This window comes from Heptranchias perlo, chromosome 11, assembly GCF_035084215.1.
Source record: "Heptranchias perlo isolate sHepPer1 chromosome 11, sHepPer1.hap1, whole genome shotgun sequence".
NCBI lineage: Eukaryota > Metazoa > Chordata > Chondrichthyes > Hexanchiformes > Hexanchidae > Heptranchias > Heptranchias perlo.
The window spans coordinates 42,322,359-42,451,484 of NC_090335.1; the positions used below are offsets into that span (position 1 = coordinate 42,322,359).

At 41.4% G+C, this 129,126-nt stretch overlaps 2 protein-coding genes and 1 long non-coding RNA gene across 6 annotated transcripts; 2 read left to right on the forward strand and 1 right to left on the reverse strand.

The window, feature by feature from the left end:
* Positions 1–225: 225 nt before the first annotated feature.
* On the forward strand, positions 226–92,279 carry tspan7 (tetraspanin 7). 3 transcript variants are annotated; one of them, XM_067992869.1, is made up of 8 exons: positions 226–381; positions 73,940–74,128; positions 76,014–76,088; positions 77,193–77,288; positions 80,830–80,985; positions 87,335–87,418; positions 89,959–90,056; positions 91,322–92,279. In XM_067992869.1, the coding sequence occupies exons 1-7, from the start codon at positions 301–303 to the stop codon at positions 90,025–90,027; spliced, it is 750 nt and encodes a 249-aa protein (XP_067848970.1). In that variant the 5' UTR covers positions 226–300; the 3' UTR covers positions 90,028–90,056; positions 91,322–92,279. The 3 variants fall into 3 exon arrangements, with proteins under 3 accessions (XP_067848970.1, XP_067848969.1, XP_067848971.1); XM_067992868.1 differs by having other exon boundaries at positions 89,959–90,043; XM_067992870.1 differs by lacking the exon at positions 226–381 and adding an exon at positions 50,062–50,142 and having other exon boundaries at positions 89,959–90,043.
* LOC137327249 (uncharacterized) lies at positions 82,645–113,756 on the reverse strand. 2 transcript variants are annotated; one of them, XR_010964407.1, is made up of 4 exons: positions 113,492–113,756; positions 113,259–113,380; positions 105,675–105,821; positions 82,645–87,183 (listed from the first exon to the last, which is right to left on the reverse strand). It is a non-coding gene; the product is annotated as an uncharacterized lncRNA (long non-coding RNA). The 2 variants fall into 2 exon arrangements; XR_010964406.1 differs by lacking the exon at positions 105,675–105,821.
* LOC137326945 (mid1-interacting protein 1-B-like) lies at positions 110,928–112,407 on the forward strand. Its single transcript, XM_067992319.1, has one exon. The coding sequence runs from the start codon at positions 111,282–111,284 to the stop codon at positions 111,744–111,746; it is 465 nt and encodes a 154-aa protein (XP_067848420.1). The 5' UTR covers positions 110,928–111,281; the 3' UTR covers positions 111,747–112,407.
* Positions 113,757–129,126: the final 15,370 nt, after the last annotated feature.

Below are 129,126 nucleotides of genomic sequence, written 5' to 3' on the forward strand. Positions count from 1 at the left end.
GCGAGAACCTGCACCAACTTGGCCCGCTTTTCACTTCCAGCTCGTCGAAGGCTCAGCCTCAACGTTTGGTCTCAACGCCGAGGTTTAGGTCTCACCGCCGAGCCCGGCTCCTCCACTGGGCGAAGCTCGGTTCCTCTGGCGACGCGTGCCTTTTGGGCTCATTGCGGAGCTGACGTAACCGGGGCTGCTGATTGGCCCCGTGATGCAGCGCCGCCGCCGAATGACTTGAGTGCTGCAGTCTCCAGGCGCTGGGAGGGGGAGGCAGAGAAGAGGCACTGGAGCGTGAACGCATAGATTATTATGGCATCGCGGCGAATGGAGACTAAACCGGTGATAACGTGTCTCAAAACACTCCTCATCATCTACAGCTTCGTTTTTTGGGTAAGGATGGTAGATTATTTCCTATTTTTAGCTTTGAAGTAGACGAGAGCGACAAAAAAAAAATTAAGAATCATGTTTTGCTTTGCGGACGTGTGCTCGGCACAAAAAAAAGCCTAAGATTGAAAAGCGAGAATACTGGACCCGCTCGCCTCCTCCTCCAGATTTAGCCTCGTCCCCCGTTGTCTGTATATTTTTAACACTTCGCCCATATTTACAAAAATCTTAGACAGACAATGGTGAGATTGGGAAAATAAACCATTTTTCATATTTTGGAAATGTCTTTAATATTGACGCACTGGTTGCTGTGCGATGCGCGAGACTACTGCAGCAAACATGAAAGATCCTCAATCTTATACAGACCCCCCCCCCCCACACACACACACACACACACATACATATGTTTGTTTGCTCAGTTTAAATTATTTGCCCAATGAGTAAATCGAGCATTTTTTATTTAATGTATATTCTATGAATTAATGTTTTCACTGATAGTGCGTCAGACCCGTTAGGATTCTTTGGTGAGAAGCGCATCCAAAGCAACTTCCTTGGGTTGCCTTCGCATTCCCTTGTGTTTATTTTTTCCTCCTTTTTAGGTAGACATTCCACAATTGTCATATTTGATTATACAGTTCATCTTTCTTGCAATAACAAATTAGAGACGCACAACTACCGCACCCCCTCCCCCCGTTGGATAATTTCCTTGTGTTTTTTAAACAAACGCTTTAGTGAAGTAATCCAGTCAACCTTTTTCGCAGTGACTTCAGCATTCGACTGCAATGTTTTCCACCTGCATCTTACATTTGTCGTAGGATTCTGAAAACCTGAAATAACTTATTTTGTATATAATCACTTAATTCTCCCGAAAGTTATTACTGGTGTAACATTTTCTTCATTGGTAGGGTTTTATCGTGATCTGACTGAAAAGCCTTAGAACCGAGCTAATCACATGTCAGTTTAATTTTAGGTTCAGACCTGAACATTCTAATAGTAGGTAACCAGTGAATGTTATATATAAAATGTTGTAATTATATTTAAAGTCTGTAATGTTTGAGTTTTGTCTGTTTTGGTGTTGGAACTTAGCAATATGACTCCATCCCTAATGAATGTTTTATTTTCAGCTATATAAAAATCTGTTTACAGTAAGTGCCTGGCTGGAAACTCATGCCAATCTAGTAGTTATCCTATTTTATTCTTTGGTTTGACTATTGATTTCACAAGCCACAGAATGCATTATTTACATATGTGGCAATTGAAAATGTTTCTGAAAGGTTGGCAGCATTGTGTGGTTTTTCTGATTTGATGCAAATCTGTGTTTAAGATTCTGATGCAAGGTGCGCCTATAGAATAAAAGGAATATCATTGGTAGCGATGTATTCTAGATTTTCCTCCACTTGTGTGAAAGACTGTTGTAACTTGTAAATGGGACAGACTTGTAAGTTTTCAGTCCTTCACACTTAAGATATTTCCTATAATTTTTATAGGGAGGGGGAATCCTGCATTTGCAGGAAAAAAACAGTAACGCTGGGTTAAAATCATGGAATTTCTTTAGAGTTGGAAGAATGTTCCAAATGCAAATGTCTATTGAAATTATATTTAAAAAAACAAAAGAAAACTGGCATGGGCTAGATGGGCCGAATGACCTCCTTCTGTGCTGTAACCATTCTATGATTCAATGATCCTAATTTATCCAGTATTGCTGAAATATCCTGCCTATCCTAGCTTTGTGCAATATTCACTAATAACCTACATAGGAATATAGGAACAGGATTAGGCCATTCAGCCCCTCGAGCCTGCTCCGCCATTTGATAAGATCATGGCTGATCTGTGATCTAACTCCATATACCTGCCTTTGGCCCATATTCCTTAATACCTTTGGTTGCCAAAAAGCTATCTATCTCAGATTTAAATTTAGCAATTGAGCTAGCATCAATTGCTGTTTGCGGAAGAGAGTTCCAAACTTCTACCACCCTTTGTGTGTAGAAATGTTTTCTCATCTCACTCCTGAAAGGTCTGGCTCTAATTTTTAGACTGTGCCCTCTACTTCTAGAATCCCCAACCAGCGGAAATAGTTTCTCTCTATCCACCCTATCTGTTCCCCTTAATATCTTATAAACTTCGATCAGATCACCCCTTAACCTTCTAAACTCTAGAGAATACAACCCCAATTTGTGTAATCTCTCCTCTTAACTTAACCCTTGAAGTCCAGGTATCATTCTAGTAAACCTACGCTGCACTCCCTCCAAGGCCAATATATCCTTCCGAAGGTGCGGTGCCCAGAACTGCTCACAGTACTCCAGGTGCGGTCTAACCAGGGTTTTGTATAGCTGCAGCATAGCTTCTGCCCCCTTGTACTCTAGTCCTCTAGATATAAAGGCCCGCATTCCATTAGCCTTATTGATTATTTTCTGCACCTGTTCATGACACTTCAATGATCTATGTACCTGAACCCCTAAGTCCCTTTGGACATCCACTGTTTTTAACTTTTTACCATTTAGAAAGTACCCTGTTCTATCCTTTTTTGATCCAAAGTGGATGACCTCACATTTGTCTACATTAAATTCCATTTGCCACAGTTTTGCCCATTCATCTAATCTATCAAAATCCCTTTGTAATTTTATGTTTTCATCTCCACTGCTTACAATGCCATCAATCTTTGTGTCATCGGCAAACTTAGATATGAGACTTTCTATGCCTTCATCTAAGTCGTTAATAAATATTGTGAATAATTGAGGCCCCAAGACAGATCCCTGCGGGACTCCACTAGTCACATCCTGCCAATGTGAGTACCAACCCATTATCCCTACTCTCTGTCACCTTTCGCTCAGCCAACTTCCTAACCAAGTCTGTACTTTTCCCTCGATTCCATGGGCTTCTATCTTAGCTAACAGTCTCTTATGTGGGACTTTATCAAATGCCTTCTGGAAGTCCATATAAATAACATCCATTGACATTCCCCTGTCCACTACTTTAGTCACCTCTTCAAAAATTTCAATCAGGTTTGTCAGGCACGAATCCATGCTGGCTCTCTCTGATTAACTGAAAATTCTCGAGGTGTTCAGTCACCCTATCCTTAATTATAGACTCCAGCATTTTCCCCACAACAGATGTTAGGCTAACTGGTCTATAATTTACCTCTTTGCACCGTCCTAATGTCTCCTTCTTTGGCTCAGTATCAATTGTTGTCTGGTTGCAGTCTGCTGAAGTGCCTTGGGACATTATTCTATGTTAAAGGTGGTAAATAAATGCAAGTTGTTTTTATATTTGTAGATATACTTTAATTATCAAGCATTCTTAATTCTTTATCATAATTTACAATTCTTTGCTTTCTTCTCCAAAATCAAATACCTTTTATTCAGTGCATTGTTTAGGATTATGAAGGTTAACATAACAGGCATAATACCTTTTGGTACAATTTTTGTAGTGGTTGTTTTGCATTCACAGTAAATTCATAATTGTGGCTGTAGTCTATTTTTTCTGTCATTCATCAAAACCATGAAAATATAGGAAATAGGACACTAACACCTTTTAGTGATGATATTGGCATGAAATGTTTATCAAGCTTGTCATCTGATCAACCTGCTTATGATGCTACAGGGATGTTTCCATTACCAATGTTTGACATTCTGCATGGTCTCCTCTCTGATCAGTGAAAAAGAAAAATTGGCAAGAATGTGGGAAAAAAATTCAATCAATGTTTTTCTAGTTACAATAAAGACACTACGTAGATCTTGGAAATTACTAGATGGGATGAGAAGCAATTTTTGCATCCTTATTTGTTTTAGTATTTCATAAATAATCATGTATTTGGTTTAATAGCTTTAAATCCCCTTTTCACATAGAGTGTAAACCTTCAGATCTACTTTATTGGTTTCCAAGACAGTACATTAAAATATTACAAATATATTTCACATCAAGGTAAGTTGTGTTTTATTCCAGCCCTAGGAAATTTAATTCCTAACGTTACCACAATGGATGGATCTTTTTGTAAAAACAACAATTATTTAGTTCAAAGATACAATACCCTCCTCTTAAATATATTACAGATTCCTCCCCCCCTCACCATTTTGTTTATACCATTATATAGAGTATACAAGCAAAAATATGTAACCTGTGTTGTGTATAAATCAGTGGACATTTTATTTACAATAACATGATAGATTAGGATTGTTTAACAAATCTAAAAGTGTAGCATTTACACCAACTGAGCTAGCCAGATATATGAATGAACTGTATTCTTTATGGGGCTTTTTTATAGCTTAAGTGCACATTTTATGTACAGAATGCAAAAATCTACACTCAGGTTAAAGTATTCTTTGTGGAATAGACTCCTTTAGAAATTATTTAAAGGCACTTAAGATCAAGGTGCTTAAACAGGATATACTTTAAGAGGTATACAGATACAATGAGTGGAGCCACTGACTGCCTTTAGTACAGTAGCTACATTTACTGTATATGTTATGGTGGAACACAATCTAAGAATATTCAGACATTTCAATGGAGTGTTTCCTGACTAATTTTATTATTAAGAAGGCAACTAGCTGATAAACCAAGCAATGCTGGCAGCTTAACAGTGTAATACTTTGGTCTAAATTATGTTCAGACAGGTAGTGAGATGGTTTTAATATCTACCCAGAGCTAATTTTTCACATTTCGTTTAGGAGGACAATTTGAAGCAGCACTGTAAATATTTTTTATCTCATTATCGCAGACATTCACTTTCTCTATGATCAGTGATCTTTCCCCTGTAGGCTCCACCAATGGCCTAGTAGGTAAACACACTGATCAGCCTAGCACTAAACCATAAATGCCCAAAGAGCTCAGGATTGATTTTTCCAGTCTGTGCTGAGTTAGTTAATGTCATTTGGGGCAACAATTGTTACAGGAGCTGGGAGGTGTGTGAGGGTAACTCCTGGCCATTCTCACACACCACTCAGCAACCAGTTTCACAGCATCACTGGTAAAGTGCTGGGTAGTCATTTATGTTTCCTCTTGGTCAGGGATAGAGCACAGCATGAGGAGACCCAAAGAAGAGGAGGAGTGATGTGAAAAGAACGTACCTGAAGAAACCTGAACTGTAATGATTGAATGCTTTTCCCCTATTTAATATTACAACAGAATAATCATTCAATATTCTACTATCTTGTGAAATGGTCCCATTTATACCAAAGGCAATTTCAAATCATGAGCCACTAGCTATGTGGAAAAAGTGGCTAATGCAGCTCCAGGACCCTTGTAGCTTGGTTGCCCTTTTATGCAATCTTCCCAGCTTTGGCCACTGAATCGGAACTAGCTGTAGAAATTGAGTTCAAAACCCATTGTGGCAAATTGTGAAATTGAATTCAGTAAATCTGATCATTTGCAGGCTGGCACTAGGAAAAAAACATTCATGAAAGGTTTATTGTAAAACCAAACTGGTTCACTAAAAACCTTCAGAGAAGGGAACCTGCCCAGTCTGACCTACACTTGACTCCAGTCCTATTATACATGGTCGACTCTGAAGTGGGCAGCAAACTACTACTACTTCTTAGGGCAACTGGGGTGGGTGGGCAATAAGCATGGACACATCCCAAGAACGAATAAAAAGTAGGTTTAATGAAAAATAATACCAAATAAGTTTGCGTGCGTTGTATTTATTTCCAAATTATTTTCACCTTTTTTACTTGTGTTTTCATCTACTAGTCTGTACCAGGTATATAGGAAGCCCTATGTGGAATGTTGAGGTGCTATTGGAAAACAGGAGTGGTTAAGCTAGCAACAGTAATACCTTTTTGAACTGCAAAGGATTCAGGTATAAAATTAACACACTCATTTTGTGCTCAGCACTCAGATGAATAGCCGGGATGGTTTTGGACCAATTCAGACTCAGGTTTGTTGGGATTAATTTATAAAATCGATCTTGGATTTATCCAAATTAGTACATTATCCACCCATAACTAAATTTGGAACTGTGTTCGTGGCAAGATGAAGTCAAAATTATTAATTATTAGACTGCTGTCAGGGGGAAGTTGTACTGGTCTTTGAATGGTTGGGTGTTGCCTTCATCTGGATGGTTCATATTTGTTTTGTCTTTTTGCCGGAATGCCTGCAGTGTTTTCTCCATTATGAAATCTTCTATACTAACTTTCTGATCTTTTATTTAATTGATATTTCAAAAATATTTTGGACATGTAATTGGTGGTACAACAACCGAGCATATTGGTAAACCTGGCAAAGTATATGGAATGGCATTTTATCTAGATATTATTTCTCTGTCTCTTTCAGATAGGTTTTTTGCTACAGTAATTCATTTTTATTCCTTTGGGAACAGCCTCCAAAATCTAAAAATTAATTTCATTATACCTAAATGTAAGGCCATTATTAGTTCTTACTAATTTGAGTCAGACATGGAAAATCAAATTGGTTAAGTGATCAAAGTTACAACCAATTTAGTAAAGGCCATACACTTTATATTCATTGATTTTCCTCAGCACAAGATTGTATTAATCAAGTTAGACAAAAGCCCAAGAAATTATTGACCAACCAGTTTTTACCGACACTTTACTAAATTGCTAAATTACTAAATTTACTAGATTTTCCTTCCTTCTGTCATTCCTGTCCCTCACCTTCATCATGTCAGCTTCCAGAAGAACTCCTCCACAGTTGTAATATGCAGCGAGAGACGATGGATATACAGTAGTAGAATTTGGTTCCCACATGTTACTGGCTAGGTTGACTGGACAGATATTCTCAGAATTTTCCACATAAATATTTACTGCTAACAACAAATATTGTGCAGAAATTGACATCTTGAGAGTTAAAAAAACTTGTAAAATTTGCAGAAAATCTTTAAATTTACATTACAGTGCTCCCAAATATTAATGCAAGATTGTACCTATGTCACTTATTTACAATATATCTTGAAAATCTGTTGCTTACATTTCAACAACAACTTGCATTTAAATAGTGCTTTTAACGTAGTAAAACGTCCCTAGGTGCTTCACGGGAACAATTATCAAACAAAATTTGACACTGAGCCACATAAGGAACTATTAGGCCAGGTGACCAAAAGCTTGGCCAAAGAGGTAGGTTTTAAGGGGCATCTTAAAAGAGGAGGGAGAGGTTTAGGGAGGGAATTCCAGAGCTTAGGGCCTAGGCAGCTGGAGGCAAGGCCCCAATGGTGGAGCGATTAAAATTGGCGATGTGCAAGACGCAAGAATTGGAGGAGTGCAGAGATCTCAGAGAGTTGTAGGGCTGGAGGATGTTAGAGATAGGGAAGGACGAGGCCATGGAGGGATTTGAAAAGAAGGATGAGAATTTTAAAATCAAAGTGTTGCCGGACTGGGAGTCAGTGTAGGTCAGTGAGCACAGGGGTGATGGGTGAACGGGACTTGGTGCGAGTTAGGATATGGGCAGCAGAGTTTTGGATGAGCTCAAGTTTATGGAGAATGGAAGATGGGAGGCTGGTCAGGTCAGCATTGGAATAGTCAAGTCTATAGTTAACAAAGGCATGGATGAGGGCTTCAGCAGCAGATGAGCTGAGGCAGGAGTGGAAACGGGCCATGTTATGGAGCAGATATGTGGTCGGGAGCTCATCTCGGGGTCAAATAGAATGCCATTTCCTTTCAATTTCAGTTGCCTTGATGTTAGCCAAACTGAGATTTTATTCAGCTTATTTAAAAATTGGTATTTTGCAGGCGTACCTTGATGATTAGTTTGTATAAGACTGCAGTTAAGCAGCTCTTTCGATGGTTCAGCAAGTTTATTCAGTGAATACAGACAAGGAAGGTCCCAGGTTTGATCCCCAGTCTTTGTGATCTCAGCAGGGCCAACAGTTGAAATGCTACAATTGACAGCTACATTATCCAGTATTCTCTTCTGAAGTATTCATTGAAAACTGCAGATTATTATCTGTGTCTGTGTATTTAGGCATAGAGTCTATTTTGGTTAAGGAAAATTAATTACCATATTTGTACACAAAGGATTGGCAATAAATATTTTTGGTCAAAAGTTTATTTTTTATGAATAAATATATACATATAAGCATCAGCTTATACAGTCATTTAAAAGAGAAAGAGCTCAGTCAGTAAGTTCTCCTTTGCAATACTGTACCAGACAATATGTTGTTCCCTTTAGTGTTGCTACTAGTAGTGCATAAACAAATGCTATATTTCTCCTCCCCCACAGAATTATGTGCTGGTAGGTAAGGCAGAGTGCCCAAATATTTAAAGTAACACGTCTCACAGAGCCACTACATTTCCACATTCATATTTCTGCGGCTCCCAAAACAAATTTTATCACAAACCCAGCCACTAAGAGCGCCTGACAGGGCGTGGCTTCTGAACAGCGTTTATATCATTTTACCCAATTACTGTCAGCAATTTGGGATGAAGATAAGGGAATAGCTTTGGCACAGGTTATGGCCTTTCTTGTCAATACTGCTCCCAGCAACAGAACACTGTAGTACAAAAACAAGTCTGAAAGAATACTTAGATCGTCAGCTAGCAGATAACTAGATGTATTTTTAATCACATGCAGGGCAAAGCATTATTGGCAGTGATGCTAATACCTACTCATAAAACCAAAATATAATCTTTCCTAGGGTCTTTTGTACTTTCAAAAAAAAATGTGCTTTCAGTGGAAAAACATAAATTTTAATTTGGTAAATATCTAAAGCTGATTATAAGCAGGAATGTATGGAACCAAAGAACATTTCTTTAATTAATTCAATGATGGCAACCTTTTTTTTAACCAATTTTCTCTCCTCCACAAAGGCATTGAATCCTTGCAGGGGTATAGTTCCTCTTGTCTGGTCCAAGTGGCTATTATCCATGTCTGAGCCCTGACATTGAGTGTTAGCAAGCACTTAGATTGGGGGGAGGGGTCAGTTGAGGAGTGGCGCCACAGATGATTACAATTCTGTGCTTGCCCGATTTCCACATGCACACATTTCCCACAGGGGTCACTGTGGGAAATAGGTCATATGCATGCCAACGATCAGTTTTTTAAAGCTGACAATAAGCTTTTCAACCATGTGTCAGCTTGACATGAGCTTTCTCACTAGTGTTGGGGGTTATTGCTACCAACCAATCAAATCATTGAGAAGGTGGATTGGAGCCTGTCGAAATTAATCAGATGTTACTTTCTCCCATTGTTCGTTGGACACAGACTTAAGGCAGAAAAGCTTAAAATGAGCTGTTGGTTTCTGAGAGTTGCAATTACATTGGGGGGAATTTTAACTCCCAAGCGAGAAAGCAGTCGGTTTGTTAGGGAACGGCAATGAGAGGCCCAGCCGATTTTAACAGCTGGGCCTCATTACCATGCCTCTTGCCAACTTCCTGACCAAAACAACAAGAAGTTGAAGGGAGTGGCTGCCCGGTTGTTAAAACCAGGCGTTTTGGCGGCAGGAACAGGGGTGGGATGGAAGATTCCAGGCTGGTCACCGGTTTGGGAAGAGGGTGGGGTTCTCCAGGCAGGAGAGGCCTACACTTCCTTTATGGGGCTTGGAGGAGCACTCCTGCTCTTCCTGGCCCCACAAAGGAAATAAAAGAACTTACCTGGGTGGGCCTCTTCTTCTGCTGATCCTCCTCCCACTAGCTTCAGCCTGTCGGGGAAGCTGCAGCCGCCTCCCATCTCAGGCCAATGTTAAAACGGCAGTCGGGTCTCTGTGACACCATCGGGTGTCCTTGGCACTTGCATCTTAAAATTGCAGTCTGCAAGCAAGATTGTGGCGAGAAGCCAGGGGGTAAGTCTCCCATGCATTTAAAGTGCCCCGGCATCCAGTTTCCACCAGGTGGGGGGTTAGGGTAGTGATAAAATTCTCGCAGTGTTTGTCCTTAAATAAGTTATATATAAAAAATAAGCTACTAAAATTCTTATTTTCCTCAAGTGAACTTTCTGGAGCCTGACTTTTGTCTTATGTGAAGGTTGATTTTCTGGTTACAGCTGATTTTTGAGATAAGATAGTTGTCTCCTGATGTGAATGCATTAACTGGCTTATTACACAATTCTTGTCACTTGTGGAATTGCAGAGGTTCTGAAATAAAACAGGAAATTAGGTTGAAATAGGAAAACAAGTCTCCCACCACAATGTTGAAGGTTCTTTGTCTATAAACCTATCTAAGCAGGCCTCCCATGGCAGCTGGATCTTCCAACACCATCCCCAACTAGTGCCTCTCCTGGCTCTGATATTGTAAATCAGTTTAGCCAAATTAAAGCAAAATATTCAGTTTCAACAAACTGCTGACAAAGGAAGGTATACAGACGTAGCTGTTTTATCTGAATTGGTGAGCCAGGTGTACTACTTTTGAATCTGAGGACATATGCCACTCAAGCCTAGATGTTCCAAATCAAAAGGACAATATGATTCCTTCACACCAATACTGGGCATGAATGACAGTGACTGTATATATTTTCTTACTATTTAATGCCTCGCTCTCCATATCTAGAGCTTGACCTGCTTCTAATGGAAAGTCCATGACTTTCTTACAAATAAGAATTTACAGAAGCAGCTAATTTAAGAATTTCCCCATATGTGAGGGCCTGTACCATACGCCAACAGTACACGCACACAACAAGCAGCTTGGCACAGATCATTTGTTTTCAAACGTTTTAGTGTGAGGGAACCCCTGCAAATAGTGACCGACTTCTAGGAATTGTTGCACTTCTTAGGTTCGTATTTCAGATATTTGTCTCAAGTTCAGCATCTCAAACAATTCCTATAGGCAAGCCCTCACTCCTTATGAACTGGCGTGTGCCATTTGTAGTAAGTCCAAGGATCAAACAGAAAACACTTGTCACTATATTTCAGCTTGCTATCATGTGATCTTGCTCAACTTCGGAGAGTGGTAAAATAAATACTTTACTAAACTGTTGGGTAGGCTATAAGCTGCCAAACATTTATTATACCGTAAATGGATAAGTGATCAGCAGCAATGACGCACTGTAAATTTACAGTAATTACAGGCTTAACTAGCCCTTCTCGGAAGCTAAGAAATAACAAAAAATCATTCTGCTGTACTAAACGTCAGTGTGAACTAGCTTTAAGCCAAGGCCTTGAACTTAACCTTGCCTGGCAGTTCACTCCTGGCTGTCCATTGAATCTCTCTGGCCTTTCGGTATCTCTGATGGCTTTAGTTTGATTACTCAATTTGAACTCTACATGCTGAGATATACTTTCAAAATTTGACCAGGAGAGAGGAAATTTAAATATGTACCTCTTAAACTCAAATAGAGCTACCAATCAAACATGTATTCAGACTCAGGATGTTTGTATTTAAATTGAATGGCTTGGCCCCTCCTTTGCATGCCTGTTAGTAAATGAAACATCTGTTATGGGTCATTGTGCATCAAAACAAACTCAGCTGTTTTCCGTGAGTGAACCTGGTTTGTAACCTCATATGTAACATAACAAAGAAAGAATCCAATAACATGAGATTTCACAGAAAAAGAAATGCTGCACTTTGTCACAGCCTGTTCTTACTTTCAATGGACATGTCTGCTATCCAAAGGAAGACCATAATAATATTGCAGGAAATTATTTTATTAGTATACAGCAATAGAATAACATGTCAGTAAGTCAATAATAAAAAGTACAGAGATCAGATGATTGTACTGTCTGTATGTAGTTTAATGTATTATGTATACTACTGAGATTTCACATGGAAGAATGTTACTTAATAAACCAGAAAAGTAGACACATTAATCTCCAAAGAATAAACATACCAGCTTGTCTAAAGAAGAGTTCTGAATGGCAGCCTTCACTTACAAATACTTAATACAATAGTGCTAAATTCCTGCTGTTGCTATTTTTATCTTGTTTTAAGTGGGTTAATGTTTGGAAAAAATAATGCATGCAAGAATGCAGTACAGATGTGTTAACTCAACTTTGGAATATCTATCCTCATTTTGTAGTGTCACCACTTCACAGTAATACTCTTGCTTTACCTTTGTGGTCTTTTGTTTAACTCACAAAACTTCAACTGTGCTCAGTTGCTGATCAGGTAGAATAACTGAACGCAGAAGAAGCAAATTTATATCTACACTGAAAGCCCCAATAATGGTTTCCTGATTTTGTGCTCCCAGTACATTTCCATCTCTATACACGGGACAGCGAGGCTTACAAACAGCAAATCCTGGCATGCTTTATGAATTGCCAGTCTTGCTGTCAGTTATTTTTAAAAATGGGAATTATTGGCAGAAATGCATGTTGGAAGCTGTAGTCTACAACTTGTTAAATATTTCAGCTGACAGCAATCACTTTGGAAATTCAGGGAACTCAATGTCAAGTCTCTTGAGACACAGACCTTTAATTGAAAACATTGTTTGACACAATTTCAACACATACAAAATGCTGTTGTGTAGGCAAGATCGATCATTCTGTTGTAAAGTTTTTCTTTAATTACGTTACAAACCTTATTTTAAGCACTAAGTTTATCACCAGGGGAATGTCCAAGATGGTGGCTGAAAGGATCTTCAAAAATATTTGGAGAGATTTGATTGATTCACTTTCTCCATTTTTTATTAGTAGCTTTAGTTGACTGCTCATTGGTTGTTTTGATGAGTCCTTGGCTTTTCATTGGAGGTTTATATACCTGCTTTGATTCGTACATTCTCTACCTGGTAAGTCGTGATTTGTTGTAGTTATCTGAATATTAAATTTGAACCAAGTAAGTGCAGGTGTGACACATATTTGGATATCAGGTGTGATCCCTGAAGTGTGAAGGACATGGGCATGTGCTAGATGCAAGACTTTTATGTAGATATGGGGCTCAATTTTACCATGGTGGCGGGTTGGCAGCGGGGAGTGAAAGTGTGCGAGGCAAATCCGCATGAACCAAACTTACCGTTTCCGACGCGATCGCACATTGATTGATAGCGGTTAATGTCCTCTCCGGGTTTCGCGCCTGGCAGCTAGCCTGATTGACAGGCTGGCTGCCGTCAGGAGCTGCAACGCGAGGCGGGGGGGGGGGGGGGGGCACGGGTGTGGGTGAGAAACAGAGAGAGCGAGACGTCATCCGGCGGATGGAATGGAAGATCGGGGGCGGGGGGGAGAAGAGAAGATCGGGGGGGGGAGAATGGAAGATCGGCGGGGAGGGGAACATCGGGGGAAGATCGGGGGGGAAAGGGGAAGATCGGGGGGACATTAGGAGAGTGAAGAGGGGGACATCGGAGCGGGAGACATCCGACATCGGAGCAGGTTTCAAAGGTAGGTTCATTTAATGTTTTCACTTCCTTGCATGGTTTTTTATTTAATTTATTTAGTTTCTTTTCCCCTGATCCAGCCCTTCTGCCAGATTTCACCAGATGTGAATCAGAAGCGGTGGGCAAGCCGCCCAGGTAAATTAAAAAATCTTTCTAATCCCTTCATCTGTCACAGGTAAAGTGCTTTAAGTACGCCAGTGAGGTACATTTGGCTCTTTAACTGTCATCCCGCCGGCTTTAATTGCCGGCGGGACTTCTGTTTTCGGGTCGCCTGCGCGCACATAGGTGGATCTCTGGGAAACTCAGAAGTCAGCGGGTGGAGCCAGCTTTCGAACCTGAACGGGATTTCCGCGATTTTCGAAGCCTCCCCCCCGCCCCCAACACACCCGCAATTGCCTCCTAAAGTCACCCCCGTGGTTACTAACCCTTTTTTAGAAAAGTTATGTAAGTATGACCTTTAATTGCTATCATGTCCCAATTAAAACTTTAGTGATTTCTGTTCATTTTGGAAGTCAAAAGGCAGAGCTTAATTGTAATGACATAGTTGGGTGTCTTTACACTAGGTCCCAGTGCTTGCCAGAATTCAAACTAAATGACAGCTTGCAAAATAAATTTGGTCTAGCAATTTGTTAATATTGCTGGTGGTAACTGGATTTCTGCCAGCCTACTGATTAAAAGGTTAGTGTATTGTCCCCTTAACTACAGAACCACTGTGTATTGATTACGATGCTGTATTACTTTGTCAGCCATGATCTTATTGAATGGCGGAGCAGGCTCGAGGGGCCGATTGGCCTACTCCTGCTCCTATTTCTTATGTTCTTATGTCTGTTAATTAAATGTGTTAATCAACAGAAAATAAGGTAACAAAAGCAAAATACTGCGGATACTGGAAATCTGAAATAAAAACAGAAAATGCTATATTACTTTGTCAGCCATGATCTTATTGAATCAATGAAAACCACTCAGCAGGTCAGGCAGCATCTGTGGAGAGAGAAACAGAATTAATGTTTCTAGTCGATCACCTTTCATCAGAAAATTAAGTAACTGTCTTTTTGTCATTAGCTGCTGGTATAAACCTGGTACAGACTTACGTTCGTTTGAGACAGTGGTGCAAATCCTGTTCTACGTCACACTAATAACGAAACTAACAGTGGAACAATTTGTTTCCTAGTCCATTAACTAAGCAATTAACACATACATTGGGTGAAAAATGTGACCCAAAGGAGCTGGCTTGCTTGTACCACTTCCTAGCCTTGTATAGTAATGCCAGTACCTGATTGGGCAGACTCCAGGCCAGAACATTCAAGCCATCAGAGCTCTTAAAAGGCTGATGGTAACTGCTTCCTTTGAACAAAAAATATAAACAGGAATGCACATTTTAAAATAAGATGGGAGTCTCAGAAACTGGAAGTTTGGACAGTAACACATGACATCATTACAGCTGTCCACATTGCTGGAATGTATGTTCTTGATTGAGGAAGTTCTTCACTATGAAGATTCTATTAGTGTTTTGATGGGTATTTTCTGAGAATAAAATGGAGTAGTTTGTACCAAATGCTGATTTATAACTTACAGGATACTGCATAACCAATGAAGGGAAATTAATATTCTAAGTGGCTCCTAAACAGTGTAAATTCTGTCAATACAATAATTGAGAGGGAAAATAACAATATGTATTGGATATGAAGAACTGATTTGAAATGCTGTCACATAAGAATATATTTTAAAGTAAATTGTTTGTTTCTATTTAAAACCATTCGGAAAGTGGCACCTCAGCTGTTAAAAAGATTCTGCAGTTCTTCCATTATGTAGTCTACTCGGGCCTGGTGTGCAAAACTGTGCCACTCAGCCTTTTCACAAAAGTATTGTACGCTCCACAGCTGAACGCACAAGCTTTTTATCATTGATGCTGGCAACTGGCTGTTCAGTTACTTGAGAAGTATTAGAATCACTTAATGCTGCATTATGATTGGTTGTTTCTTCTTTTGCTGTTCCTGCTGATGAAACTGTGCTGCACTCGATCACCCATTTAAAAATGGCATGTACCCACCATTTTGTAAGTAGGCCATTTTTTTAAAAAGGCAGAAAAATAAGCTTCTTAATCAGTTAAAAAGGAGGAAAATATAGCCCTTAATCGGTAGTGTACCCCAGTTCCTTTGTGAAGCATTATTAAAGACAGAGGCTTAATTGTGGTGACATATAGTTGAGTGTCTCTGCAGTAAGCCCTAGTCCATGTCACAATTAAAACTAAATGATAGCTTGTACGCAAATAAAATTTGCCCTAGCAACTCATTAAGGCTGCCAGTGGCAACTGGATTTCTGCCAGTTCTGGCCAGTAAGCATTGTAGATTGTGTTAATGCAATAATCAAGAGGGAAATAAAAATCTGTACAGAATATGTGGAACTGATTTAACATGGTGTTGAATAAGAATATATTTTAAGTAAATTGTTCAGTTCTATTTAAGACCACTGGGAAAATGGTATCTCAGCAATTATCTATACTCTCGTGTTATGACATTGACATGCAGAAAGGGCAATCCAGGATCCTCTTTGAGCTCAGTTTGAATTTTTTCCAGGTTCTGATATGTTTTGAGTTTAACTCTTGACTATGATGTGCATTTTTTTTCCTGTTGCCATTGCACTAAGGTTCACTGACATGCATCCATTCGTGTTAAACACCCTGAAATCTAATTAATGCTGTAGTGACCATTTTAGCTGACTTATGTTGGCTGAATTTTAATAGTCAAAAATATAGGGGGCATATTATATCTTAAGTGTTTTTCTCAATTAATCAACCTTAAATTTAGATGGGCTTTAAAAAATTGTAAAAGACCAAGCGGATTTTTTTTTGCTATGTTTACTCCAGCTGATGAAGATCAGCTGCTAAACGTACATGGTTTGGATTTGACAGAATCTTCACATCAACTATCAAAGCAAAAATATGCTGGTCATTATTGGAGAAAATTATTGATTTGATTTAGGTTCATCTGTCCTGCAGTAGATCCTAGTTATGTAGATGCATAGAATCAGGATTACTGTACTGTTATTTCATTAATTAAAACTAGGGATTTGCAACCTTGATAAGGTTTAAGAGTTATTACTGTTTTGTGTGCCAAAGAGGAAGCTTATAGCATAAAATTGCATTTTGCATGAATTAACAGTATTGAACCTAAATTCTTTGTAAATATTTGTAGTTCCCTCCATTTTTTTTCCTTTCTTGCCCTTTTGGCCCAGTAATGTTGTTCAGTGCTTAAAGGGTTAAGGTCATACAGCAGTGCAATTGCTGTAACATGCATTTTTGTTCAGCAAATATTTATTACGGAAAGCTAATAGTGCTTCTTATCAGATCAATGTTTTGACTCCTGTGAAGTTGTCTTACTTTATTACTGTGGCATAATCTATGCTGATGTATAGCCACAAGACTATTGATTTTAAGGCTACAATATCCTAGAACAAATGATTGCTTCAATTATACAATATATTGTATATGCAAAAAAATCAACTGAACACGTGTGAACTTGAGGTCTAGCGGAGAAGCCCCTAAATTATTTGAATTGAGAAATTCTTATTCATTCTATCAAGATGCAAGTTTTTAGCTTTGGTCTAATATAATTTCATCATAATGTCAATTCTAGTTAGCTACTGACAAATTTAACCAAATTTCATACTCCATGAACATTTTGTTTCCTCTTCTCCCTCCCTTTCTCTTGGAGCAGTGGAGAGGTAGCAAGACAATGGGATTAGTTTTGGATTAGCAAATAGCCAACGCAGACATGATGGGCTGAATGGTGTCCTTGTGTGCTTCAACTTCTATGGTTCTAGCTGGGGAGCATCTAATTTCCACCCAGCACAAGAATGTTTTCTACATCTCATACTGCTGCAAATTTGTGCCACCATTAATGATCTAGGTACATGATCAAACTTTTTTTTTATTATATGTATATATCTCTGAATGTTCCTGGAAAAAATTGTTCTTGGCAATTATCCGTAAATACTACTATTTATCATAAAGGTTTAATTTACGGATGTGCATACAATTTAGTACTGAAACAGCTAACTGGTTATTAGTCCTGAAAAATAATTATCTACCCGTCTATATACCGGGATGCAGTTTGAGGTTATTAGGGACTGTGCTTCAACATGTTCTAGTTTTAAAAAAAGAGTAAAATTGCATCTGTAGTGTTTTGTAAAATATTTAGTTGTGTCACCATTGATAATCAAATTTCTTAACCTATTGAGGTCTAAACATGTGTTTATTGAAAAAAATGTTTTTCATTGAGTTTTATTATTGAGCAAATAGTTAGAGTTGATGGGCCTTTATTTAATTTTACAATGGCTTGAATCATTTTAAATGTCAGTCTTAAATTTCAATTCTGTAAATTAATTTTGTTTCTGGTTTGGAAATGAAAACACAGTGGAGCAATCTAGGAACTCATGCATTTGATTCTCAGCAGGACGTATTATGAGTTTTGAGTTAATGGGATGACGGTCATTTGGCTTTGCTTCAGTTGAGTGAACTTTACCACTTCTTAGCAGTCAGTGCAGCAGGACAGAGCACTGAATAGAAGAAAAGCATTGCATCCAGGGGAAACTGAAAAATGGACACTTTTTTCTCACCCCAGAAAAGTTCCTTTATGTGCCAATGAATAATAGAGTTACATTAACTAACTACTGAAGAGGCTTGTGGACTCTTTATTCTGCCTTGACAGTTAGAAAAGAAGGGTTGTAAAGGTAACTGCCTGCAGTGAGAAAATGGCAAGACAAAATTAACAATGTTCTCATTATTGTTGAATTGAGAATGCACCATAATCTTTGCATAATTTTTGATTGAAATAACAGATATTTATGGCACTTTCTGGGTTCCTTGATTTTCCATACTCTTGGAGTACATTGTATTCTCTAAACTCCTTTTTTCTAATTTGTTTCTGCTGATCATACAGATTGGAATGCTACGTGTACAGGAATTCACCTATGTCAGTTTGCGACAGATGTGTATCGATAGAAAATCAGGAGAGGAAGAGGTGTAGAGGAAGACCCTAATCAGAATACAAAGACACTGAAATTGTCCAATTTTAATTAGTAATAATTATTTACTGTAGCATTTAACAGTCAGAATCATATGCGGTGGTACATAAATTGTGAATTGTGGTAAGGGGGAAAGGGGACTTGAAATTGTTGACCAAGGCACATGAGGGAAGGGAAGGGAGGAGTTTTTTTCAAAAAGGGTATTTATGCCATTTTCAATATCCAGGCAGTATGAGATTTGTAATATTGATAATGTTAACCTGTTTGATATTTAATTAAGTCGCCATCTTATCTGAGTTGAATTGACATTTTATTATATTTGAGGTCCAAACTAATTATTTTTGGAGATGGGGAAAGAAAAAAAGAACTTACCTTTATATAGCACATTTCATTGCCTCAGGACATTGAAAAGTAGTTCACAGCCAATTAGTTACTTTGGCAGTGTAGTCACTGTAATTTTGTAGGCAAATATAGCAGCTAATTTGCATACAGCAAGGTCCGACAAATAACAAATTAGTTAAATGACCAGTTGATTTGTTTTGTTGTATTCGATTAGGAATGAATGTTGGCCAAGGTACCAGGAGAGCTCCCCCAAATTTTGGGATGTTTTACATTCACCTGAACAGGTAGGCAAGGCCTCAGTTTAATGTCTCACCTAAAGGATGGCACCACTGATGATGCAGCACTCTTAGTACTGCATTGCAGTGCCAGCCTAGTTTTTGTGCTCAAGTCCTAGAGTGAGGCTTGAACCCACAGCCTTCTGAGTCTGAGATGAGAATGCTTCCACCGAACCAAGCTAACACTAAAGTTAAATGTATATTCTTAAGGGGGTGGGAAAAACATACAATTGGCAATAACAAATCAAAAAATTGTGATGAGCTGGTTGGGCAAAGGCAAAAATGTTGCTGCCTTCCAAGACACTCCAATTTTATTGAATGCATATAGACAGCACTTTTCCTCCTGTCTTCTGAAAAGTCTTGCCCCCCTCCCCCCCCTTCCTTAACGAATCTATCTGGGTAGTCATTTTTCTGCAAAGTGCATCAATTTCTGTAGATGTAAGAGAACTACAACTTTGGTTTATCTTGATAGATACCATAAAATGAAAGAACAAAATTTGAGCAATTTACCAATGTCACCTCAACTCAGAGATGCCTTACTGCTTTATTATTTAAAATACATGTATGTCAAACTTATGGGCTTATGGCAAACAGTCAGGGAGAACTGTTAGGATAGTAGCACTCCCAAAGCAGAATGTTACATTACAGGAACACATCAAGATTTTGGGCATGGAGGTTAGTGTGCCTGGTGAGCTAAATTATAAAGTTGACCCCTATAATGTGTTCTTGTGAAATGGTACGTGTCTTTTGTGGTGGTCGGTGTTGTGGCAGCATGTATTTGCATCACTAGAAATAGAATTGTGCAATGTGATCAAGAATCAATTTACTGCATATTACAAACAAATAACATAAGTAGAAATCCTACCAAAGTTCTTTTGGCTGCTGATACTGTCCTTCTCAGGAACCACACACTGACTCATTTGATGCTTGTACTTGAAAGCAGATTATTTTTGTTCTTTTTATACCTAGTCACATGTCCTTCAGCTGTTAAGTGCCTCAATTCCACATGTCTTAAATGTTTCACATAAGGCTCTCCTTGACAGCTCAGTTTTAAGTTTACTGCCAGTCAACAGCCACCCTGCATGTACTATACAGAGTAATTTTACAGCATGTTTTGTCCTCCTGATGTGCTAGAGAAGATGAGATAATTTCTCACTTTCACACACTGGTGAACAGATATTGAATCAGAAGGTTCAAGTTACAACCAAAACTCTATTAGCATGTTTAATTTGTTTTCTCCTGTAAGTTAAAACATTTTTCTGATTTTGTTGAGAACTTGTGTTCTTAAGAAAATCCTTCACATGGCACATAGGATGATATCTTTTTTTTTGATTTGCTATGATTTCTTTCTTTTTATGTTCATTTAATAATAAAAAAAAATCCAGTACAAAGCCATGCGTTATGGAGAGAACTCAGCTGTTGGTTCCTTCCCCCAACATTGGAACATACTGCCTATTCACATTTTTTAATGTTTATGTAAAGAAACATTACAAGGATTGCTTTGAATCTGTTAGGGAAATATTGTCTAAGAACCTGCAGAAAAACGTACTTCTCTTTTTAAAAAAAAAACAGGGAACATGCGCTTTGTCCCTTTAACCCCGTGCCCTTTTTTCAACCTTGCATGAGAGTAGCTGCTTTTATGTTGCTGCACTGCTTTCTCATGCTGCCAGCTCCTGGTGCACCATTCTCTCAACCAGCAGAATCATCAAAGCAAACTTGCTGCATTCGCTAAGGCAAAAAGTGGCCTTTCTGATTTGATGGCCGTAACAAATCCAGCTATTTTAATTTGGGTCATAAAACTCTGGCATTGGTATTCAATAACACTACCGCGGTATTTAACTCAGTATCAGAAGCTAATGTTAAACTCTATGGTGTTGATGGTGCAGTAGAATATATATTGTCGTCTACTGCCTCTCCTGCTGTCGGAGCCTGTGCCAGTCCTATGTTACTTGTAACCTGGCTATGTCGATGAACCTGATCCTTCGTATTTTGGCTACCAGACATTTTCTTTCTTCTGTAGCCTGCAAAGTGGTTGATGAGAACAGAGTAAATACCAAATATGTCTGCTCTGCGTGGTGGTGGGGGGGGGGGAGGGGGCGGATTTTATATTGATACAAAATGCAGTACATGTCAGGACGATGAAATTGGGCCCATAGTCTATTGAACTCTATCACCTTGAAACAATTACATACCTGTGGATGCGTGTGTGCATTTCATAGACCTAAGTTTGGCCTGGCTTCCAGTTGATCAAAGTATGCATGGTCAACTGTGCTTTCCCATACTTGCTAGTATCACAGTAACATGAGTTGACGATAGTTTTTGTTAAACAATAGTCTAAGTTTGCCAACAAATTTAATTGAAAACCTAGAAGCATGTAAATGTGTGAAGTGGTGGAAATCCCAGAGATTATACATGTAGCAACCTAATAAATTTTTTAGTAGACTGCCTTTTGACCTTGCAGCCTTCTCCATTAATACTTTGTGCTAGGTTTATTTTGTGTGTTGCTCACATTTAGAATTATGCTTTTTATTTTCTATCAACATTTTTTCTTTGTATCAGTTTTCTCATGATGCCTTATCTCTCTTTTTAACTTTTTATTTATTCTTTGCGTATACATAATTCAAAAACCTTCATAGGGACTGGAATGTTCTTCACGATACAGAGCAATCTAATGGTTTTAGTAATGAGACTTTCTAATCAGTGGTAGCAGATTTTTCCCTGCTATTGCTGACCGTATTTGAAGATGGTGAATACGCATCAGCTGCTGTCCAATCAGTACGGACATCTGGGTAGGGCTTCAATGGGGGATTTGCAGCTGCTAGCAGGAGGAAGGGGGAGGAAGAAGATAGGGACAATATGATGAGTATTCTATTAGGATCTGACTTGCTAATTAAGAGGCACGTCCTGTGATGTTCAGTCTGGTGGGGGAAGTGTGAGAAAGGTTAAGTTACTGTTTTTTATTTGGTGCAATGGTTAGGTGGAGGGAGGGAAAAAAAACTTTATGCTCTTGCCATTTGACTATATGAAGAACTACTTGTACTTGTGACGTACAGAAACAATCTGAACAATGGATACTAGGAAATTACCCTATTTCAGATGAACAGGACGTTCCCGTTGAAACAATAAGCAATTGCTACAGGAAAAAGACATTCATCTCTTCAGCTTGTTACATTTTGCTACAGGAATTCCTGTTCCATCTTAAAAGAAAGTTTTGATTGAGTATTAACATAGAATGTACAGCACAGAAACAGGCTATTTGGCCCAACAGGTTTATGCTCCACACGAGCCTCCTCCCTGCCTACTTCATCTAACCCTATCATTGTAGATTGTAAAAATCGTTAAAAATATCGAAGAATGCAAATATATAAATTAAATTATCTTGCATAAATGGACTTACTCTGAAATCCACTGTCTGAGACGATGTATCCTATAAAGTTTGATATAAATCGTGTCTTTTCTGCTCACCCTCTATTTTTTTGCATTCTTTTCTCTCACCTGCTTAGGCCCCTATCAGTTCTCTAACGAGCTACAGTTTATAAGATATTAAGGGGAACGGATAGGGTGGATAGAGAGAAACTATTTCCGCTGGTTGGGGATTCTAGGAGTAGGGGGCACAGTCTAAAAATTAGAGCCAGACCTTTCAGGAGTGAGATTAGAAAACATTTCTACACACAAAGGGTGGTAGAAGTTGGGAACCCTCTTCCGCAAATGGCAATTGATACTAGCTGAATTGCTAAATTTAAATCTGAGGTAGATAGCTTTTTGGCAACCAAAGGTATCAAGGGATATGGGCCAAAGGCAGGTATATGGAGCTAGATCACAAATCAGCCATGATCTTATCAAATGGCGGAGCAGGCACGAGGGGCTGAATGGCCTACTCCTGTTCCTATGTTCCTATATACAGCAGTTAAACTCAAAGATAAAATAGAGGAATTCAGCAAACATTGATGAAAATGCAACCAGGTCATGTAGTATTTGTCACCTACGCACCGTGTTTATTGTTGTACTGAATAAGCCAAAAGCTGTTTGTCATTCTGTTATCATCACTGCTTGGGATTTAAGAGTCAGATCACAACAAATTCCATATTTGCATTTACTATTTATGTCTGCTGCAGCGCACATTAAAGAAATTTATTTCATTAATCTGTCCATATCTACGGATTTCTTACAAGGCACAGAGTAATTTATAGCTGGTTCTATCTGAGGTGTTGACTATTCATATTGAGTTAAGGGTCACTGAGGTACAGATGGTGAGTCCAAATATAGAAGTGCTTTCATTAGATGGGAACTGTGGAATGTAACCAGAAGAGAGTGTTCCATTTTGGAATACATTTGGTGAAAGTGAGCTTGAGTTGTGTGCGTATTGACTCACTTATTACCAATTCCTTCACATAGCCTCGATAATGAAATCAGCACATAATTAAACCACAATCAGCAAGTAGGATAGTATTGATGATGGAACAGGAGGGAGGGGGCAAAATGAAACAAGCTGAAGAGAGGAATGTCTTTTTGTACAACATAAGAATAGAACTATTAGAAAAGTACACAGAAGACTGAATATCTGAGATCAGTGTTTCTTCCAGGTGGGGTTTGTGTAACTTTGTATTAATAACAATAACTTGCATTTATAAAGCGCCTTTAATGTAGTAAAACATCCCAAAGCGCTTCACAGGAGCGCTATCAAACAAAATTTGACACTGAGCCACATAAGAAGATATTAGGACAGATGGGTTGGTTTTATGGAGCATCTTAAAGGAGGAGAGAGAGGTAGAGAGGCGGAGAAGTTTAGGGAGGGAATTCCAGAGCGTCAGGCCTAGGCATTTGAAGGCACGGCTGCTAAGGGTGGAGCGATTAAAATTGGGGATGAACAAGAGGCCAGAATTGGAGGAACGTAGAGATCTCGGAAGGTTGTTCGGCTGGAGGAGGTTATAGAGATAGGGAGGGGCGTGGCCATGGAGGGATTTGAATAAAAGGATAAGAATTTTAAAATCGAGGTGTTCCCGACTGGGAGCCAATGTAGGTCAGCAAGCATGGGTGATGGGTAAATGATACTTGGTGTGATTTAGGATACGGACAGCAGAGGTTTTGGATGAGCTCAAGTTTATGGAGGGTGGAAGATGGGAGGCTGGCCAGGAGAGCATTGGAATAGTCAAGTCTATAGGTAACAAAGGCATAGATGAGGGTTTCAGCAGCAGATGAGCTGAGGCAGGGGTGGAGACAGATGACATTACAGAGTTGGAAGTAGACGGTCTTGGTGATGGAGCAGATATGTGGTCAGAAGCTTATCTCAGGGTCAAATAGGACGCCGAGGTTGTGAATGGTCTGGATCAGCCTCAGACAGTGTCCAGGGAGAGGGATGGAGTTGGTGGTTAGGGAACGGAGTTTGTGGTGGGGACCGAAGGCAGTGGCTTCATTCTTCCCAATATTTAATTGGAGGAAATTTTTCCTCATCCAGTACTGGATCCAAACAAAGTTAATATTTTAATGGTGAAATTTACAGTTTTTTTTCATTGATTTTTAAAAATTTTGCGCCACCTTCTTGAAAGCAGCACGTCATACTTAGGTTCCTCGGGTAACAATAGGCTCTCTGTATTTCACCTCCAAATGGCCTTTCTTCATGTATGAGCCTGGATAGTGAGCATTAGCAAGTGGTTTAACTCAAGACAGGTAAGTCTGCCTGCCTCTACCTGCTTCCGCACGTATACTTCCGGCAGGTGTTGCTAGACAGTAATCAGAAGCCAGAACCCTGGCCACTTTTTTTTCCTAGCCTGGATGCTGCAAGGCCAGTTGGAGCACCCCAACTTCACTGCCACCCTAGGACAGATCCCAGATTGAATCTTGAGCCTTCCTGGGTCTGTATGGCTTAGTGCCACATCATTCAGTACATTTAGTGATTGGACACAGTTCCAGTATTTCAATACAAAGAAATGTATAAATAGAATTAAACATAACATTACTGGCACTGTGTGTTTTTATATATTTTATATTTACCAGAATTAATTGCTGATGTAACTAATTGAATAATGAAAACATCGAATGCTATTGAATTTCATTGAATTGTTCTCTCCCATCCCATAACATGAAAATAGATGCTGTTAAACATTTAATTCTTTGTGTGCTGAATGCTATAATACTTACTACTACACTCTTTTTAATAGTAACTTAGATCCAGATAAATTGGCCCCCCATCATTATCTTGATGTCTTTATAAAATATCTTAAAAGCAATATGATGTTCTCGCTCTCTCTCCTGTGCCATCTTGTAAGGAATCCTGATTTTATATTTTTAAAATGTGATGAACATTGTTAGAAAGAATAACTCAATTTAGATCAAGATAAATAGCTTGCAACAGAATTGTCATCTTGCAGTCAAAAGGGAAAATTTTATGATGTGATAGAGCAGATAGGTTTATTCAATAATTTACGGCAAGTTTAACATCTGCTTCAAGTGACATAATTGGAAAACTAGGTGACTGGTTTAGTTAAGTTTTTTGAAAAGATTTCTTGTTTGTGTGTAACCAGCATTTGTGGTAACAGGTACCAGTTGAAACTTCAGGTGGTAATAATTTTGTTGACTCGTTTTCCACAGAATTAGTTACTACAAAACCTGTTCCTCATGTAGATCATTATTATAAAAAAATCAAAATTAGCAGGGAAAGAAGATTAGCATATGTGTTTCTTATTGAGGAAAATTTTAGTTGATAAATGTAAATGTGCTAGACGGGTACAAATTCCACTTTTGTTGTCTGGAGTATTGATGTCATCAAATTAGGCAGCCTTCATAATTCAAGGCTAATGGTAGAAAAGGTCCATATTTACTGTTCAGCAATCCTGACTGCTATAGAGATCATTAGCTCGTTACACATTATAATGTGTCTGTACAGTTCCCCTGATAGAGTAATGGGTAAGTACTAATAAAGTTCCAGTTTAATGCCTGATCTTTCATGAGGCAATGGAGCAACTTGTAAATGGATGAATCATTCTGGGATCAATTACCATGTGCCTTCACCGTAGGCCCGCAACAGGTCCTATGCCTGCTCGCCTACTGGGCGAGCGAGCTAGGTGGAATTCTAGGAGTAATCTGGAACGCCCCAGACACGCTCCCACAGTTGGTGTGCAATGTTATAGGAGTGGATTTTAGACACACACCCTTTCACCCAGTGCAATTTTTAATCTTCTGTTCAACGGCTGAAAAAACAGTCGATCTGGGTACAGCCTCAAATTGTGCCCTAGTGCCAGAATTCCGAGTTCCACCTTCTGCGGACCGTGGAATTTTTAGATTAATATCTTCATCCGTCAGTTTTCTTGCCTCCCTCCTACTCTCCGGAAGGCATTAACTGCTTGCTGGGGCATGATTTCATTTCCTTTCCTGAGTGCCTACTCTTTATGTGAGCCTAGACAGTGAATCTAGGTACATAATGTAGTACTTCACTGAATAAATCAGTAAATGTGTGGTAAAAAATTAAGTAGTAATTACACTTTGAATAGGGGATGGCCAAGTGATGTGGAAGAGTAGAGGGATTTGGGGTTGAAGTTCATAAGACATCAAAAGCAGCATTTCAAATGGAGATGACTGTTAGAAAAAAAAGTTAATGGACTATTGGATTTTATAACGAAGTATAAAATATAAAAGTCAAGATGTAATGGTTAATCTATATAAAACCTTAGTAAGACAACAGTTGGCATACTGTGTGCAGTTTGGACTCCACACTATAGGATGGATGGTGAAGCAATAGAATGGTTGCAGCATAGATTCACTAGGATGCTGCCTGGTATGAGGATATATAAGCACAAAGAAACACTTGAAAAATTGTAGCTGTTATGAGAACAGAAGACGTTAAGGGGTGATTTGATGGAGATGTTTAAAATTATGAAGGGATGGGACAGAATAGATAGAAACAGACTGTTTCCAGTGGTTATGGGGTTTAGACCAAGATAAAATGTTAGAGATTTAGGACAGAGAGCAGGAGAAACTTTTTTTTTACAGAAGGTTGTGGGGCTGTGGAATGCACTTGCAGAGTTAGTGATTGAGTCAGAGACCATGTCAGCATTTAAGAATAGGCTAGATAGATGGTTGAAAGAAAGAGAAATAAAGGGATATTGGGGACAGGGCAAGTACAGGGGATTAGGACTACTGCTTGTGGGGAGCATAAACACCAACACAGACTGGCTGGGCTGGACAGCCTGTTTCCATGTTGTAATTTCTATGAATTCCTATGAAATCCTTTAACTATAGTTAGACTTGGGCTGGAGTTTTTGTGCAGATTGAATCCTCATGCTGCATTTTCATTCAGTTTGCAGCTTGGTTTATCAGTTGGGAAATCTGTCTCTTTGGCAGTGAGCCTTTTCCAAGAATGAGTGTCGCATATTTGACAGTATTGCTCTCTCACAGAGACTTGTTACATGTATCTACAAAGAATCTCACAACTGAAAAGGTAGAAGTTAATGTGCTGGTCACCCTACACGTATTTAATGGCATGAATTGTAATAATCCTGACTGTATAGAATCATAGAATCATAGAAGTTTACAACATGGAAACAGGCCCTTCGGCCCAACATGTCCATGTCGCCCAGTTTATACCACTAAGCTAGTCCCAATTGCCTGCACTTGGCCCATATCCCTCTATACCCATCTTACCCATGTAACTTCCAAATGCTTTTTAAAAGACAAAATTGTACCCGCCTCTACTACTGCCTCTGGCAGCTCGTTCCAGACACTCACCACCCTTTGAGTGAAAAAATTGCCTCTCTGGACCCTTTTGTATCTCTCCCCTCTCACCTTAAATCTATGCTCCCTCGTTATAGACTCCCCTACCTTTGGGAAAAGATTTTGACTATCTACCTTATCTATGCCCCTCATTATTTTATAGACTTCTATAAGATCACCCCTAAACCTCCTACTCTCCAGGGAAAAAAGTCTCAGTCTATCCAACCTCTCCCTATAAGTCAAACCATCAAGTCCCGGTAGCATCCTAGTAAATCTTTTCTGCACTCTTTCTAGTTTAATAATATCCTTTCTATAATAGGGTGACCAGAACTGTACACAGTATTCCAAGTGTGGCCTTAATAATGTCTTGTACAACTTCAACAAGACGTCCCAACTTCTGTATTCAATGTTCTGACCAATGAAACCAAGCATGCTGAATGCCTTCTTCACCACCCTATCCACCTGTGACTCCACTTTCAAGGAGCTATGAACCTGTACTCCTAGATCTCTTTGTTCTATAACTCTCCCCAACGCCCTACCATTAACAGAGTAGGTCCTGGCCCGATTCGATCTACCAAAATGCATCGCCTCACATTTATCTAAATTAAACTCCATCTGCCATTCATCGGCCCACTGGCCCAATTTATCAAGATCCCGTTGCAATCCTAGATAACCTTCTTCACTGTCCACAATGCCACCAATCTTGGTGTCATCTGCAAACTTACTAACCATGCCTCCTAAATTCTCATCCAAATCATTAATATAAATAACAAATAACAGCGGACCCAGCACCGATCCCTGAGGCACACCGCTGGTCACAGGCCTCCAGTTTGAAAAACAACCCTCTACAACCACCCTCTGTCTTCTGTCGTCAATCCAATTTTGTATCCAATTGGCTACCTCACCTTGGATCCCGTGAGATTTAACCTTATGTAATAACCTACCATGCGGTACCTTGTCAAAGGCTTTGCTGAAGTCCATGTAGACCACGTCTACTGCACAGCCCTCTCTATCTTCTTGGTTACCCCTTCAAAAAACTCAATCAAATTCGTGAGACATGATTTTCCTCTCACAAAACCATGCTGACTGTTCCTAATTAGTCCCTGCCTCTCCAAATGCCTGTAGATCCTGTCCCTCAGAATACCCTCTAACAACTTACCCACTACAGATGTCAGGCTCACCGGTCTGTAGTTCCCAGGCTTTTCCCTGCCACCCTTCTTAAACAAAGGCACAACATTTGCTACCCTCCAATCTTCAGGCACCTCACCTGTAGCGGTGGATGATTCAAATATCTTTGCTAGGGGACCCGCAATTTCCTCCCTAATCTCCCATAACATCCTGGAATACATTTCATCAGGTCCCGGAGATTTATCTACCTTGATGCGCGTTAAGACTTCCAGCACCTCCCTCTCTGTAATATGTACACTCCTCAAGACATCACTATTTATTTCCCCAAGTTCCCTAACATCCATGCCTTTCTCAACCGTAAATACCGATGTGAAATATTCATTCAGGATCTCACCCATCTCTTGTGGTTCTGCACATAGATGACCTTGTTGATCCTTAAGAGGCCCTACTCTCTCCCTAGTTACTCTTTTGCCTTTATGTATTTGTAGAAGCTCTTTGGATTCTCCTTTGCCTTATCTGCCAAAGCAATCTCATGTCCCCTTTTTGCCCTCCTGATTTCTCTCTTAACTCTACTCCGGCAATCTCTATACTCTTCAAGGGATCCACTTGATCCCAGCTGCCTATGCATGTCATATGCCTCCTTCTTCTTTTTGACTAGGGCCTCAATCTCCCGAGTCATCCAAGGTTCCCTACTTCTACCAGCCTTGCCCTTCACTATATAAGGAATGTGCTTACCCTGAACCCTGGTTAACACACTTTTGAAAGCCTCCCACTTACCAGACGTCCCTTTGCCTGCCAACAGACTCTCCCAATCAACTTCTGAAAGTTCCTGTCTAATACCATCAAAATTGGCCTTTCCCCAATTTAGAATTTTAACTTTTGGGCCAGACCTATCATTCTCCATAGCTATCTTAAAACTAATGGAATTATGATCACTGGTCCCAAAGTGATCCCTCACTAACACTTCTGTCACCTGCCCTTCCTTATTTCCCAAGAGGAAGTCAAGTTTTGCCCCCTCTCTAGTCGGGCCATCCACATACTGAATGAGAAATTCCTCCTGAATACACTCAACAAATTTCTCTCCATCCAAGCCCCTAATGCTATGGCTGTCCCAGTCAATGTTGGGAAAGTTAAAGTCCCCTACTATTACCACCCTATTTTTCTTGCAGCTGTCTGTAATCCCCTTACATATTTGCTCCTCAATTTCCCGTTGACTATTTGGGGGTCTGTAGTGCAATCCTATCAAAGTGATCTCTCCCTTCTTATTTTTCAGTTCTACCCATATAGACTCAGTGGGCGAACCCTTGGATATATCCCCTCTCACTACTGCCGTGATGTTCTCCCTAATCAAGAACGCAACTCCCCCTCCTCTCTTACCTCCTGCTCTATCTTTCCTATAGCATCTGTACCCTGGAACATTGAGCTGCCAGTCCTGCCCCTCCCTTAGCCATGTTTCAGTAATAGCTATAACATCCCAGTTCCATGTACCCATCCATGCCCTGAGTTCATCTGCCTTGCCCATCAGACTTCTTGCATTGAAATAAATGCAGTTTAATCTAGACTTCCCTTGGTCTTTGCCCTGCTTTCTCAGACCATCTGTCCGGTCATGTTTTGTACATTCTCCCTGACTGCCTTTTGTTTCTGTCACCACTTTACTTCCCACTGACTTCCTGCATCGGTTCCCATCCCCCTGCCACTTTAGTTTAAACCCTCCCCAACAGCACTGGCAAACACTCCCCCTAGGACATTGGTTCCAGTCCTGCCCAGATGCAGACCATCCAATTTGTACTGGTCCCACCTCCCCCAGAACCGGTTCCAATGGCCCAGGAATTTGAATCCCTCCCTCTTGCACCATCTCTCAAGCCACGTATTCATCCTAGCTATCCTGTCATTCCTACTCTGACTAGCCCGTGGCACTGGTAGCAATCCTGAGATTACTACCTTTGAGGTCCTACTTTTTAGTTTAACTCCTAACTCCCTAAATTCAGCTTGTAGGACCTCATCCCGTTTTTTGCCTATATCGTTGGTACCTATATGCACCACGACAACTGGCTGTTCACCCTCCCCCTCCAGAATGTCCTGCAGCCGCTCCGAGACATCCCTGACCCTTGCACCAGGGAGGCAACATACCATCCTGGAGTCTCGGTTGCGTCCGCAGAAACGCCTGTCTATTCCCCTTACAATCGAGTCCCCTATCACTATAGCTCTGCCACTCTTTTTCCTGCCCTCCTGTGCAGCAGAGCCAGCCACGGTGCCATGAACCTGGCCGCTGTCAACTTCGCCTGGTGAGCCATCTCCCCCAACAGTATCCAAAACGGTAATTTCATATTAACCTTAAAGCTGACATTGGATCAGCTTTTTTGCAATTAGAAGCAAAACTTAGAAGCTTTGAAAAATTAGATTTTAATCACATGAAGAAGGAGTTTTACGCCTATGATTTCATAACTGCCCATCAGTAGGTCTTCTACACCTGTTGGCACTGCTAATGCCTGTCTATTGGAACATGCGGGTACATTTAGCATTCCTGTGCTCCTAACACAGAACCCTGCTCAACAAAAGTGCAGGTCAGAGAATTGGGGCTATAATGTTGTCGCCCTTTCTCTGTCCCTCACTCCCTTCAAGCATGACTTCCTTGCTGGGAGCATGGAATCACCCCTGGTGTTTTAATACAGCTGTTGTTGTTTCCTCTTCCCCTCCCTCCAGTAAAACACAGGAGATGAAGTGGAGTTGTAACAATGGAAATTATAAATACGCTATACACTGTGCAATTATTTTCTATTGCTAAACAGGAACCAGAAGACATAGATTTAGGGTGATGGGCAAAAGAACCAAAGGTGACGTGAGGAAAAACTTTTTTTTACACAGCAAGTGGTTAGGATCTGGAATGCACAATCCGAGGAGGTGGTTGAGGCAGATTCAATGATGGCCTTCGAAAGGGAACTGGATAAATACTTGAAAGGAAAAAATTTGCAGGGCTATGGGATTATGGCGAGGGAATAGAACTAGCTGGATTGCTCTTGCATAGAGCCGGCTCGGACTTGATGGGCCGAATGGCCTCTTTCTGTGCTGTAACCTTTCTATGATTCTAGGAGGCTGATCTCTAGTATCAGAGGATTCCTTTTTGAGGAAAAATTGGAGAAACTTGTGTTCTTCCACCTTCTAATGCAGGCAACTGAGGTGGGGAGGGGAAACCTTATAGAGATATACAACCTTATAAACTGTATGGTGTGGAGCACTACTTCAAGCTATCTCATGAAAGTAGTACAAAATGGCACAGCTTTAAACTGGTGAAGGACACATTTAGGGTCAATATTTGGAAATTATTTTTCACACAAAAATAAAGAACTTGAATTCATGTCATGTCCTCAGAAATTCCCAAAGCTCTTCATAACCAAATAGTTACTTTTTTTATACAAAAATATGCAGTCACTTGTTACATAGTTAAATACTGCAACCAATTTGCACATATCAAGGTCCTACAAAAAGCAAATGAATGAATGCATGACCAGTATTGTTTGAGGGAGAAAACTAGCCAGGACACCAAGAGAACGCCCATCTCTTAAACTAGTACCATGTTTTTTTTTAACATCAGTCAATGGGCCCTTGATTTAATTATTCAAAAGGCAACACCTATAATAATGCAACACTCCCTTGGTACTTCACTGAAGTATCAGCGTAGTTTATATGCTCAAGTCCTGGGGTGAGGCTTGAACCCACAACCTTCTGACTTGGGCACAAGAGCTACCAACTGAGTTAAGCTGATACAATTGGAATTGACTTTGGCTAGGGCAGTGGAGTCAAAAAACCTATTGGGTACATTTTGCAAGGCGAGGTTCCTGGCATGGAGCCTCAAGATAGGATTGGGAGTTGCAGAATCAGTCCTGCAGTGCTATAACCCTAAATCTGTTCTGTAGTTACATCTAGTGAGGCTTCGTACTAGGAGAGTATCCTTGCAAAAAGTATCAATTTTTTTACATTTAAAGAACATTGGATGAGATAAATTGATCATCTTTTACTGCTGGGTAGTTTATTTAATCCAGTTTGACACTCTTTTGAATCTAGAATTCAATTGCTTATTTTAAGTACTTTTAAAATTATACACACGAGATGTGTGGGTCCAAAGCAGTGGTTCTGTTCAGCAGTTTCTGCTTCCTACAAGTGAAATTTTTTAATCGTATGTTAGTGTCACATAATTAGGTAAACTGTTGTCACTAATGTCCGTCACACCACAAAGTACGTGACTTCTACGTCCAAACTGTGTAAATCATGATTACCAGCGAGTGACCAGTGGAGTGAGACAGTCCAGTAGAGTGTGGGGTTTGGGGTAAGTACTGATATTTTTACTTATTCTAATGTATTTGGAATTTGCTTCATTTTAGCTGTTCAATACTAGGAAATATATAGGAACTATTTTAACTTGTTTATGTGGTGCCTTACCTGTGGGCTGCTTTTGAGTTGGGTAATAGGTTAATGAATTATTTATGTAAAAATGCGGTGACAGTCTTTGTTGTTTCCTGTGGCAGTTGAGCTATTGTGGAAGTTAAGAGTTACAACTTTGAGATTACTAATGAAAGATTGCTTGTGAAAGTGAAAGACCAGTGGAATGTGAAGGGCCAGGCGAGTGTGGAGTTTAGCCTCAAATGGACTTCATCCATGAAATTATATTTGAGGGATTAAATCACTAAATGATTATATTTTAAACTTTAAGAAAAAACAGTTTTAATTTAGTATGTGGGGGGCAGCTAAGGCTGGTTATGTGTGGTACCAGCACAAGGTGGAAGATCCTGAATTCTTTGTGTATCCAGGATGCCCAAATGTGTGGAAAGTGTGTCCGGCTGCTTGCTCTTGAGTTCAAAGTTTCTGAGCATGCGGAATATCTCAGGAGCACTGTCGCGTACAGGAGGGAATATTCAAGGAAATATTCCTCGAATGCAGATTTCAGGAAGTGGTCACCCCACAAGCAGAGTACGTTACTGAAGAATGGAAGTCCATTGGGTTGGGAAGAGGAAATAGGAGGAAAAGGAGGGATCTCCTGAGAATGTACAGTTGACAAATAGATATTCAGTACCGAATACCAATATCAATGGAACAAATTGTAAACAATGCCACAAACAATGAGCAGGTGGTTGCTAAAGTAGGGGGTGGAGTGAAATGTGGAATCAGTAGTAATATGCAATGTCACTGTCGGAATAGACGGATGATTTTGTAGCTGCAGCAAGGAGTCCTTAATGGTGTGTTGATTCTCAGGTGCCGGGGTAAGGATATTACATCGTGGGTGCAAAAGATTTTGCAGAAACAAATGGAACAACTGGAAATTGTGATTCATGTTGGAACCAGTGATGTGGGAAAGAATAGAATTGAGGCCCTGTAAAGTGAGTTGTCAGGAATTAGGAGGTAGATTAAACAGCATGGCTTAGAGGTTGTAATCTCGGGATTATTCCTGATGCCTTGCAATAGTCATTGTAGAAATAGTAATGAGGCAGGTAAATATGTGGCTGAAGGGGAAGGGAAGGTTTCAGATTCCTGGGATATTGGGACCAGTTTTGAGGTAGAAGCGGCATGTTCAGCTTGGCAGCTTCATCTGAGCAGGACTGAGATCAGTGTCCTTGCTAGGAGAGTAACTGGTACTGTGGTGGAGGGTTTAAACTGTGTAGCAGGAAGGAGGGAAAAATGAGCAACAACAGAAAGGAAATCAAAGGGGTGTTACTAATTATGGGTCTGCACTGGATATTCTTTTAGGTCCAGTGTCACTGGACACTCCTTTATGCAGACTGTGTCTCCTGTGATTGCTTATCTTTACTGCCCAATATCTAGTCTATATGATCGTGAGACCCAGGGGTGATAACAACAAAACCCCTCATTATGTGAACTGGATGCTGTAATCTCACGTGTTCCCATGTGCATTTCTCCTTTTCTTGTAGAAGGCGATTGATTGCCATTCTAATGAGACAAGGCCAATTCTAAACCACAAGATTGCTTTATTTTACATGGAATATATGAACAAACAGAACAGCTTTTAGTGAAATTTAATCTAATTCCTAGTCCTTCTTGTAACATCAAAAATAACATTATGCAAACTGATATTGGTCTAGCTTCGATTTGCAAGTCAGTATTTGCAGAACTGAATGGCTCTGAAAGGAAGAGAGCGTTCTCTGCCTCCGACCGTTTCCAAATTCCAACTTCTCCAGGCTGTTACCTTCCAGTTAGACAGGTAACCAAAGATGTTCCCAGCTTTGCACAAGGAGTGTTAGCAAAATTAAAGAAGAAAGTAATAAAGAACAGAAGCAGAAGGGATTAAAACGAGCATGGTTGCCAAATAGAGGCAATATTGTGTTATAATATGTGCATTTATATTCATATATTATGAATAAAATTGGTGATCTATACACACAAAGTGCTACGGGGGTGGATGCATGATATAAGCACAAAAGAGAGATGACATGCTAGAGCAGAGCTCGAGATGAACCATTCCTGGTTACAAAATATTCAGGAGTGATAAGTGTAGGGATAAAAAGAGGAGAGATGGCAATATTATTGTTCAAGAAGGAAACATGGGATTGTAGGGCTAGAAATTGGACTGTCTAGCACCCGCTGTTTCGGCACTACGCTGCATCCCGGAGTGCCAAGATGACGTCTTGGCTGCGCACACACAATTCTAGTGTGAAGTGTGCCGGACGCCATCTTAGTAAAGGTACTAGCACATGCGCAAATAATAAACGCTGGCAGCATGTGAAGTAAGGAGAAAATGCATACAATCAGTGTGCAACGCTGATTTAAAGTGATAGACACCATTTTGGGACTTAACGTTCCACCCAACGCACAGTCTTAACTGTAACCATCTGAACATGTTTTAGAGTGCTTGGAGGATCCCCCACCAGCGCTATTTAAGAGGATCATGCAGAATTTACAGGTTAGTTGCTGGATTATTGCTTCTGGCTACTGATGCATTTGTAACTGTTTTTGGAGGTCTTCTATACTTGAATACTGGGACAACGGGACATAGCCTAACATATAGAGCCAGACGTGCAGGAGTGAAGTTAGGAAACACTTCTACACACAAAGGATGGTAGAAGTTTGGAACGCTGTTCTGCACACGGCAGTTGATGCTAGCTCAATTGTGAATTTTAAATCTGAGATTGATAGATTTCTGTCAACCAATGGTATTAAGGGATAGGGGGCTAAGGCGGGTATATGGAGTTAGGTCACAGGTCAACCATGATCTCATTGAATGGCGGAACAGGCTCGAGGGGGGCTAAATGCTACTGCCATTTGCTGCCTTCTGTTATGCGCCACCTTCTCCTGCAAGAAAGCGGGAAGTGTGTCTGGGTGATGTGCCTGTCGTGGTCAAATAGCTGCCAGTGTGTGTGGCCTGTGAGTTGTGGGTGGGCGGCTTGCAACAGTGGTAATGTGTAAGAATGAGAGGAAGCATCTGATCGGCAGAGTTGAGTACTGATGGAAAGAGTTTGTTGGTATGTGGGTGATGGGAGGTGTAGTGCGAGGAGCAGTGGATGCAGCTTATGATGCAGTTGGTAGAAGATGCCACTTGACAGTTGATCTCACTCACCTTGATCACTCGTGTCAAAGCATTGAACTTCTTCCTGCACTGCATTCATGTTCGTGGTGCTGTGCACCTGGCATTGACTGCATCCCCCTGCTGCCTTCCACTGCCTTTTGGGCATATGTCTGGAGGGCATATGTCTGGAGGGCCTCTTGCCTCCCCCCGCGGATACAGGATGCCTCTCCTATCCATCTCTTGCATCAAGAACTCTAGTGCATCAGCAGGGAACCTTGGTGCATGCACTCTTGCAGGCATGGTACTAACTCAGACCGGCAGATTGATTAGGTCTGACATGCAGATTGGAGGATGTGGAGTTTAGTAGTGCGCAACCTTTATTCAATGTTTTAACATAACTCATCAGTTTGTAAACATAGGGACGGGACCTGCATCTGTGTTTTACGTGTGCGATGCCTAATCTCCGTTCAGACAGCAGACTGTTATTTTCAGCAAATAACAGGTACCAGCTACCTTTAAGAGATTTTGGCTACCTGTCAGAGAGACATCCTCCCTTTAAGAGATTCAGGCTCCCCCTGCTGGTGGAAACTGCGCTTGTCCTTGAATCCTCGTGTCAGGCCTGGTTTTTAACGCTGCTTGCAGGTAAGTGTTCAGGATGGATGAATGTCTCGTCCTGCCTGCACAGGAAGCACCAGGCACGGGTTAGTCGCAGACTGCAGTACCCGTGCCGGGTTTCCAGCCTAATCGAATTTTACCCCCCCCTAGTGTTTTAAGTTTCACCTGTATGGGATTTTATTAAATTCATGTTATGACATTGCTATAATTGGATTTGGCTTATAAGGGGTTAACTTCCAAAGCCAACAGATATGGAATCCAAGTTGTTGCCATGGTAATTTGGAATGTTAATTAGTAAACGGTAGGGATCATTGCATACATTCTTAAGCATTTCACACCATTTTGATGGAATGATTTCTTTCTAACACTTAAATGTCCAAGAAGGGTTTTCATTCCATGGACCCAGTAAAGGCCTTAAATAAACAGAGACTCGCCTCTCTTATCAAAGGGAATGCATTTTGACTAGTGCGGTAATTGACAGCTCAGCGGGGCATTCCCCTGAACACAAAGTTAAGGGAGGGATCAGAGGACCCTTTCTCTATCTCTTCCAACTTTCTATCTTGTTCACTTTCTTTTTCGCTTTCTATTTTTTCTCTTTCACTCTCGCTAACTTTTGCTCTCTTACGCTCGCACTCTTTTCCACTCCTTGCTCTCTTTCTTCCCCCTTCCTCACCCCTCCCCCCCCCTTCCGACCCTCCTCTCCATCCCATGACACTATTCAAAGAAGAGCAAGTTAGATTTGCTGGTGTCCTGCTAATGTTTATCCCTCAACCAACAACACCATAACAGATTATCAGGTCATGTAATCGCATTGCTATTTGTGGGCCTTTACTATACATAAATTGGCTGTTGCATTTCCCTACATTACAACAGGGACTACACTTCAAAAGTACTTCATTGGCTGTGAAACACTCTGGGATGTCCGGAATGCTGCTATATAAATGCAAGTTCATTCTTTTTATTTGCCTTTTCTCTCTTGTGCATATGCTCTATCTCCCCACTTTAATGCATAAGCATTCCGTTTTTCCTTCCCTCCCTCTCACTAGGATAGTAGGGTGAACCCATGCAGCTTGTAACAGAAAAAGAGAGCCAGTAAAATTGGGTTTAGCTAGATTGAAAAGCAGTTCTTGCCCAGACCGCCAGTGGTGTTCATGTTTGCATTGTTTTCATGGAGCAAAGAGCGATAGCAAATTAACAGACCTCATTTTGAAAACTGCATTCTGTTCAATATATGTATTTTATGTAAATTAAACCAGTATGTTGGTTTACAGTCATCCTGCATCTCACTATATTGCTTTTAGTCTGCTTTCTGTAAAGACAGGAGAATGCACATGAGAGATTACCAGAGCCATTATATGTAACAAGGGTTTCATATTATTACCCCTGGATCATTCTATCATCTAACAAGAAATTGGGCAGAAATAGGTGCACGCTGGACTGTAGAGCTGAGATTGATCGATTTCTGTGAACGAAGGGTATTAAGGGATATGGGGCTAAGGCGGGTGTATGGAGTTAGGTCACAGGTTCACCATGATCTCATTGAATGGTGGGACAGGCTTGAGGGGCTATATGTCACTGCTATTTTCTGCCTCCTGATATGCGCCACCTTCTCCTGCAAGAAAGCAGGACGTGTCTGGGTGATGTGCCTGTCATGGTTGAATAGCTGCCAGTGTGTGTGGCCTGTGAGTGGGCAGCTTGAAACAGTGGTAATGTGTAAGGGTGAGAGGAAGCATCTGGTTGGAAGAGTTGAGTATGATGGAAAGAGTTTGTTGGTATGTGGATGATGGGGTTGCAGTGCATGGTGCAGTTGGTATGAGATGCCACTTGACAGTTGACCTCACTCACCTTGACCACTCATGTCAAAGCATTGAACTTCTTCCTGTACTGCATCCATGTTCATGATGCTGTTTGCCTGGCATTGACCTCATCCCCCACTGCCTTTTGGATATATGTCTGGAGTGCCTCTTGCTCCCCCCTCCTCCCCTGCAGTTATAGGATGTCCCTCCTTCTGTCCACCTCTTGCACCAAGGTCCCTAGTGCATCAGCAGAGAACCTTGGTGCATGCACTCTCGTAGGCCTGGTACCAAGTCAGATCGGCAGATTGTGAGGTGTGGCGTGCAGATTGGAGGACGTGGGATTTAGTAGTGCACAACCTTTAGTCAGTGTTTTAACATAACTCACCAGTATGTAAACTTAGGTATGGGACCTGCATCTGTGTTTTACGTGTGCAATGTCTGATCTCCATTCAGAGACTGTTATTTTCAGCAAACAACAGTTACTAGCTACCTTTAAGAGATTTCTAAGAAACAGCCTCCCTTTAAGAGATTGGGCTCCCCCTGCTGGTGGATAGTGCAAATTGCATTGATTCCATGTGCAAGGCCCGAACGCTGATTGCAGGTTAGTACTCGGGCCGGCCGAAACCCGCGTCCTGCCTGTGCAGGGGTCATTGGGCGCGGGGTAATACATCAACATTCCCCAATCTATCACCATTTAAATAATACTCTGCCTTTCTGTTTTTCCTTCCGAAGTGGATAACTTTGCATTTATCCACATTATACTGCCAATGCCATGTAATTGCCCACTCACTCAACTTGTCGAAATCGCCTTGAAGCCTCTTTCCATCCTCCTCACAACTCACGCTCCCACCTAGTTTTGTCTCGTCAGCAAATTTGGAAATATTACATTTGGTTCCCTCATCCAAATTATTGATATATAGTGAATAGCTGGGGCCCAAGCATTGATCCCTGCGGTACCCCCCGTCCCTGCCTGCCACCCTGAAAAAGACCCATTTACTCCTACTCTGTTTCCTGTCTGTCAACCCATTTTCTATCCATGCCAGTATATTACCACCAATCCCATGTGCTTTAATTTTGCACACTAATCTCTTATGTGGGACTTTATCAAAGGCCTTCTGAAAATCCAAATAAACCACATCCACTGGTTCTTCCTTAGCTATTCTGCCAGTTACATCCTCAAAAAACTCCAGTAGGTTTGTCAAACATGATTTCCCTTTCATAAATCCATGTTGACTTTGTCTAATCCCATTGATATTTTCTAAACGTCCTGTTATCACATCCTTTATCAGATTTAACATTTTTAAATTTTGTTATCAAAGAGATTACCATGTCCCTTCACAGCTTCTTGCTGCACTTCAGCACCCCCCTTCCTTCAGACAGTTTTATCAGGATCTCTGCATTTCTTCAGGCTAGGAGAGCGCCTTAAGGTCCTGGAGGGGATGTCTCCTCAATCACGAGCCAGTTCCTCCACCGCCAGATGTCGCTCTACTACAGCCACAAACTCCTGGACGTCTGCCGGCTCTCCTTGTCTGACCCATCTCCTGACGTTAGTGGGTAGAGCTTGGATGAACCAGTCCATGACAACCCGCTCCAGGATCTTCACTGGGTTATTTGTCTCGGACTGTAGACGTCACCAGGCCAGGTGTATCAGGTTGTACATCTGTGATCTTGGAGGTTTCCCACCTCATAGGCCCAGGATTGAAAGAGTCAAACTCTCGCCATGGGGATTACTCCAGCACAGGACAGGATTTCCTCCATCATCTGGTAATCCACACCTGGAGTACTGTGTATAGTTTTGGGCACCTTACCTAAGGAAGGACATACTTGCCTTGGAGGGGGTGCAATGAAGGTTCACTAGATTGATTCCTGGGATGAGAGGGTTGGCCAATGAAGAGAGATTGAGTAGAATGGGCCTATATTCTCTGGAGTTTAGAAGAATGGGAGGTGATCTCATTGAATCATAAGATTCTAAGAGGGCTTGAAAGGGTAGATGCTGAGGCTGTTTCCCCTGGCTGGAGATTCTAGAACTAAGGGGCATAGTCTCAGAATAAGGGGTCTGTCATTTAGGACTGAGATGAGGAGAAATTTCTTCACTCAGAGGGTTGTGAATCATTGGAATTCTCTACCCTAGAGGGCTGTAGATGCTCAGTCATTGAGTACATTCAAGACTCAAAGCGTTAGATTTTTGGAAATCAAGGGATATTGGGATAAGGCAGGAAAGTGGAGTTAAAGTAGAAAATCAGCCATGATCTTATTGAATGGCAGAGCAGGCTCGAGGGGACGTATGGCCTACTCCCATTACTTATGTAATCAGTGGCAACCGTCAGTTCAAAGTCAAAGTATGCCTTTTGGGCGTCTTGTACCTAAAAAAAGAGCCACAATCCCTGCCCACTGTTCTTATGGCCACTTTTCTCACTCTGCACATCGTACATCTCCACATTATCATCTGGAGTCATCTTTTGTAATACCAAGTTAGGTCTGTTCTGACAAAGGGTCATCGACCTAAAACGTTAACTCTGTTTCTTTCTCCACAGATGCTGCCTGACTTGCTGAGTATTTCCAGCATTTTCTGTTTTTATTTTAGGCCAGATTAGGCTATGGGTCGGTCACCCTTCATCCTCCCAACACCAGCCTCTGCATCAAATTCTAGATCTCAGCCTCAGTTCCTTCCGCTTTTGCCATCATGATCCGATTCGTTTCTTGTTGGAGTTCCAGAATCTTGTTGGTCTGCTCCTGTTGTGCCAATGTGGACTGCATGAATGCTCTCACCGTTTCCTGCATGATGGTGGGTCTCGGCCTTCCTCAGCGTGCCAGAATCCCACTTCTGACACCATGGGCACGATTTAAACTTTGAAGTCTGGGTGCATTGGGGGGCATACAAAATCAGGCATTTCTGGAGCAGGAAAGAATCCCGGCTCCAACCCGCCGATAAACGCGCACGACCCAGACACGTAGAACTCGGAGGTCCCGCCGGCAATTAAAGCTAGCAGGACAATATTTAAACAAGGAATTAAACTACTTAAAGTACTTGAAATCTTCATTAATGTAGTTAATCATGCTGGGAAGCGATTTCAACACCGCCTCAATGTCTTTCCTGTACTGTGTGAAGCACGCCATGGGAAACTAGGCGGGTTGCAGCCGGCAGCCGTTTGGCCATTTAAATCCCTGTTTGACAGATGGGGATAAAAGGTGAGTAATTGCAGCAGGGCACTCAGTTCTCTCAGACAAACTTTTGGCTGGGAGTTCTTTGTGTTTAGACTGAAAATTCTTGGTTTACACTCAGAATTGTTCTGTTTACACATATTTACCTACTTTTTGGACCCCCTCAAACTGACACCATCAGGAATGTGGTGGTGGGGGGTGCGCAATGGCTGCATTCACCAGTACGTCCGAGGACGAGGAACATCACCATCCTCGTCAGGCTCGGCGTGCACTTCCGCCACTTGCAGCTCCACAACACAGAGGTGCGCTACAGGGATCTGCACAAGAACAGAGGGGGGGGGGGAACAACAGTGGGACCGACGTCGCAGGAGGCACTGCCCTCGAGAGAGGGTCAACAGACCGAGCCTGAGCTTCCTGGACCTCTGAGGAGCAGTGCCTACGAAGGCTCAGAGTAAGTCACCAGGTGGTCGCAGACGTTGGCAGCCTCCTTCATGCCGAGCTGCTCCCAGCTGGGCCTGGCAGCATCGCATTGCCCTTGGCAGTTAAAGTGACCACTGCCCTCAACTTCTTCGCCTCCGGATCATTCCAGGGCCCCACCGGTGACATCGTTGGGGTCTCTGTCGTCTGCCCACAAGTGCATAAGTCAGATCACCGATGGATTGTTTCGCAGGGCGTCGCACTAAGTCAACTTCCCCATGGACGACCTCAGCCAGACAGAGGGGGCAGTGGGTTTCCACTCTGAGGCTGGCTTCCTATGGGTGCAGGGTGCAATTGATTGCATGCATATAGCAATCCGAGCACCTCCACACGAGCCAGGACTGTTCAACAGAAAGGGTTATCACTCCATCAATGCGCAGCTCATTTGCTACCACCAAAAGAGATTTCTTCATGCGTGTGCCAGATTCCCTGGCAACTGCCATGATTCCTTCATTCTGAGGGAATCCAACATTCCACCCCTCTTCCATGCACCAGACAGCCTTAAGGGATGGCTCCTCAGAGACTAGGGATACCCCATGCACATGTGGCTCATGACACCTGTGAGAAACCCCATCAGCGAGGTGCAGCGTCGATACAACGACAATCACATCGCCACCAGGTCAGTCATTGAACATGCGATAGGACTGCTGAAGATGCGATTCCGGTGCCTGGATCGCTGTGTTGTGGCCTGCACAACAGAGAGGGTTACTGGTTGATGAGGCCCCAGGCCCACATCCAGCATCCACATCAGCCATCAATCTTGAGGACGAGGAGGAACCCATCGGCAGAGCAGCAGCTCACCTGGCTGCTTGCGAGGCCAGGGAGTCACTAATATTTGAATGATTCTCATAAGGACATCTGCAAAGTGAGAAGAGTCTAGTTCTCAGACCACCTGGAAAGAGCAGCACCGCGTCCCCCACCCCACACACAAAACAGTCCTACAACTACACATACACCCACTGTAAACACACCCACTGGGTGGCATCAAGTCTCGCTGTTCATGAAGCACATGAAAGGGCACTATCACAAAAGGCAGTCAAGTCACGGCAGTAATGGTGAGAACGCTAACATTTAATGTGAATTTAACAAAAACCAAGTCTGTTGGACACCCTTTGTGATCACAAAACCTTAGCCTTTCACTTCCTACTACTTCTACATGGTGGATCCCCTGTGGCTGTAGCAGAGGTAGTTGCAGGTTGCTCATGTTCATACCCTGACTGGTCAGATGCTTTGGGCCTACGCCCTCCGTGTTTTGGAGCCTATGAGGGCCCCGCTGAAGACTGCTTCGCCTGCACCTGTGCAGGGGAGACTCGGCCACCTGGAGAGGAGGCAGCATTGCGGGTACTGGTTGGGGCGGCGGGGGGTGGTGCAGGACAACGGGTGCCCCCACTTCCATGTCCCCTTTCGCCATCATCACTTTCCTGGGCCAGGCCCACATCACTCCTATCACCCTGCTGGACAACAGTTTGGAGGACATGTGAGATGCTTTGGAAGCCCACTTGCAAAGTTTCTGTCTGCCTGTTTAAAGCGGCAGAATGTTGTTCACCCTGAGTCCACATGGTCATTGTCAGGGCCGAATGGACTCATTTGTGAGGCGTGCTTGAAGCTCAATAGAGGCTAGCCTTCTGTCCATTGCAGACATTCCCACATTTACTTGCGCCACTATCTCAGACATTCCCGCAGGTACCTGTGCCACCATTCCACTAATGCAGGAGTTAGACGCCTGCATCTTCTCCGCAGTTGTGGAGAGTGTGCGTGGCACCTGTTCTAGTGCCTCGCAGATGTGTTACTGTCCCTCGATCATTCTCCGTTTAAAGGATGGCCTCCGAGGTTCAGCATCTGCGTCCAGCTGAGCAGAGAATGGAGAGGAGTGCGCCCACCAACGCAGACTCTCCACAGCTGCCCCTGCCACCAGTGTCTGCTCGTGCTCACTTGTGTGTGGTGACTCACCAGGTGCCAACCCAACTAACTGATTACTAGGACCCACTGAAGTGAGAGTATCTGGGCTGGTGGATGGCTCGCTAAGATGTGACGGTGCGCCCTCAGAGGCCAGGAGCTCCTGTGAGGAATCTCCCTCTCCAGTCACTGCGGTCATTGAAGGGCCTGTAAGAGAACAGAAGGCAATATTAAGCATCATCACAGATGTGTATCGTTGCGATGAGCATACTGAGGTGTTCAAGATGCCAATCATTCTTAACTTCAATTCATGTGTGAGATGAATGTTAAAGTTGTGTCACCAGACGTTTGTGGGGTTCCAGTCTCAGCGTCCCCGATGGACAGGCACTCAAGGGTGCGTTTGATCTCCAGGGCCTCCTCCTCCACCTTTGAGGACCACCTTGTTGTGCCCCCCCTCCAGTCCTCACCCTCTCCCGTACATTTTGCACTCTCTTCTCCTACAAGGGGAGAAAGTACAGACGTGTGAGTGAGTGAGGGTGAAGTGGTCAGCCAGTTAATGAATTGCTATGGGAGAGACTGATCATGAAAGAGATGCATCAGAGGGTGACTATCAGACATATACATCACATTGGATCAGGATTGGGGTGAGTGGTAGTGGTGGATTCACAAAGGGGGAGGTGAGAAAGTGAAGGTAAGTTGATGATGAGCCTCAAGTGGGTGTGAGGAGTGATGTGATGGAGTAGTCTTGGCAGTGCAGAATGAGTTTGGGGGGGTGGGGGGGGGGGGGGGGGGGGGGAGGAAATGTGGAACACGGAACGTAGGAGAATCAATAAGTGAACTCACTTTTGCTGACCTAGTTAGGTCATTGAAACGCTTCCAGGACTGGACCCAAGTGCGGGAGATGTTGCTCCTGCTGGTGACGACCTCTGCCACCTCGAGCCAGGCCTTCTTGGTGGCAGTGGCAGGGTGTTTCCTCCTGTCAGTTGGGTAAAATTGTTCCCTCCTCCTCCTCACTCTGGCCAGCAGCACCTCAAGTGAGGCATCACTGAATCTTGGAGCTGGCTTGCCCCTCTGCCACTCCATTCTGCATCCTTACTCCTTGCTCCAGCAATAGCCATTGGTGCAATAGCCTTTTAAATCCAGACGCTCCAGCTGACAGCAGGTGCACAGTCCGCCCACTGCACAGCTTTCGGATGGCAAACCCAGAAACAACATTAAGGGCTATCAAGTAAATCACGATCACATGGGGAAGGGTAAGATTTTTTTTCGGGTTACCTGCGCATCCCACCAGCATTTTAAAATCATGCCCCATGTGTAACAAGCTAAAGCAGGCCCATGACCCAGTTGTCAAATAGACACACAGACTAGAGCTTAAAACGAGTGAGGTGTATTCACCCACAGCAGTTGTGTCTTTAAGTGCAGCAATGAACAAAACATGAATTACTGTCCAGCAAACACCTTATCACTCTCAGCTCCTTCCTCTCCAACCCTTTTTTGAACTGAACAATTATCTGCCTTTTATCCTTCCAGGCTGAGGGTCGATCCTGATTAAAGGCAATTAAGGTCAACGATTTCTTAAAGCGATACCACCTTGCCTTGTCATTTTGACATTTTATACAATTTCTTAAAGCTGTACCCCTATCGCGGATACAGTGCTCTCAAATGCCTATGGCTCATATAGCGTCCTTCTCTCACTCTATTACAATGTTTATATATACACATACAAACCCATACTTACATTATGATACTTTTGATATTCTTTCAATTTCACTTATTGGGTTCTGCAGAATAAACTCTCATTTACAGATGAATCAACAAGTTTCACTCTAATCAGTTTTGTTTTGTTTTAAAACAGTGTATGTCTGAAATCTCAAACTACTTGAGCTCAGTTCCCAAGATAGTATAAAAGGATTATTGCTGAAGTGGGAATTTTAGCAGCATGCAAACAGGAGCTATTCTATTTGGTTTTAAGCTTTTATAAGCAATGATCCCTGCATGTGATGTGCCTGTCACACATTGCTTTGAGTTTGTACTGGTTGCAATCCTAGTAACTCTTAAAATTTCACGTGGAATGTCTTTTGAAAGTGCAGTTTGCCCACGCTCTCTCCCAGCATTAAAAATTAGCTGGCGAAGCAACTGCACAGAGCTCCATTGTTGAGACACCTCCGTGCTGATCAGTCTGAGATCAATCTGCAGTGTAACTCTAGTCTGCTGACTGCATTGCAGCCATCTGCAGCTGTTGTCTGACGTCAGATAGGTGTGATATAACTGCTTTGTCCCTGGAGACAATAGTCTCCTCACTCAAAAGGAAACTTTATTGAATTTGGCTTGTGGAAGTTGTACCATAAAAGGTATTTTGACACTTACTACGCAACACATTCTACTGCCAGCAGAACAATTAATAATTTGTGGTCTGACAGGAACAAATAAAGTGCTTTTATTGGGTGAATAGCTTTTGGTGTACAGACATTGTGAGGGTGAAGGGTTTTGATCATCCCTGGATTAATTAACAGCGGAGACCAATTCTTGACAATATACCTGAGTTTCATCCGTTTATTTTTATTAGACCACTCATTCCACAATGATGCCTCCCATAGTTGTGCATCTACTATCGGCTGAAGGCTAAGCTATATTTTCTGCCCATTTATAGTTTATGGACAAAAAAACTATCCCTAAGCCGTAGAGTGGTATTTGAGTGTCATGATCTTTTAGTTGGGGAGGAGTAAGGAGAAGGTAAAGATTTTATATTCGCAACAAAATTATACAACTCCCAAGTCCACCGTGTCCTTCCACCCTGCTGTCAAGAAGACTTGATGTAGCCACAATTATTATGGCTGTAAAGAGTGGATATGCACTGAAGCCAGGAACATAATAGGAGAAAGAATGATACCACACTTATTACATAGAACGTACAGCACAGAAACAGACCATTTGGCCCAACAGGTCCATGACCGTGTTTCTGCTCCACGTGAGCCTCCTCCCACTCTTCTTAATCTAACCCCGTCAATATATCCTTCTATTCCTTTCTTCCTCCTGTGTTTATCTAGCTTCCCCTTAAATGCATCAATGCTAGTCGCCTCAACTACTCTTTGTGGTGACGAATTTCACACTCTAACCACTCTCTGGGTAAAGAAGTTTCTCCTTTATTCCCTATTGGATTTATCAGTGACTATTTTATATTTATGGCCCCTAGTTCTGATCTCCCCCGCAAGTGAAAACAACATCTTTACGTCTACCCTATTAAACCCTTTCATAACCTCAGTCTTCTCTTTTCTAGAGAAAAGAGCCCCAGCCTGTTCAATCTTTCCTGATAGTTATAACCTCTCAGTTCTGGTATCATCCTAGGAAATTTTTTTTCACCTTCTCCAATGCCTCTATATCCATTTTATAATATGGAGACCAGAACTGTGCACAGTACTCCAGGTGTAGTCTAACCAAGGTTCTATACAAATTTAACATAACTTCCTCGCTTTTTAATTCTATCCCTCTAGAAATGAACCCCAGTGCTTTGTTTGCTTTTTTATTAACCTGTGTCGCTACTTTTAGTGATTTGTGTATCCGTACCCCCAGATCCCTCTGCTGCTCTACCCCATTTAGACTCTTATTTTCTAAGGAGTATGTGGCCTCCTTATTCTTCCTACCAAAATGTACCACCTCACACTTATCTATATTGAAATTCATTTGCCTATTCCACACCCATTCTGCAAGTTCATTAATGTCTTCCTGTATTTTGTCGCAGTCCTCCTCAGTATTTATTAACTATGCCCCCCAATTTGGTCTCGTTTGTAAATTTTGAAATTGTACTTCCGATTCCGGAGTCCAAATGGTTTATGTAAATGGTGAACAACAGTGGTCCCATCACCGATCCTTGTGGAACACCACTTCACACCTTTTGCCAGTCTGAGTAACTACCTTTAACTCTAACTCTCTGTTTTCTCTTTTGTAGCCAGCTTGCAATCCATTCTGCTACTTGTCCCCTGACTCCACATACTTTGACCATACTCATGAGTCTCCAATGCGGTACCATATCGAAGGCCTTTTGAAAATCCAAATATATTACATTAACTGCATTACCTTTGTCCACCCTTTCTGTTACTTCAAAGAATTCAGTAAGGTTGGTCAAGCATGACCTTCCCTTTTGAAATCCGTGCTGACTATTCTTTATTATATTTTCGTTTTCTATGTTTTTCTATTACATCTTTGAGTAAGGAGTCCATTATCTTTCCTACCACAGACATTATGCTAATTGGTCTATAGTTCCCTGGACTTGTTCTATCTCAGTTTTTAAATATAGGGTTCACATTAGCTGTCCGCCAGTCCTCTGGCGCTTTTTCCTTTTCTAATAAATTTTTATATATTTGTAATAGTGCTTCTGCTATCTCTTCCCTAATTTCTTTTAATATGCGCGGATGCAATCCATCCAGACCAAGGGTTTTATCCTCTCTTGTTTAGTTTATCAATTATCTCCCCCCTTTCTATCTTAAATGTCTTTTTTTTAGATCTCTTCTTCTAATGTCATACCCACTATATTAGTCTCCCTGGTAAATACTGAGGCAAAGTAATTTTTTAATATTGCTGCCATTTCGCTGACATTACTATGAGCTTATCGTGTATATCCCTTAGTGGCTCGATCTCTATCCTGCTTCTGACCTCATTTTGTACCCTACCCTATCCCGAAATCAAGTGAAAAATATTGGAAAATGTGACCCATGGAAATTATTGTACATTCTCTCTTCCATCATGGTAATTGGCATAATCTTTCTCTTTTCATGTCTATCTTGCTTTACTTGTTCTGTCTCGTTATATTTGTTTCCATTACAGTAATATTTAACAGCTGCTGCTTCCCTTCATATCCATATATACCCTATGCTGCTATTCTACAATAATATTTCTGCTCTTTCAGCTTGCCATCAAGTCCTTCAAGTGGTTAACACTGTGTTGATTCTTACAAACTTATAAACTGCTATACTTGATGCCTCCTTTACATATTTTGGGAGCTGCCCTTTCTCATCAAAAATGTGTTCACATTTTTCCATTACGACAGTACCAGTGCATCCAGGCCCTGGTTTAAAAGTGAGCTTTTCTTGCATCCCATTGTGCCATTCTCCACAAATTTTGAGCATTCAACAATTGGATTAATAAAGCTTGATAAAGGTTAAAAACATTATTATTGCTGATACATTGATTGGCTGCTAATTTCTCATTTACGATGAATTGCACAATCAAAACCATACATTCCTGCAATTTGGCAGCAAGTCTTAAAATATGAAGAAAAATGCATTTTCAGAAGAAAATATAATCCTAGGTTTTTCCATTTACCTTGGAGCTACTGTAATAGACTTAACAGAGCTCTCTAGTAACATTTACAGAGGGTGACTTCTAACGTCAACGGGCAAAAGAGCTTGAATTTGAAGAACATTTATTGACACATGGAACTACTATGAAACATTGATCTGCTAGCTGTGAGAAATTTGTTTGACCTTGACATACTTCATTTTCCTGCGGCATGTTTGCCTTCCAGCATTTATAGTGAGATCTTGTGGTTTATGTAAACAGAGGCAGCTGCTTTGGCAGGGATGTGTAAGGGATGATGTGACTGAAAAAAATCAGGACCGTAAAGGACAAAAACTTCAAGGCCTTTGGAATGGTAAAGGATTTTTTTTTCCAATTTAAAAGAATAACATTTCTTAATTTTTAAAAAAAATGTTAGTATGTGTTAATATATTTAAAACATTGCAATTCAGAATTATGGAGCAAATTCTGTTTCTCTCAACTTTCTAAGTGGAATAAGCTACAAGATGCGAGTTTATTGAAGGATTTAAATATATTTTAATACAGTTTGAAATAAAAAGAAAGACTTGCAGCTATATAGCAGCTTTCACGACGTCCCAAAGTGCTTTACAGCTAATGAAGTACTTCTGAAGTGTAGTCAATGTGATAATGTAGGAAACACGACAGCCAATTTGTGCACAGCAAGGTCCCACAAACAGCAATGTGATAATGACCAGATAATCTGTTTTAGTGATGTTGTTCAGGACACAGGGGAGAACTCCCTTGCTCTTCTTTGAAATAGTGCCTTGGGATCTATTACGTTCATCTGAGAGGGCAGAAGGGCGGTTTAATATCTCATCTGAAAGAAAGCACCTCCGACAATGCAGCACTCTCTCAGTGCTGCACAGGAGTGTCAGCCTAGATTATGTGCCCATGTCGCTGGAGTGGGACTTAAACCCACAATTTTCTGACTCAGGCTAATACTTCGAATTTACTAGTATAATCCATGGATTTTAATTTGCTTGAGTTATTGTATCCACTAGCCAATTAAGCATAATGGTAATCAAATCTAATCTATTTGGCTAATTAGTTTTTATGACCTTTTATATTCAAGTTTTTGTTAGATTTGTAGAGAGAAAATGAATGGATATGGAGATCAGTTTCAAATATTAAATATAGTTACAGCTCATTCGGTTTTAGAACTGAGTTAACTATACTTATGATATTCTATGGAAATGGTTTAAAAAGTAAAATAGAATATTTTCTATCATAATTTACTTTTTAATCCCCTTCTGCTGCCTTCCCATTTCCCTGCATTTGAAAGGACAAAATGATCAGTCTTGAATGTAGCTGTGATCACCAGTGGTACTACTCCGTATGAACTGACAGGAAATGCAAGTGTCGCTTGATATTTTTTTCCTCATCTTTCCTCACCCCAGATAAAGCATTCCTCATTGCAAAGGAGCTGTTTGAAATTATTGTTATTCCTATATGAATACAGGCGCAATTGGGGTTGTGTTGTCTCTTGAGGAGTTTATAGGCAAAATTAACAATCAGGAACAGACTGCGCATGTGGAGGAAAGGCTGGATTTATATCTGCTGCAGATTTTGCTTGACTCATCTCCATATCTATAATTTATGATACACAATATATAAAAATGTAATATAGATCTCTTATGGTGTTGCTCATGGTGAATCGGCAGATATGCTATTGTATGACAATAGGGGTGTTTCTGCCATTCTGCCATGTAAGAAATAATATCAGGGCCACTAATTTCCAATGACTGAATAAGTGAAATTCTATTTTTATGTTTTGGGGAATGAATTCCATGATGTTGGAGGCACCAGAGGCCGGATCAGCGGAAATTCTGGAATATGACACCATCCTGCCAGGTCCGCCTCCTTTTCTTGCATCTGTCGGCAGCGATTGCCGACTCCCGGCCCCAGAAGAAATTATCACAGCCTTTTCTTAACCGTGTCCTGTTCCAATTCCTGTCCCCACCTGTCATATTCCTCCACTCTTATGCCAGCAGTCTGCCCTAGTGCCCAAGGAAATTAGAGGCCCTGATATTTAACAATGCAGGGAAGCAGGATTGGGGATCTGGCACTGAATAGCTGTTCATGGGGTCATAGACTTGTCACTGACTGCCAGTGTCACATCCCTCCATGCTGCGGCACATCCTTTGTCTGGGTCATGATTCCCTGGATGCCGAAGAGCTTTAACTTCTGGCCTTTATCTCTGTCAGCATTATCTCCATCTACTATTGCTTTCCAACATTCACGTATAGCTCCAGCACATGGAAGCTCTACCTCTCTTTTTTTCTCTCGCACTTACTCTCTTTCTCCTCTTTCTCTCTCACTCTCTCTGTTTCGCTCACTCCCTCTTTCCCTTCCTCCCCCACTCTCTCTCATCACCTGCTGTGCTTCTGACCAATTATGAATATATCACAAACACTCTAATAAACTATATCTAGTTATTTCTCAAAATTATTTGAAAAAAAACAACAGGACAAATTTCAAAAGCTTTATTTGGATGAGGTTTATATTGAATGTTTTTTAATGAGTGTTAAGAGAGAGTCTAGGAGAGAAGCATTTGGCCAGCTAAATGTTACTGGTGCATCTTAGGAAATTGTTCACTTTCAGAGAATAAACAGCAATGATTTTTTTCCCAAAAAGCTTTGAGTGATTTAATTGGTTCAGCAACAGAGTGCTAGTGAAGGTTAAAGGTTAATATGTCGAAATGGGATTTTACCATTATAAATGTTTGCATTGGAATTCCTATCATAAATGTTTACTTGGGATTTTTCCATTGTGACATCTTGGCATGATTTGTTCTTGATGTGTGGGCAAGACCAGCAAGGCAGCATTTATTGCCCAAAACCCTAATTGCCTCTGGCATTAAGAGTCAGCTACATAGGCCAGACCAGGCAGGAGTGGCAGGTTTCATTCCTGAAAGACATTAGTGAACCAGTTGGGTTTTTATGGTCATGTTTCCCCTCATGCTAGTTCACAAATTGCCAGATTTATTGAATTCAATTTCACAACTTGTCACGGTGGGATCTGAACTCATAACTTCTGTGTTTGCTAATCCAGTACCATAACCACTAGACTACCATACCCATTATAAAAGAATGATATCAGAAATAAAGTGCACATCATACAAAAAAATATCAATAATAGTAGTGGATTTCCTAGATACTAACCATAAGTCAGAGGACAGTGGGGAAGAAATGGGGATGCGGATTAGTTGGCAATGGAATTATTTGGAATTTTGTCAGGGAAGAAAATGATATGAAAGTAGTGGGAGATTGTTTTTTTGAACATGAATAGATGAAAATAATCAAATTTTTCTAAGTTAGTGTTTTGGATGGCATTGCTGAATATGATCTGTGTGTTGCATATCTCACATCTTCGTGTTGGTTGTCTCTGTATTTCCTCTTTCAGTTCTTGGTATCTTTCTGGGGAGGTTTTCTGCTTGTCTGTGTCCTTTTTTTTGTGTCTTGTTTTGGAATTGTTTCTGTGTCCTGTTCTTCTGTCTCTGTCTTTATTATTTTGCTTTCTAGCCCTCCCCTTTTGTTGTTGGGAGGTGTGGGCACCAGTTGGTGGGAGATGTAGGGTGGTGGTTGGCTAAAGGATCTGGCAAGTGCTGTAGAAAGGTTTTGGTTGGTAGGTGAGGTGTTGGGCAGCTTTCGTATAATGGATAGGGACTCAGGGTGTGGAAAGGAATGAAAAGGGAGAAACATTGCACTACACTTGGATGACGTTTGCAGCAGACCCTGTTTTATGGTGCATTCTTAGATATCTTCTTACACAAAATGCGGTAATAGAAGTATGCTTTCTTTGGCTTGCTAGGGCATCCTCCTTTGTTAAGAAATGTCTATGCTGCTTAGGAGTCGATAGACAAAGTCAATGCAGTGACCATCATCCACAGGACTGGGAAGCAGATACATAAGAAAAATTAATACCCTCAGGAAGCCTGCCAAAGTAAGGCTAGGCAGAATAGCAGTATACCAAGTAGATGGATAATGTATATAATTCATTAACTGCTTCCTATCACCCGGTTACCTCCTGATTCAGGCTAGGTCCTCACAAATGGCTTCTCCTAAGCTTTACATGCTTGGCCATACTGTAGCAGGGTATATTTTATTACTGTCGTTTAAAACTGCATATCTTCTGGGGAACCCAAAAACAAGCTTAACACGCCTTTCATCCATGGTGTAAGGTGTCTACTCTATGTTCTTCCAACAGCTTATGCGTGCTTTGTTGCAGAGCAGAGCTACTCAAAATAAAACAGAGCAGAGCTTGCTCACTGGATTTGGTTGTGTCACAGAATATAGAGGCTTTAGTTTGTGGGGAAACTGGAGAGCTCCAAGAAGGCCACAGCTAGTTCAGTACCAGCCTTTTCATGTTACTGTTCCTGGTACTACATATCACCTCACTCACACACTCACTTAGTCATTCAGACACATACTTTTCAACAAATCACCATAGACACATTAATATTAGATATGTGAGATCTACTTTATGGGTTGCTTCTCAGCCACCATTTCAACATGTGGCTCTTTTATTTCTACAGATATCCCCAAAATATGTGGACCATACCAGAACTGAGAGGATATACTTATCAGGAAAGGCTGAACAGGCTGGGGCTCTTTTCTCTAGAAAAAAGAAGGCCGAAGAGTGACCTGATAGAGGTCTTTACGATAATGAAAGGGTTTGATAGGGTAGACGTAGAGAAAATGTTTCCACTTGTGGGGAGTTCAAAACCAGAGGTCATAAATATAAAATAGTCACTATTAAACACAGTAGGGAATTCAGGAGAAACTTCTTCACCCAAAGAGTGGTAAGAATGTGGAACGCACTACCACAAGGAGTAGTTGAAGCAAATAGCATAGATGTATTTAAAGGGAAGCTAGATAAACACATGAGGGAGAAAGGAATAGAAGGATATGCTGATAAGGTTAGATTAAGTAGGGAGGAGGCTCGTGTGGAGCATAGACCAGTTGGGCCAAATGGCCTGTTACTGTGCTGAAGACTCAATGTAAAAAGAGGCTGCAGGCCTGAGTGACAACTCCAAAGCCAGCACCTCACAAAACTGTCTTCCACCCATTCACCAATAGTAAAATCCAGCATAGGATACCTACACCTCCGAGATTTGGACAGGTAGCATGAGAGAAGTTCACTAGGTGAAGCATAGAGCACTAGTACGGAGGAACAGGTGGTGGAGGAACATCTGCTGGTCTGAGGGCCAACTTGTATTGATCCTCAGCTGCAAGGCCCTGAGATCTGGACCTCACAGGACCTGTATTTAAAGGAGGGATGCTATTTGAGCATCAACGTTTTCTAGTCATTGTAGAGTGTGCGAAGCACCCTGCAAGGTCTAATGGCTAGTGTGGAGGAATCCACTTGATACATCTGTACAATAGTGTTATTCTCAATTCCTGTTCTAAGGAGCATGTGGCAAACTGAGGGAGATCGGCAGCAGAACCCCAGTTACTGAGGTGCTTTGCACAGTGTTACAGTCTCTTGTGAGAGCTGGCGCTGCTGCTATGAAGGCCTTAGGTTCCAATCTTCAAGAGGCTGTCTATAGCTTCTATCTCTGGGGGATGGGATGGAATGGCAACAGCCATTATGTCAGGTTTTAAAGCTTTCATTAGATTATTAGATGTGCTCAGGTAGTGCCCAGCAATAGGGGTGCGGCTGCCACAGGCACTGATCAGGGTGACATAACATCAGGCTCCTCTGGCCACACTGTTCAAACGACTAGATATGTCAACATGTGAACAGGACCAGCTAAGCACTGCAGGGTCATTTCATGACCTAACACAAGAAAACAGAGAGCCGGCCCAATCCCAGATGGCCTCCACTGAGACCCAACAGCCAGCCAGCCACCTCACTTACTCCAACCACTTGAGGAGCACTGAAAAGGAGCACTAGATGCTAGAGCACATACATCATTTACTGCCATGTCATTATTCTTAAGGAAGTAAATTTGGTTGCATTTTATTTCAGTTGTATCTTGACAGTTTCTTGGCATGGTATAATATAAAATTTTAGCAGATGAAAGGTGCGGGATCCATGATAGTTCAGTTGGTGCAGAAGCCAATGTTGGGGGAAGATGTATTTGGCCACTGAGTGGTGTAGTTGTGGTGAGGAGTGTCAATGCTTTGGATGGAATGGGCATTTAGGTGAGAGTCTGACAGATGGTTGTTGCTGCATATATTTCCCTACATCACAACAGTGACTACACTTCAAAAGTACTTCATTGGCTGTGAAGCGCTTTGGGTTGTCCGAGGTCATGTAAGGTCCTCTATAAATGCAAGCTCTATTCTTTGTAAATGTGGTTCAGCTGGAAGTTCTTCTGGCTTCTCATCTTCTTTGTCTCCTGGGTTTGGATGGATATCTTTCCTTCTCCACCTGCTCCTTGTTTATGTCTCTGGCAAAGTTATGCTGCATGCAGCACTTTTTTAAAATTCAATCATGGGATGTGGGCGTCACTGGCAGGGCCAGCATTTATTGCCCTTGAGAAGGTGGTGGTGAGCCACCTTCTTGAACAACTGGGTGGCTTGCTAGGCTATTTCAGAGGACGATTAAGAATCAGCCACATTGTTGTGGGTCTGAAGTCACATATAGGCCAGACCAGATAAGGACAGCATGTTTCCTTCCCTAAAGGACATTAGTGAACCAGATGGGTTTTTACCACAATCTGGTAGCTTCATGGCCACTATTACTGATGCTAGTTTTTTTTAAATTCCAGATTTTTATTTAATTAATTGAATTTAAATTCCCCCAGCTGCCATAGCAGGATTTGAACTCATGACGCTGGAATATTAGTCTAGGCCACTAATCCAGTAACATAACCACTATGCTACCGTACCCAACTCAGTGTTGATCTTTCAATGGTACCCTGGACTTTGGGGAATACTGCCATCTATTTTTTTAAAAATGCAGTGCATTCTCATTCTGCTGCCAATTGTCTGTGGAGAAATAGAATCATAGAATGGTTACAGCACAGAAGGAGGCCATTTGGCCCGTCGAGCCCATGCCAGCTCTATGCAAGTCAATCCAGCTAATCCCACTCCCCCACCCTTTCCCCTTTACCCTTCAAATACTTATCCAATTCCTTTTTGAAAGCCACGATTGAATCTGCCTCCACCACCCTGTCAGGCAGTGCATTCCAGATCATAACCACTCGCTGTGTAAAAAAGTTTTTCCTCATGTTGCCTTTGGTTCCATCGGTAAAATGACGACATTTTTCTCTCAGTGAACAATGCATCAGTCGCCTTCTTGACACATCTGTGCACTGCATATTAACTGATGTTGCTGATGTTCCCTGTGGCAGCTCAGAATTAACCAGAGACAAAGAAATTTAATGCAATGGTGACCTTGACGGCCACTGGCAGTGCCGTTCCTGAGGTGGGGGATTGGCTGGAGGTCAGTTTCTAGGAAATTGCACAACTACATTACTGATTCTTGAGTGAAGTGCAGATTGTGAGGACAGTTTTTCTCAGAAGGGAGAAGTTCCTTTGGCTGTAGATACTGGTCCATTGCCAACAACGGGTGCAAGCAGTCCATCTCAGGTGTAATCTTACCTGGCTGACATCTGCTTTTTCTCTTTTTCCAAGTAACACAAAATTAATGGGATTCCCACTGGAATGCCCATGTTGTAAATAAAATGTGAGACAAATAAAACTATCACCCAAAACTTACAAAAGTAACCTGGCCCCCCAAAAAACGGCAAAAATAACCTACATCATAAGTATACGCTTAAATTGCAGTTTCAGTGTTCAACAATTCAAAATCACCAGTGTCCCTTTAAATGTAAAATTCCTTACAGTGTTGAATGGCCCTCCCTGCTAGGCCCATTTTATATGGGCAAGAGTAATGTATAACTGCCAAAACATGAGAAATTTTGTGTGCTGAATAGCAATGATCATACTTAATTTTATAATGTAAAGAAGCTGTTGCCTGTTTTTTGCGGGAGCTTCATTCACCCGCCATTTCTCCCCCCACCCACCCACCCCCCAGAAGTATGCATGTGATGCATTGATGGAGGTCCACTGATTGGGTTCTCCACCTAATTTCCTGATCCCCTGCGCTGCTTATTCGTTGGTTGTGTTCAGAAATATACCCAATCATGTCTCAATCGAGGGAGAGCTTTAAGAGCAGGTTCATCTGTAATTCATTATTTGGACTCTGTCCTAATAATTTACCTTTATTATTTCATTTTCTCCATTCATGCCAAGGGTACGATAACCAGATGTATCACTATTGTCCTGTATATTGTTATTTTTAAGCAATGAATAGATGTCAATTGCAGTTTTTAATCAAAATGCACTAACATACTAGGGAGAAACTATACAAAAAACTAAATTTATAATCAGGCTGCACCTGTCTGAATTTTTACTCTTTGCTAGTGTGCAGTCTTTAGAATTTAAATCTGTGTAGTAACTAGATTGTCTTCCTGTCAAAATATCCAAATACTACCCTACTCTTCACCTTTTTCCCAAATAGCACAGCAATCACAGCACATAACTGTAAGATATGATTGAAAGATCATTCTGGCAAACAACCAGAAGACACATGACCACCATCTGTAGTGAGGTCGTAGCAACTGTATGATGTGTGGTTATTGTAAATATGCTTTACCATTTGTCCACCAGTTTATAATTTGAGGACACACTATACTGACAGTCTAAGGTGCTTTAATCTGGCACAAGAATTTTCAAAACAGTAAGCCAATTGTGATTATTGTACCAAGGTTGTATGTAGTGTCCTTACAGGCAGTTACCATGTATCCATTATGTTTTGGTTATGGTTAGTGAAGTACATTGATCATCGGTGCCCACAGTTTGAGATCTGTACATGGCTGCAGCGTTCTCAGGTCCATGTAAAGAAATGTGCTAAAAAGAAAAAGCAAAGTGGACAAAAATGTTTAACAAATGCATTGCAGGCTATTAGAACACTTGCTGCCTGGTAAGAAAATTACAATTTTATGAGGCTGTGTTCTTTTCTCTTACGTTACAGCAGATGGATGACATCTGGTGAACAGTTGGTTTCAGAAGAATGTGTCTGAGCCTTAATCCAGCCTGACCTTCCGCAGATTACAGAAGTCTCTGTTATGAAGGCACCATTTTGAATGTGTGGGAGACAGCTACCTTTAGTCTTCGTGTATATACTTTAAAATTCCAGATCATTCAGAAGGAACTGTAACAGACCATTTTTGTATAATGCTGAACAGGAAAAAAGGAGCAAAGAAAACATCATAGTGTAGAAGAAATTGCCATCTCCACATTCATTTCAGCCTTTGTAAAAGATCCATTTTTAGATACTGAGCAATTAAAAAACTTGAATAGTACATTTTTAATCAGCTGCTAAACTTTATTGACCCATTATGAAGTTCTACCCAAGTTACAATTTTTCATATCATAACCCGAAGGAATACAAGATGAGTGTTTCAGTTTTGGTTTTCATTAAGGGACTATCTTAGAATCTGCATGTTGGCTTAAAAACAAAGTAATTACGAATCATCTCTTACCGCATAGGATTAGTTCACTCTGTCACAAACATCGACAATAACATTCAGACTTCCGGAAACATAGATCCTTGCATCTTCCCAGACCTTTCAGTACTAGTGGAACACAGAGAGTCTTACGAGGCCTCTCTATTTAAACTATCCTTTCGGTACATAGTATCATAGTAGGTAGAGCTATCCAATTAGTCCCACTCCCCCGCTCTTTCCCCATAGCCCTGTAATTTTTTCCCCTTCAAGTATTTTTCCAATCCCCTTTTGAAAGTTACTATTGAATCTGCTTCCACCACCCTTTCAGGCAGTGCATTCCAGATCATTACTCGCAGTATAAAAAATTGTTTCCTCAAGCCGCCTCTGGCTCTTTTGCTGATCACCTTACATCTGTGTCCTCTGGTTACCGACCTTTCTGCCAATGGAATCCGTTTCTCCTTATTTACATCTGGGAATAAATTTTCAAAAAAATTAAAATCTGCAGCTCTTCTAATTTGGATCTGCTGTATCTGTGGGTCTGGAGCAAAACAAATGAAGTAGGACAATCAACTTTTAATCCCCAAACTACTAACACTACTTACACAAAAATAATCACCCTACGGTATCGATTCTCTTGACTGATTTTCTGTAACCATTTCCTCCTATTCATTTTTTTAAAAAAAGATTTCTAACCTTTATTGAATTTGTATTTTTACTTGTGGGTCCCTCCTGCTTTTAGGGACCTCACTGAAGTGGCCTGCACAGTGAATGTGGGCAAGGTGTTTAACCATGGGGGAAATCACATCCACCCAACTGAATCCTCGTCCAACCTCCACACACATGCAATGCAGCAGGGGGTCACTGAATAGCAGTCAGGAATGGTAGTCCTATGATTTTATTCCCCTATGTCCCTCCCTAGCCTGAGAGTTCGGAAGCCCATTGTAGAACTTCTACTGCCACTCTGGCTCAGATCACTTAACTTGGTACAGACATAAAGGGAACTGGTTTGCAAGGCTCAGTTAGTTATATGGGGTGCTAGATTGGGCCATGTAACGCCAATTATTTCGGCGCTGCACGGTCTCTCTGACATCCAAGATGGCGTCTTTGCTGCGCACGCACGTTTCCAGCGTGATGTGCACCGTCGCCATCTTGGTATAGGAGTTAGCGCACGTGCAAATACCAAACGCCGGAAGCTTGTAAAGTAGGGAGAAAATGGATACAATCAGTGTGCAACGTTGATTTAAAGTGATAGACACCATTTTGGGACTTAACACTCAATGTGGATGCATTGGTGATCATCTTCCAAAATTCTATAGACTCTGAAACAGTTCCTACAGATTGGAGGGTGGCAAATGTAACCCCACTATTTAAAAAAGGAGGGAGAGAAAACACAGGGAATTACAGACTAGTTAGCCTAACACCAGTAGTGGGGAAAATGCTAGAGTCTATTATCAAGGTTGTGATAACAGCACACTTGGAAGGCATTAACGGGATTGGACAAAGTCAGCATGGGTTTATGAAAGGGAAATCATGCTTAACAAATCTACTGGAGTTTTTTGAGGAGGTAACTAGTGGAATAGATGGGGGAGAACCAGTGGTTGTGGTGTATTTGGATTTTCAGAAGGCTTTTGATAAGGTCCCACACAAGAGGTTAGTATGCAAAATTAATGCACATTGGATTGGGGGGAATATACTGGCATGGATTGAGAATTGGTTGACAGACAGGAAACAGAGAGTAGGAATAAACGGGTCTTTTTCCAGGTGGCAGGCAGTGACTAATGGGGTACCGCAGGGATCGGTGCTTGGGCCCCAGCTATTCACAATATATCAATGATTTGGATGAGGGAATGGAATGTAACATTTCCAAGTTTGCAGACGACACAAAGCTGGGGTGGAATGTGAGCTGTGAGGAGGATGCAAAGAGGCTCCAATGTGATTTAGACAAGTTGGGTGAGTGGGCAAGAACATAGCAGATGCAGTATAACATGGATAAATGTGAGGTTATCCACTTTGGTTGTAAAAACAGAAAGACAGATTATTATCTGAATGGTGATAGATTGGGAAAAGGGGAGGTGCAACGAGACCTGGGTGTCCTTGTACACCAGTCACTGAAAGCGAGCATTCAGGTGCAGCAAGCAATTAGGAAGGCGAATGGTATGTTGGCCTTCATTGCAAGAGGATTTGAGTACAGGAGCAGGAGCAGAGATGTCTTACTGCAGTTATACAGGGCCTTGGTGAGACCACATCTGGAGTATTGTGTGCAGTTTTGGTCTCCTTATCTGAGAAAGGATGTCCTTGCCATGGAGGGAGTGCAACGAAGATTTACCAGACTGATTACTGGGATGGCAGGACTGACGTATGAGGAGAGATTGGGTCGACTAGGCCTATATTCACTAGAGTTTAGAAGAATGAGTGGTGATCTCATCGAAACGTGTAAAATTCTAACAGGACTAGACAGACTGATGCAGGGAGGATGTTCCCGATGGCTGGGGAATCCAGAACCAGGGGTCACAGTCTCAGGGCACGGGGTATGCCATTTAGAACCGAGATGAGGAGAAATTTCTTCACTCAGATGGTGGTGAACCTGTGGAATTCTCTACCACAGAAGGCAGTGGAGGCCAAGTCATTAGATGTATTCAAGAAGGAGATAGATATATTTCTTAATGCTAAAGGGATCAAGGGATATGGGGAAAAAGCAGGAACAGGGTACTGAGTTAGACGATCAGCCATGATCATTTTGAATGGCGGAGCAGGCCCAAAGGGCCGAATGGCCTACTCTTGCTCCTATTTTCTATGTTTCTTAATTCACGCAAAGTCTTAATCCCGACCATCTGAACGTGTCTTAGAGTGCTCGGAGGACCCCCACTAGCACTATTTAAAGGGACCATGAAGGATTTACAGGTTAGTGGCTGGATTATTGCTTCTAGCTGCCGAGACATTTGTAACTGTTTTTGGAGGTCTCCTATACTTGAATACTAGGACTAGGGGACATAGCCTAACATTTAGAGCCAGGACGTGCAGGAATGAAGTTAGGAAATGCTTCTACATGCTGAGGGTGGGAGAAGTTTGAAACACTCTTCTGCAAACAGCAGTTGATGCTAGCTCGTTGGGAATTCTAAATCTGAGATTGGTAGATTTCTGTGAACCAAGGGTTTTAAGGGATATGGGGCTAAGTTAGGTCAGAGGTCCATCATGATCTCATTGAATGGTGGAACAGGCTCGAGGGGCTAAATGCCACTGCCACTTGCTGCCTCTTGATATGCGCCACCTTCTCCTGCAAGAAAGCAGGACATGTGTCTGGGTGATGTGCTTGTCATGATTGAATAGCTGCCAGTGTGTGTGGCCTATGAGTTGTGGTTGGGCGGCTTGCAACAGTGGTAATGTGTGAGGGTGAGAGGAACCATCTGATTGGAAGAGTAGAGTACTGATGGAGTTTGTTGGTGTGTGGGTGATGGGGGTGTAGTACGTGGAGCAGTGGATGCGGCTGGTGGTGTAGTTGGTAGGAGAGGCCACTTGACAGTTGACCTCACTCACATTGACCACTCATGTCAAAGCATTGAACTTCTTCCTGCACTGAATGATTGGAGGATAATGTCTTGATGTCACATTAGGGGGCGTTCTATGGAAGATGTATGCTCCCACACTGCCTCTATTGCCTCTATCTAGCGGTTATCCTTGTAACACCATAGGCTGCTTTAAAGCCCACTGCTCCTTATTCATGATGTGATGACACATGAGGTGGAGTTCTCTACAAAATGTCTGTTCCCACACTGCCTCTACCCAGCATTTCATCAGAGTAACACAGATACAGGCATCCCTGTTTATTACATTGAGGGATCATTGTGCAATTGAGTAGAATATATTTCCTCCTGAGCAAGTTTTCCTGTCGGTAGCACCAAAACCCATCAATCTCTTCAACTTAAAAGAAACCAATTTCACCCATTTTATTTATAATTGATTATATTTTTTGAAGCCTGTGATGAATAGATTTCTGTCAGGCTTAGAGTTCTCCAAACAACATAAGATTAATTTCAGAGAAAATGATCTGGCTGTTACGTAGGAGCGGGCAATGATTCCACTGCCTCAGAAATGTCAACAGCTTACACTTTTGAGATTTTATTTCCTTTCATTTTATGTTTTCAACAAAGTGTTGTCACTAATAAAATGAAAGAATAAGCTCTCATGCCACACCCTCCCAACAGCTGAGGGTGTGGTACTGAACCATACAAATCACAAGATATCATGTTTCATCCCTTCAGTATCCTGGGTAAGGAAGGTAAGAAGTCAGCCAAGGGCCCAGTTCTTGATCACTGTTCAATGACTTCCTGGTGGAAAAGGCACCTGGTGGAAAAGGCACATACGTGGACAGATTGGATTTAGTCACCAATGGTTAAACAATCTGCCAACACTTACTATCTAGGTTTGCACATGAAAAGTGGTGGCTTGGCTGAGGTGATTTGTTCGCACCAATGGAACTGTGTCCTATCAGGAGTCAGTGACTTTAAGAAGGAAGGGGAAAAATTGGTTGTTGTCACATCAGGTTTTTTAGAACGGATTTCTCTCTCTACAGTCTTACAGTGGTCCCATAAACAGACCTTCTCTCCAACAGTCCAAAAGATGTCTCCTTTCTGTACTCTTTCCTCACAAAGATGCATAACCAAGAAGCTAACAATTAACCCACTTGCAGTAATTTTATGAATTTAACATAATCTCATGCTATGTTACCAAACTCTTTTCAAGATGGCAGAAGTTACCACATACATTAGACCAAATAAACTAATATCTTTATTTGCATTTAAATAGAATCATTGAATCATACAGCACAGAACGAGACCATTCGGCCCATCGTGCCTGTGCTGGCTCTTTGAAAGAGCTATCCAATTAGTCCCAGACCCTGCTCTTTTCCTGTAGCCCTGCAATTTTTTCCCCTTCAAGTATTTGCCCAATTCCCTTTTGAAAGTTACTATTGAATCTGCTTCCACCACCCTTTCAGGTAGTGCATTCCAGATCATAACAACTTGCTGCGTAAAAAAAATTCTCCTCATCTCCCATCTGCTTCTTTTGCCAATTACCTTAAATCTGTGTCCTCTGGTTACCGACCCTCCTGCCAGTGGAAACAGTTTCTCCCTATTTACTCTATCAAAACCCCTCATAATTTTGAACACCTTTATTAAATCTCCTCTTAACCTTCTCTGCTCTAAGCAGGATAATCACAGCTTCTCTAATCTCTCCACATAACTGAAGTATAAGCCCTCTGCCGCCCAGACTCTCTTACGGGTCACTTGGACGTGAGTATCGACCACCACTGTCCGGAGAGCGCCCCTCCACCGATCCACACTCTCCCTACAGAATACCATCTTCTGACCCCCGTAACTCCCGATGCTACTTTGCTGTCTGAAGCCCTGCGTTAGCAAATCGTGTACCGTATCTCTAAATATAATTTGGGTTCAGACCTGTAAAATCAGACACGACTACCTATGTATGTATATAAAATCAATTTGATCGTAATTTATGACAGACCGCAGCACAGCCGCAACATTGATCATAGCAGAATGATAGCATTCCACTATGAGGCAACCTTCCCACCCAGGACACAATGATTACAATGATATTATCTCTGCCCTGGGAGCTATGACAACCAAGGTTTCTTTCTTCTATGCAGGATTCACCGAAGCTTTCAGCCTAGGTGCAGACCCTGTCCTTTTATACCCTTACAGCATGTCTCACCAGCTATATTGTTCTCACACTCTCTGATTAAGAGAATGTGTCAAAGATTTTTCTTCCTGCAGAACCAATACTTAAGTCTTTGTGCCTCCTATCCATGGGTACCTCCAATCCATGGCATTTTATCAGAAAAACATTCTTTCCATTTCTGATAAATATTCTACCTTGGGAGTGAGCTGTCGATTCCCAGGTTTTCAGATCCTCCCAACCTCAGCACTACTACAAGGCCATTTGTGTACTATCTTGTCTATTCCCACAGATTGCACTTTCTTATCCATTTCCCACGCAGGGCTATCTGCTCAAAACATGCAGAACAGTCCAGACACCAATTAGCTATTACAAAATGTTGTGGCTTAAGATTAAACTATCATGTTTCTCAGGTGAAAAGTAACATTTCCCACAGCTACAATGCACTCAGTAACCTTGTTCTCTAAAAAAAACAAAGCACAGTGTACTAAACCAGCAGATTCCATCATTATCGAAGTAGCAGTAGGATCTACTGCTGCCCCGATTAACCCTTTCTATTCTGGTCTATTACATTCACCCAAAGTTATTGTACATCATTTCAAAAATTCATTGCAATTTTCTCTGTTTGTATGTGACCAGCAGTTTGTTCCTTCTCCTCCAAAGTAAAAGAAAAAAGCAATAGACTGAATATTTGTACAGTATGAATTGCTAGATATAACTGTGCAGTTGTCTGAAATTCCAGATTTGTTTTATTGTAAGAGCTGGGAAAACACATCAATTTAAAATTGTTTTAAGGTTAAGAATACCACATTTTAAAAAGTTCTAAGTGTTGATATAGCATTAGTGGGGCGTAAAGTAATTACAAACCAGCTCCACTAGATGGTGCCAAAGTATAGGAAATACACTGAGTTAGCCAACGGATCCCTCTAAATCTGCAATTAATATTCACACATTGTTTGCAATAGCAGGGAGATTATGCAAAAGCAAAAAGCAATTGCTTTATTTCCATAACCTGGAAAACATGTGTTCATGTGTTGAGAAATGTACCATATTTTTAAACTTGATTTGTTTGGAATTTTGGACATCTCTGATTGGCTGGAATTTGATGAATGCTTGGATAAGAACATAAGAAATAGGAGCAGGAGCAGGCCATACGGCCCCCCGAGCTTGCTCTGCCATTCAGTAAGATCATGGCTGATCATCTACTTCAACTCCACTTTCCTGCCCTATCCCCATATCCCTTGATTCCCTTAGTGTCCAAAAATCTATCGATCTCAGTCTTGAATATACTCAACGACTGAGCATCCACAGCCCTCTGGGGTAGAGAATTCCAAAGAGTCACAACCCTCTGAGTAAAGAAATTTTTCCTCATCTCGGTCCTAAATGGCCGACCCCTTATCTTGAGACTATGACCCCCAGTTTTAGACTCTCCTGCCAGGAGAGTCAGCCTCTCAACATCTACCCTGTCAAGTCCTCTAAGAATTTTAGATGTTTCAATGAGCTCACCTCTCATTCTTCTAAATTCCAGAGAATATAGGCCCATACTACTCAACCTCTCCTCTTTGGACAACCCTCATCCCAGGAATCAATCTAGTGAACCTTTGTTGCATACCCTCTAAGGCAAGTATATCCTTCCTTAGGTAAGGAGACCAAAACTGTACATAGTACTCCAGGTGTGGTCTCACCAGAGCCCTATATAATTGCAGCAAGACCTCCTTACTCTTATACTCCAACCCTCTTGCAATAAAGGCTAACATACCATTTGCCTTCCTAATTGCTTGCTGTACCTGCATGTTAACTTTCTGTGATTCGTGTACAAGCACACCCAAATCCCTCTGAATATCAACAGTTCTTGGCCCCTCACCTTTTAAAAAAATATTCTGCTTTTCTATTCTTCCCACCAAAATGGATAATTTCACATTTCCCCACATTATACTCCATCTGCCATCTTCTTGCCCACTCACTTAATCTGTCTATATCCCTTTGCAGCCTCTTGGCATCCTCCTCACAGCTTACTTTCCCACCTAGCTTTGTATCACCAGCAAACTTGTTACATTACACCCAGTCCCCTCATCTAAGTCATTGATATAGATTGTAAACAGCTGAGGTCCAAGCACTGATCCTTGCGGCATCCCACTAGTTACAAACTGCCAACCCAAAAATGACCCGTTTATTCCTACTCTCTGTTTGCTGTCCTTTAACCAATCTTCAATCGATGCTAATATATTACCCTGCATCCCACGAGCCCTAATCTTGTGTAACAACCTCTTGTGTGGCATCTTATCGCAAGCCTCTTGAAAATCCAAATATACTACATCCACTGGTTCCCCTTTATCTAGCCTGCTAGTTACACCATCAAAAAATTCTTAGATTTGTCAAACACGATTTCCCTTTCTTAAAACCGTATTGACTCTGCCTAATCATATTACGACTTTCTATGTGCCCTGTTACTATGTCCTTAATAATAGATTCTAGCATTTTCCTTACCACTGATGTCAGTTCCCTGTTTTCTCTCTCCCTCCTTTCTTGAATAGCGGGGTTACATTTTCTACCTTCCAATCCACGGGGACCATTTTAGAATCTAGGGAATTCTGGAAGATCAAAATCAATGCATCCACTATCTCTGCAGCCACCTCTTTTAAAACCCTAGGATGTAGGCCATCAGGTCCAGGGGATTTGTCAGCTTTTAGTCCCATTAATTTCGCCAGTATTTTTTCTTACTAATCTTAATTACTTTAAGTTCCTCATTCTCATTAGACCCTTGGTTCCCCACTGTATGATTTTTGTGTCTTCTACTGTGAAGACAGATAAAAAAATATTTGGTTGAGGAAGGGACAGTAGTTGCGTCTACTTCTTTCTTTGTGGGAGGGGGTGTGAGTAGTTGGAATTATTTTTTCCTTTTGGTTGGGGGAGGGGGGTTCGTAGGGATTATTTCTTTTTCTGTGTGTGTGTGGCTGGTTGAAATTTTGGGTGCAGAGAATTAAATCATGTATTTGAGAAGGAGGGGTGAATTTAGATATGGTTGTGTTTGTAAATGCTTGGCATTTGCCAAATTTCAAACTGATTATCGTAAGTGATACACTTCACAGTTTGCTTTTTCGCAAAATATACATGGATGAGGAAAGACATTCGGCCCATCTTAATACATCCAGAACAGACCTACACTCCTCCCCCAATGCTGCATCTAACTGTTTCTTAAACGATTCTAAGGTTTTCACCTCCAGCACTCTGCTCAGAAATACATTCCTTTTTACTGTTTCTATGTTATATGTGCCCCTTTAAAAAATAAGTCAAAATCATGTATTTTGTTACTGACCTTAAACTTGTGTTTATATATTATGTCAGAGTTTAAAATGTCAATCTCTTAGAGGAATTGTATGCTTTCAGTTTTGTCCCAAATGAGTTTTTTTTTTAAACTAAAAGTATCACTGTAATGCTAATCTTTCACACTTGCCAGCAAAAGGATCGTATATTTTTTTCCTACCCACTTTCTAACTTTTCTGTTTATGACCTAAAGATGTAGGTTACAATGGCCTAAAGCCAGTAACTCATGGTGGGGCATGGCTCCACCAACAGCAACAGCTCTCTAGTACCTTAGTAAACCGTTATTCATGTGCAAGCTTAAACATGGAGACCGTGACAATCTGTGATCCTGTAACTGTTACGCAACAGGAATTTCAATCCACCAGTGGACTGAGAGCTTGTTTCTGCCAGAGTATGGAGTCAGGGGATTTAAATAAATCTGATGGATGCCCATGTCTGCAGCGGTGCATCTTGAGCAACTTCTAATGGAAAATGCGGCACTGAAAAACTGTGTTTAGTGGAAGCCGATAGGACTGTCAAAAAAAATATTATGGCCAGTGGAATTGGCTCCCAGTCAATTCAGCTTTTAGAAAATAGAAAATTTACGGCACAGAAGGAGGCCATTCGGCCCATCGTGTCTGCGCCGGCTGAGAAACGAGCCATCCAGCCTAATCCCACTTTCCCGCATTTGGTCCATGGCTCTTCAGGTGCACATCCAAGTTTTTTTTTAAATGTGATGAGGGTTTCTGACTCTACCACCCTCTCGGGCAGTGAGTTCCAGACCCCCACCACGTTCTGGGTGAAAATATTTTTCCTCATTTCCACTCTAATCCTTCTACCAATAACTTTAAATATAAGCCCCCTGGTTATTGACCCCTCCGCTAAGGGAAATAGGTCCTTCCTATCCACTCTATCGAGGCCCCTCATAATTTTGTACACCTCAATCAAATCACCCCTCAGCCTCCTTTGTTCCAAGGAAAACAACCCCAGCCTATCTAATCTTTCATCATAGCTAAAATTCTCCAGTCCTGGCAACATCCTCGTAAATCTTCTCTGCACCCTCTAGTGCAATTATATTCTTCCCTTTAGGATTGCAGCTTTTAAATTCTGCAAGAGTCAATCTTCTGGAGCATCCTAGGGGTTTGCGGGTGATGACCCCGGCCTGGAAACCCCTACGGGCCCCACTTCCGCTGCTGCATAGTACTGGATACCAGTATCTTGCTAGTGTCCAGTACGATTAGACTCGGGATGAGGGATCAGCGGAAAATCTGGCAGATAATACCATCCCGCCGGCCCTGCCTCCTTTTAAATTGCCAGCCTTCCAGAGGCCAGACAGAAGTCCCACCCACCTCTGTCCCCACTTGGCAATACCCGGTTCTGCCGGTCATTGTCCACCGGATTCCCACCCCAGGAGTTTCAGGTCCAGAATGCTGGTAGACTAATATTCCATGTTGGTCCTCATGCCTGAGCCTGATCCTATCCTCGCCCACACATTCACATGTTATTCCAGCAGGGTGCTGGATGGCAATCAGGGCAGGAATCCCTGGCCAAGTTTTTTTAATTAAGTCACATTCACCAAAATAAGTAATTCCTGCAAACATTGTTATCCATCTTAAAAATCAAAACCAAAATGTATCAATTTATTGAACCAATTTAAAGCTGCTCCTTTGTATTTCTGCACAGGTTCCAACCTCTCAACATGTTGCACTGCATGTTAATGGATTAGAAAATACATCCATCTCTCGCTCTCTCTCGCTTTATTCCTAATTCCTTATCAGTTTCCATCAATACACAGAGCAACCCTGTACCTGCACATTTCATTGTACTGCACTGATAAATTAGCCTCTGGTAATAATAACAGTGCCACCTTTTCTGTAGTGAATTACTGCGGTGGTGCATTTCCAGGGCTATCTCTAAGCTGAAGTTTTCAAGCCAGGCTTATTTTTAAGTATAATATATAAATATATACATCAAGATAATGGATATCAGAGAGAGAGAATGGAAATTGTTACATTTTTACAAGTAGTGTCTGCATCCAGTATTCCCAGGCCTGATAAAGGTCCCTTTATTCTCTCCCAACAATGAAGAAAGAACTTGCATTTGTACAGCACCATTCGTGTTCTCAGGATGTCTCAAAATGTTTCACAGCCAATGAATTAGTTTTGAAGTGCAGCTACTGTTGTTATGTAGGCAAACACAGCAGTCAAGTTGCACATTGCAAGGTCTCACAAAACAACAGTGAGATAGATGACCAGATAATCTTTTTTTTCGTGATGTTGGTTGAGGGATAAATGTTGGCCAAGGCACCTCCCCTGCCCTTCAAATTGTGTCTTGGGATCTTCATCTGAACAGGCAGATGAAACCTTGGCTTAACATCTCATCTGAAAGACAGCACCTCCAAAAATGCAGCCGTCCCTCAGTACTGCATTGGAGTGTCAGCCTGTAAGATTCTGATGTGGGAGTTGAACCCACAACCTTCTGACTCCGGGGGCCGCTCTTTCATCATCTCTGGGTCAAAATCCTGGAATTCCTTACCTAACACCAGTGTGGGAGCAGCATCACCACAAGAATTGCAGCAGTTTAAAGAGAAGGCCCACCAACTAGGGATGGGCAATAAATGCAGCCTTACCCGCGTCATCGACATCCCAAGAACAAGTTAAATAAAAGGCAAGAGTGCCTCACTGAGCCAAGCTGACACTGTTCTGACAATATACAGAAATTCTCAACCTCAGAGCATCCACAACTATACCATTATAAAATTTCAATCCATCCCCATTCCTATGCACTATGAGTTGCCTGTCAATTTAGTGATCAATTGATGGTAGTTTCCCGGAGTGGATTCATGCCCACTAGAGCGTTCCCAAACTCATTTCACATGAGACACTTACGGTGACGAGAATGAGGTGACTATCAGCCTGGGTTGCCTTCAAGCTGAAATCTTGGAGGTGAAAAAGGGCAGTATGTTAATCCATTGTACCACATTGTCCCTCCTGTTCTCCTATATTTTTTTCAGGCTTTATTCTCTGTGGTTTATTGGTTCCTGCATATGTGAAGGTTCCACGTAAGACTGCATGGTGACCTGGACTATATTGTGTCCTTTCCTTACAAGGGTTTTAATACTGGACTAAAATGAACATTTCAAGGAACTGCTGCTGGTTTTATTGTCAGTTTTGAATTCAACAGTTAGTAAGAAGTGACTCTAATTAAAAAGTTGAAAGTGTCTTTTCTTGCTTGGGCACTGACGTTACAGCAACATGTCTTCACATGTTCAGCCTTCAGGAAAAAAATGATTCCCCAGAAATTTGGTTTCTCTAAAAACTCAAAAGTAATCGGTTTGTTTAAAAACATGCACCTAGGCCAACAAGAATGTCACCAGGTTGTGCTATACAAAGAAAATATTGTCAAAATATCGCTTATCAGAAGCATTGCAGTATTTTTTTAAAATAAGCATATGATTTATATGAAAAATCTCAACTGTAACATAAATAGAATCATGTGATCACTCTGAAACAATGCAAAGCTTTCACAGAAAAGTTTAATCAAGGCTGCTTTGTTAGAGTTTGGGTTGGAAGCGGCCGACAGTGGTAATTGCTTTTGCACTTTCTGGGTTACACACAGGGCCAGTATCCCTCTGGTACCAGTCAGATGCATGCATTGGACAATCAAATCATTGAAACAACCAGTGCTTATTCGTCAGTACCATACACTACTGTGGTCTGTTATTGGAAGAATGTAAAATAAGGAATGCAGTTTGGGATTTTTGGGGTTCGACCTTTGGTCATTGCTGAGTTAGCTGCTCTCCACCAGGGTGGTTATGAGGGCACATAGGTTGGCCTCAGCAACTTTAGGCCAGATAGGGGAAGAAGTCATCCAGGGTCACTGCTGTTGATTTTTTCATGTGTGACACACACACATATACACACACTACGTATAAAACTGCCTTGATCAAACCTTTTTCGCAGTAGTGTTTAACATGTTACATCATTGTGTGCTCATATTTGGGGAACACAGGAAAAAAAAATTCTAAACATTTTCCTGATTTATAGGAATATTCAGTTCCTGTTTCAAGAAACACCGTTGTTACCAAAAGTGACATCCTCACCAATGATATAATTATTTGTGTTCTCTCTGTCTCAAGTTCAGGTAATTTAGTTGTTATTCAAGCTTGATATTTCTCAGCCTCATCTGATCTTTTCACTACTGGTCATTTGCTGCTCACTTCCATCCTATAGTTTCCCACTACTGATTTGAGATTGTAAATGTGAAACATGGTCAGTGTGAAACTGTTAACATAAGCGTTCGATAGCAATGGAATGCTTATTTTGGAAACTGAAGTGAATATTAATGTATCTTTTCACATGTTGACTAAACTACAACTGATTTGATCAGATGTTACTTTTCAAACTTTTTTTTTTAAGTGGTGCTTTCATTAACTGAAGTTATGGTTGAAAAAGTTAACTTTGAAATCACTCTTTAAACAAAGATATTCTTCCAAATTATGCCAGATCATTATTCAAATCTTGCCCAGATTCTTTTAAGAAACATTATACAGTGTTTGGACGTTTTTCATTCTTAACAGAACTAAGAAAAATGGTCCCTTCTGAGGAGTGAATCAGGCCTGATTAAGATTCCAGTCAACATATATATATATAGATAGAAATTCCTCAAAATTGACAACAAGGAAAAATACAGCATGAAAGGTAAATGAGGCTGGTGCAGTATGCATGCCTCTCAACTGCTGGACCAACTAATCAACAAAATGAGGAAGAAATAACCAAAATCAGGTTCACTTGTTTTTGACTGCATGTAAGGTCTTGAGGCTGCCTTCAGTCTCCATTTGCACATTTCAGTGTATCATAGCAACCCACCTCTTAAGCCTAAAGCTCCTATAAGGGATCTGATTCTGGTATTACACTAGGTATGCTGCTTTTATTCTGCAATTTTCACGTCACTGCAACATCCACTTAGGTGGAATACCAGAAATGCAGTATAAAATAGGCAAATATGCAACACTATGTTGTTAGGCAGACCACTAGTAAGAGTAAAAACAGCTAGTACAAGGTCACACCAAAAAATGTAAGTTTTAAAGTTAAAAACTAATTTTAGGGTCCCGCTGTACCATTATTCACATTCTAATAATTGAAAAGAGCCGAGTATGTCATCAGCGCTCTCCTATTATTAAAAATCACACTGGCAATCAGAAGCCATTAAGCAGCTGTAGTTTTGATAGTGGCTTTTTCACTTGCATTGTGAATGCTGGGATAACCCTCCTCCAACAAGCATTTTCGTACTCTTTCATTAGCGAGGGAGAAGCATCTGACTGAACACCGAATTATCAGTCCTGTTAGTTCAAGAGAGACACACAATTTATTCACCACTTAAATCAGGTTGTCCCAGACAACCCAGGGCCTATGACAGGTGTGGTTGTATGGGTTGCTCTTCTGAAGCTGGGGTTTAATCCTCTATGTTGTGTCATCAAAGAGACGTATAATTTGGAGCACTCGAGCTGTACCATCGCTAGTCTCTCCCTAAATACTGTCCCATTGTGGCATCATTGGAGCTTCATTTTAATGCACTTTCTGTTCTCCTTCAGCATTTTTCCTATCTTCAAAATGTGAGAAAGTAATTCTCCTTTAAAAGTTCTGTGTATGCTGAAGGAGGTTTTCTTCTTTTGCAGATCACAGGCGTTGTCCTATTGGCTGTTGGAGTATGGGGTAAACTCACCTTAGGCACTTACATCTCACTCGTCGCCGAGAATTCCACAAATGCCCCGTACGTACTCATCGGGACTGGCACTGCTATTGTCGTTTTTGGCCTCTTTGGTTGCTTTGCAACATGTCGTGGAAGCCCATGGATGTTGAAATTGGTAAGTAGCATATAAACGGTTTCACTACATTAACGTTTTACTATGTTAAACTCTGATATTGTGCATATCTGAAAAGGCCTTCATCGAAGGGATCGTTATTGAAGTTGTATGCCTCAACTGCTGGTAAAATAAATAATGCAATTCTGTCAATCTGCTAATTTAAGAATGTAATTTGATTTCTTTAAAAAAAAGTCTTTCAAGCATCTTGGCAAGTTTGACATTCTGGTGAAGGTAGTGGGCTGGTACTATTTAAAATGTGGTGAGGGTATGCAGACTGCAGCTGTGTACTTGTTACATCCTCTCCCAGTTTCTCAGGTAGCACATGGTACAATGGCAGACTGACTTGCACATATTTTCACTGATACTTAGTCCTACAGACAGGTTGGAAGGAGGTGTATTAGGGAATCAATTCTTTAGTTTTACTATACACAAAGTATATTCTCAGGAAGGGAATGAAAGGGAAAAACCTACATAAATCCAAAACTGTTTAAAAAAAAAGAAAAAGAAAAAAAACAGCAAATGCCGGACATCTTGTAATCAAACCAACAAATGGCAGAAATACATGGCAGGTCAGTCAGCATCTGTAGGAGTCTGAGGAAGGGAGTTACATGCTACACATTAACCTGCCTTTTCTCTTCGCAGATGCTGTCTGACCTGCTGTATATTTCTCTTTCCAAAACTATAAATTGGGTGGACATTTAGGGTGCCTTTCTCCCTAAGTTACTATAATTTAAACTTTTTTTTAAAAAGTAAGAACTTATTTTCATCTTTCCCGTCCTTGGGTCTACTTATGCCACATGGCTAAGATGGTGAATGAGCAACTTGTTTCTAGGCCTCTGCAGATCCTGCTTTCAAATGACCTATTAGAAGGTGTACAAGACCTCAGTAATATGCATGATTTATTTTTTATAAGCAGCTGACCTTTACTCAGTGCCTCCCGAAAGCAGCAAGGCTAAAGCTATGAACGCAATGGGTGCCAACCCACAGGCCTGAACATGTGTCCCGTCACTCTGTGGTGCACTGAGTTTGTGCTGCAGCACGCTCATATTTAAATGTTGCTTTTTAACATTTGGGCAACTTACCTACTCCCACTGAGATTGATTAAAAATATTTTCCTCTCTTAACTATCCACAGTGAAAGTATGTATTTTTCTGTTCCCTTTTTCTGTCTCCCCACTATTTTATTGTGATTTTGTATGTGCGCAAAATGAAAATGCTGCTTTTTCGGTGGTGTGGAATTCCACTGGTCCAGTGATCAATACACTGTTACCTGGGCTCCCCATGGCTCAGTTGGTTAAGACGGTGAGCAGCTAAGCCATACAAATCATGTGATCCACAATCAGTGCCGATTTAGCTGATCTCGGCCTGTGGTAGGGATGCTGCAGTTGGCCTCAGCACCCATACCACCAGCTGAAGTCAGCTAGGGAAGTAGAAAATCTGGCAGCGTTCTCATTCCTGATAATTAACAACCTGGAAGTGCACGTGTATGGACGTCAGGTGAGGACAGGATTGGGCTCAGCTTGGTTGCTTCCCTGCAGGTGAATAGCCTGCTGACACTCATTGTCTAGGCTCACATATCGAGAAGGGCCACTTGGATGAGGTATAGAAAGGCATCCATAGATCATACCTGATCAAGGAGAGGAGAGAAAACTAACAGCATAGCGAGGGGAAAAAACACCTGTTCTGTGGAAAATCAAAATCTTGATGTTTATCCTATTAGTCTCACTCTGAAACACCCCTGAATGTCTGATGCTACAGTGCTGTCTATGTTTTTTGAGCTATATAGTTTAGCAGAAGCTGGGATTCCATTCTACTTGTTTTTGGATTTATCTGCCCAATGACCTTTAATATCACTAACTTTTAGATTATTGCTTCTCTGTTTGTAGTATGCCATGTTCCTCTCCCTGGTATTCCTGGCAGAGCTGGTTGCTGGCATTTCTGGGTTTGTGTTTCGACATGAGGTAAGTATATTTGTAATTTTATTTGAATTAGGATCACACGAATCCTCTGCCTTATTTCTATCCTGTTCTGCTATTTTCATCCATATTGCAAATATTCCTATAATCTCCATTATATGCTTTATGTACAATGTATTTACTCCAAACTAGCATGAGAAATACAAGAACTAATAATTAGAAATGGATTGTTTCAGTTTAACTCTCCGCTGATTATAGTGCACAATACTGACTCCGTTCAATTATTTCCATTGTATTGTAGCAAAATGTGTTTTAGTTCATCCATTACAAAGATTTTAATTTGACAAATATTAAAATTTTTCTTCCCCCCCCCCCCCCCCCAAAAGATGTTGCATATGTTTTCTGTGGAGCCATGTTGTGCATGGAGCCTGGGTGTTGTAAATGGGAGAGGGAGGGTGAGGGAGAGATTGATTTGTAGCTGATTAATAATTTAAAATGTGACAGAAATATGGCAAAAATTAAAAGGTAAAAATGTAGACACAACATCAGTACTGGAGTGAGCTTCCTACCTCCCCAACTTCACAGTGACCCAAAACAGAAAGTTAGCAACAAATAGGGGTGGAAAGCAGAATGAGTGTTTAGACTTGCAGTGCACAAAAAGGGTACACATTGCAAAATATGACAAACTAGAAATTAGGTAAAATTCAACCCAGTGAATAAGTAACAGCTGCGTCTGAGAACTGAGATGTTTCTTCCATTGCCTATAAATGGAATCTTTATGAAATGAAGATTAGCACCATGTAAAGCCCACACCCTCCATTCTTCCATCATATGCCCCCCCTCCCCCCACCACCGCACCACCATCAGCGGCAGAGCCCTCGGCCACCTATACTGTGGAATTCTCTTCCTCAATCCTTCTGCCTTACTCCCTCTCTCCCCATCTTCAAAATCCTTCTCAAAACCTCTTCTACTGGGCTTTAAGTCACATCTCCTAATCCCGTTCTCTTTTTGTTCGAGTCCCTGACCCACCCGTAAAGTGCTTTGGGATATTTCATTATGTTGTAAAAGTGCAGGTTGTTTTTGAGTAATATCAGCAGCAGCTTTTGTTCTTTGTCCAAATAGTAAATGTTTTGTTTTGTCCTTCCGCAGATCAAGGATATTTTTCTGAAGACTTACACGGATGCCGTTCTTAATTATAATGGAAAGGATGAGAAAAGTCATGCAGTGGATGATGTACAGAATAGTGTAAGTAAATCAGTCATTTATAACAACAGTGTCAAGTGCAGTTCTCTTCTACTGGGGTTGGCAAAGACTATTAGAAGGAAACTGGCTGCAATAAATTACATAGTTCATAAATACTGAAACTAGAGTTGAAAAGTTAACCTGACATAGCTATACCCTGTATTCTGGCATTGCCCATCACTGCTCCTCCACAGTTATTTACTATACGAGATAAATCACTGTGCCGAGGGAGTTTGTGTGGAAACAGTATTTACACAACATAGCTCACAGAGAGCTGAATATTAAAAGATCTCTGGGGTGACAGTTGAGGCATTAGAATTGGCACCCCAGGTTAGGCAAGGTGATGTTATTCAGGGTTGCTGCTTTTGATCACGATCAGCGCCCCCTTTTGGAAGTAGACATATGTTGATGTCAGGCTCAGGTGTGATGCTGTCAAGTCGCTCAACAACAATGAAACTTATTAAAGAGCTTTTAGTTTGTGTGCTTGCTTTAGCAGATGTTTTGGTACAGTGGGAAGCTGTTCATCCAAACAGTTTGAGAAATGCACCTCTTAAGATAAGTAAATAACTGATCTCATATTCATTCCAATATTCTTTATTAAGCAATTTTAATTCAGCAGAGAAATTTGCTCTGCTCACAGATCAGAATATCTCACCAGTATTAGCAAGTTATAATTCTTTCAGTGATAGTAAAGACTAACTCACAGCACTTAGAACTTTTGCTGCCTGCAAAACATCCTGTTTATTCTACAGGAAGGACAATCCTTTGAGCAATAGTGTGGCCTTCACACAGCATGCTTACTGTTATCTGAAGACTTCAGATGTGGTTTTAATCTCTCACTCAACTGAATTGGCACTCTAGTGAGGAGAGAAAAATGTTCTCTGCATGAAGTCAATAGTGTTATAGCTGTGTTACAGCATTTTCTGTAAGACTCACTTCCAGAGCTGTCATCATCGGATGGAAAAGTTAAAAATGCAGTTCATAATCACAAAGAGTGAGACACCTTTCAGAGCTACTTAAACATGGGAATGATTTTATCAGGGAGCCAGGAAGGGGGCAGGGGTGTAGAATTCTTGACGGGAAACCCGGAAGTACGGGTTTCCCTGACGGCCATACAATTTTGACGTAAGGACGTCTTTTTTTTTTGACTGTTTACTGCCGAGAGGCGGGCCTGATTGTCAGGCAGGCCTCAGTTGGATGGGAGAAGAGGGAGGAAGAGAATGCAATCAGGTAAGCCTTAGATGGGGAGGGGTGTCATCGTAGGGGGTGGGGGGGGTGGCGAGCTCAGTCCTCGGGAGGGCCTTGATCGTCGGGAGGCTCAGTCATCGGGGGGGTCGGGGGTCGTAGATCGTTGGGTGGGGGGGGCGGTCCTGCAGATAGGAGGATTGTGGTCGCTGCAGATGGACTTGTTGGGCCTGGGGGAAGCACTCCTGCTCCTCGGCTCACAAGCTGTGCTATATAAACTTACCTGCTGTTTTGGGCCTTATCGCCTCCTCTTACATGGCGTGAAGTAGAAGGTGCAGGAATCCCAGCCCCCAGGGGTTAAAAGCAAGAAATCTGTTAAAATGGAGGCCCACAGCCTACTTGGAAGCTTTCAGTGACTGACCCGCCTCCTAAGAGTGGGTTGGTCTCCCACCCCTTGTCCCGCCTTCATTAAAACCGGAAATGGGCGGGTTGGGGGCGGGTTTCATAATTTAAAAATTTTTACTGCCCCTCCCGCCCCCAACCCACCCGTTTTTCTGAGTTAAAGTCATGCCCTATGTTTTTGCAGAATTGGGGCACATCTTCGGTATGGTGTGTCTTCTACCTGCTCCAAACATGCGCTCCTGATTCCGGCTGATTTTTCTGGCCTTGCGGCCATTTATGGGCTTGTTTCCCAGTCCTTGCCAGGGGGTCTGCCTGGAGTGGGGGCAGAGATTGACTGCGGCAAGCTTCAGAGGCCTGTCACAGCATACGGCTGCTGGCAGACTCTGTACTGCTAGGATAAGTGAGAAAAAAAATCAACTATTTTCAATTTGGCACATAAGCTTATGCAATCCGTTACTCAGTGATTGATTACATAGGCACTTTGGACAATTAAATGGCCCGTGGGCTACCCATAACAGCATTGGACACCAAGGATGAACAGGCGTCCCTTGTATCCAGCATTACTCAGGCACAAACGACAGAATATACATTGGATGATGATGTGCAAATAATAGAAATACATCACAATATGCCTGCCCATGTACGGGCTGACGTATTGTACGCCACTTGTCACTTCTGGCAGGAAATTGCAGGGATGTAGGAATGGACAAGGATGTGGCAGAACCCCAGCTCACCCTATTTCTGCAGAAAAATTGGCCGAGGGGGGCTGGAAATCCCAGCCTATATTTTTAAACCAATTCTCACTCTGAATGAGTGAGGATTTGACACTGTTTACACGGATGAGGTCTGAGGATGCCTAAAGCTCACATCTGCCAGTCTCTGGTATAATGAGTTTGTTCATTCACTTCTGGGCTGCTATACGGAAACCTCATGACAACATGATAACATTGCATTTAAGAGCTCTCTCTCTTTCTGTTTCTTTGAGACCACTGTAAACAATGGCTTAGGTTTTGCTGTAGCAGGACATCTAACGGCATCTGCTGATTGTTAGACTTGCCCTTGCACATTTACCTTTTTTAATTTTTTGCATTGCAAGTTGCTGTAAGTGCGAGCTGAAAACGGCACCAGGAATCCAGGGCATCTGGGACCTAAGTGAACAGGGCAACCAACTGTGTGTCTCTTTAACCCATCAGATTGAAAGATTGAGAAATAAACTGTGCAAGGACTGAGAAGAAAGTGAATTCATCCACTCTAATTTACAATGTTAAATCAGGTACAGAAAGAAAAATAAAGAGAGGGAAAGAAAGATTGGATTAAGAGAGAGGGAAAAATGAGGCAGAAAGAAAAAGTAAAAAAAAAATTGAAATTAATAATTTTAGATTTTTTAAATCTCCAACAACAATTAATTCCTGAAGGAATGAGACTCCACACTTGTAAAAGTCAATTATCAGTGCCAGAGAAGTTGATTGGCAGTAATTAACACTTATCACATCGTTAAAAGGTACTTTGACTTGAAATGACAAGGCATAACTTTCTGTGGTGAGTTTAGTTCATATCTACCGCTCAAATACAGCAACTTCACGCCGTTCAGTGAATTTCAATGGTGAGGCAGGCAGCAAGATGCCGTTTTCACAAAGCTAACGGCGGAGCGGAGCAACTCGGACAGCAACTTTTGGATATTCGCGTTTAATCGTGCATCTGCCCCTCGCCTGAAGTTGCTGTATAATTTGCGCATAAATAGCGGTGAGTGCCATTAGCCTCACCATCATTTTGACAGCAAAATCTGGCCCATTAGGTTTGGTGTTTTTTGTTTTCCAGGAAGTCTTGCTTTCTATTTTTCTTTCTTTCTGTTTTTCTTTCTTTCTTAATCTCCTTCTCTTTCTCTTTTTGATTCTCTCTATTTCTCACTCTCTCAGCAATGACAAACTTACACAAATCAAATGTTTTTCTTTTGCAGCTGCGCTGCTGTGGTGTGCAGAACTATACAAACTGGAGCACCAGCACCTACTGGTCTGAACATGGCATTCCCCGGAGTTGCTGTATAAACAGCAGTGACTGTAACCCAGAGGATTTACGGAACATGACGATTGCTGCCACTAAAGTCTACCAGCAGGTATATTTTAAGCCTTGCCACGGTTTGAAAATATATAGGGAGCTTAGGCCCATTTACTGCAGCAGTGATTTGGATTTTGTATGTACTCCACCTTTATTTTTGAATGCGCAAAAGACATGAAATGTAGTAAAGAAAGAACTTTTAATTATAGTAAGCTCATTCACCTCGGGATACCCCAAATCGCTTTACAACCAATGAATAACCTATAAAGTGCAGTCACTGTTGTTATGCAGACAAACACAATCTGCTCACAAAGTCCCACAAACAGCAACTTAATGAATGACCAATTAATCTGTTTTGGTGGTGACTATATGAAGGAAGAATGTTAGACACTGGGAGAACTTCCTGCTCTTCCTCAACTTGCTTTGGAATTTTAAACATCCACCTGAGCAGGCAGATAGGACCCCAGTTTAATATCTCAAGGCAGATATTCCTGTTAAAATGCTTGGGCATAACGTAAGACTACCTGGGCAGGGTGCAGAGGAAAGTCAGGTGGGGAGGATCACACATCTGACAGAGCCAGCTTGATTTTTCTGCCCAATAATTTAAATATATGAGAAATCGCGTAGATGATTCTGCCCACCCAATTTTCTTCCATCCACCCTGCACAGACAATCCTTTATGACCGAACACTATGGCAGGAAAATCTATCTGATTATCTGAAAGATGGCATTTCTGACAATGCATCACTCCCTCAATACTGCACTAAAGCATCAGTCTAAATCATGTGCTCAAGTCCGTTAGTGGTGCTTGAACAAACAATCTTCTGACTCGGAGGTGAGCATGGTACTAATAAGCCAAGTTATAAAGGATTAATCACTACCAGATTCAATTGACTTCAGTACTATCTTCTGCTGCCCATCCCCCATGGGGAACAGATGCTAACTTCTGTTCGTTTACTTTCCCAACTAATATTTCCTTAGAACTTTTACTAAAAAATATGTATAAAATCATGAGGTCCCTATTGATTCTGTTCTGAAGTTATAACAAGACACATTTTCAGTGTCTGTAAACATAGATGCTGGACATCTGTTTACATTGAGCGAGTGCCTCTCTAAGGCTACCTGTTAGAGCCAGATAACTTTTGAACCCAAATTTAAGTTCTTGCAAAAACAACTTGCATTTATATAGCACCTTTAGCATAGTAAAACATCCTACGACGCTTTACAGGAGCATAATCAGACAAAAATTGACAGCAAGCCAAAAAGGGAGACATCAGGACAGGTGACCAAAAGCTTGCTCAAAGAGATAGATTTTAAGGAGTGTCTTAAAGGAGGAAAGAGAGGTGGAGAGGCAGAGAGATTTAGGGAGGGAATTCCAGAGTTTAGGCTGAAGGCTGAAGGCACGGCCGTCAATGGTGGAGTGAAATGGGGGGTGGACAAGTGGAACTCAGAGTTCTCGGAGGGTTGTGGGGCTGGAGGAGGTTACAGAGATAGGGAGATTGCAATGAAGATCAGTGGGGGAGGAGTGGGGTAATGAGCGGACACTACAATATTTCAGACAACTTGAATTGACTTGCATCATTTAAAACATGAAAAAAAGTGAAAAACCTTTGTGGAAGAAGAAATTACCATTAGAAAATGTTTTAATACAGGTTTTTGTTTTTGATGTTCTCCTGCACAACCAATAAAATGGGACAGCATCGACATGGAATCCCTTTTGTATTGAATTTATTTTTCATTCTGTAATATAATGGTGCTATTACAGCATAATTAATGAACCACTGGGAGGCAATTGTTTGGCCCATTAAACATCAACTGCAATGTTGATGGTCCTGAAATTAGTTGGAAATCAATCTTTTATTTTGACCATCTGTATCCTGATATTTTTCATCAATCTCAATTTCACAGAATCATTTTTGAGAGACTGTTAAATTTTTATTAACCCATTGACTACCAAATTTCTACCCAGTTTTTGAAATATACATCTTCACCTGAAAAATGTAATGTATAAACTATTTAATGTGGTCTTCACTGAAAAGAATGAATAATGATAATTACAATACTCTTCCCCTCTCACGATAGCTATGCACCATCACTGTTCCCTTCTCATTTCAAATGGTTAATGTGTTAAATATACAATGACTGTCCCCCTCCCCTAAAGATAAAAGTGTTATCTTTGGGGAGGGAGATGGTACCTTTATGTGAAACTTGTTTCCACCACTGGTATTTTTCCTTTACTTGATCTTCTGTACTCCGTTGTCACAGGGACACTGCTCTGTTACTGGAATGCTTGGGGGTCTCTGCCTGCAACCATAAGATAACCCTTATTTATCCAAAGTTATTTCCTGGGTTCCTGAGCTGATCTCCACTGCTCTGATGGCTTCAGGGCTGAACTCTGCTGTTGTGTTGGCTCCTGGAGAGAAGTTCACTGCTCTGCTGGCTCCTGAGCAGAAGTCGGCTGTTCTGCTGGTTTCCCAGACTGAGCTTCACTGTCCTGCCGGTTCCCAGGGCTGGATCCTGCCCTGGTTTCCTGCACGTTACTTTGCTCCTCTGTTGACTCTAGGCCCATACTTCACTCCTCCAATGGCTACTGGATCATGCCCATCCCCTCCACCACCTCCTGGATCATTCCTCCATTGTCTTCTAGATCAAATATCAGTCCTCAACAAGCTCCTGAATTGGACTTTGCTCCGTTGCTAGCTTCTCGACTAGACTTTACCCATCACTGGCTCCAAGCTGAACCTTCCCTCTCCTGCTGGCTCCCAAACTGGACTTTTCTCCACTGTTGTCTCTTGCCTAGAAGCTTCCCCCTTAAGACAAGCCCTCACCTATTGGACTGGTTACTTTTCTCCTATCTGCTCCTACCCTATTAATCTTTCTTCCTATACTAAGCTCTTTGCCACTACCCTTTTCATCTAAGGTCTCCCTTTATGTACATTTAAGTGCAGATGTTGGTTGTCATTGCAGACTTCAGCCACTTACTCCCATTTATCCTCCATGTTCTCTGCCATATCCATCATAGAAAAAATCACCGCCAACCTCAGCATTCTCTTCCTCCACTCCTGATGAACATCTCATCCAATTTGCTTCTGGCGAGTTCATCAATCATAGTTCCACATTGTGGCGCCCTTGAGAAAATTCACTTCCTCATGAACAAGGCCCTCGCCATCCATGCCTTCATTGTGGATGGAAAAGGGAGAAGAAGGTATTACTGGAGTCGAGGGAGAGGCAGGGAAACTGGTTTAAGGGCAGCAATTCCTTCCCCCACACTGAAACCTCCCCACCCTGCTACATATTCCATCACTAGCCCGACCAACCCACCATTGTGTAGCTCTTGTTGCCAAGTCCCACCTTGGCCTTTGCCTCTATTCCACTAGCATCTTCTCCATCTTCTCAGTTAAAATCCTTGCCATTTACTGTCCTCTCAAATCCCAAGTCCAGTTCCTTATCGAAATATCCTCTTTCCCTCCTCCCTTAGCCTCTGGACCAAGCAACTCATCTTTGCATATTTAAACCTACATCTATACTCCCCCTAGTACCCTCTCTGCCCTCCTGTCCTCATTAAATCTTATTCTTCGTTTAAACTTCCCCACCCACAGCCACCTCCTTGCTCTCACCATCTCTACTCCAGAGTTCTTGATCATTAAAAAGCTATCTCTGTTTACTTTCTCGCCTCACTACTACACCCTCCTTCCTTCCCCAATCCCATTACCATCACTGTCTACCCCTGAATAAAACTTTTGCCCGCTCCCTCACTAAATCACTCAAATTACCAACTCTCTCTTATCCAGCCTTTCACCCATTTTAATACCTCTGCTGCTGTTGACCTGCTCAACTGCTTCATCACTTCTACCTTCATTCCTACCAAGACACTCACAATCTCCTACCACTGCTGTAGCTCCCGATACAGTTCATCAATGTTACCTTAAGTCAGAGGGCCACAAACTAAAGTGCCTGAAGCAAAAGTGGTCCAGTCATTCATGGCCAGATTTTGCTTGGCCATGTCAAGCATTATTATGCCTCATTTTCATCAGCCAAATCTTCCTACCACTCCACGATCATCCTGGAAGGCAAAGACAACTCAAGGCTCCTTTTCTGCATGACAACCCATTTCCTCAAACCTATATCCTCTCCCACCTCCAATCTTCACCTCCAATATCAAGTGCAAAGAGCTCATGGATTTTGTCCATACTGTATCCCATCCCTTCAGAATTTTAAAACATCGCTATCAAATCACTCCTTAATCTCCTCTGTTCTAACAAAAACAGCCACATTTTTTCAACTCTTTCTTTGCATTTGTATTTTGTCATACCAGGCAGCATCCTAGTGAATCTGCGCTGTAACCTCTCTATTGCTTCAACATGCTTCCTAGTGTGCAGCCTAAAACTGCACAAGTTCTCCAACTGCGGTCTCACTACGGTTTTATATACATTCACTATTATGTCTTGATTTTTATATTTTATACCTCTTGCCATAAAACTCAGGATTCCATTCACTTTTTTTAATCACCATATCCATGTGAGGAGCTACTTTTAATCTCTTGTGAATCTGAACCCCCAAATACCTCTGCTCTTCCACAATATCAGCATTCCCCCTTTCAAAGTAGAATTTTCCCCTTTTTTATTTTTTTACCAAAATCTACCACCTCACATTGAGAAGGATTGTGTGGAAATAAATACTTTCTCTAATATTCCTTTTAAAATAAAATGTGTGCGCTTCAGGTTTGTTGGGCAATGAACTGTAGAGTCGCTGGACTCTGATGAACATTATGTACACAGTTAACAGTTACTGGAGCACTGTGATGAGATGTTGCACTGTTGTATTATAGCTATTACTTTTGTGTTTTCTAAAATAAAATTTTGAGCTTCCCCTACCCCAGCCAAGAAAGCAGACAGCCAGCAAATCAGCTGTTCGGCCTCTGCTGATATCACTCAGCAACCATCTACTACATTATCAATTTTTTACCAACCTCCCACCTTTTGTGGTGGTACCTGTTAGTCTGCTGTATCCCCCAAGGACATATGGCTGAGATTGTAATGAGTGTAAAACCATGACATAGTCTATTGGGGTGCCATTACACCATTCATTTGTCTTTAAAAGAAAGAAATTCAGTGAAGAGTGAGGGGTTTCTTTGATCTTTGCTGAAGACTAAGTCCTTTCTTCAACAGAGGTATTTATGGGGTGCACATGTAATGCTTCTATAATTAACCAATATGTGCTGGCTGCTGGTGACATGGTGCCTCACAAAATTTATCCTATAGTATACCTGGTAATTAATTATCTGAAGGGAACGTCAACAGGTCAGGACATGGAATTTTCAGGCCTATTCTCAGTTGTCCACTGCCATGTACATGCAAATACATTGTTACTGTTCAATTAGTCCTTGCTATCAATTTTGAAGATTATTTTTGTAATTAATGCATTACTAAAAATCATTACGATGAGTCAAGGGACTCAGTTGGTTAAGAAAGTTAATGCCACTTATTATATATTACTGACATTGGTAACTGTTTCAAATTATTACAACACATTCAAATAAAACCGCTATAAGAAAGGTGGTGCGGTGTCACAAAATGATGGAGTACAGTTTCCACCCTTGCATATCACCCTCTTCACTTGCTGAGTTCTTCACCTCCAGCTGTCCTGCTGTGGGCAAGTGTAGCGCATAGGCCAGATGCTTCCCCATTGGCAGATAGGGAGGGAAAATGGAGGAAGAGTCTCATAGGCTGCTCTCCTACATTCCCTGATGGCCAATTACAGACTGGTATTGGCAATGGTTCAACAGTAAATCACCCATCAACCCTTTGGTTAGGCAAAGTGTGTTGATGAACAAAGAATTGGAAATGTTAGGTAGTGGTTTTTTTGTTTCAGAAATTTAATAGTCTGTCCACATTCCTGGTTTCAAGATAACTTTAGTGTATTGGACTGCAAATGGTCACAGTTCCCTCAATAATCCGGTGGGTAAAGGTGCATCCTGGTACAACAATAAACTACACAAACCAGAAGGTCCCAGGTCCGATCTCGGGTGTATGCAAAGTCAGCTGATCTCAGCTGGAGTAGTAGTTGGAACAATGCAATTGAGCTTAGTGCTCTTTTGCTAAGTTGAGGAAAATGTTGGATGACAAGTTTAGGCACAAAATGCCTTCTACAGTCTGATGGTACTCACTATCAAGACTCACATGAAGGATGACCACTTGTGCAAGGTACCAGACAGCTGCAGGCATCTATGGAACCATCCTCCACAAAGTGTCAGCATCTGGAAGGGAAGAAAAATTTAAGAAATTTATGAAAAAGATGGTCATTATCCAATTGGTTCATGGAAATAACACATTTAGGACTGAATAAATATATTTTAATAAGGATGAAATAGAAAATATAATTTACTTGTTCATTGATTTGATTTATAGGGCTGCTACGAGTTGGTGACCAGCTTCATGGAGACAAACATGGGAATTATTGCTGGGGTTGCGTTTGGAATTGCCTTCTTACAGGTACAAACATTATAGTGGTCATTATCTGAATTTGCACCCCTGATGCAGAACTTCGTCTGCTGGTACCCATATTGGGAACTCTGGCACATGCCAAGAGAGTGAATTCATTCAATTACTCCTTATAACTGCAGTTAAATTGATTTTGTTCTTAAGTGTAAAAAGTTTGGTTAAATGAATTAGTTATTTTAATTTATTCGCTCTTCCCTCACCCCCCCCCCTTCAAAAGCTATGTTCATTTTGGTGCTATGTTCCCATATCCTTTTATCCCATATCCTTCAACCACCTATCTAACCTATTCTTAAATGTTGACATGGACCCTGTTTCAATTACACACAGCCTCACAAGCCTCTGTACAAAAAAAGTTTCTTCCGCTCTCTGTCCTAAATTGGTCTCATTTAATCTTATATCTATGACCCCTCATTCTAGACCTATCAATCACTGGAAATAGTCTTTTTCTTTCTATTCTGTCCCATGCCTTCATAATTTTAAACACTGCTATCAAATCACCTGTTAATCTTGCCATAAGTCCCTGTGTTCCATTAGCTTTTTTATGGCCTTATCCACTTGAGGTGCTGCTTTTAATGTCTTGTGAATCTGAACTCCCAAATCCCTCTGATCTTCCACATCATCCAGCCTTCCTCCATTCAAAATATAATACTTTTTTTAAAACCAAAATGTATCATCTCACATTTACTGACATTGAATTTCATCTGGCACTTTTTTGCTCGTTTTGCCATCTTATCAGGATCCCCTTGAAGATTCCTTTGGTCCTCAGAATTATTTACTATGCCTCCTATTTTAGTTTGGTTTGCAAATTTGGATATCACTCTCTCTAGCCCTATATTCAAATCATTGATATACACAGTGAATAGAAGCGGTTCCAGAACAGAATCCTGTGGGATTACCCACAGAAACTGCCTTTAACTCCTATTCTTTGTTTCCTCCCTTATCATCAGGTTTAGTCCAATTTGCTGCCCTACTCCTAATTCTATACCCTTTAATCTTCTCCAATAGTCTCCTGTGTGGTATCTTGTCAAAGGCTTCCTGAAAGTCCAAGTACACCACTGTAACTGTCACAGATTTTTTACCTAAAACTTACTGGGATATCACATCATCTAAGTTCAGCCTGATCTTTTGTTAAGTTTCAGATGGCCTTTATTACTCAGCTCATCCCTCGTTCCCCTGGCTGGAGAGTCTAGAACTAGGGGTCATAGTCTCAAGATAAGGGGTTGGCTATTTAGGACCGAGATGAGGAAACATTTCTTCACTCAGAGGATTGTGAATCTTTGGAATTCTCTACTCCAGAGGCTGTGAATGCTCAGTCATTAAGTATATTCAAGACTGAGATCAATAGATTTTTGGACACTAAGGGAATCAAGGGATATGGGAAAGGGCGGGAAAGTAGAGTTGAGATAGAAAACCAGCCATAATCTTATTAAATGGTGGAGCATGCTTGAGGGGCCGTAAGGCCTGCTCCTGCTCCTATTTCTGATGTTCTTATGTTCCCCTGCAACTATTTATTTCTTCTGTCCTTTGTTCCCATCAAATTACTAACTGTCTTCTATTCCTGACCTTTTTTCCAGTACAGTTCCCATCGTTATTCCCTTAACTTTGAAACTCAAGTGCACCCGGTGCACGATTGTCATTCATCGCTAGACTAGCTCGACCATGTTAAGTTCTTCCTTGCCTTGCACTCCTTGGTCAAATCTTCCTGTTACTCCAGGATTGTGCTAGAGGGCAAGGACATCTCATGCTTCCTTTTCTCCATGACAAACCACCTCCTCGCTGCCCCCTCCACCCTCACCTCCAACAATGTGTGAAGATGGATTTCTTTGACTTTAAGATTGAAACCATTTATGCATCTGTCTGCCAGCACCTCCCCCGCCTCTTCCCCTCACCCTGTTCCATATCACTCACCAGGCCCCACTCACCTTACATCTGATCCCCTGTCCCTCTATAGTTGCTCTTCCCATTCCGTCTTCGATCTCATCTCTTCCACGAGACCAAACTCCTGTTCCATTGATCCTCTACCCACCCAATCCTGATCGCTTATTTATCTTTTCTGACCCTATGTCTCTGGTATTGTTAAAGACTCTCTTTGTTCAGTCAATATCCCTCTACTATTCAAAGCTCTCAATTAACGGCCCATTCCTAACCTGTCGTTTCCGTCTAAAGTCCTTGAACATGTTATCGCCTCCCAGCTTCATGACTATTTTTCACAAAACATTTGAATTCCAGCATACAGCCTGGGTCACCTGCTTTGTTTTACTAGTGCCCTCCTCCCGGGGGAGCGGGCGGGGAGGAGGGAGACTCTTGTAGTCATATTTGTTCTGGTATTATTGGACTCACCCAGTGTCACCCTATGGGTCCAGATTCAAAATAGAGCCATGCCACAATTGACCTGGCTGTGTTTAACATGGACACTGGGCACACAAGTTCAAAAGCTGTTCATTCCCCACCACTGAATTCTATCACTTTTGTCACAAAAATGCACCATGATAAATAATAATTTATATTGTATACTTTTTTGACTTTTGCAGTTAATTGGAATGTTCTTGGCCTGCTGTTTGTCCCGATTCATCACTGCAAACCAGTATGAAATGGTGTAATACTTGGAAGTAGAAGGTGGGTTCTCCTTGTGAGTAAAGTTAGTTTCTACTTTCCATAGTAAGCAAAACAAACTCCATTTTCAGCAGATTTATGCAGCAAAGATGTTAGAAGATGGTTTCTGAATTGGCTGACAGTTTATGATTGAGCATTTCATGTCTAACCAAAAGGGAATCATGCATTTCAGATCTAGGGCTGCCTCTAAGCTAAAGATGTGTTTATCATTTTAGTAAATTCATTTGTACTTTTATTTGGGATTGGAGGAGGGAGAAAGGGTGAATTTGGATTTCCTGGATCAACCACATTTAAATAGCTTCACCTGCTGGCAGTGTTTAAAACTCTTATTACTGTCTCATTGTCCTGACAAGGATGCCTCCATATAGTTTTCAAAATAGAGGAAAAATTAGGAGAAAAAAAATGTGCTCAGATTATTGGAAGAGCCGTCTTAGATATTATTCCAACAAGTTGTTACCCTGAATAGATTAAATTAAAAGGTTTGCTGTAACTTGATCTTAATTGTCTTCTGAGAGATAGCCAGATCAAGCAGCCAGTGGTAACTTTCCAAGCTATTTTTCTCAGGGAAGATGCAGGTTTGTGGCTTTGCACATGGTTACTTTCTTAGCAACATCAGAAAGGGCTGTCCACCCTGTCAAATGAAGAATGGTGCATGGCATGGGAAGACTGGAGCAGGGGTGGGGGAGTGGGGAGGAGAGAAATGATCATTTCAAAATAGGAGAGAGACTACCACTGTGATTAGGTGTACAGTTAGAAACCTAACTCCAACAGTCCTGAGATATGGTGCAACAACTATTGTTGCTCTGCCCTGATTTTTCTTAGAAATTGTGGAGGGGGACAGCCTGATAACGAAGCACCATGTGGTGTGGTACTGGGCCCAATAGACCAAGAAGGTCCCAGATTTGATCTTGATCCTTGGTCTGTGCTGAGCTAGCCAATTTCAGCTGGATTTTAGTGTAATGCTACAGTTAGCTTTAGTGTTTCTGTTCTAGGAAAAGGGAAGATTGGTCAGGACTCCTGGAGGTTGGGTAGGGACAGGATTGTTCTTGGTGTGATAGTCTTTGTGGTTAAATAGTTAGCTGACACTAATTTTCCAAGTTCACATGTGATGAATGATAACCTGGGTGATGTATTAGAGTGCCATTGCTGCCTTCAATAAAGTATGGATAAGGGAAGAAAGTGAGGGAGGGAACCTTGAGGATAAATATCAATGTATTCATATGAATAGTCTCTAAAAATGTTCTCTTGGACAGTTTTGTGATCGGTTGTTTTCTTTTACAGGGACATGATCTAATTGGGCAGTTTCTAATATAGGATTTGTAGAAGACCAGGCCAACATCCTAGGAACCCAAACACACTACCCTTTCTGTTATTCGTGGTGCACCATTTCTTGTCATACAGTTGTGCAATAAAGGGGTAGCTTCTTTTCATATTGAACATCAAAGCTTTTAAAATGCTGACGACTGCAGTAGTTTCTCTACTGGGTCAATTTAATGAGTTTCATACTGTGTTACAACAGGTACCATGATTGCATTGATGTGGCTCTGCATGTAGTAACGTATGGGGTCTTTTGGGGGGGTAGAGGCTGTTTAGCAATATCACTGGAATTTCTTACATCTTTTATTTATAGTGATAAGTATTGATGACTATTTAATATAGATATTCTAGTTTTTGATTTGTTTCATACACTACTATTGTTCTGCCATATGGGCTTAGAAATGAAAAAAAGTGGATTACTTGGGAAAAAAATGAAAAGTACAACAGTAATGTAGTGCTTGAAGGGAAAAGGCATTGTGTTTTCCCTGGACCTAAACTACAATTCAAGTTTTTTAATTATAGTGTCATAAAATGTTGCTGCTTATGCCACTAAATGTAGCATCCTGTCCTGTGTAAAATGTAGTTATAATTGTGCTGTTTGTTATGTGAACACAGTAAATAATATTGCTTCAGTTTTGAGGATTTGTATGTTAACATTTACACTGTACTGTATGTAACAGGCTGTTATTCAGTCTTTAACTTTCCTGTTTTTTTTCATTGCCTTATATAGCAATTGATGCACCCACAGAATAGTTAATTTAACAAAATGGGTCAGTGTTAAGCAAGTCTAAAGAGCATTTCAGAAGTAAACTGTAGTTGAAATTAATGTATTTTAAAACTGCCACCAGCTAGCATGCCAACATGACTGCAATGACATTGTGAGCTTATGTGAATTCTGTATTAATAAAAACTGTTAATTACATTTGTTTTCAAGTCTCTTTCTGTGGGTTACCATGCTATGATGTATGTATCATAACACTTTAAAGTCACAATTTTTTCTGCACAAAAATGTACAGGTTTGATTTGCTTATCCTCTTCCAAAAACTGTCACTTTATATGGACATTCCACTGTGCACTTGTCCAAATTGTACAGATGTAAGATGTCTTCCTAAAGGATGTTACTATCTTAAAACCTTAATTCGTAATTTGGTACAATAGAATATGTGGACATTAGTTAAAATTGTGTGTGTGGTACTATGGAGCCAGAATGATCTGAAGAATACATGTCCAAGGCTTGATTGGATAATGCTTAATTTTGTTAGAGAACCGTTGAATCATGACTTTAATTTCCAAGGGTAAAATTATCATATGTCAGTCTTTGCATTGTGCTTCAGAGCTGTTGTCTGCCTTTTGCTGCCACTGAGAATGATAGAACCTTCCATTTATTCAGCAGCACCAGTTTCCTTGGCGAGTTTTTATTATCTTTAATGCCAGTATGATCTGGACCTACTAGAGGGTGATATGACAATTAATATTGTTTCGATTTTAGATGATGAAGCAGCTGATTAAGTTCTAACAGCTTTCTATTTAAATAAGCTAGCTGTTAAAGTTGAGAAGATGTGCTGTTCAAGTAAGCTGAGGAAGTGGGGAGATAATATAAATCTGTAGGATAGCTACAATTGGGATTTCTTCAAAGACTTCTTACCTTATTAAAACTTGATGACGATATAAGCTTCTCCATTAGTCCTTTTGTTAGCTGACCTACCTCTTAAAACATGAGTGGTTTTTACTTCTATTTAGTTTATTCCAGGAACTATGCAAATCATATTTTTTGGTTTTTGAAATCTCCTTTATATCTGTTTGTATTATTGTACAATTTTTTTGTTTTTACAAAACTAAAAAACTAATTAGTACATAAATGACTACGTTTTAAGACTTCACCTGATGACTGACATCAGGATAAATTAAAAAAGACTCCAAGTGACAGTAATTTTGACATCATCCATAGGAGGGTGAGGAGGAGGGAGAGAAAAAACAGGGAATTACAGACCAGTTAGCCTAACATCAGTAGTGGGGAAAATGATAGAGTCTATTATAAAAGATGTGATAACAGAACACTTGAATGGCATTAAGGGGATTGGACAAAGTCAGCATGGGTTTATGAAAGGGAAATCATGCTTAACAAATCTACTGGAGTTTTTTGAGGATGTAACTAGTAGAATAGATAGGGGAGAACCAGTGGATGTGGTGTATTTGGATTTTCAGAAGGCTTTTGATAAGGTTCCACACAAGAGGTTAGTGTGAAAAATTAAAGCACATGGGATTGGGAGGAATATACTGGCATGGATTGAGAATTGGTTGACAGACAGGAAATAGAGAGTAGGAATAAACGGGTCTTTTTCCGGGTGGCAGGCAGTGACTAATGGGGTGCCGCAGGGATCAGTGCTTGGGCCCCAGCTATTCACAATATATAGCAATGATTTGGATGAGGGAACTAAATGTAACATTTCCAAGTTTGCAGACGACACAAAGCTGGGGTGGAATGTGAGCTGTGAGGAGGATGCAAAGAGGCTCCAATGTGATTTAGACAAGTTGGGCGAGTGGGCAAGAACATGGCAGATGCAGTATAACATGGATAAATGTGAGGTTATCCACTTTGGTTGTAAAAACAGAAAGGCAGATTATTAACTGAATGGTGATAGATTGGGAAAAGGGGAGGTGCAACGAGACCTGGGTGTCCTTGTACACCAGTCGCTGAAAGCGAGCATTCAGGTGCAGCAAGCAGTTAGGAAGGCGAATGATATGTTGGCCTTCATTGCAAGAGGATTTGAGGACAGGAGCAGGGATGTCTTACTGCAGTTATACAGGGCCTTGGTGAGACCACATCTGGAGTATTGTGTGCAGTTTTGGTCTCCTTATCTGAGGAAGGATGTCCTTGCCATGGAGGGAGTGCAACGAAGGCTTACCAGACTGATTCCTGGGATGGCAGGACTGACGTCTGAGGAGAGATTGGGTCGACTAGGCCTATATTCACTAGAGTTTAGAAGAATGAGAGGTGATCTCATCGAAACGTGTAAAATTCTAACAGGACTAGACAGACTAGATGCAGGGAGGATGTTTCCAATGGCTGGGGAGTTCAGAACGAGGGGCCACAGTCTCAGGATACAGGGTATGCCATTTAGAACCGAGATGAGGAGAAATTTCTTCACTCAGAGGTGGTGAACCTGTGGAATTCTCTACCACAGAAGGCAGTGGAGGCCAAGTCATTAGATGTATTCAAGAAGGAGATAGATATATTTCTTAATGCTAAAGGGTTCAAGAGATATGGGAAAAAGCAGGAACAGGGTACTGAGTTAAACAATCAGCCATGATCATTTTGAATGGCGAAGCAGGCCCAAAGGGCCGAATGGCGTACTCTTGCTCCTATTTTCTATGTAAAACAGCTGAATGCGCATAAGAATATATTTATACATTTTTGTCACCAAGCCATGTTTTCTGGTATGGTTTTCTGGTTTAGAAGAAATCTGCAAGGGCTGAATCCAAGTAACTGACGTAACCTGCTAGTTTCATTGCTATAAAAAGCTAACAGGAAATATGTAATAAGTCAGATTGTAAAAGCACCACAGGAGGGAATTGAGCACTGAGCTACTCACAAAATGGATGAACACCTCACATTGCAGGAATAGGGCTGTCATGGCAGCAGGCTGAGTGTGCTAGTGCAGGAGGAGAAAAGTCAGATCCTGAGCATACCTCTGGAAGAGGGTTTACAGACTCCAGCCTAGAATTTTCAATTGCCATTATTTTAATGCTGGCGTCAACTAATTTAAAGTGAATGGATTAATGTCATCATTAAAAAATAGCCAATCAGAAAATCTAAAGCCTGCATTTCCTACTCAAAAGTCCCTGAAAATCGTACAATATTCAGACGGGGGAGCAGGACCCATTACACTGGACCCCTGTCCATTTTTACAGTCACCCAATTTTCTGCTGTCATTGGCAGCCAGTGTCAGAAGCACTTTCCTAAAATGGTCACGTCATACATCCCATTTTCCATCATTAATGCCGGACATAAATCATGCCTGTATAAAACAGGCATCCAGCACTGCTAGGTGATACAGTAAAGCCCAAAGTAATTCTTAAGGGCTACAGTTGGTACTTTGAAAAGTCTTGAAAAATCTTAATTTTGAAAAGCTCTTTTTAGGAACTTTTTGGCTTTTCTCTACTGATAAGTGCTTTGTCAGCTACCTCTGTGCCTTTTATTATTGGTCGCCTATTTTTTGTACCACAGCTGTAATTTAGGCCATTGGGAATACTCTGAAGAGTACATAACATTAGTGAATCAACTGTGCAAAGATATATCAAGCAAGTCATAGAGGCAATTTGCTAGAGCAAGCTATTTCATCACCTTCCACATGGATAACTGGTACCAGCATAACAGGCACTGCAATTTTATTGAGTGGCAGGCCAAGGAGTCATTGATAGCACCCATGTGGCTATATATGCTATCTTGATCAATCTCATCATTTATGTCAACAGGAAAGGATCCATTTTCTCACTGTCTAGCTTGTTTGTGACTGACACTGAATCATGCAAACGAATGCTTGCTTTACTAACAGCTGCCATTTTGCCTTCATCTTAAGGAATTCCATTATGCTCGGTCAGTGATCGAGAAATGGATGATGACACCAGTGTGCTTTCCCAGGACGTTAGCAGAGCACCAGTATAATGAAGTCCATTCTTCCACCAGAGTCATTAAAGAGCAAACTATTAGAATGCCGAAGCTACACTTCAGATACTAGGATTGGCCTATGGGTGCTTTGCGATGTAGTCCAGCTAGGATCTAAAGTTTTGTTGTGGTGTGCCACATATTGCACAACTTTAGCTTACAAAGCGACCTCCTCATGGAAGCCATGGGGGAGGGAGACATCCAAGGACAGCAGGGGAATCAGGCGAATGAACAGTAACAGCATGAAGACAATGCAAAGGACAACCCATTGCCAGGTTCTTCCATTGCGTTAAGGGTTATGTGTACATCTTTCCCCCCCATCCCAACCTGCTTTCACCTACAGACATGTCTGTGTGCAGATCAAATCATATGACTCGCATTCATGCCACCACAAAGCCACTTCCAAACCTTGACAAATACAGTGTCTGCATAAATGTCAATTTTAGTTCAAGCATAATTTTATTGAAATCCTATAATATGTGTGCCTAGTAATTCCTCTGTGGTTCTCCTTGGTACAAGTACATGATATGTGACCTCCGAAACCTAGCCTTGTGCTTCTCCCAGATGCTATTTGAGTGGCAGGAGCATGTGAGGTGGCTAGCTGCTGCGTCCTTCTAGGAGACCCTTAGGACACAAGTGGCCCTTGTCTTACGACAGGTAAATCTTGAGATGGACTTGCTGCAGGCTGTAGCTCGTGTGCTGCTGCAAAGGCAGCCTGGCATGACCTTTTTGTCATGTGTAGGCATCTAAAGGACTGGCAGAAGGCAAGCATGTGCTGCCCTCCTACTCCCTCTTGTCCCAGTTGCTTCTGCTTTCTCTTGTCTCTTGGCTGCTCGCCCTTGTCCTCCAGCCCCAAAGGTAGCCCTACCAGACCACCCATAACTGCAATAAAACGGTTTTGAAAGTGAGAAAATAGGCCAAAGAATGCCCAAAAGTTAACCAGCAGCCTAAAAGAACAAACCAGCAACTAATCTGTATGTAATGGATGAGCCCTTTAAATAGTGCTGCTGAAGGGTCTTTGCTGCCTGTTAGGGCCACAAGTTGCTGAACAAGTTTATCACGTGGTGCGTCTGGTGCTAGGGCAGACTAATTTTATAAAAAAGGTCCTACAGCAAGCTTATGACCCTTATTTAAATATTTTAATTACCATTGAATGGATACTTCCAGTGCACGCCCTGGATGCCTACAGAGGAGCCCAATCCAATATGGTGAACATCACAATTCCAGCGTGAGACAGACACACGCTGCCTGCCATTTAGGATGCATAGACACCTATTTTATTTCAGTAAAATGAGCCAATGAATTTCTAGGCCAAGTTCTTCCTTCTACACAGAAGTTTCCACTCCTACCAATATTGTGCTGCCTACAAAGGCCCAAATCTGAACCTGGATCCGTGAATAATTATACCGTGAGAATTTGATTGCTTTACTATTTTAGCATTCCGGCAGGATTAGCGTAATTTCTTAACCATTTAGAACTGATTTACATCAGGAGATTAAAATTGGACTAATTTACCTTCCAATAGGTGGCAGCAAATTCCCCGATTTACTTTAATAGCCAAAATCATTACTCACCCAAGATTATGGCCCGGAGTTTGCTGTAAAAGTAACGGCGAGGCTAACAGCACTCAACGTTATTCATGTGCAAAGCGGACAGTAACTTCCGGCGACCACACGTGCACAGTTAAATGCGGAAATCCAGAGATTACTGGCCGAGATGCGATGCTCCTTCAAAAGCTGCACAAAAATGGCTGTCTGGCTCTCATGAAGTTCTTACTTATCTGATGGATACGGACTAATCTCGCCAAAAAATGTTAAGTCAAATCATTTCAAGTCTAAGTACCCTTTTTACGGCAATGTAAATCTTAATTACTGCCAAACAACCGCTCTGGCACTGATTTTACTTATTGTTGGAGATTTTTTTAAAAACGTAAATTTTTTTAACCTTTTTCTTTCTGTCTCTTATCTCTGTCTCAATTCAATCATTCTTACCGTCTCTTTCTGAACCTGATTTGACATTGAATTCACTATTCGAACTTACACTTCCTGGTTCTGACTCTGCGCTGTCATTAACTATGCTTCAGTCTGATTGATTAAGTTGTTTGCCCTGTTCACACAGGTCCCAGATGCCCTGTAAAGGGCACGTGCTTTTTGGGTCTTGAATTTCCAGGAACTTGCCATGCAAAAGTTCATAGAAAGTCTACGGGCAAGTGCCAGTCTAACGAATGGCTGGCGCGTTTGTTCGCCACTCGCAGCAAAATCCAGCCCATTTTCATTGCATCAAATAATTCTCAAAACAATGCAACTTTTAAAGGCTAGAGGGAAACTTCAGTACAAATAATTTTCCAACACTTTACATCTTAGGTTAGTTTCTTTCTTAAATTTAGAATTCATGTACTTGGGCTTTCAAAATCAGTATTGCAGTAAATAGATTAGTGTAATCAACTTGCTTGTTTGCTTCATTTTTCCCATCTATTTTCTCTCCGTTAAAATCTTATTTAATGGCAGTGTGTCACCCAGGCTTTCTGGTTTTAATGATACTGTGACATTGCTGCTCACAGAACAGTCAGTCATGTTAAAGAAAGATGGTCGCCCTAGTAAAGTGGCTAGCATGTGATCCCCTCCCCCCAAAATCATGCATATTCAAATTTATTTTAAAAAACTAACATTATGTAAAAGTCACAAACTCCAAAAAAGTGGGTTGCCATTATTTACAAACTTTCCTCTGACGGCCAAAATGAAGGCTCAATACCTGTGTTTGCAGACCCGAGTACTTCATGAATTGAATGAAATCTTTTGAAGTACGAGTGGATCTCCCATGGTGATACTCACGGTAAATAGCAGGATGTGATGTCTGTTTCAACTGTCTGTGTTGTCTTTGTGTTGCTGGTTATGTCTACTTCTGTTGGGTTTTGTTTGTGTCTCTGTGAGTTTTGTGATTCTATCTCTCTCATATTGTTTTGTCTCTGCCTGTTGTCCTTTTTCATTTTGATTGTTGTCCTGTACCCTCCCATCTTTGCTCTGTCATCTTCCATCATGCCATGTACTTTTATCTCCCTTCTCTGTAGTGCCTCGCCACTGACACACACTACCCATGCACTATGTTGCCTTACTCCATCCTGTCATGTCACCTGCCCCTCTTTGCTGCTTCAGCTCCTCCTTCCCCAATTTGCGTCTTCCCATCAGCGCTCCCTTGCCCAACTTCACCCGATAGCTTGCATTGTCTGTTTCTCCTCGTGCTCTCCCCTTCTGATCCTATCCCCTTCCGTGAGTTCCTTGCTGCTTTCAAATCTTCATCTCCCTTAACACTGTTCACGCTACCCCCCTCGCTGTCTACTTCCCCCTTTTGTCTTCTATGATGAGCCTGTCATCTGCTGCCCAGCTTGCCACCCTGCCCCTTTGTGTCTTCACCCTCTTTCCTTCCCTCTACCATCCCCCATGCTCGTTACTTTCCCTCCAAAACCTACGTTCCCTCCATCTGCTGCACCACCTCACTCAAAACCTTTTTTCACATTGACCTCTGTTTCAGCATGCTTGCGTCAAAACCTTTCAACAAAGTAGCCCCTGGGCTACCCAAATCCTTTTGCCAGAGTTCCCCTAACCCTGCCTGCCCAGGACTGCTAAAGCAGTCAGTTCCACCTGCTGGCTGCTCTTTGCCAATTTTATAGCATTGAGCTACAAAACCAGCTCTTTAATTTTTAAAGCATTGAGGCATTTGCATACAATGTACAGCACAGAAACAGGCCATTCGGCCCAACATGTCCATGCCGGTGTTTATGCTTCACACGAGCATTCTCCCTTCCTCCTTCCCTACTTCATCTAACCCTATCAGCATATCTTTCTATGCCTTTCTTATGTGTTTATCTAGCTTCCCCTTAAATGCATCTATGCTAGTCGCCTCAACTGCTCTTTGTGGTAGCGAGTTCCACATTCTAACCACTCTCTGGGTAAAGAAGTTTCTCCTGAATTCCCTATTGGATTTATTAGTGTCTATCTTATATTTACGGCCCCTAATTCTGGTCTCCCTCGCAAGTGGAAACATCTTCTCTACGTCTACCCTATCAAACCCTTTCATAATCTTAAAGACCTCTATCAAGTCATCCCTCAGTCTTTTTTATAGAGAAATGAGCCCCAGCCGGCTCAATCTTTCTTGATAGGTATAACCTCTCAGTTCTGCTTTCATCCGAGTAAATCTTTTTTGCACCTTCTCCAGTGCCTCTGTAACCTTTTTATAATATGGAAACCAGAACTGTTCACAGCACTCCAAGTGTGGTCTAACCAAGGTTCTGTACAAGTTTAACATAACTTCCCTGTTTCTCAATTTATAACATAGTCAGTAAATAAGCACTAGAACTGCCTACAATTTTGCAGCTCTGTGCCTGAGGTGGTGGGGCAGCAGTAACCAATGAGGGAAGCCTGCGCCGGGCAGGACTGGGAGCTCAAAGGGTGGAGTAAACACACAGCAAAAAGATATTTGCCCCGATTTTAACTCAGGAGGGATTCGGATAGGTGGTGGCCGTGAGGTCCGGGAAATTTTAAATCCCGGGCCTTATTAGCATGCCCCAACAGTTTTCCGCCCGAAATTGGCAGCTGGCCAGGAATGGTCCCCTGGACTCAGGTAAAGTCGCAGGGAGGGGGTTTTGAGAGGGTCTTGCAAAGGGGGTGGGGGTGGGGGTCCGGGACAGGGGAGGCCTAAATCTTCCTTCTGGGTCCCAGAGGAAGCACTCCTGCTTCTCCTAGCCCCCATAAGTTAAAAAAAGTAGGGCCTCTTCCAGTCCCTACACCTCTTCCCGCTAGGTGGACTGTTTCCACCAAGCAGGCAGAGATAAAATCGTTAATAATGATACAATCACAAGGTGTTAAGGCTTTTGAAAGGAGGCAGTTTGATCTGCAAATAAACACAGATCAAGTGAATAAAAAGCCGGGCTGAAGCCTGTAGTAATTATGCATATGCTGCAATAAATAGTCAAAAAGGGCTTGCTAGAATCGAGAGGATACAAAAAGTAGGAAAAGAGTTGAGGTTATGAATTCTTAAAGGTATTTGCATTATAACATATCCTCCAAAATTAATATGCTCACTGCTCTTTGCAGGTCAGGGTGCTCCTGGGCACAGAAGGACTCCTCACAGGGATCTGCACATAGCAGTCGGCAACCAGAAAAAGAAGCAAGTCCATGCACGAGACGGCAGAGTTGGAGGAGGGTTGTAATGCTGGAGGAGGTTATACAGATAGGGAGGGGCGAGGCCATGGAGGGATTTGAACACAAGGATGAGAATTTTAGAATTGAGATTTTGGTGGAATGGAAGCCAACATAGGTCAGCAAGCACAGGGGTAATGGATGAACGGAACTTGGTGTTAGTTAGGATACGGGCAGCAAAGTTTTGGATGAGCTCAAGTTTATAGAGGGTGGAAACTGGAAGGCCAGCCAGAAGAGCACTGGTATAGTCAAGTTTGGAGGAAACAAAAGCATTGATGAATGATTTAAGCAGCAGATGGGCTGAGGGAGGGGCGGAAATGGGCAATAGTATGGAGGTGGAAGTTGTCGGTCATTGTGATGGAGAGAATATAGGGTTGGTAGCTCAGTTCGGGGTCAAACGGAATGCTGAGATTGCTAATGGTCTGGTTCAACCTGCGATGGTGGGCAGGGAGGGGGATGGAATCGGTAGCGAGGGAATGTTGTGCAAGGTGAGAGTCAAAGATGATGGCTTCTGTTTTCCCAATGTTGAACTGGAGGTTCATCCAACTAAAACAAATAAATTACATTATCACTGAATATAAAAGGGATAGCTATTTAGACAAATTTAAACAATCATAGCACAATTCATTGTCAATCTGTTCCACCTTAACAATGGGCTGATTTAGCGACTGTAAATACATTTGGATATATTTTCCATATAACAAACGCTAGGGGGCAATATGGCACTTTTTCTATCCAAACACTTTTCAAGAAACATTACCCATAGATATCGCCATGACTACCCCGTTCTCAAGTTAAAAGGCACAGTGTAATGAGAGGATTCAGAATCAAGCCTGTTCTACAAATGCTGCCCTTTGCTTTACCTACCAACACTATTCGCTCTCTACAGGAAAGTGGCTTCCACTCTGTACCTTCCCCAATTGCATAGCTAGGATCTGGAAAATAACATGTAGAAAATCACAGGCTTGAATCTGATTCCTCTCGTTACACTGGGCCACCAAAGTACTGCCGATTGTGCCACTCCAATTGGGTTGAAAGGTATGACTAACTCTCCTTCCCCCACCCCCCTCAGAATTGTTGTTGCAATGTGTAGAACGAGTAGTAAGATTACAAGTTCAAGCCCCACTTCAGGACTTGCGCACTAAATTAACATGCCAGTACTGTACTGAGGGAGTGCTGTGTTGTTGGAGGTGCTATTCTTTTGATGAAATATTAAACTGAGATCCCAACTGGCTGACCCAGTAGTTCAGGTGGATGTTAAAAAGCCTTTTGGAACTAACTGAAGAAAAGCAGGGAAGTGTTCTGGCAAACATTCTTCCCTCAACCAAAAAACAGTCATCCATCTTATTGTTTTTTGTGGGATCTTCCTGTGGCCGAAGTGGCTGCCATGTTTGCCTATATAACAACAGTGAATACTCTAAGAAGTAATTAACTGTATGTGAAGTGCTTTGAGATGATTCTGAGAGATGTCTTTTTTTAATTCAACGTCTTTAATCCTTGACCTTTGCATTTTCACACATCCACAATTACCCAAATCAAGAGTTTCTGATCTTGGCTGATTCCTCCCCTAACCTGTGAAAGAGCGTGGAGTATTAGAGATTTTAAAAGGGGACGGTAAACATGTTAAAAATGGAATGAAGTTAATGAAAATAACAAATATAATATGACCTTGATTATCCATGCTCTCATTATCCACATATTGTATCTGATTATCTATGAAAATGTTTAGAGCTGTCAGGAATAGGTGAGAAAGCCAACAAAAGTGAAGACCAGTGGGATTCAGGACTGGGTCAGGGGTCCAAAAGGCATCACATCTAGGTCAGGAAAGATGTTGGTCTAGGCTGAGACACTAAAGGGAATTGGGTCGGGAGACTACTGGGAATCAGCATTTGGTAAGTTAAAACATAGAAACATAGAAAATAGGAGCAAGAGTAGGCCATTCAGCCCTTCGGGCCTGCTCCGCCATTCAAAATGATCATGGCTGATCGTCTAACTCAGTAACCTGTTCCCGCTTTTTCCCCATATCCCTTGATCCCTTTAGCATTAAGAAATATATCTATCTCCTTCTTGAATACATCTAATGACTTGGCCTCCACTGCCTTGTGTAGTAGAGAATTCCACAGGTTCACCACCCTCTGAGAGAAGACATTTCTCCTCATCTCGGTTCTAAATGGCATACCCCGTATCCTGAGACTGTGGCCCCTGGTTCTGGACTCCCCAGCCATCGGGAACATCCTCCCTGCACCTAGTCTGTCTAATCCTGTTAGAATTTTATATGTTTCGATGAGATCACCACCCATTCTTCTAAACTCTAGTGAATATAGGCCTAGTCGACCCAATCTCTCCTTAGACGTCAGTCCTGCCATCCCAGGAATCAGTCTGGTAAACCTTCATTGCACTCCCTCCATGGCAAGGACATCCTTCCTCAGATAAGGAGATCAAAACTGCACACAATACTCCAGATGTGGTCTCACCAAGGCCCTGTATAACTGCAGTAGGACATCCCTGCTCCTGTACTCAAATCCCCTTGCAATGAAGGCCAACAGATCATTCGCCTTCCTAACTGCTTGCTGCACCTGAATGCTCGCTTTCAGCGACTGGTGTACAAGGACACCCAGGTCTCATTGCACCTCCCCTTTTCCCAATCTATCACCATTCAGATAATAATCTGCCTTTCTGTTTTTACAACCAAAGTGGATAACCTCACATTTATCCACGTTATACTGCATCTGTCATGTTCTTGCCCACTCACCCAACTTGTCTAAATCACATTGGAGCCTCTTTGCATCCTCCTCACAGCTCACATTCCACCCCAGCTTTGTGTCATCTGCAACCCTGGAAATGTTACATTTAGCTCCCTCATCCAAATCATTGATATATATTGTGAATAGCTGGGGCCCAAGCACTGATCCCTGCGGTACCGCTCTAGTCACTGCCTGCCACCCGGAAAAAGACCCGTTTATTCCTACTCTCTGTTTTCTGTCTGTCAACCAATTCTCAATCCATGCCAGTATATTCCCCCCAATCCCATGTGCTTTAATTTTGCATACTAACCTCTTGTGTGGGACCTTATCAAAAGCCTTCTGAAAATCCAAATACACCACATCCACTGGTTCTCCCCTGTCTATTCTACTAGTTACATCCTCAAAAAACTCCAGTAGATTTGTTAAGCATGATTTCCCTTTCATAAACCCATGCTGACTTTGTCCAATCCCGTTAATGCTCTCCAAGTGTTCTGTTATCACATCTTTTATAATAGACTCTAGCATTTTCCCCACTACTGATGTTAGGCTAACTGGTCTATAATTCCCTGTTTTTTCTCTCCCTCCTTTTTTAAATAATGGGGTTACATTTGCCACCCTCCAATCTGTAGGAACTGTTCCAGAGTCTATAGAATTTTGGGAGATGATCACCAATGCATCCACTATTTCCAGGGCCACTTCCTTTAGTACTCTGGGATGTAGATTATCAGGCCCTGGGGATTTGTCAGCCTTTAGCCCCATTAATTTCCCTAGCACTATTTTTTTTTACTGGTTTCCTTCAGTTCCTCCCTCTCACTAGACCCTTGGTTCCCTAACATTTCTGGCAGGTTATTTGTGTCCTCCTTTGTGAAGACAGAACCAAAGTATGTGTTTAATTGTTCTGCCATTTCTTTGTTCCCCATTATAATTTCCCCCATTTCTGACTGTAAGTGACCTACATTTGTCTTAACTAATCTTTTTCTCTTGACATATTTATAGAATCTTTTACAGTCAGTTTTTATGTTCCCTGCTAGTTTACTCTCATACTCTATTTTTCCCCTCTTAATCAATCTCTTTGTCCTCCTTTGCTGAATTCTGAACTGCTCCCAATCCTCAGGCTTGCCGCTTTTTCTGGCATTTTTATATGTCTCCTCTTTGGATCTAATACTATCCCTAATTTCTTTTGTAAGCCACGGTTGAGCCACCTTTCCTGTTTTATTTTTGCGCCAGACCGGAATGAATAATTGTTGTAATTCCTGCACACGTTCTTTAAATATTAGCCATTGCCTATCCACCGTCATCATTTTTAGTAAAGTTCCCCAATCTATCCTAGCCAACTCGCACCTCATTCTTTCGTAATTTCCTTTATTTAGATTCAGGACCCAAGTTTCGGATTCAACTACTTGGTAAAAACATTGGTGAGAAAATGTTCATAATAAAACACTTTTATCAGATTTGAAAGAGAGTGACTATATGCAATAAATTTGTCTGCACAGACAACAACACAAAGTACAAGCAAAATACTGGGTAAAAGTAATCTAAATATTAAATGTAGAATGTGGAACCTTGATATATATGCCAATTTCTATTATCTGCTAGGGGTGTGTCCCCTATATCATGATGGGTAATCAAGATTCCACTATGGATTAAAATGTGTTTCTCTGAAAATAAATCTATCATTTCTCACCTCCCCAAAATACAAAAAAAGCACTTACCACTTTGCCCATTTTTGATTGCCTTTGGTCCAAATTTAAAATTATTTTCTTTGTAAACTTTGCACTATCTGTAAGCAGCCATCCACAATCTCAAGGATCGAAATCTTGATTGAGAGCACGTACTCAGATGACGTAGCCCGTATTCATCTGTACAAATTTGAAATACAAAGAATTCAATGTGTCCAATGTGATTGGGTCAATTTATCCCCATTTTAAAGCATAGATCTTAAGCCTCTGCTTTAATATAATTGATGTTCCAAGAAAAACATTGCACCATGGTTTTAAAAGGAAAGAAATGCTTCTAATTGAATTGGACACATTGAAATCTACTTATTTATAATTACTGCAGACTCCCAGTGGAGTCAATCAAAATGTCACTCCCGCCAGGCAAACTCTAGACAGACATTTATAGGGATCCACGAGTTTGAAAACAGTTTTGATTTTGAACCAAAGAAGAAAAATAGAGATTGAAGTAGGCATGTGTTTTTCAAATGTTTTAATAATGCCTTTACTGGCTGGGATATTGTCTCTATATTGGGAACTACTGGCAGAATAAACTCCTGGGAAAGACAGGAATAGTCTGCTTTGATAATTCCAGTAATAATACAGTATGATTACATAACAGTATGCTGAAGTACTTCTGTAATACTTCAGCCAGGGTGTTATAGACACCATCCTATTTATATAGTTTCCACAAAAGCTGATCTACTTTAAAATAGCTGTACATGTGCAAGCTGTGAATCCAGTTGTTTTAAAGTTGCAGTTTATGACTACTTAGCTGGTTGCAGTACCTTCCCCAATGGCTGGAGAAGATTTATACGAGTCAGTGATCACAAAATCGCTTTACTGGCTTGAATGGGGTAGACATGCCACACATTTACCAACCTAGCTATTGGGGTAACTGGCAATTAGAATTCTAACCATAGCACCATAGCAGATGCATTTAAACAAAAAGCTTCAGCCAAAGCATAAAGCGATGAGTCTTTTTTGAAAAAAAAGTCCTTATTCAGTCTATGGACTGAATTGCTCTTCCATCTCTTTATTTCATGATTGTTGTCTATTAGCCATTCCCTACTAATCCTATAATTAGCTAAAGCTAACATGTGTACTTTACTCCCAACTTAAACAGCAGCTAACAGAACTGTATAAGGACTGTATAGACACAGTTGTTTTCAGATAGAAACTCCTTGATCTACTAAGCATTACCCGGCACTGGAATCGGTTAATCATGACAATGATTTATAACCAGTCACACGAATCTTTCATGGTGCAACAAAAATTATATTGCAGTCATAAACATGGTTAAAAAGATAGAAATAAAACAGTTGTTTTTCAACTTGTGTAAAAAAAATTCTGGGTCTGAGTTCCAGCAGTGGATAAGACTACCCTTAATAATAAATGAACAACATTTGAATATTTGACTAAAGCATTAAACACTTGAATATTCAATCGACTAATAAAATGGAGTGAAATGTTTCTGTATAACATTGGTTATTAACATTTTTCATACACTCTGATTTTCAGAGCTGAGCTATCACATTCCTTATGACTTTCTCATTTATGGGAGTTGTACTCAAACCAGGAGCTTCTGTGGCTTGTGATATATGAACATATAGAGGGAGCTGAACACTCAAATAACAAAAATCACCCCTGAATAGTAATAATGCTCCCAAATTCCTCGGTGGCTGAATATCCAGTGTCTGCCCTGCTTGTTAATAATTGGAACCCACTGCAGGAGCTATAATGTCATACAAGAGGAAACCAAAAAATTTGTACACTTTGTGCGCTTTCTTCCCGCAGTGCTTCCTCCGAGTGATGTTTAACATGGGGGGAGTTCTGTTTGGCTTACACATAAAGAATGGCCACTGGGTGAGATGCTAAAAGGGCCAGGTACCTGTAAACCTGTATCCAAGCACGACTTAGCATCTTCAGTTGAGGAAGAGAGGAGATTGGAGAGAAAGAACAGTTTCCCTTTTACATTAGAATCTTAAAACTAGCAATGGGAAATTCTTCTTCACCCAAAGAATGATCAAGGAATGGAATAAACTTCCAGATGGAGTAGTGGAGGCAAAAACCCTGGAATCATTTAAAAAACAATAGAATGCTACAATGAGGGCCTGGATGTTAGGATCTGTCTAGATGGATGAATTAAGATAGGCCAAATGACCTTCCCCATCCATAATTATCTTGCAAATGCACTATCACAGCTGGGAAATTCTTATTATATGGTTTTTGTTTGCTTTGCCCATCCCATTTTTACATGAATGATAATTGCACACTGTTTGCAGCTTGAAAATGATTAATGCTATCTCTTTTCAACAGATAACATTACAATCGGTTATCTCAATCAGTCTCTAGCATGACTCATACTGGGGGAGTTATGTGAAAGGGAAACCTACTGCACACTGAACAACAGCATTTATAGGTTAAATGTATTTCACCCTGCCATCAAACCACCCACTTGCTACTCCAAATCTGATGATTGTTTTCCTCAACAATTACTGAAAAAGAGAGAAATCTGGAGAATAAGTCAACCCAGGCTGCGCTACCTGTGATATGCACAAATGAAGTACTTTAGAATTTATAGAGTGTGAATTTCTTATGGCTTCTTGCAGCAAGACCTGGACAACATCCAGGCTTGGGCAAAAAGTGGCAAATAACATTCGCGCCAGACAAGTGCCAGGCAATGACCATCACCAACAAGAGAGAGTCTAACCACCTCCCCTTGACATTCAACTGCATTACCATTGCCAAATCCACCACCATCAACATCCTGGGGGTCATCATTGTCCAGAAACTTAACTGGACCAGCCACATAAATACTGTGGCTACAAGAGTAGATCAGAGGCTGGGTATTCTGCAGTGAGTGACTCACCTCCTGACTCCCTAAAGCCTTTCAACCACCTACAAGGCACGTCAGGAGTGTGATGGAATACTCTCCACTTGCCTGGATGAGTGCAGCTCCAACAACACTCAAGAAGCTCGACACCATCCAGGACAAAGCAGCCCCCTTGACTGACACCCCATCCACCACCTTAAACATTCACTTCATCCACCACCGGTGCACGGTGGCTGCAGTGTGTACTATCTACAAGATGCACTGCAGCAACTCGCCACGGCTTCTTCAACAGCACCTCCCAAACCCGTGACCTCTACCACCTTGAATGACAAGGGCGGTAGGTGCATGGGAACAACACCACCTGCACGTTCTCCTTCAAGTCACACACCATCCTGACTTGAAAATATATCGCCGTTCCTTCATCATCGCTGGGTCAAAATCCTGGAACTCCCTACCTAACAGCACTGTGGAAGCACCTTCACCACACGGACTGCAGTGGTTCATGAAGGCGGCTCACCACCACCTTCCCAAGGGCAATTAGGCAATAAATGCCGGCCTTGCCAGCGACCCCCACATCCCATGAATGAATTTTTAAAAAATCTTCAAGGGTTTTTTTGCCTACTCGGTGGCATAACAACGGTTCGAAATGTACCAAACATAACAGGCAGATGTTTCACAAAACTGATTCTTCTGGTTGCCGTGTAAAGATGTACTGAGCTGCCAACAGCCAAGTTGCAGATTTTTGATAGCCTTATGCATCAATAAGTGATCATAACTCTGCATTTAATATGCTGCTCACAAGAAATTACTGTCTTGATAGACCATTTTTGTTTCCTGTGGAACAGAAACCCCATCTTCCACACCAACCCTCCTTTCTCACCTGAATCTCCCCGGCAACTTGAGATTTCATCCCCAATCCTAGACCACCATACAGGTATATGCTACTCCCTCCTTATACCACTGGAGTTGTAGATGATGACAAGGATGGGAGATTGTTCTACAGGCAAGAACAGTGCTGTTAAAAACTCTGTCACTGCTCTTTTGCAATTTTTTGGATTCTTACAGAATATTGAAGTGCAGATGTAGCAGTTCTTAGGTTTTTACGTGGGAAGAAAATCTAAATTCAGTTGTTTACGGTGGAGATTTCTTAAAAATGATCAGCTAATCGTCGATAACCACCTGTCGGGATGGCTGACTGCTCACACTTTACGAGGACAACAGCAAGTCGCAATGGCCTACGGATGGATCGTGGTGATTCCCAAGAGGGAAGTAAGGGCATGGGAGCAGCACTGGCTACTTGGAAATGCATGAGAAGTTCAGTCTGGTCCTGTTAAAATCAGCTGTTCTCAGTTATCTCATCAAAGCACGATCGCACTGCCTGTGTTGCTGCGAAGATAACTCATCAAGCAGCAGATCTCTAGTCAACATGAGAAAATCACATCAAAGACATAGTCGTGCCTATAACTCCACAATTCCAATCTTTAAACTTCTAGACCTCAATTAACCTGCTGACCTTACTTTTAGCTAAACAAAGGCTTTTTTGGATTTGACTTCCACCTCTAAAATGGATGGTGGGAGCCAGAAGGCTCAGAGAGGTTTAACGTTTTTCTGAACAAAAAGGATTAGAATTGATAAATTAAGTTACATTATATAGAAATTAATTAAAAGTAAAACTAAAATAGAACACAGAAAAACGCAGAAAAGAATAGAGAAAAAGCAAGCTGAAGCAAGACGATTAAAAGTACATTTTTAAAAACCCTTGGCAGCCTGGATTTTTTTGATCTAGCAACCGTCTACGGGTTTAGGAGGGTTGACAAAAGGTCAACCCAAGAGCGGGACTTTCCTACGATTAATCTCTTAATCGCTGAATAACTTAATTTCACGTCGTATGAAAATACAAAAATGTTCTGTAAAATGTGATTTCCTTTTCGCTCTAAATGTACAATTTGAATAAAACAAAACCTGTGAAATCTATGAAGAACTCTCGTGAACAACGTTGGGTTCTTGTTGTAAACTCAGTACTCTCCCTTCCATATTAACAACAGCAACCTTAATTTTATGAAAGGCTTGAAAACAGTTCACTAGTGCAAAAGATCGAGAATAATAAATACAGCAACATAATGTTAATTAGCAGTTACAATGATATTTTTCCATCGAAATGCCCCACTTCTGCTGGGTGCCAACAACAGGCCTCGTTCACAAACTGTCAATCAGTATGAAGGCGCAGGCTGTTGCCAGGGATTCCAGTGACGTATGTGGTCACTTGCCATTGGCTGGGATTTTTTTTTAAAAAAGGACTAAATTACCATATTTAAGTATTGACCTCACAAAGGCCGCGCAAAGCGATTGGCTAGAACCAAGAAGGGTGAGTTTGATGTCATAACGCCCGCGGTCTGATTTGCTGGCCGGGAGATCAGGGTGTTTCCCGGAGCGCGCGGCAGCTCTGCTCTACACTCAGGGCCGAACAGTCACTACAAGTAAATGGGAGCATGAAAGCAGCAACACGACCCGCAACCGACAAGACAGGCGCTTATTACATTTGGGTCAGTGCCCAGCGTCCAAGTCATCTTACGACAGGTTCCATCTTGCTTTGCAAAAAAAAAAGCTGCCAAGTAACACCTTTTTTTTTATATAAATCCGCTGAGGAAGTGACCTGGTTGCAGTGCGAAGAGCGGGTCGAGAGGGAGGCACTGCGAGAGAAAGTTGCAAAGATAAGAGTTTGAGGGATTTCATCAAGAAAGGAGAAAGCAAACACCACGTTAAGGAAAATGATGCAAATTATGGATTCTTACAATCAGAAGCACTCCCTGTTCAACGCCATGAACAAGTTCATCGGTGCGGTCAATAACATGGACCAGACGGTAATGGTGCCCAGCCTTTTGCGGGATGTCCCTCTCGAAGATGAAGGCAAGAGCGAAGTTAATGGCGTCTCGAGCACTGGAGCATCCAACTACTACTCCGATAAGCGGGACATGTACAACTACTACGTCTTGCTGAAATCCATCAAGAACGATATAGAGTGGGGTGTGGTGCAACTGGACGATAGAAAGAAAGATAAAGTCGCTACCATAGATATCAGGGTGGACGAGGCGGAAGGAGAAGAAGATTTGCAGAAACAATTCCATTATCATCTAAATGGATTATACACCGTCCTGTCAAAACTGACCAGAAAAGCTCACACTCTAACTAACCGCTACAAACAGGAAATCGGATTCGGTAGCTGGGGACATTGAGCACAGATGGAGCATACCAGGACTAACCTCCCTAATGAAGTTAAGCCGAGCCTAACTGAAGTTGCAAGGTTATTTTCTGCTCTGCTCCAGAAACTGATAGCGGCAACAATTTAATTTGATCATTTAATAAGCCCTGTTCTGTTCTTTTTTTTCCGTCTTATTGCTGAGAGAAGGGAAGGCTTTGTAGGACGTGCTTAAGAAATAAAACTTTCATTCATGGAGCTGAAGCGTGGTTGTGAGCGGCTGTGCCGGTGGAGAGTACATCATTTTACTTTGCACTACTTTGTACTGTATATGTGATGTATAAAATTGTAACCGTCTTGTATACCGTTTACTTATTTTATAAACGCACAAGATAGACGCGTATCTTTTTACATTCTCCAAATGGTGCACGAGTTTGTAAAACGCGTCTCTATTTAAGAGGTTGTAAGATCCCCAACAGAGTGAGGAGGCCGTTGAAAGGGCCAATGACATGACTGAAAATTGCATAGTTCTGTGTGCAACTTACTGTATGGAACCAACTGAGAATTTCTGATAAAGAATAATGACGAGGTTCCTTCCTGTGTCATCAACATATTTTTCTTATTTAAATCCTACTTTTGTACAGGCTGGTATATTAAACGTTTATGTTTAAAAGAAATAAAAAAAATACCTAATGAGACTTTCATGAGCTTGTCATTTTGAAATTCACGGAAGTAGACGGGCGAACAGGCGCTCTCTAAACGTGAAATGTCTTTTACGGTCAGAGTGGAGCCGGGTTTTTTTTCTTTTTTTTGGAAACAAGTATTAAAGCTTTAAATGAATCCGGTTTATGGAGAGCACAATATTTCTCTCCTTTCTCTGACTCAGCCCTCCCGAACACCGGCTACGATTTTTTTTTAAAAGGCCCTTGTAATAGTTTCAGGGGGGCAGGGGAAATGCTGCCTTGAGTGAATGCAGTCGGGGTGGGTGGTTGCAGGGTGTGGAAGCGTTTGCCGGTTCTACCGCATTCTTTCTCATCTAAAATGACCCGCATTTTTGTAACCGCGAGAAATCCTTGCTCGGGCACCTCCATGGATTAACTTCCGCTTCAAACAAGAGTCTGCAAAGACTTGCGTTGCCTGCTTACACTGGCCGTTTCGTTGATCTGTACCCGTAGATCGGACACATAATTACATTGCAACTGTGGCTGCCCAAATCCCACCGAATTATAGTTGGGTGTGTGCATTTTCTTCTTGAGATGAAGGGCACAAGGATGCTCGTGTGAGGAGCCCGCACATGAGTAAATTTTGGGCGCGTCAGACAAAAAAAAATAACCTGAATCATTTACGGTAGCTCTTTCAAAATAATAAATGACAAAGCATAGAAGGTAACTGATCCATTGACGTTGTTTCAGAAAAGAGGGAAGGCTTACACGAAATGTTACAATTTGAGCTAATTTGTCAGTTTCAGCGCAGCGAACATACATTTTAATGACACATGGTGGTGCAAAATATGTATTTTTGGAATAAGTGCACATCAAAACGCACAAACCTTTAACATGGACGATAGATCGAGACTTGTTACTGATCGTAATACGCAGGGGAGTTTGCTGTGTAAAACGGGCCTGACAACGGACTCGGAACAAAAGCTGCACTTTTCCGTGCTTCAGTCATCTTAGGAAACAAAAGGTAAGTTTTTCTGGTAAGTTTAAATTGATGAGAAATTTCGCTATTATGTTAATCGAATAATTAATTAGAATTCGTTATTTGATTATGCAGTCCTACCTTAAATTGATAACGAGCCAAAACAGATTTTCTTCTCCATTCCTAATCCCTCCTCCTCCTCCTCCACCATTGGCGACTGTATCTTTAAACCACCCAAAGCCCTATGCTCAGGAATTCCTTCCCCAAACCCTCCACTTCCCTCTCATACTTTTTACTCTCGTTTAAAACACACCTCATTAAAGGCCAGGCTTTTGGTCAGCTTCCTCCCCCAATATCTTCTCCTTTCGGGGAGAGAAATATAGGCTTAACATTTTAGGTCGATGACCTTTCATCAGAACCGGAAGATGTTAACCTTATGTTTCTCTCTCCACAGATCTGCTGAGTGTTGCCAACATTTTCTCTTTTTTATTCAGATTTCTGGCAACTGCAGTATTTTGCATAGAATCATGGAAAGGTTGCAGCACAGAAGGAAGCCATTAGACCCATTGAGTCCGCACTGTTTTTAAGCAAGAGCAATCCAGCTAGTCCCATTCCCCCGCCCTATCCCCGTAACCCTGCAAATTTTTTCCTTTCAAGTACTTATCTAGTTCCCTTTTGAAGGCCATTATTGAATCTGCCTCCACCACCCCCTCGGGCAGTGCATTCCAGATCCTAACCACTCGCTGTGTTAAAAAAAAAGTTTTTCCTCATGTCACCTTTGGTTCTTTTGCCAATCACCTTAAATCTATGTTCCCTGGTTCTTGACCCTTCTGCCAATAGGAACAATTTATCTCTATCCACTCTGTCTAGACCCTTCATGATTTTGAATACCTCTATCAAATCTCCTCGCAACCATCTCTGTTTCAAGGAGAACAACCCCAGCTTCTCCAGTCTATCCACGTAACTAAAGTCCCTCATCCCTGGAATCATTCTAGTAAATCTCTTCTGCACCCTCTCTAAGGCCTTCACATCTTTCCTAAAGTGCCGTGCCCAGAACCAGACAAAATACTCCAGTTGTGGTTGAATCAGTATTTTCTATAAAGATTCATCATGATTTCCATACTTTTGTACTCTATGCCTCTATTTATAAAGCCCAAGATTTCATATGCTTTTTTAACCGCTTTCTCAACCTGCCCTGCCACCTTCAACGATTTGTGCACATAGACCCCCAGATCTTTCTGTTCTTGTACCCTTTTTAGAGTTGTGCCTTCTAGTTTATATTGCCTCTCCTTGTTCTTCCTACCGAAATGTATCACTTCGCACTTCTCTGTGTTATATTTCACCTGCCACCAGCCTGTCTATGAAGTCTATCACTATCCTCCTCACTGTTTACTACCCTTCCAAGTTTTGTGTTATCTGCAAATTTTGAAATTGTGCCCTGTACATCCAAGTCCAAGTTATTAATATATATCAACAAAAGCAGTGGTCCCAGCACCGACCCCTGGGGAACACCACTGTACACCTCCCTCCAGTCCGAAAAATAACCGTTCACCACTACTCTCTGTTTCCTGTCCCTTAGCCAATTCTGTATTCATGTTGCTGCTGCAACCCTGGTGATAAGCCTACCGTGCGGCACTTTATCAAACGCCTTATGAAAGTCCATATACACCGCATCAACTACATTGCCCTCATCTATCCTCTCTGTTACCTCATCAAAAAACTCTATCAGGTTAGTTAAACACAATTTGCCTTTAATAAATCCGTGCTGACTTTCCCTAATCAATCCACCCTCGTCCAAGTGACTGTTAACTCTGCATCGGATTATCGTTCCTGAAAGTTTCCCCACCACTGAGGTTAAACTGACTGGCCTGTAGTTGCTGGGTTTATCCTTACACCCTTTTTTGAACAAGGGTGTAACATTTGCAATTCTCCAGTCCTCTGGCACCGCCCTCGTATCTACGGGTGTTTGGAAAATTATGGCCAGTACCTCTGCAATTTCCACCCTTACTTCCCTCAGCAACCTAGGATACATCCCATCCGGACTGGGTGACTTATCTACTTTAAGAACAGCTAGCCTTTCAAGTACCTCTTCTTTATCAAATTTTAGCCCATCCAGTACCTCAACTACATCTTCTTTTACTGAGACTCTGGCAGCATCTTCCTCCTTGGTAAAGGCAGATGCAAGGTACTCATTTAGTACCTCGGCCATCCACTCTGCCTGCATGAGTAAATATCCTTCATGGTCCCTAATCAGCCCTACCCCTCCTCATTACCCGTTTACTGTTTACATGCCTGTAGAAGACTTTTGGATTCCCTTTTATGTTGGCTACCAGTCTATTCTCATACTCTCTCTTTGCCCCTCTTATTTCCTTTTTCACTTCCCCTCTGAACTTTCTATATTCTGCCTGTTTTTTCTTGGAATCATCATACTAGGTACAGCACAGGAGCAGGCCATTCAGCCCATCGTGCCTGTGCAGGCTTTTTGAAAGAACTATCCAATTAGTCCAATTCCCCAGCTCTTTTCCCATAGCCCTGTAAATTTTTTCCCTTCAAGTATTTATCCAATTCCCTTTTGAAAGTTACTATTGAATCTGCTTCCACCACCCTTTCAGGTAGTGCATTCCAGATCATTACAACTCGCTGCGCAAAAAAATGTTTCTTTATGTCGCCTCTGGCTCTTTTGTCAATCACCTTAAATCTGTGTCCTCTGGTTACCGACCCTTCTGCCACTGGAAACAGTTTCTCTTTATTTACTATATCAAAACCATTCGTGATTTTGAACACCTCTATCAAATCTCCCCTTCACCTTCTTTGTTCTAAGGAGAACAACCCCAGCTTCTCCAGTCTCTCCACATAACTGAAGTCCCTAATCCTTAGTACCATTCTAGTAAATCTCTTATGCACCCTCTCTAACACCTTGACATCCTAAAGTGTGGCGCCCAGAACTGAACACAGTACTCCAGCTGAGGCCTAACCAGTGTTTTATAATTGTTTAGCATAACTTCCTTACTTTTGTACTCTACACCTCATCTGCAAACTTTGAAATTATACCCTCTACACCCAAGTCCACATCATTAATATATATCAAAAAGAGGAGTGCTTCTAATACTGACCCCTGGGGAACACCACCTCGCTCCAGTCTGAAAAACAACCGTTCACCACTACTCTCTGCTTTCTGTCCCTTACCTAATTTTGTATCCACGCTGCCACTGTTCCTTTAATCCCAAGGGCTTTCATTTTGCTAAGTCTATCATGTGGTACTTTATCAAATACCTTTTGAAAGTCCATATACACAACATTAACCGCACTACCCTCATCAATCCTCTCTGTTACTTCATCAAAGAACTCAATCATAGGGGGCCTGAATTTAAAAAGTAGTTAGTCAAACATGATTTTTTTTAACAAATCCACGCTGACTTTCATTTATTAGCCCATACTTTTCTAAGTGCCAATTCATTTTGTCTTGGATTATTGTCCCTAAAAGTTTCCCCACCACCGACGTTAGGCTGACTGGCCTGTAATTGCCGGGTTTATCCCTCTCCCCATTTTTTTGAACAGGCATGTAACATTTGATTTCTATCCACCTGGGCAAGATCCCTTTTTAACACACTGAAATTAGACATTCTCCAGTTAAGCATTTTCACATTTGATTGTTCCTTGTCCTTTTCCATAACTAGTCTAAACCTAATATTATTATCACTGCTGCCCCACTGAAACATGCTCCACCATCTCCACTTCATTTCCCAGAACTAGATCCAACACTGTTTCCTTCCTGGTTGGGCTGGAAACCTCACTTCCAGAAAGTTCTCTTGAATACATTTCAGGAATTCTTCCCCCTCTTTGCTCTTTACACAGTTACTATCCCAATCTATATTGGGATATTTGAAGTCCCCCATTATCACTACTCTATATAGTTCTTGCATCTTTCTGTAATTTGCCTGCAAATTTGCTCCTCTATCTGCTTCCCACTATTTGGTGGCCTATAGTATACATCCAGTAGTGTAATAGCTCCTCTATTGTTCCTTAATTCTAACCAAATAGATTCTGTCTTTGACCCCTCAACTATATCATCATTTTCCAGGGCTGTAATAGTTTCTTTGATCAATACTGCTGCGCCCCTCCTTTCTTTCCTTCCCTATCTTTCCTGAATACCTTGTAGCCAGGAATATTAAGTACCCAATCCTCCCCTTCTTTGAGCCAGGACTCTGTTATTGCCACTATATTATAGTCCCACGTGGCGACTTAAGCCTCCAGCTCACCAACCTTATTTATCACACTACGTGCATTTACGCATATGCACTCTAAACTCATCTTAGACAGCCTCGCATTTGCCCTCTGTCTGATCCCTCCTATTTCTGAGCTATTCTTTACTCTAGTGCTACTTGTCCCCCTAGTCCTCTGTGCACCATGTTTCTCCTTTCTAATATTTCATTCTGGTGCCCATCCCACTGCCAAATTAGTCAAACCCTCCCCCACAGCACTCATTAACCTCCCTACTAGGACATTGTTGAGGTGCAATCCGTCCATCTTGAACAGATCCCTCCTGCCCAGAACTGGTCCCAATGCCCGAGGAATCTGAAGCCCTCCCTCCTGCACCATTTCTCCAGCCACGCATTAACCTGTCTTATCCTACTATTCCTATACTCACTAGCGCGTGGCACTGGGTGTAATCCAGAGATTACTGCCTTAGAGGCTCTGCTTTTTAACTTCCTCCCTAGCTCCTGAAACTCTGACTGCAGGACCTCGACCCTTTTCCTTCCTATGTCATTGGTTCCCACATGGACCACGACTTCTGGCTGTTCCCCTTCCCCCCTCTCATAGAATGATACGGCACAGAAGGAGGCCCTTTGGTCCATTGTGCCTGTGCCGGCTCTTTGAAAGAGCTATCCAATTTGTCCCATTCCCCTGCCCTTTCCCCATAGCCCTGCAAATTTTTCCCTTTGAATTATTTATCCAGATCCCTTTTGAAAGTTACTATTGAATCTGCTTCCACCAACCTTTCAGGCAGTGCATTCCAGATCACAATAACTCACTGCGTAAAAACATTTCTCCTCATTTTGTCTCCTCCTTTGGCTTGGTTTGCATTTTTTTGATTAGTTTTGTGAAGTGCCCTGGGATATTTTTCTATGTTAAAGCTGCTATATAAATGCATGGTGTTGAAAGCTGATTCACCCTTTCTGGACTTCAGTTCCATTTCTGTATCAGGATTCAAATTAAATATTTATTCAGAAAATTGTTCTATAGTATTTTTAATTGTAATTTAGAAAATTAATAATGGGTGTCAGCTTGGCTGAATTGATAGTACTGCTTTCTAAATCAGAAGGGTGCAGGTTTGAGCCCCACTTCAGATTTAACAGGCTAATGCTTCAATGCAACATTTGAGGCATTGTCAGAGGTCCTGTCTTTCAGACATAATGTTAAACCATGATGTCTGATTGCTCACCTAAATGTAAAAGATCCCATGGTACTATTTAAAGAGCAGGGAGTTCCTCTGGAATCCTAGCCAACATTCCTCTCTCGGCCAACATTACAAGAAACAGGTTATCTAATAATTCTTTCATGTGCTGATTGTGACATTTTGCTTGTGCACAATTGGCTGCCCTGTTTTTTTAATTCATAATCTGGATGTGGGCATCACTGGCAAGGCTGGCATTTATTTCCCATCCTCAGTTGCCCTGAGAAGGTGGTGGTGGGCCTTCTTCTTGAATTGTTGGTAGTGGTTTTGATGCAACTGAATGTCTTACTAGGCCCCTTCGAAAGGCAGTTAAGAGCCACACCGAGTAAGGATGGGAGGTTTCTTTTCCTCAAGGATATTAGTGAACCAGTTGGGTTTTACGATAATCTGACAGCCTCATGGTCAGTTTTACTGATAGCAGCTTTTTTAAAAACTGAATTCAAATTCTGAACATGCCATGGTGAGGTTTGAATTCGCATTCTCTGGATTATTAGTCCAGTAACATAACCACTACAATACCATACCCCTTGGTTGCATAATAGTGACTGCACTTCAAAAGTAATTGGTTGTAAAGCACTTTGGGACACAATAAGATTGCAATATAAATGCAAGTTTTTTTTATTACACAATTTTTTTTGCAAATGTTTTATGATGGAAAAGACTTCTGCATTTATAGCTGACAATGTAGTTAAAATGTTAAATCATGAGGTGATTGGCTTTCTGTTCTAGGATAGATACTGTGCGTGTATTCACACACTTTAATTAGTTACCCATCCAGTCATAGCCAGAGAATCTCCTTCAATGGCTTCTCTTCCCACCCCAGAACGATTACCTCAAGTCCCCCAAGGATCTATCCTTGGCCCCCTCCTCTTTCTTATCTATATGCTGCCCCTCAGTGACATAATCCGAAGACACAACATCAGGTTCCACTGATGACACCCAGCTCTACCTCACCACCACCTTTCTCGACCTCTCCACTGCCTTTGTGTTGTCAGTCTGCTTATCTGACATCTACTTAAGAGCCGAAATTTCCTCCAATTAAACAGTGGGAAGACCGAAACCATTATCTTCAGCCCCTGCCACAAACTCTGGTCCCTAGCCACCGATTCCATGCCTCTCCCTGGCCACTGTCTGGGACTGAACCAGACTGTTCGTAACAATGGTGTCCTATTTAACCCTGAGCTGAGTTTCCGACCCATATCCTCTCCATCATAAAGACTTCTGAGGCTCATTGAATGAAGACCTTGAGATGATTGATTCAAATATAATGCATACTTGTCATGGCACCAACACACATATTCAATTTGGAAACCAAAAACAATTAATAAGGGAAGATTTCCTGTAACTGTTGTGGATTCAAGGACCCTCAAGGATTTGAGCTTCAAGTCTAGGCTGACAGTGCAGTGCAATACTGAGGAAATGTTGCATTATCAGAGTGATCCTATCCTTCGGGGAACATTTACACCAAGGTCCTGTCTGCTTGTTCCGGTGGCGATTAAAGAAAGAATGGCGCTGCTCAACAAAGAACAGGGAGTTCTCCTGGTATCCTGGCCAACATTCGTCCTTCAGCCAATATCACCAAAAACAAAATAATTGTTTTTTTACCTCACTGTTGCCTGAAAAAAAGCTGCCACATTTGCTTGTTTAAAAGCAGTCACTACATTTCAAAATAATTCATTGTATGTGAAATGCTTGAGATATTTGTAAAAGATGTAATAAGTCACTATACAGAAACACAGACATTTTAAGCACAGTAGTAAACTATTGAGTCATTCTTGCCTGTGGTCAATTTAAGCCATGCCTTCAGCCGTTTAGACCCTAATCTCTGGAATTCCCTCCCTAAATGTCTCTGCCTGTCCGCCTCTTTTCTCCTCCTTTAAGATGCTTCTTAAAACCTAACTCTTTGACCAAGTTTTTAGTCACCTGTCTTAATATCGCCTTCTTTGCCTTGGTGTCAATTTGTATCTGATTACACTCTTGTGAAGCGCCTTGGGATGTTTTACTATATTAATCGCACAATATTTTAAAAGGGATGCGGGAACAGAAACACCTGGGGGTGCACATACACAAATCTTTGACAGCAGGACAAGTTGATAAAGCTATTAAAAAAGCATACAGATCCTTGTCTTTATAAATAGAGGTGTAGATTACAAAAGCAAGGAAGTTATGGTAAACCTTTATAAATCACTGGTTAGGCCTCAGCTATATTGTGTCCAATTCTGGGCACCAGACTTTAGGAAGGATGTCAAGGCCTTGGAGAGAGTACAGAGGAGATTTACCAGAATGATACCAGGACCGAGGCACTTCAGTTATGGGGGGAGACTAGAGAAGCTTGGATTGGTCTCCTTAGAGCAGAGAAGGTTAAGGGGAGATTTAATAGAGGTGTTCAAAATTATGAGGGGCTTTAGATAGAATATAAAGGAGAAACTGTTTTCACTGGCTGGAGGGTTGGTAACCAGAGGACACAGATTTAAGATAATTGGCAAAAATCCAGGGGGGAAATGAGGAGAAATTTTTTTACACAGCGAGTTGTTATGATCTGGAATGCACTGCATGAAAGGGTGGTGAAAGCAGATTCAATAGTAATTTTGAAAGGGGAATTGGACATATACTTGAAAAGGAGAAATTGGCAGGGCTATGGGGAAGGAGCAGTGGAGTGGGACGGATTGGATAACTTCTTCAAAGAGCCGGCACAAGCACAATGGGCCGAATGGCCTCTGTAAGAATATAGTTTATACCATAAACATAGTCAAGTATCCCGACAAACTCCAGGCATTTCCAAGAGGGTGGTTTGTGGAGACGGAGCTTCTCATCTCTGGGTTGACAAACACATGCTGGGTCATGAAGTATGCAGCTAGATAAGGGATGTGATTACTAAGAACAATTGAAATTACTTGGGCCATTGAAAGACTGCTGAAACAGTTAGCACTATAGAACTGATAAGAACATAAGAAATAGGAGCAGGAGTAGGCCATTTGGCCTCTCGAGCCTGCTCCGCCATTCAATAAGATCATGGCTGATCTTCGACCTCAACTCCACTTTCCCACCCTATCCCCATATCCCTTGATTCCCTTAGATCCCAAAAGTCTATTGATCTCAGTCTTGAATACACTCAATGACTGAGCATCCACAACCCCCTGGGGTAGAGAATTCCAAAGAGTCACAAACCTCTGAGTGAAGAAATTTCTCCTCATCTCAGTCCTAAATGGCCGACCCCTTGTTCTGAGATGATGCCCCCTAGTTCTAGACTCTCCAGCCAGGGAAAACAACCTCTCAGCATCTATCCTGTCAAGCCCTCTCAGAATCTTACATGTTTCAATGAGATTACCTCTCAATCTTCTGAACTCTAGACAGTATAGGCCAATTCTATTAAATCTCTCCTCAAAGGACAACCCTCTCATCCCAGGAATCAATCTAGTGAACCTTCATTACACTGCCTCTTAGGAAAGTATATCCTTCCTTAGGTAAGGAGACCAAAACTACACAGTACTCCAGATGTGGTCTCACCAAAGCCCTGTACAATTGCGGCAAGACCTCCTTAGTCTTGTACTCCAACCCCCTTACAATAAAGGCCAAATTACCATTTGCCTTCCTAATTGCTTGCTGTACCTGCATGTTAACTTTCTGTGATTCGTGTGCAAGGACACCCAAATCCCTCTGACTACCAACATTTCTTAGTGTCTCACCTTTTAAAAAATATTCTGCTTTTCTATTCTTCCTACCAAAGTGAATAACCTCACATTTCCCCACATTATAGTCCATCTGCCACCTTCTTGCCCACTCACTTAACGTGTCTATATCCCTTTGCAGATTCTTTATGTCCTCCTCACAGCTTACTTTCCCATCTTTGTATCATCAGCAAACCTGGATACATTACATTTGGTCCCTTCATCTAAGCCATTAATATAGATTGTAAATAGCTGAGGCCCAAGCACTGATCCTTGTGGCACCCCACTAATTACATCCTGCCAACCTGAAAATGACCCGTTTATTCCTACTCTCTGTTTTCTGTCTATTAACCAATCCGCTATCCATGCTAATATATTACCCCCAACCCCGTGAGCCCTTATCTTGTATAACAACCTTTTGTGTGGCACCTTATGGAATGCCTTTTGAAAATCCAAATATACGACATCCACTGGTTCCCACTTATCTATCCTGCTAGTTACATCCTCAAAAAACTCTAATAGATTTGTCAAACACGATTTCCCTTTCATCAAACCATGTTGAATCTGCCTAATCATATAATGATTTTTTAAGTGCCCCATTACCACGTCCTTAGTAATAGATTCCAGCATTTTCCTGACGTCAGGCTAACTGGCCTGTAGTTCCCTGTTTTCTCTCTCCCTCCTTTCTTCAATAGCGGTGTTACATTTGCTACCTTCCAATCAATTGGGACCGTTCTAGAATATAGGGAATTTTGGAAGATCACATTCAATCAATGCATCCACTACCACTGCTGTCACCTCTTTTAGAACCCTAGGATGTAACCCATCAGGTCCAGGGGATTTGTTGGTTTTTAGTCCCATTAAATTCTCCAGTACTTTGTCTTTACTAATATTAATTACTTTCAGTTCCTCACTCTATTTCTGGTATTTTTTTGTGCCTTCTACTGTGAAGACAGATACAAAATATTTCTTTAACATCTCTGCCATTTCCTTATTCCCCGTTATAATTTCTCCTGTATCAGCCTCTAAGGGACCCAGGTTTACTTTCGCTATCCTCTTCCTTTTTACATACTTGTAGAAGCTCTTACAATCTGTTTTTATATTTCTTGCTCGTTTACTGTCATATTCAATTTTCTCCCTCTTCATCAATTTCTTGGTCATCCTTTGCTGGTTTCTAAAACTCTCCCAATCCTGAGGCTTACTGCTCTTCTTGGCAACATTATAAGCCTCTTCTTTTAATCTAATACTATCCTTAATTTCTTTAGTTAGCCATGGATGGATCACTTTTCCTGTGGCGTTTTTATTCCTGAATGAAATGTATATTCGTTGAGAATTATGAAATATTTCTTTAAATGATCGCCATTGCTTAACTACCATCATATTCTTTAATCTAAATTCCCAATCAATCTTAGCCAACTAGCCCCTCATACCTATGTAATTGGCTTTGATTAAGTTTTAGACTCTAGTTTCGGACTTAAGTACGTCACTCTCAAACTCAATGTGAAATTCTATCATATTATGATCATTCTTCCCCAGAGGATCCCTTACTATGAGATTACTAATTAACCCTGTCTCATTACACAAGTCAAGATCTAAAACAGCCTGTTACCTAGTTGGTTCCTGCTGAAGCTGTCTAACACCATAGAACTGATACCATTAAAAGACTGCTGAAGCAGTCTAATGCCATAGAACTTAAGGAAGGGCATACTTGCCTTAGAATGGGTGTGACAAAGTTTCACTAGATTGATTCTTGGGATGAGAGGGTTGCCGTATGAGGAGAGATTGAGTAGAATGGGCCTATATTCTCTGGAGCTTAGAAGAATGAATGGTGATTTCATTGAAACGTATAAAATTCTTAGAGGGCTTGACAGGGTAGATGCTGATGACGATCCGGATTCTTTCCCCTCAGTCTGGTTCAGTAATAACTGAAGTCAAATACATTTTAAAGTTCAACACATCTTTAATAGCAGGGTTCTTAGTCTGCAGCATTGATTTGGACTCCTGATAGAGTCCCTCTATGCTGGCAGAGCAAGAACAAAAACATACAGAAATCCACACGTTTTTATACAGATGAATAGGGTTGGAACATACTTAACGAGGGTCAACACCAATCATAAGCCGGGCATAGGTTGCCATGCGAGGTTACATTATTTCCGGCCAATCCTAAATCGTCCATGTGCTGATCATGCTGCTGTTAGACATCAAAGGGGATAACTTCCTCACTTTCCAACTTAGAATGTTCTTCCCTGTTCCTTCTGTTCCTTATCTCCCAACCTGGAATGTCCTTCAACTTTGGCTAAGCTCGTTACCTATATTGATCTGCCATAAACATGGAGACATTCAGACCAGTCCTTGACTCACATCAAAGACCTATCATTGATAAGACCATGCAACCCTGCTGACTAAGCAAACATATGGCCCAGCAGGAGGGCCAGGCCACTTGTATCAATCTCAGTTACTAACTAATTAACCCTTTCTAACCATTTTGCATTCTGCTTCTTTGCCACGTAGACATTTTAATATTTTACCGAAAACTGACCACGTAGGGATTCTCATTCCCCCCTTTTATCATTTTATGATAACCAATTATTACGGTGCTCACTGGTTCTGCAGGTTCTGCAGCGCTGCAACATTTAAGTAAGCAATAAACTATAAGAATTATAACAATGAATATCACTAGCCCTTGAACTAGAGAAGTCCCAATAGAACACAGACATGTTTCATCAATACGCCTTTGTACTCTTATCTGTTCTCAGGAACAGACTCCTTCTAAACATCTCTCAAGTAAGCTGCGAATGTCCTTGGTCAGCTAAACCTATTCATGTTAGTTTGAAAAGGCTAACATAGTCAAATATCCCATGGTGATTTATATTTTGTTTCCAGCCTAACTAGACTGAATGGTACCTTTCAGACCATTTTACACCTGTGAATTGGTGCCCTCCCCATTATATCCCTTAATCCAAATTCTCCCTACAATATCCCGTTAGATGCTGTACCTCATCTTAACCAGGTTCCCTTCGTGTTGGCCACCAGTCCGGGTGGAAGAGAGGCAGAGCATCTGATAATCCTATCAAACTATAATTGTCTTCCCTTTTACATGCACCTTACCCCAGCGGGTGCTACTCCCGGTACCATTAAGATGTGTTCTTAGTTGAAACCACAGAGACAATGGGGACATTCTCACCCAGGCTCTGTTTTACTATTTTTGCCAAACCCTTCATCCTCTACTTACATTTATTACATGCAATGAAAATCAAGAAGCACATTACAACAAACTGCACTACGACTAATACATATGAAATTAATCTAATCCAAGGATGGATCTGTATATTCAGTCCCAAATTCCAGAGGTCATTTCACCAGGTGGTGACTTTAATTTGGTCAATGTCATGCTTAATGTTGTTATTGTCCTGTTGTAGGTTATAATAAACCTTCTGGGAGAGGCGTATCTCCATTCGCAATGCTTTCAAGTATTTAGGCAACAGGGGTGTCAGATACCCAAATGTGTCCTGATATTCTTTTAAGTCCTTTCTGACATTCTCAGAAACTTGTAAGGTGGTGAGGTTATGCCGATGTATCTCTACCAGTTCCTCGGGTCCAATCCAAACCAGGACTTCAGAAATGGAGTAGAATTCTGGACTTAAAATATCACAAGTTAGATTGGCATATTTAAACGTTTTCAAATTAGTTGTAACACAATATTCGCCCTCTCCGGCATATGCCACTTGAGTGGGTTTTAGATCCGCCTCTAGGGCCTCCATGGTACAGTTAATATCCCGATTGGTACCGGTATTATTAAACCCACACTGTGCTTCTGGGCTGTGTCCAACACTATGTGGACACACAGTGACAGCATGTCTGGTAACACATCCCTTTAATTTTGTTCCAGCCAATCAGCTTAAATCTACGTCCTCTAATTCTTGAACCCTCTGCTAGGGGAAACAGGTACTTCCTGTCTACTTTATCTGGGCCCCTCATAATCTTGTAATTTTGTATCCATCGTGCGGATATCTTCTAAATATTGTTTCTCCCAATTTTATTGTTAACTGATGGGAACCTAACCCTGAATTTTGGAAATCCAAATTACTGTGTCCCTCGTTACTTTAATTTCAGTCCTTTTGATTGATACCAGTGTTTCCTGACTGTTTCATTAATTAGTTGGTTTCTCTATGGACCATGTGTCAGTGCCTTGTTTAAAAGGATTTCTCACTCGCCTGGACCACATTAACCATTTTCCTGTTGTGCTGTTGTCAAGTAACTGAGCCTGTCTGAGACTCATTCTTCAATGTATCTTCTTCATGTATCTCCGCATACTAGCAGCATCTCATAGGAATGAGCTTAGTGTTCTTGGATATTAACTTTCTGCTGGCCAGTCTCTTCTTCCTCATGGTATTTCCGAACATTCTCCATGGCACACATCATATGTCCTGTAGGATTCAGTCCTGTAAAAGCAACTGGTTTGTTTAAAGAGTGGTTGCAATAGCTCACCAGGCCACAGGCCTTTGTAATAATGTTCTTCATCCTGGTCTCCGTTTCAGATGATGGCAACATACATTTGTATCTTTTATGTCCACTGTAGCCATTCTTAGGTTTTCAGGTTATCTTATCAAAAAGATCAGGGGTGTCTAGAGTGCTTATCTCCCCCTGCATGGTCCCGATGTCAGGGTAGTGGCCAGGCTATTGAGTGTAGTTTTCTCATTATTCATTATAGGCAAGGACACAAATATCTCCACGAGAAAGCTATCAATTTACTATTCTCAACTACACTTTCCTGACTTCCACTAGATTATATATTTATGCCAGATTGATTTTTTTATCATGCCCAATTCAATGACTTTAGAGAAATTCCCATATCTCCCCACCTCGAGCATTCTGTCTCGGAAGACAACAAATAGGCTAAAACAAAACAAATCAAAATGTTTTCAAAAGAAGAGAATCAGGTTGATATCACCTCACTGTGACATTTGGTATCTGCTGATGTCTGCAGCTAAAGTCTTAAATCTTTAACACCACTGGATCGTTTCCTGCACCAAATTTCTCCAGCAAAGGTTGCACCGTAACTTTGTAACTACTCTTGGTAATCCTGCACCATCAACACTCACGTGGTCCCAAAAAAAAACCAGGGTCACCTGTTTTAAAAGAAACACAGAAAATCCATTGCGGCTCTTCTTGAGAGCCCAAGGGGTTAATTTGTCAAATCATCATTTATTATTTATTTATCCAAAGGAATAATCCCTTTACCCAAAACAAATTTAGAAAACAAAACAGGAGAGAGAAATTGCCTAGTCTCTGTCTGTCTCTTTCTCTCTGTCTCTCTCTGGAGCAGGCAGCCTGTCTGAAATAAACACTGTCTCTCCCACATACAGCTGTACGTGGGACTGCGGACTGGAATTCCCAACTCCAAGTCCTAATCTCTGGGTTTTCAAGATGTCCAAATCTATCTCTTTTACGATTATCCACCTCCAATCCATGTCTCGCTTTGTTTTAATACTTGAATTAGGAGGTGTTGATATAATTGTTGAATTTTCTTAGCATTCTCAACGCGAGTTATATAATTTGTCAGGGAAGGTCTCCCCTCGTTGGTCAGATTTGTATTGTATCTATTATTCGTGAATAGCCCCCGAACTTGTCGAACTTCCTTATCATACTGTGGCGGAGTAAAACTGATAGGCGCTTAGTACCCTGTGTCAGTACATAGCTCAAGTAATGGACTTCCAATTGTCTATGCTTTCTTTTGATACGATTTGTTTTACATTCCTTTCTTATCAATTTTTTTTCACTGTAGCCTTTGGCATTTCCGAGTGATTGGGACAATTTTACTAATATAACCTATACCAATTATTACCTCATGTTCACCTGTGTTCTGGGCAAGCCTCAGACAATTCTCAACCGACTGGGTCATTTCTATCTGTTTGAACTGCTCTTGGCATGACAGTCTGGCTTCTTGGGATGGAAGGGGTTAATATTAACTTGCTCTTGTGGTAGGAGTAACTTGATCCTTCTCCCTTTTAGATTAAGTTCCCACCTTCAAAATTTCACTTCACACAGGTTTGACTGATTTTTTTTTTCACTTTTCACATTTGTGGATTGCTTTCACTTTATCTTTTTCACACTTTTTTGAGATTTATTTTAATCATAGTGTTTAATCAATCACAATAGCACAAAATGCTTCGAAGATCAGTTTAATTTATAACTAGAGATCATCCTGCAAATGTAACTTGTAATTCTTTAAATCTGCACTTTATCTTTTCTTTACAATTAAACTTCATTTTGTCTTGGTGAATTTCACATAAATTCTTTTGTTTAGAAAAAAATTCATACCGGGAAATAACATCTCCCATCGTACATTTTAGTTTATAGTTAGTCTTCGTAAGTTTTATAATTTGCTCGTCATACATAACTATAGCTTTCCAATTCATTTTTTTTTCACAGTTTTAGTGGGTTTGATTATAACCAACTCTCCGAGCTGTTCCAGGTTTCCGACTTTTCCTATCACTGTGATACCAGATAGCTTTTTTTCTGTCCCGTTAATTTTTTAAACCTTTTTTTTTAAACCACAGCCAATCACAAAAATAAAAATTCAAAATGCCAATTTTTTAGAAGATCCCATGTCTGGAATTTAACATGCCCACATTTTATAAGAACCAGAATTT

Excerpts from the sequence above, each read along its gene's own strand:
- tspan7 (XM_067992869.1), top strand. The coding sequence starts at position 301 with ATGGCATCGCGGCGAATGGAGACTAAACCGGTGATAACGTGTCTCAAA. Across the intron at positions 74,129-76,013 it reads GCCCATGGATGTTGAAATTG|TATGCCATGTTCCTCTCCCT; the intron begins GTAAGTAGCATA and ends CTCTGTTTGTAG. Across the intron at positions 77,289-80,829 it reads TGGATGATGTACAGAATAGT|CTGCGCTGCTGTGGTGTGCA; the intron begins GTAAGTAAATCA and ends TTTCTTTTGCAG.
- LOC137326945 (XM_067992319.1), top strand. The coding sequence starts at position 111,282 with ATGATGCAAATTATGGATTCTTACAATCAGAAGCACTCCCTGTTCAAC.